The sequence below is a fragment of the Episyrphus balteatus genome, chromosome 3, assembly GCF_945859705.1.
Source record: "Episyrphus balteatus chromosome 3, idEpiBalt1.1, whole genome shotgun sequence".
NCBI classification, from domain to species: domain Eukaryota; kingdom Metazoa; phylum Arthropoda; class Insecta; order Diptera; family Syrphidae; genus Episyrphus; species Episyrphus balteatus.
The window spans coordinates 79,261,885-79,369,948 of record NC_079136.1 but is presented as its reverse complement, the minus strand read 5'-3'; the positions used below and the strand labels follow the sequence as shown (position 1 = coordinate 79,369,948).

At 30.1% G+C, this 108,064-nt stretch overlaps 1 protein-coding gene and 2 long non-coding RNA genes across 4 annotated transcripts; 1 reads left to right on the top strand and 2 right to left on the bottom strand.

Annotated features, from left to right (window-relative positions):
• Positions 1 to 568: 568 nt before the first annotated feature.
• On the top strand, positions 569 to 53,066 carry LOC129913142 (synaptic vesicle glycoprotein 2A-like). Of its 2 annotated transcripts, none has more exons than XM_055991671.1 (11): positions 569 to 589; positions 49,347 to 49,556; positions 49,625 to 49,787; positions 49,839 to 50,020; positions 50,484 to 50,668; positions 50,731 to 50,939; positions 51,008 to 51,179; positions 51,310 to 51,421; positions 52,432 to 52,591; positions 52,658 to 52,785; positions 52,862 to 53,066. In XM_055991671.1, exons 2-11 carry the CDS (start codon positions 49,352 to 49,354, stop codon positions 52,915 to 52,917), a joined length of 1,572 nt encoding a protein of 523 aa, XP_055847646.1. In that variant the 5' UTR covers positions 569 to 589; positions 49,347 to 49,351; the 3' UTR covers positions 52,918 to 53,066. The 2 variants fall into 2 exon arrangements, with proteins under 2 accessions (XP_055847646.1, XP_055847645.1); XM_055991670.1 differs by lacking the exon at positions 569 to 589 and adding an exon at positions 44,705 to 45,031.
• Positions 43,593 to 44,519, bottom strand: LOC129913144 (uncharacterized). Its single transcript, XR_008771991.1, has 3 exons — positions 44,304 to 44,519; positions 44,006 to 44,115; positions 43,593 to 43,825 (listed from the first exon to the last, which is right to left on the bottom strand). It is a non-coding gene; the product is annotated as an uncharacterized LOC129913144 (long non-coding RNA).
• Positions 53,067 to 97,022: 43,956 nt separating the features above from the next.
• LOC129913143 (uncharacterized) lies at positions 97,023 to 98,046 on the bottom strand. The gene is made up of 3 exons (XR_008771990.1): positions 97,935 to 98,046; positions 97,621 to 97,852; positions 97,023 to 97,565 (listed from the first exon to the last, which is right to left on the bottom strand). It is a non-coding gene; the product is annotated as an uncharacterized LOC129913143 (long non-coding RNA).
• Positions 98,047 to 108,064: the final 10,018 nt, after the last annotated feature.

Here is a 108,064-nt window from a genome sequence, read left to right as displayed (position 1 = left end):
AACGAAATGGCCCTTGTGACTCGCGATCTATTTTTTATATTTTCTGTATGCGTTCAATGGATGCATTTCGTTGCCAAATCGTTTGAACGAGTTGGGCAGATACAGAACACTGTCGCGTCGCACATGGGGGTATTTATACAAAAAAGCTGATCTACAATAAAAATGAAGCATAACATGAAAGTTTAACCGTAGTGTCATAGACAAATAGACGCTGCATCATGTGACAACCGTATTTACCACATCTTGTCGATCCGTTACTTTTATTCTAAGTCAAAAATTAGTGCTTGCCGGATCGACTTTTTTTTTGTGCGATTTTGTTTAAAGGTGTTTTCCTATGTTTTGTTTTTTGTTTTTTTTTTTTTGTTTTTTTTGCCTCTTAATATAAAGGCATTAACATTATTTAAAGTGTATTTTTTTCGATTAAGTTTCTTTTTCTAATTTCGATTATTTAAAGTGAGAGTTCAAAGTGTTTTTTTTTTCGAGAAACCTGAAAAAGAAGTATTAACAGAAAAGTTATATAGTAGCTCTTGATACCTAAAAACTTAGTAGGTACCTACTACATAATTTTTGCAGTATATTTTCCTATCAGGTAAGAAAATAAAAAGTTCTGCCAACTTCTGCCATTTTGTTTTCTATTTTGTTTTCTGCATGAGTTAGTGGGTACAAAATACTTTACCCTAACTGCGGGTCACTGTGGTGTATGTGTAACTTTTTATATTTAATTATCTTATTGGTTAATACAAATTGTTCTATTCTTGATCAAAGTTTAACCAGTTTAATTTTGTTAACCATTCAGATAATATCACTCTAGTATTCGAGCTACCATGCCATAGCAAAAATTTGCAGCTGCTTCGCAATTGACTTTATTTATCGTCCTTTTTACAATATAACCTTGTCTATGTTACAATTTGCTCATATGCGGAGAATTAATTAATTTTGTTATGATGTTTTAGTGAAATTTTCTTTTTTACAAAATTATCTTGGACAAGAACTTTGAAGATTTTTTAGTACGTCGCACTACTAGAAAAACCAGAAACAATTTGATAAAGATTTAATTTTGGACAAGCCCGCTACTCGTCCACACTCTCGCAGTTAAGCGTGGACTTGTGTAATTGTTCATGTAGAATGTCAGTGAAATGTCATTTTTGAATTAAACTACCATTTTACTGTCAACAAGCTGAAAAATTGGCAATATTCTTTGATCTATATCGATTTCAATCGAGTGCGTTCGGGTTAACAAAAGTTGAGCAGTGCTTTTAATCAACATGTCTACATTTAATCCACTTTGTTGATCAACCTTGTTGATCATCACAAATCAACACAATGTGGACGCGGCTTTAAAACTCATATCTCAAAAAAATAGAATATGCTCATTTTTATTAATTGAATTTTTTTACCACCATAACTTTTCGTAAATTATAACAAACTGCTGTGCCGGGACTCTTCATGGAAAAAACATATAAATTTAACTTTGTCGATTTTTTTTAACTATATTATTTTTTTTAGTATTGCCAACATAATTGGTAAACTTAATCATGTTCATAAATGTACCTTTATTGTACATAAGCAAATTCCATCTAAAAATGTATTTAGTTACAATTGTATATATATGCACATTGAACATTCACTTAACATTTAACATTAAAATCTAAAAGATGCCGAAGGGATTTTATCTTCAGCCTTGGTTGAAACAATTTTTAAATGTAGCTATTATGATTATTTATTAAATCCCGTATACTATCAAAATTACCTAATCGAATTCTCCGGTATGGACAAAAAGGATTTGTTCATTGATTGTGAATGATTATGACTAATGACGTTATTTGGGTATAGCAAGCGAAGTACTAATTAAAAACAGTCTTTGTATGAAATAATCATTGCCTTTAGGCCAAATACAAACTCATTTTTTGTTAAATGTGTAGAGTGCACGAAGTGGAAATGCAAAAATAAAAAAAAGGGAAGATGCAATTAAGTGTCCATTTTGATAGATAATATGCACGTAGAGTAGGTGGGTATGTACATCATAATAAATTAAATCTATAGTTTGATTTTATGTACGTTCGCTAACCGGCCACACCGGCTGACTTATTTTCTTGATTTTTTTTTTAATCAAAGAGGCATAAGAGGAGAAGGTTTAAGGCAAAAAAAATTTCAATATTTTATAGGGTAAATAGGGGTAACACGGCATTGAAAAAAGAGGCTATTTTCTAAACGGAAAGTTGTAAAGAGTTTTTTTTTTAAATGATAGACAAATTAATTCAATAGTTAAAAAAGGTATTGAGAAAATTCAAAAAAATTTCAAAACCAAGTTGTGACTAACTACAGGTACGCAAAATGTTGCACAGAAATTTGAGTTACACCATTAGAAAGATATTAAAACAAAAATTAGGGGTCTAATACGGATTTTTTTCATTGGCCCTGTATTTTGAAATACAAATTTTTGAAAAACAACTAACTTTTAGGGACATTTTTGAGTAGTCTTTTTTTTTTGGAATTTTTAAAAGTCTGCAAAAAATCTCAAGCTTATAGGAAATATAGGTTTTACTTATGCCCATGCATGAGTATTTTGCATAGGCCACTTTTGCTAAAAGTTTAAAAGTGAATATTTTAAAACTCATTTTATGAATTTTTCAAGTTTTGATCCTCTTTTTCATTTGAAAATTAACTAATTACAAAGTCGAAAATTAGAAATAAATACAAGAAATGACGGAACGAAGTCCGCCGGGTCAGCTAGTAATTAATAAAGTTAAGAAATAAAAGGGTATCATCTTGTTCGTGTTTGTTTACAATGCTTAAAGATAGTGAAATTATCCCTTTGAAACTAGAGGCTTTAGCATAACAATTAAAGTAGTAATTTTGTTAAAATTGACTATGTAAAAGTTAATTTAGAGAATACTTCGATAACCATTTTTAACTATTTAAAATAGCTATTTTTTCTCTGGGTGTACCGTTTGAGAGCTATCCATAAGCGAAAAAATATATTAAACAGACTTTAATTTAAAAACCTTGAATTCTCTACAACAAAACAAGAATAAAAAAAGCTTATATGTGTAACAAACACACGATGCATTAAACATTATTTGTGTCTACAATCTACATAGAGTATTTTGCGTTTCATTAATCATGCTCCTTCCGAACGGAATCAAAAACTAATCAACAAGTTGCTCCTTTGTTCGTGTGTTCTTGTAAATAATCAATCACAACGCAATGAAGCAAGGCATTCATAACTTATATACAAATGAACACATTCGCCTCTGTAACTTCCTCTCTCTTAAACAGAAACACCATCACCCAATCCTTTACTTCCGAGACACTCAAATACGAACAACTGAACATGACAAATAAACAAAACACTTGTCTCCTTTCCTTATATTGCTCTTTTCCCATTCAACAGACAACAACACTCAATATAAACATATTATAGCAAAGCGTTAACACTAAAACTTCGAAGGAGAGTAATAAAGTTTGAAAGATTTATGATTTACCCAAGAATATAACATTCAACACACATTTTACTCACACACCGTTGCAACTTTGTTCCAAAATTTATTACTAGCAGCAGAGTCTCTTGGTGAAATAGGAAGCTTCACCCTTGTTCCGCTGTCCGCATAGTTGTTCGGAGTGTGAGAAGTCCTACTTTCTTCCTTCACATCTTCTATCATCAATTTACTCAAGAAGCAACCTAAAATGTACTTGGAAGTCTTCATGCTCCATCTGCCATGCTATATCTCAGCATTTCATTAACTCAAGTCATCAAGAAGACGACACGACGAAACAGTATAGTTGTTACTACCTTATTCTACATTGTGTGAAAGTTTTCCTGTTCGTCCATGAGTTCGAGCATAAACGTCAATCCTGGGACACTCCCAATGTATTTGAGAGAGAGAGAGCAGCCAGAAGCTTCGAAGGATGTGATAATTACAGTACAGGTGCGAAAACAACTTTAAAATGCTGTTATAACTTTAAAATCCAAAATGTATGAGAACCTGAGCAGCAAGGAAGTGTATAGAAGAGGAAGCAAATTAAAACAGTTTAAATGCTTAACAGATAAAGTTGGGAATTTGGCATAATAAAATAATGTTCTTTCTTATGAAAAACGAAACGACACACAGTTCAAGCCAAAAATTGGTTTATTTATTCAAAACTAATTATTTTTAATAAAATCAAATAAGAATGTTGTAAATCAAGCAGGGTTGTAAGAAACAATTTCTTTTAATGCATTTGTTTTCCATTACAAATTAAAAAAATATATTTGTCGCAATTTATTTATATTTATTTGTATTAAAAAAAAAAATTTGCAACTGGAAAATATTTGCATTAAAAAAAATATTTTTTGCAAATAAAAATATTTCTGCATTGGAAAAAAAATTCAATGCAAAATGTGCGGATTTAATATTTTTTTTTAAATAAACAACGAATTTCTTACAATTTTGGCTATTTGACCACACATTACATTCAATATTATATTTGAAAAAGCAAATGTATGGCCAAATAGCCAAAATTGTAAGAAATTCTACAAATATAAAAAAATAATATTTAATGCACACATTTTGCATTGAATTGAATTTTTTTTTATGCAGAAAACTCTTTATTTGCTATATTTTTTTAATGCAAAATATTTTTATTTGCAATAAAAATTTTATTTTCAATGCAAATATTGTTCAGTTACAGTAACATTTTTTTTAATGCAATTTTTTTTATTTGCAATAAATGTTTTTTTTTTTAATTTCTAATGCATTCTTTTTCAATTGGTATTTTTAAAACCCTGAAATCAAAATTAATGGCTGAATATATAATTTGAGACAAGATCATGAGGGGAAAAAATATTTAAGTACCTAAAATTTACAACAAAATCATTTTATATGTGAATCAAAAGCTGGAGGCTCTGCAGACATGTAGATACAAGTCTTTTTTTTGTTTGTTGAGCTGAATTATTATTAAAACTGATCAAAGCTAAAAATATTAGACATTTATTTTTCCGAATTTAAAATCACCCTTTTTTTGACATAGAATCAATCATTACAACTTTAAGTTCAACCTACATACATAACACTGCTCAGCACACACAAATTTTCCAGACCATTGTTTATCATTTCTTACTAAATTTAGGGTGCTGATACCAAAAATAACATTAGTTCTTTTCTAGCAGCTCTGGTTTAAAAAATTATTCATACATAAAAAGGCATAGAAATTCATACAATTTTTTTTTGAAATATTTTTTTTTGTATTTTTATTTTACTTACTGAACTGAAATACATTACATTCGACACAAATTTTTCCAACAAAACTTTAAAAACGCTTGTAATAATAAAATCTCAAAAAAATAGTATGAAATTACCCCAAAAATGTGAAAAATTTAAATATCTAAAAAAAATAGAGCTCCTAAAAAGCAACCAGTATGATTTTTTTAGGCTAAGTGAACCCAAAGGCATTAGGTTCGATTAAAAAGTTTCTGGAAAATGTTAACAAACGGTTAAAATAAGCATAACTTTAAAATTAGTACGAAATTACCCCCAAAATATGGAAAACTAAAATATTTAAAAAAAAAATAGACCTCCTAGAAAAAAATGAATGTGATTTTTAGGTTTACTGACTCCAAATACATTTAATCCAGTCAAATAAGGGTTTAACCTCGGAATGAATGTTAGTAGAAATTTTTTTTGCTCAATATCTTCCTTTTGCCATTCTATAACATATCTCAAAAGTCTAGAAAAATCTCATGTCCGCTTGTCGCGATTTCAAGGTCAAATAGCGAAATGGAGATTTTCAAAATTAGCAAAAATAGGCTATGGTATTATATACACATATGATACATGATTTCAAGGTATTTTTTAATGCTGATTCCAAAAAATCTAAAATCAAGGCAATCTGACGTCTCTGAAAAAAGTTATACCTGTTTTTTATGTGTCAACCCATATTATTATAACAGTTGCTAACTTACTACCGAAAAACACTTAAAAGTAATGGTAGCGGAATCATATTTTGCATGAGGGTTTTCATATCCATTATCATTAAGAATCAAAACAATGCAATGCAAAAAAACATTTATATCCATGACAAAATGGTATTTTTTGAGAAAAGGGGAAATTTTGGGATGTGCACTAAAAAACATCCTGGTACAACCTTGGAATTAGTGCTAATAGGCTATTTTTTTTGTTTCTATCTTTGTTTGGATATTCTTTAACTTATGTCAAAAATCTAAAAAAATCTCATGTCCGCAAGTTCTAATTTTCCAGGTTAAACTAAGTTAGGTGCAGATTTAAAAAAAATAATAAAAAAACTTTAGATTCTTATATGTATACCAACATAACCCATATCATTTCAAGGTATTTTTTAACGCTGATTCCAACAAAACCCACAAACAAATCAATATGACCATTCCTGAAAAGTAATGTACCTTATTCATGTTGATCTTACACAAATATCTGAAGAGTAGTTTTTCAATTTTTTCAAATCTGCACCTTATCTTCAAACCAAGAAAATTAGGACTTGCGGACATGAGATTTTTTTAGAATTTTGAGGGTAGTTAAAGAATATCCAAACAAAGATTAAAATGAAAAAATTAGCCTATTAGCACTTATTCCTAAGATGAACAAGAATCTTCTTTAGTGCTTATCCTAAAATTTGCCCCTCCATCAAAAAATACCATTATTTCGTAGGTATATATATTTTTTGTAATGGATAGTTTTGATTTTTAATAATGATGGATTCTAAAATCTTCATGCAAAATTTGGTTCATCTACCATAACTTTTAAGGGTTTTTCGGCAGTAAGTTTGCAACTGTTATAATAATATGAGTTGACAAATGAAAAACAGGTATAACTTTTTCCAGAGACGTCAGATTGTCTTGATTTTAGATTTTTTGGAATCAGCATTAAAAAATACCTTGAAATCATGTATCATGTGTGTATATAATACCATAGCCTATTTTTGCTAATTTGGAAAATCTTCATTTCGCGATTTGACCTTGAAATCGCGACAAGCGGACATGAGATTTTTCTAGACTTTTGAGATATGTTATAGAATGGCAAAAGGAAGATATTGAGCAAAAAAAATTTCTACTAACATTCATTCCGAGATTTACCCCTTTTTTCTCCTTATTTTACTGTATTAATTGAGTATATTATAAATTTTTCTGGAAAAAAAAAAGAAAAACATAAAAATTAGTATGAACATTTCCCCAAATAAGAAAATTTAAATGTTTCAAAAACTAGAGCTGCTAGAAAAAACCATTGTTATTTTTGAGCTTACTGAACCCAAATCTATAAAATTTGATATAAATCTTTCCGGAAAATTTTAAAAAGTTGAAAATTGTTGGCCAGTGTAATAGAACTCGAAAAAATGCATATCTAAATTTATGAATTTCTACATCTACACATACAAATTAATTTCTCACCATCTATTCCTTTACATTTATCAAAATGATTAAAAACTTTTTCTTTGCTCAAAATAATCCAAAACCACCACATAATAAAAGCCTTAAAGCGTTACCTCAACATTTTTCGAAAACTTTTTTTGTTTAACTACTACAAAATAAATATAAAACTGTTTTATAATTTTTGTTATCTCAGTTCTAAGAGACATGGAAATAATGATGCTTCGAAATGTTGGAAGAGGCTTAGCCATCCGATGGGAAATTTATGCTAAGTCCCCTTAGGGTTTCTAGTTTAAAATATTTGCATCTCATTTATACCTGTGAAGATTTTCCAAAATCATTTCGTGAGTGCCAAATAAACTTTTGCATAACCTCGTATGGATGTAGAAGTAGATATACATATGTTACAAGTCAAATGGCCAAAGTAACATGAAATGAAAAGAGATAATCTTAATGGAATTTTTGGACTTCAATATGTCAAGTGCTAGAGTGTAAAATGAAAATACACTTAAGGCTTGGTGGATTGAACATTTTGAATAATTTTTAAGAAATTTTTATTTTCTTGTTATTTTTGAAAAAAAAAAAAAATTGACATTTTGTTTTAAAAACGATGAAATAGCTTGGTCAGGTATTTTTGAGTTTATTATGCTTGCTTAATATTAAATGTATGCAAAGATTTGCTTGATTTGGAGCAGATGTTTTTGTTTACTTCCTACCCATATTTACATATATTGAATCTATTAGCAAAAAATTCAAATTAAAAAAAAAAACAATGTTTCAAAAAATATCTTACAGTTTTTTTTTACATTTTCCGTCTTAACCCATATAACGCTTCAACCCAAAAACGGAAATTTTTAAATCAATAAATGTAACTGTAAATGAAGACCAACTCATTTACTATATACCTAACTACATTACTATACTTACTACTTAGCCCTTATTTTTCAATCGTCAGTTAGACATCATAAGAATAAATTTCAATATAAAAAAAAAAACTTTTATTCGTAGGAATAAGCCTTAACTGGGGTTTATCTGCTTTTGAAAAATTGGCTCTAAAACATATTTTTTTTAAACTCAATATCTTCATTATTTATTTAATTATTTTGAAATTTGCGGAGTAAAAATATAAGTTTAAATAATATATTTCTGAATTTATAAATGCAAAAATTCAATCAAAAAACAATATATTATTTACTTTTAGGCACTTTCCTAAAATCAAAAAATAAAACAAAGTTAATTTATATCCAGAAAAAACTATTTTCTCTGAATTTCGCAGTTTTTACATAAATTTGCTTATTTTAAAAATAGCCGAAATTTCAACATTAATTATTAATTAAAAACTATTTTATTAGAAATATGGTTTACCTACTATTTTGATAAAGCAATATTTTAAAACTATGTTATAAGCTTTAAAAGAAAAAAAAATTATAGTTTGAACAGCTTTTGTTTGATCTTTGTTGGTTTGTAACAGAAATATGTCACATGGGGCTACAAGGGGTTAAGGTAAAATTTTATCTTTTCAAATTACATTGTTTTTAAGTCTTCTGTTATCACTTCTGTACAGGTAAAATAATCAAGAAATAAAAAAAAAAATTGTAACACTCATGAAACTTGGCAAAAAGTTTGCTTTTGGGATAAGAACCAAGAACAAAAAAAGTCTATAAAAAAAAGTTGGGTGGAAGGGTGTTTTTTCGCGGACAAGAGGGAGGGGGTGAAGGTCAAAAATATACTGAAAAAATTGTTAGTCGAATATCATCATATGACACATGTTTTCAAGGTATTTTTTGATGCTGATTCTAATGACATAAAAATAGAAATTGGTGTAACAATTTTTTCCCAGTTTTTTTGGTACTAATTCCGAATTTCATCATTTCTTGAAGAAAAAAAAACACCCTTTCACTCAAGATAATTTTGTATACTTTATAGATTCTTAATTCTTATACCAACCAAAACTTTTTCACCAAGTTTTAAAAATTAATAAAATTTAAGTAAGCTGATACCTTTCTCACACACAACTTAACCTTTAAAAAAAAAACACCCTTTCACCAAAAACAATTTTAAGAACTTTATGAATCCCTTGTCCCTGCTTTATATAAAACCTTCATCCCGAATTTCATCAGTGTAGCATGTTTTTCACATGGATTTTGGTTATATTTTGCCTATTGAAGTCAAAAAACAAGCAACCTTGTTTTTAATCGGCAATAACTTTTCGTAGAGCAATCGTATTGACTTTATTTTTATGTCATTAGAATTAGCATCAAAAAAATACCTTTAAAACATGTGTCATATGATGATATTCGACTAAAAATTTGTGTCAGTATATTTTTGACCTTCACCCCCTCCCTCCACCCAACTTTTTTTTATAGACTTTTTTTGTCATTGGTTCTTATCCCAAAAGCAAACTTATTGCCAAGTTTCATGAGTGTAACTATTTTTTTTTTAAATGCCTATTTTACCTGTATTATAATCTTAAAGAACTCCTTGCTTATATTAAAATAAGTTAGCACATTTTTGTGGCTAACGTTTAGAAAACGCAACGTACGTAATCGCGTCGTATTTCTCAATATCTGCGGCTAAAGGCAAAAATGATAATATAATACATCTCAATAAGGCTTTTTCACAAAAACTAAAATAAACTTCCCTTAAGGTTTTTGGAGTGCTTAACTCAAATCCGAAGTCAGAAAAATTTGATTGGACTTCATTTTTGAAACCTAAACATATTACTAATAATTTTTTAAAACCTTCATTAAAAAATTCTTTTTTAAATCTATTAAATACACAAACCTCATGTGGTCATACTAACGCCAACGGCATAAAAATTGTAGGGTGTTTACTTCTATTTATAATTAGGTGCACGATAGTTGTTATGCTTTTTTCCGTTTTCAAAAAATTGATTTTTCAAAAAAAACTTATGAAACTTTTGTTAAAAATCCAAAAATAATAATAATGGTCTAAAGAATATTTTGAAAAAAATCGTTTGAGCTTTTTTGAGAAAAACAGCCTTTTTCATTTTGGTCAAATGCAAGTACAGTTATTTTTGGTCCAAGAAATAAAATTTGTATTTCCCCTCATTTGAATCACCATAAACTCTTAACAATGAAGTTACGAATCCCAAACTTGCTTTATAGTACCTATATCGTAAGTAAAAATTTATTATTTCTGAGCATATTAATTTTGTTTGCTTTTATAAATTTAGTTATTTCACGCCATTTGAATAACTTTCTTGCTTTTAAACTTAAATTAAAGGACTTCGTTACGTTTTTGCAACGTTTGCTCAATTAAGTTGCATTTGACCGTGAAAAGCGTTTTTCCATTCCTACTGGACTCACTAATACTTTATGTCAATTTTTCTTCTTTATTATATCTAGTTATCTACTAACAATCATAAATCAATACTTTAAAGTTCAAATAAATCAATTAAAATTATTGAATTAAAGAAAGAAGGTATAGTGCCATTCAATGGTGCATTTTATTTCCCAACATATTTTAAAATTCTAATTTCTAAATTTATTTGACTTTCGAACTTTTAATAGTGAAGTTTTAGAAAGCAAAACTTTGCATCAATTAATTTAGTTCATTCACACCATCATGCCAAGATTCTGAAAACTTAGTGTCTTTTATTTTTAACATAGACTTAAAAGTTTATGCATTAAAACTTCTTAAACGTATTTGCATTAAAAGTTGCCTTTAGAAAAAAAAACACAAAAGAAAAATTCCCGTTTAAGATTCAGTGCACACGTCGAAGAAATCACTAAGTTCGACCGTTGAATCAATATTAGCCTCAATTTTTTTTTTTTACCTCATAATCGATTCCATTATTTTCTACATGCCTTCCCATTTTCGCTGCAGCTTGAATAGCCTTTTACCTTGTAGATACAACTTTTCAATGTCCGTGTTCCTGTTCATGTTCATAGTTGCAGTTGCCATTGTTTTCTTTGGGAATTGTGTAGAGGAGATAAAGTGTTTCTTGCCTTTAACCAAAACCCAGGTATCTGCAGTTTAAGTTGATGCCTTTATGCTGATATTTTCGGACCATAAAGCAGATCGTAATAACGTATTGATCGCTTGGGACTGAAATGCCTTTCATCCTAGATACATACATATATATAACATAGGTAGGACTAGGAGAGTGTAGTGGGAGTGCATAAGGCTTTAGCTGCCGTTATGTCCTTTTCCTAGGATGTTATCATATATGAAGCAGTTGTTTATGCTGTTTTTATGTCATTAAATAGGGAGTTTTATGTGCTTTCTCTTCGGAACGTAGGTTTTCACATAAATAAACGATAGGCTAAGCAGAATATTGAGGCAGCATATGATTCGCATTTTATAAGAGATGCGAGAGAGTCTTTCATTAATTATGAAGTTTATCTTTGGGTTGTATTTTTTTTTTTTTTTTTTTTTGTAAAGGTTCTATTTCGAGATGATTGATATAGTTTGTTTTCCTGCAGTTATGGTTCCCAGATGACGATAGTATTATGATAAGGATAAACCATTAAGTTCGTGTAAGGGAAGAGATTCTGTTGAAATATATTATGGGCTGCGACAAAATAAGAGGATCATAAAGAATAGATTATGATGATTATGTGTACTTTGATAAGGTTTTAAATGGGACTTTTATGTTGTTTCTTCATATTTAAATATGTACTGATTTAAAAGAATTAGGTATTAACCTACAGAATTCAAGGCAAGGTAAACGTAGACATATACATTTGTTTTACACTATTTTTTACTTGCGATATCGAACTCGAAATAACAATTTTATTAAACATGATATTATGATGAAGAATGCCAAAAAATTGGGTCCGACAGTTCTGTCTGTCTGTCCCTCTGTGAAATAGAAAAGTTAATTTTTTTCAAAAGCTGCTCTACCGATGTTGATTAAAATATTTGTGTGTAGTCCAACATCCTTTGGATATAAAAAATAAGCTACAAAGTAGATTTCGACTTAAACTTTTCTACAGAAACTTTAAAACAATCATTAAAATAATTTTTTTTTAAATTTCAAAAAATTACGTTTTTGGATTTTTTAAAAATATTTCAAATTTTTTTTTTTTTTTGAAAAATTGATTTTTGGAAAATGGGTTGATGAATTTTATTGATATTTCGTTTTTATATATTGAATAATATTTTCTTAAAAATGGCATACCAATTTATTTTTTTTTTTTTTTTAATGTTAGAAATTTTTTATTATTTTTATATTTTTTATGTATTAAAAATTATTTTATTAAGAAACGGCTATAACGATTTTCGAAAATTTTTTTTCTAAAAATTCCTTTTTATGGAAGAAATCAAATGACATACCTACTTGGTTTTGTGTAAAAGATCATATAAAACGGTGTTTAATTAGGTAATTATAAAAACAGATTTATTTTTTTACACTATTTATGAAATTTCTTAAAAATATCAAATTTTAAATTTTCCGTAATTTTGTTCAGTAAAAAGCTTTAACATTAGAGTTTCCTTTACCATAAGAGCAAGTATGTACGTGCGACCCCAGTCGTGCATTTTATTTTTTAATTGATACGCACTTAAATCAATATCAATATCACAATGATTTAGAGTTAAAAATTAGCAAGGTCGAAGGAGTTTCTTTGAATTTTTGGGTTTGTTACCATAAATAACTACAATTTTACTCAATTAAAACCACTTAGCTTCTGAAATTAAAGATAAAATAAAATTCGGAGTAATTATTGATAATAATGGGTCAAGTCAACTTCTCAATAGGTTGGATATTTTAAGGTCTTAAAAATTCAGGGTTTCGTTCTTATCAAAAAGTATTAAAGAAAGTAATTTTTGAGGTGTAGATATATTGATCAGTGAAACATTTATTTCAAAAGTTCCGTTAGTTCCTGAGAAAAAGTTTATAAAAGTTCAAAATAATGTCCAAATTTCAAATGGACTTGAACCATTATTATTTTGAATGCCTCGATTAGATATGCATTACTCTTTGTTTTTGTTTGTACCTAAAGTAAAAATGCAAAAATTTAAACGTGATGTAATTTTACGTCAACAACAGTGCCCAAAAAAACGCGTTTTTGACCTTATAACATTCAATATTTCAAAAAAATAACTAGCCAGTGAAACTCGGACTTCGGATTCGGATTCAGGAAACAAATATGCTTTAGAAAAGTATGGTTTGGTGTAAGCTCTATTTTTGTTGCCAATCAGTGTTATCAGAACAGTTGAGAAATCACATTCAATTAAAATTTTGTTTTCCAAATTTTAGGAGAAAAAAAAAATTGGAATCAAGCTTTAAAATTGATTATTCTATACTCATTATCCTTGAGCTAATTTCAGTAGTTATTTCGGAAACAACAAAATTCGTAAACAAACACTCTATCATTTCTTTTTTCTCGTTTTATATTAATTAAAATTCTTTGTTTTCCAACCCGCTTAGAATACGAATTGTTAAAAAAAAAAAACATATGAAGAGAAATAAATTAAAACAAAAAAAAAAAAAAACATAGCCGTCTGTGCTCAGAACAAATATATTCTAATTGAAAAATGATACTCGTTCTTGAAAAAAAGTGGACTAATTTCTTATACAATTTCATTATAAAAGGATGGGTTTGAATGGGGCTTAATATACATACATAAATATTAAAAAAAAGAAAAGATAAAACGAACAAGTTTAGATGTCTGATGACTGAAAAGTACAATTGCTCACTTCCCAGTTTGTGAAAAGAGGAATAAAGTTTTTGCACATATGTATATAAAATGTATCCTTGAACATTCTTTTTACTTGCGATATAGGTACTATACAGGGTGTCCCAAAAGTAATGGATCAAACGAAATATGCTGATAGGCCAACTTTAGGGCTCTCAGAATTTGGTAACTTGTTCATCCCAAATCCTTACGGTTTTCGATTTAATGCAGTTTTTGTGAAATTTCGAAAAATCCCGACTTGGCAACAGTATTTTGCTTCCTCCGCTCATAATTGATTTTTGTTTTTTACAATTCTTTCACTAAAACATTGCCAAATAATAAGAAATAACTAATTAATCAAAATATTTCTTATTTCATACGCCATTTTGATGCAAATTTATTAACAGTTCCATGTTTTATAAAACTCAATTTCATACTTTTATTTCAGAATAACACCTTGAAAAAAATTTGTATGGTGTGACACTGGTTTATTGCTTTAAAAACTTGCCGTGTTATTGCAGTTTTCAAAAATGTATAAAAGTCTTCAAAGTTGAAGTTAGAACTAAAGATATTACAATTTAAATTCAACAAAACAGGGCTTTTCAGAGCAAAATAACAAAGAAAAATAAACACATTTTCTCGGCTGTTGTTTGTTTATTTCCTTTTGAATAAAAGCCTCGCTTTTTGTTTGTTATTTTGCTCTGAAAACCCCTGTTTTTTTGCATTCAAATTGTAATAACTTTCGTTCTAGTTTCATCTTTGGAAACTTGTATACATTTTTGAAAACTGCAATAACACGGCAAGTTTTTAAAGTAATAAACCAGTGTCACACCATACAAATTTTTTTCGGGATGATGCTCTGAAATAATCCTACGAAATTGAGTTTTTATTAAACATGGAACTGTTAATAAATTTGCATCAAAATGGCGTATGAAATAAGAAATATTTTGATTAATTAGTTATTTCTTATTATTTGGCAATGTTTTAGAGAAAGAATTGTAAAACACAAAAATCAATTATGAGCGGAGGAAGCAAAATACTGTTGCCAAGTCGGGATTTTTCGAAATTTCACAAAAACTGCATTAAATCAAAAACCGTAAGGATTTGGGATGAACAAGTTACCAAATTCTGAGAGCCCTAAAGTTGGCCTATCAGCATATTTCGTTTGATCCATTACTTTTGGGACACCCTGTATATCAAGTTATGCATTCGTACAAAAAAAAAAAGTTGAGATAACATTTTTCCATGACATTACGATGGTAGACAATGCCAAAAAAGTGGGTCCCGGAAGTCCGTCTGTCTGTCTGTCTGTCTGTCTGTCAGTCTGTCTGTCAGTCTGTCAGTCTGTCTGTCTGTCTGTCTGTATAAGGAGCTACAGCCTAAACGGATGGACCGATTAATGTCAAACTTGGTATGTAGCGTTATTTATTTTGGACCAAAAATAACGGTACTTGTCATATACCGATTTTAGTAAAATTGAAATATCTCAAAAACGGCTCCAACGATTTTGTTTAAAAAATTCAAATATTAGTTTTAAGCTGAGGTCTATATTTCAATGAAAATTTTTTTTTTCGAAAATCGTTATTAACGGTACCTGCCATAGAACCGTTTTTTTCAAATTCGAATATCTCCGAAACTTCTTATTCGATTTCAACGAAACTTTTTGTGAAGAAGCATTTATATAATTTAAATATAAACCAAAAATTAAATTTCCAAAAAAATAATTTTTGGATTTTTAAAAAAATTTTGAAAATTTTTTTTTGAAAAATCAAATTTTCGAAAACGGGACATTGAATTTTTTTGAAATTTTGTTTTTAGATGTTGATTAGTGATGTCTAGAAAATGGCATTACAATTTTATTTTAAAACTTTTTTTCCAAAAAATTATTTAAAAAAAATTGTTTTTTTAAAAAACGGCTCTAACGATTTTGAAAATTTTTTTTCTAAAAATGCACGTTAATATATCAATCAAAACTGCATACTTGTTTTGGAGGGCAATTTAATTTCAGATTTTATTTTATTTTTTTTTTAAACGAATTTTATTTTTTGTTTCAAAATTTCTATATAAAAAGTCTTAAAAATGTAAGCAACTTTAACTCCAAGAGCAAGTTCGTGCGACCCAGTCGTGCATTTTATTTTTTTTAACAATGCGATGCCATTTCAATAAGCTATGCACGAATACATATACGGGCGTGATCGAGAAAGTCTTTTTAAAAATATACATTTGGGGAGCAAAATATATGAAGGCAAAAGAATATTGTAGAAAGGTATTCACACACATACAGACATATATAATGAATAAAATGCAAATAAGCCAGTGAGATATAACAGAATTAAATCAGATTGACGTAAAATTGGAAAAATATTTTTAAAACCAGTTCATTTTGCATTGCACATATTGTGATACCTTATATTGTACAGAATTTGCTTCATGTTTGCGATTCATGAAGTTCTTTTTTTTCGACACAATACAAGTCTACTGAAATTTTTAATAGGAGGTGAAACTTTATAGTTTCAAGGAGAGGTATTGCATTTTTAAGATAGATGAGAGTCTTAAATTCTATCAAATATGATACCTACATTTTTACTGAAAAATTAGTGTTATTGAGTTTTTAAGCGCTTAAATAGGTTGGCCGAGTATTTGCTTGATAATTGTTACTAAACATAGAATTTAAACGGTATTCTCTAAATTCTTTTATTCATTTTTTTTATCAGTTGACCTTCCTATTTCCATAAACTGTACCTAAATTTTGAATTTTTAATCATGATTTATGTACTAGTTCTGTAAATCGACTGTATAGTATACCTACTGCTGAACATCCATTTGTAGCTGGTGAAAACTAATTCTATAGTCCGGGCGGCCACTGCAGAAACGCTCAACTCATCGAGCTAAAGAAAATTTCAAATGGGAAGTGAAAGAGGGCTGTTTGTAGTTACGAAAACCACAGGTCTTCCCGTTCGCATCCTGGCACGATTGGCGTGGTAAAGTGCATTGTGCATCTCATAGAGTTAAAAGACAATATTGGTGTCAAATTAAAGGTGATATTGTCAGCTATCAAAATTCAGAGGTCTTCCGGGCGAAAGTCTGGCAGTTTTGTCATGCAGCCCGTTTTAAGGTTAGAAGCGATGAAAGTGAGTTTTTTCATAAAGTCTTGTTTTTTGGTATTTTGGTGGATGAGTTAAGGAGTTTTTTCACTATAAAATAAAATTAAGAGTTATTAGCATTTAAATATAAAACGATGTTTTGGAAAAAGCTTGATAGATTATTAACAATGACCCAAAGTATATGTAAAACTACGAATAATTCACGAAAAAGTCTCAAATAATACGCTGCGCCCCTTACAACTTACCGAATTAAAAGTCGAATTTAATTTCAAATTAAAGCTAATAATGTCTTTTTTTGAAAACCAGAGGTCTTCCAAGCCAAAAATTGGAAGTTAGGTCACGCAGCTTGTTTTAAGGTTAGGAGCGTTTTTTACTTAAAACGTTCACCCAAGCAGGGGGGTGAAATGTCAAGATGTGGCTTGAAAGACCTCTGGTTTTCAAAAAAAGACATTATTAGCTTTAATTTGAAATTAAATTCGACTTTTAATTCGGTAAATTGTAAGGGGCGCAGCGTATTATTTGAGACTTTTTCGTGAATTATTCGTAGTTTTACATATACTTTGGGTCATTGTTAATAATCTATCAAGCTTTTTCCAAAACATCGTTTTATATTTAAATGCTAATAACTCTTAATTTTATTTTATAGTGAAAAAACTCCTTAACTCATCCACCAAAATACCAAAAAACAAGACTTTATGAAAAAACTCACTTTCATCGCTTCTAACCTTAAAACGGGCTGCATGACAAAACTGCCAGACTTTCGCCCGGAAGACCTCTGAATTTTGATAGCTGACAATATCACCTTTAATTTGACACCAATATTGTCTTTTAAGTCTATGAAATGCACAATGCACTTTACCACGCCAATTGTGCCAGGATGCGAACGGGAAGACCTGTGGTTTTCGTAACTACTAATAGCCCTCTTTCACTTCCCATTTGAAATTTTCTTTAGCTCGATGAGTTGAGCGTTTCTGCAGTGGCCGCCCGCTCTACTAAGACTGTCTTTTTCATACCAAAACTCAAGCTACTTGTATAGGAGCTCAAAAGGTTTTCTTAAATAAAAAGATTCCAAAAATTTACCTAACCGACCGACCCGGATCCACCAATTCGAAGTGTACTCACAAAACCACTTACCAGTCAAAAACCTTCTTGCTCAAATTTTGTAATTGTTATTACTAGATTAATTGAATCGATGATTGTTAAAACAACATAAGTGATTTTTTTATTTTTTTTTGAACGTGATAAAACCGCTATAATTTTAAATAGGCTGCGGATTTGTATATTATAATAATCAATATTAAATCTAGGAATGTCAATTAAGGTATTAAAATTGCCAAAGCATTGTAAATTTGACCTCCTCATGGAAAATACGGGGGCTTTTGAACCTCGTACGAAAAAATTAAAATTTCACTTATGTTGTTTTAACAATCACCGATTCAATTGTAATAGTTTTTAATGTAGTAGAGTTAAGAAGTCTGTCCGATGACGGCTATTCTCAATACTCCTAATACTTTCCTGATCAACTTAACGAATCGATCATTCTCCGCGGTCCAAGATCTTTCTATAGCTTCCTGTCCAACTATTGGGACAGATCTTCTCCGTTCTCCAATAATTTTCTGATCAACTACTGAAACGGGAATTCTCGTTAATTTAAACTGTATTTATTAGATAATAAAATGTTCAAATAAACTCAAAAGAATTTGATTTTGCTCATAAAAAAGTGATTAGAATTTAGTAGGTATCATTTACATCTGCAAAAATGTGGTGTTTTATTTCATCTCAAAAGTTCAAATCTTTACAACAGAAAAACTGCTTGATGAATAAGTCTGATTAATATCAGGTATATTAAGATTCAATAAATTAAGCCTTAGTTAAAAAATGCGGCACATTTTCTAAAAAAACGTAAAAATGCCTATTTTGATAGCTTTTCTAAATTGATCTCAAATGAAAAAAAAAACATTTTTTTAACAAAGTTCCTGTAGAGAATAAAATGAAGTTTTTAAATGTATCCTTGAATTTTCTGTAAAGTGACCCGTTGTTAAGATATTGATAGTCAAAGTTAAAAAAAAGCGGTTTTGGTATGATGACTGATATTGCAGTCTAAAAAAAAATCGTAAAAGTTTTAAACAAAAAAATCTTGAAGCCAAATAAATAACCTTTCTTAAAATAATAATAATCATTTCATCACAAAATATTTTCCCACTTTTTTATTAGAAAAGTAAAAACAATTTTCAAAATTTTGGTTTTCCCACAGTTTCAACGATTAAGCTATTTTACCGTTAGGATATTTTTTTTACTGAAATACAGCCTATCTCGAAAATCACTAAAAAAATCATTTTTTGGGCTAGTGTAATACGCATATATATATAATTCGGAGACAGTTTAGAGCAATATTAAAAAAGAAACTGCCCTTATTTTATATGCCAAACAACTTATATACTCATGAAAGAGAGAAGTTAAAAAAAAAAACACCGTAGCCCATCACTGACACACCGAATCAGCCTATCTTTAAATCGAAAGATCTCATAAACAAATTCAACGCTCAATTTATTTGCCATCAACTAGTCATTTGCATAATTTTACTGCGTGTTGAAAGGCGAAAAAACGAATATAAATAGGTGCGTCCTATAGCAGCGATCCTAGTCAGACAGACAAAGTATCAAAAATAAAATAGACTTAACAAGAAAAGCAATTTAGCAAAATATCACAATATTTACCAAAATGTATGTTCATTCTTTTTATTGTGGGTCTTTCTTATACGGGGCGTGTTAAGATATCGGTTGTGTCGAGTCGAGTCTTTCTCAATCAAATTTGAATTTATTTTCCATTTATTTTTCTATTCCAAACCACCATTTATGTATGGTATTTTCTGTTAATGTTTTTGCAACCTGAAAGAGACATCGATAAGGCCAATATGCATAAGCTGTAGTAAGTTGTTTTGATACGAGCTCGGAGCTCACAAGGAGCAGCATTTCTCTCAATCTGCCAGGCATCCTTCAATGAGCACCGCAGCAACCGAGTCACTTGAACATTTCAAATTAAGTGCCAATTACACGATTTGCATTAATCTATAATTCCACCTGCTTCATGAATACGTAATTGGTCGTTCACGTTGGGGTGTAATTTCATTACAACCTCGTCTCCTCCGTCTCTGTGTCGTCGCCTCGTCATCACCGAGGAAGCAAAGCTATTGTTGCCGTCATATATTTTAGCACGGAACGGATAATTAAAATCCAATTACCAACCACACAGCCCAGCTCTCACCAACCAAGGGAGGGCAAAAGATGCGCGATGAAAATTTTCAAAACTAATTTACATTGTTTATAAAGTTAGGATCCGCAGAATGTTCCTACATACATTGCAAACACACCACAGGAATAAACCCCCTCCATATCCTTTCCACTTTGCCGAGGACATAAATCCGGTTGTCGTGTATGTATAGGATTTTAATAGAATATACTTCTATTATACCCCAAGGGAATTTTATGAAAACGTGTGGTCTCTCGGCTTTTATCGCATCTTAATAATAAAAGTTATAACAACTAAAAAGTCAACCTTGCTTAAACTATACAGTCTTTATAATGCACAAAACGCCCAATGTTACTTTTTGACAGGTAAATGTTTAATTTATGGATAAATTGGTGTGAGTCCCTGGGGTATACCTACATAAGAAAAAATAAGAAGACAAAAGGGTGGTTTAGAAGAAATTATATGGGCTTGGTGTGTTTTGTTGTAGCTATAGTTGTTATTAAAAGGAATGGCATCAAAAGTAATCTATACTTATAAATGCTTCAAAAAAAGTTTTTTTTAAATGAAGTATAACACTTTTGACTCTTTATCCATGACAATGTAACAAAAAAAATATTTATTGCATTGAATTTGTATTAATATTTTTTTACTTGCGATATAAGACAAGTTTAGGATTCGGAAAAAAATCGAACTCGAGATAGGTAACAATTTCACATCGCATTACGATGATAAAGAGTGCCAAAAAAGTGGGTTCGGCAATTCTGTCTGTCCGTCTGTAAGAACCCGGAGCTACAGCCTAAACTACTGGAGCTATTTCTTCAAACTTTTTAGTTAAGAGTTTTGGGTAATTTCCTAGAGGAGAAATTAAAATTTAAAAAAAAACGTAATTTAAAAACTTTAAAAATTTTTCAAAACCACATTTTTGGATTTTTTTTTGAAAAATCGATTTTTTGAAAACGGGTTGATGAATTTTATCGAAATTTCGTTTTTATATGTTTTTATAATAGTTTCTTAAAAATGGCATACCAACTTTTAGAAAATTTTTATATAAAAATAATTTAAAAAAACAACTGCTCTAACGATTTTCGAATCGTTATCTAAATCGATCTAAAAATTCCTTTTTATGCAAGAAATCAAATTGCATACTTGGTTTTGTGTAAAATTTCATTTAAATCGGTGTTTAATAAATTTTAAAAACAGTGCATTTTATTTTAATTTCAAATGCATTTTTTTTTTGGAATTTCATTTGACGAATTGACTTAAAAAAATTCAAAAAAGTAAACATAATAAAGAGAAGAATAAAAGTGTTCGACTACCAAAATAATGCTTGAATAAAGTTTCGATTTGAACCTATTTTCAACAAAAATATTTTGACTTTTTGAACTTGAACTGCCCGTTAAAATCACGATTTCATGCATAACCTGGGAAAATTTATAATTTAATTTTCAAATAATTTTTAAAATCACATAAAAACAACCCAAATACTTACCTATCATATCAATTAATGTATTAAAGTAACAAAGTTCAGCTACGCATAATTTTATATTTGCACCCTACTCAAGAATTCAAACAAAATCAAATTCGTTTAACGAACGATATAAATGAAAAACAAACTCAGAATAAGGGCTAAAAATAATGGTGGATCTCGAATATACACCATGGCGCATTTGCCTTTCTGAAAATAAGAAGGGCCCAAAATAGTTCTTTCACCTTTTTCCCTGAAACCGCGAGTTTTTGAAGTAGGTAGTATTTTTATTTTCATAGAAAGCATTATGTATTTATCAATACCTAAACAAAACATTAAGTCTTTGAAAGAAAAAAAAATTTATTGATAGCGAATTCCATAGTAATTTGTAATCAATGAGGTAATTAAAAAATAAATGGAATGAAAATTCGTGCTGATTTAATTTTTTTTGTTTTTGTAATTTACAATTTAATATAAACATTAATTTTTCTACATTCGTATCTGTACATGTTTTGTTTACGATCATTTTCAATAAAAATGCAAACAATTAACTAGTAAAAGAGTTAATTAAAATGCTGTATCCTGTATCGAATTTGAACAAAAAAAAAAACAATAATTTCATTATGTAATCAGAATAAAAAAAAAAAAAACTAATACTTGCTCATTCAACAGTGACGATGGAACTTTTATTGCATAAAAATTTTAACACCTATCGGCAGCCACACACGATAAAATAATAAAGTTTTCAATTAACCCACTTTTACAATAAATGGATAATCAAATAAATTCAATTCACTACTTCGCTTTGTATATGGTAATCCAATATAAATAGAAAACCACAAACTAAATAGAAAACAGGCAACCGAAGCCTGGTTAGAATCATATTTCCTGTAGAATATACAAGTTCATAGTTAAAAAAAAATAAGAAAAAATTGCAATGTATTCATGGACATTTAAAAAAAGGATGCAACTAAATCTCTATTTCAAGTGTGACTGTGACAAAGAGCTTATGATTACCATAGCGATAGATGAACTCTGTGAATTGGTGGAAAAATTCAGTGATGTTGAAATTATTTTTGAATAGATTTATTATTTATTGATATTTTTTAAAATGACAGATAACTATGCCAATAATATAATCAATTACCACACTTATATTTATTGTGTCCTTTATTCGGTTATTCACACGAGAAATCCTTCGGTTAAATTTAAAAAGGAGCAAAGACTTGGGATGTACTAAAGAGCGATTTTTAAAAAGCAGTGATAGCAGTGAGCAGCATATTAAAAGAGCAGCTACTAATAGCTGTTATTTAATCACTCTTTAAATAGCATCTGACGTCGCAATTTGCTCTTTAAATTTCTTTCTAATTTGAAATATTTTCGAATTTTATAATAAGAAAAAACTCCTTGAATGCTTACACTGAAACACGATTTTTCAAAATGATCTTCTCTGTTTCGTCATCATAATAGTAAAATTTTCTTTTCATCTTTGATTTTTTCATCGTTAATCAAAAAATAGATATGAAGACTGCTCACAAAAGCAGTGAAATAATAAAATGTGGAGATCATTTTCTGAAAAAGAGCAGTCAAGTTACAATGAGCATAGGACATTTTTACCATTTTCTCAATAGCAGCTTTGGTTCTAGCAAACACCACTTTGACGAATTTCTTAATAGATAAGAAAAATGTAAAAATTGTGCATAAGATATACCTACATAAAAGACAGTTTTATAGCTTAATTGTTTTCCAACAAGATTCTGTTTCAAGTATATTTATCAATTTACATCTACGATTTAGATTAAAACCAGCTCATTTTTTAAATTTACAAATTTATTCACTTTCATTCAGTTTCATCAATTCAAACTTACACACAAACAAAACTAAAATCAACTGTTTTTTTTTTTTTTTTGTACCGGCTATAGTTCATCATCACATAACTTTTCGACAAAACAAAGAGGTTAAACAATAAAGTAAACACACAGGAGCTACCTTGGTCAGGAATAATGATATTACGAACCCAAACATTAACAAGAAGAAGCTTGCTTTTCCGATGCTGCTCACATGCGAACATAATCAGACGAAACTTTAATTAAGCAAAAATAGTTGTTAGCTTCCACTACTGCTTCTTGTCGTGCGTCGTCATCGGTATAAGTATAGTTTTTGTTGGGGTAAATCTATTTGTTCTAGTCTATGAAATACTTTTGAGCCTTAGACCAGGAAGCTATCGGGCATACGGAAACGGAAATAATTACGCCGATAATGGTACTAGTGAAAGTTATTTTTCGTTCTTTGGCATCCTTTTCTCTTTTCCCAGTATACGAATACGAGTTAGAGGTATAGTCTTAATTTTCGAAAGTAGAACGTCTGTGTGGTGTGTGGTTGTTTTTTTTGTTGGTTCTGCTTCTTCTACCCGTGTTTTGTGCCTTAGCAGATTTTATTGCTGTTCTTGTGGCTTTCTCTTGTCATTGGCCCTAATTAAAAGTTTTTTTTTTTTTTTTGCTTGAGTATTTGCACTTTTTGGTTTCGATGAGAGAGAGACGACGACGTAGAAAGGATTTCAATGAGGTATCAGTGTTTTCCTCTATTCAACTTAGTAGAAATGTTTTGGTTGTAGTTTGCGAGGTGAATATAAATAATGAGAAAACTTATTTCTGAATAAAGATAAGACATCCTTAAAATAATTTCTCTGGAAAAAAAAGTGAAAAAAAATATAGATAGGTACATCTGTGATATTAACCGTGTTTAATGTTGATAATAAAGCACTAGCTTGCTTTTTGAAATTTTTTAATATTTGTACATTATTCTGCATTTTGTAGGAGTAGTAATATAGAAGTTTTTAAGGTAAAGCTCTCGAATGGTCTGCATCATTAATTTTTTTTTTTTTAACAGTACTTTTAAAATGAACTCAGTTTTGAGATTGCATTTATTTAGCACATTAACCCAAACCAACTTACAAATTTTTTAAGGGTTTTTCTTTTTCGAAATTTTTTTCGTTTTAAATTATTTAGACCCTGGACCATCATATGGTAACATACATTTATTAGAAACATGGAAGTTTATTTTGTGTGAAAAAGAGAATTTTTCATCAGGATTAAGTGCATATTTTTTCAATATCAAAAATGTATTTACTTTCTCATCATCGACTAAATTTTTATCAGAAATTTTCTTGACAAAAAAAAGTTTTGAGGAATTTTAATACAGTTGCATAACAAATAACGCGTTACAAAAAATTGTTTTTTTTAGTGATTTTTTTTATTACTATTTTATGTTATCTCTATTCGATCTCTCTATACGAATAGAGATAACATAAAATAGTAATAAAAAAAATCACTAAAAAAACAATTTTTTGTAACGCGTTATTTGTTATGCAACTGTATTAAAATTCCTCAAAACTTTTTTTTGTCAAGAAAATTTCTGATAAAAATTTAGTCGATGATGAGAAAGTAAATACGACCTTAACTTACAGGTGCACTGTGCTTACACAAACAAAATTAAATGTTCGCTCACAGGAACCACCAATGTTATAACTTCAAAAAGATTTTGAGTGATCACTTAGGGATTTTATCTAAATGAACTGAAGAAGGACGAAAGTTAAATTTGTTCGATCGCGTGGCCACCGAAAAACGTTTTTGTATTTATAACTTTCATTTAACTAAAAGATCGAATAATATTTTTTAAGTCACTGTGGTGTATACGTAACATATTTGTCCATCAAAAATATCAGCCAGTATTTATTCGGCATTTTTTGTCACGGACTATTTAATCAAACAAGTTGATTTTCCTTTAATTTTTTCTAGTTTCTGTTCATAGGAAAATTTGTTGTAAGGTGTATAGATCGCAAAAACATAATGTTTTGTTTTATATTTTTATAGAAGTCGTTATCTTGTGAATGTTTGTTGTGTTTATAAAAAATAGGTATGTACCTACATTAATATTTTTTGCAAAAACATCCTTTTGAAAGAACTTCAATTTCCCATGAAAACAAAAATATTGAGCATAAGTCGACGAATATATTAAAAGTTGGTAAATAGGTACAAAATAAAATTAGACAAAAATTTGAATGGAAATGGTCGAAAATGTATTAAGAGTAACACAACTGGGTCGCATAAACCTGGTCTTTGAATTCAATCATACAATTTTTTAAGACTTTTCATAAACAAATTTGGTAAATGTATTTACCTAAACGAAAAAAAAAAATAATAAAATTTATATAAAAACTGTATAAATGCTTTTATATTAACAAAAAAAACGTGGCTATTAAATTGGTCATTAGTGAGAAATTTAGACTAAAAAAATGGTTTCTAGGCCAGATATCGTAAGTAGTTTTATTTTCGAAAATAAATGTTTTTTTTTAAAGACAAACCTTGTCTTAAAACTTACATTTGGCACAAAATATATCAATACCAAACCTTTCTTGAGAGTCTTGATGTTAATCGATCCATCCATTGAGGCTGTAGCTCCTAATACAGGCAGACAGATAAACCCACTTTTATTGTATTGTCTATCATCTCTTTGCCATGTCTGATTGATTAAACTTTTTTACGAATTCATACACATCGCAAGTATAAAGAACACACATCTACGCACTCTATAACAACATAAATTTTACCTGCTATTTTTGCCACCTTATGAGCAGTTTCATATTCAAATTCCTGTAATATGTATGCAAACACTGTACTGTGAAATTGTTTTTGAAACTTCAGATTCAAGGTGTTGCAATGTTTGCGAAGTTCTCTGATAGCCCAGAAGTCTTTCTCTCTTGATTAACGACCAAAGCTTCCGATGAAGTTATCTCACAATTCGATCTTCAATTTCAATAAATATTTATATAAATTTTTGTTGCTGACTTAATATTATCACGATTAACAAGACTAACTGGCTGAATACAATGTTGTAGCTGTGGCTGTAGCTTGTAGGACTGTCAGAATTACACTATTGTATTAGGGGGTAATGGAAAAAAATTAATCTTGTTTGTTTATTTTTAATAAGAATTATTTTTTTCTAAGCTATCATAAAATAACTTGCAAAGTGGATAAAGTATAATATTTTCGATAAATGGATTGCCAAAAACTGTTTTAAAGTCATAAATACTGAAACCCGTTAATATAGACATCTTCCAGAAACCTATTTTGAATCTTCCCTTTGCACATGACTGTATTTGAAATCGATTGTGAAAGTTATTCTTTGCAATTTGGTAAAATTTATGCTATCACGATAGTGAAAAAGTATTGGAAAATTCCAAATCACGTAATACATATCAAGTACAGCGACATGAGAACGGATAATACTAAGTTGCGGTTGTGCCTTTCCTTACAATTTTTGAAAACAAGGAAAATAAAGCAATAAAACACATTGCACATTTCAATTGAGCTCTAGATATAAAGAACGAAGGTGGCACCATGCGCTCTGAATGTTAAAAAAAAAATCAAGCACATTCTTCTTTAAGGAAAATGTTAAACATTTTGCGTTCACAGTTTTAAGCAGTTGTACATGTACAGTACAGTACATAGAAACAAATACCGTACGGATGCATTTAGTCTATTAAATAAACCCTTTTTAATAGAATTAATTCGTTAAAGAGTTTTTATTGCTCAATATTATTTCTTGTCATTAAAGTTTCGACAGCTAAAAATTCTATTTTATCAGTTAGAGTAAGTTAGTGAGTTAGTGCAAACACACTATTCATAGAAACAAATTTCAAACATTTACATTGTGCAGTCACCTTCAAAAAAGAAGTTTATTTAAGTAGTAAATTTGAAATATATCTGTGTAAGTTTAAAGAGCTTAAGTCAATTTTTATTATTTTTCAGTATTAGCAAATGAAATTTGTGGACTAGATTTTTTTTTTAACTTTTTTTGTGATAACTTTTAAACTGTTGCCGCTAGACTTACAATTTTTTTTCAGGATATAGACTTGTTATACAATTAATTTTCATACGTATATTTTCTCTTGAAAACGTTCGGGACGACCGTTACATTTGAAAAAGTAGCTTACTTTGACTAAAGTATACAATTTTGCAGACATTTCAAGGAACAAACCAGCTTATGTTACTTAAGCTGTTTTGCAAAATTGGGTTTGGTTCAAAATGCATTTTTTTTAAAATGGCCTAGGTTGACATAAGAACACAAATGGTTCACTCGACCACAAGTTTAAAATAGCTTATGTTGACCTAAGCGATGAATATATTTGTATTCAAATTGTCATAATATGTAGCTTATGTCATGACTTAAGCTGATTTTAAAAAAAGTATTCTTTTTAACATAGATATAAGCTATTATGCAAATGCTCGATTGGACACCGATGTTCGGGGAATTTAGTATCGTAGTGATTTGAAACAAGATGAAACGAAAAAGCGACACGAAAAATCAATTGATCATGGCAACTTTTTTGTTTTAATAGATAGATGAATGAAATTTAAACAGTAGATAGGTAATTGTAGATAGGTGATTGTGCAAAATTTCAATTAATTTCATATTAAAAATTCTGAGATAAAAAGATGTTCTTTTTCTAAACACGTTATATCTTTTGATTTAGAGCACAGAACAAATTTATTTAACTCTAATACGCATGCTGATAATATTACCTTTCATTTAATATATCACACATAACGGTACGTGCTCTACAAGTAATATAATCTTTAATTGAAAAACTTGAAAAATACCTCAAAACACCTGTGAAGATTTGTTGCCGATGACCAGCCAGCAGTAGAGGAAGTACCGTAATCTCAGTTTGAAATTTCGACATGGTTGGCTTTAAAAAATTCTTACTTTTTTTGTAGGCATGGTAGAAATATGATTGAAGCTTCATATAAAAGGTGAAATAATAATGATATAAAATTTATTATAGGTTGTCTTTTAAAAAATGGATTTAATAGCGTTAGAAGAGAAAAGAGATTGATTGTTTTGCTTTTTTTATGAAAACTAATTGGGTTAAAAAATTCTAGCTCTTTTTGTAGATGTTGTAAAGATATGGTCGATATAAATATTTTGAGCTGAAACAATAAGCTTTCAGATGGTATAAAATTTATTGTAGGTTGTCATATAAAAAAAGTGATAGAATAAAAAAAAGTTATATTTTTTCGATTGCATAACTTTGCCGCGCATAACTCTTGTATTCAGTTTCAAAAAAAAAAAAAAAAAAAAAAAAAACAAATTTTCTTTTACAAAAAAATAATAAAGTTTTAAAAAAAATCTAGAAAAATCTCAAATTTCCCCTGGTTCAAGAATTTTGTATTCGAGATTTTTATTTTTTTGTTTCATCATTTTTGTATTCGAGAAAACATCATAAAATAATTAATTTTGAATAAAATTAACTTAATTTTAATACTGCTCAAAGCAGTGAAAAAAAAAATACAAAAAAACAATAGGTGAGTTTTTTGTCCCAAATATCAACGTTGAACGAAAACTGCAAATACGGATAGCAATGCCAAACAAAACAAGCTAATATGTATCGGTATCGTGTTAAATTGTTTAATGGAAAATATTTTTAAAACTTTAAACAGAAGTTCGCGAATTAATACATAAGTTATCAAACGCAAGTGACACACGCTTATTAATTAACAATTCGATTGATTTGCCTTCTTTATTTAGGCTATGAAGTGTAGAATGATAAATTGGAGAATGCACTCGTGTATTGATGAGTGTGATAATTTAGCTACTTTGGATATAATAACATAATAAAGTTTACATATAATATTTCAATCCGCCATTTGCAAAGGCACATGTTCTTAAAGTATCTTTAAAGAAGAAATCCACACATATCTACATAGGTACTGAAGAACTAAGGTAAAACATGTTTCATAGGTTGGTATACCTGATAATAAACAAATTTAAAAAATAAATTTTTTTCTCCACTAGAAAAAGTATTGTTAACTTGTGAACTTATATTTGGTTTCGAAGACAAAATATTTAGGTACCATCTTGAGCATGAAATTGGCTGGTACTGATATGTGAAAATAACTTCACATCGAAGTTAAAACTTTTCTCATAACATGTTGTATGAAATTCCGCAGTCATTATGGTTTGGTTAGTGTGAAGAAAAGAAATCAATGTCAAAAAAGAAGTCAACACAAAAGCATGAATAGTGCTTTTATGTGTTTTATAAACTTTACTGAATAGCTACATGTAACAAAATGCAGTTGTGGTAAAGTTCAAAAGGGAATGTCATTGAAGAAATGTGTGGAATTCATGAAAAAGGAAATTAAGACCACAATATGACAACGACAGTCAAGATTATGTAGATTTCTTGTAGGTGGAAGATTTGAATTCAATAGATTTTTTTTTTTTTTTTTCAGTTCAAAAACCGAAAGTGAAGTAAAATTAAAAATTAGTACTTACAAAATATTTCAAATAACTATAGATTAAAATTAAATAAACACCGCCAAAAATTTATACACGAACAAATAATTTAATTGTTTATTTTTATATAGTAAAAAGGTTAAATGTTTAAAAAAAGAAAATATTGCAATATTCAGAGCTACCTATTTAGCATTGAATAAAAGTCACAACATGGTTGTTCGTCGTTGTGGTGGCCTTCCAAATCACCATAATACCATGAAAGGGTCTCCTTCCATAATTTTACGTGTGGAGATTTTTTTTGTTTTTTTTAACTGTCGTCATCATCACTACTGATTCGGCTTATACGAGCTTAAATTCAAATAAAGGCGATATCGGGGCTCATAATTCTAGGGTAGGGTACAGGAGGCACTCTGGGGTTGGGGTCAAAATCCCGAAAACCCGAAAACCCAAAATACCGAAAATTCAAAATCAAGAAAAACCAAAATCCAGAATCCAAAACACCCTAAATCCCGAAAACCCAAATTATATAAAATGAAAAATTTGCGCAAATTTTATTTTATTTTCGGGATTTTGGGTTTTAGAGATTTTGGATTTTCGGGATTCTGGTTTTTTTGGTTTTGTAATTTTAGGGATTTTGGGTTTCCTGGATTTAAAATTTCGGGATTATGTCCGTCTCCCGGTACTCTGAGACACTTTTAAAACATTATTTTTTTAAGTACAATGGTGAACATTGAGGTTCTTATGTATAATGCTTCAGTCCGGAAATTTTTTGACTTTAAACCAATAACGCATTAGAGAAATTCCTCGTTCAAGGTGACGCACGCAAGTGAAGTTTAACTAAATCATATTGGCGCGCCAAACTGAAAGTAACTGGCTAATAAGAAGCTTGTTGGTTGAGTCCCAAATCCGAAATGGATGCCTTAAGCCGCTGGTCGCACTAAATAAGGAAGTAAAACCTAGCGTTTTTCTTTTTGGTTAAATACATTCAATACAAAAAAAAAAAAATCCAAAATCGTACACGTCTTAAAAAGGCACCTCTCCCCTAATATAATTTACATCCAGGAGTTGTGGATTGTGGTTTCTATGATTATATATGTAACTTTATTGTATACATTTGCATTAACTTGGGGTCGAGGACGATGTGCAACGAAAATAAAAATCGTATCCATAGCGATAGTGCCACTGAACTGGAGCTTCTGATTGCTGATGGAGATGGCGAATGGTCATCGTTGTGCATTTTTCTGTACACTGGGTGTTATCCGTGCCACATTTCATTAACCTTGGCGGTTGATGGCCGTTGGAACTCGTAGATTGTTTGTTTTGTCTGTGTCATTTTTTTCTTTTTTTTTTTTTAATTTGCATTATACATCTCTGACCATGAGAATATTTTTTGTTTCTTTTTAAGCCAGCGAGATTGTGACCGGTAGCAGTTAATTACATTTACAATAATTGAACCCCACATATATATACAGTTGGTAATGGCATCAGTAGGCACTATCAATAACTATGGTGCAGTGTCAGCGATACACAGCCTTCATGGTATACTGCCTGTGGTAGGTAGTAGCAGCTAGGAATTTTTATTTTCCCATTTGCCTTTCATTGTTTATGTTTTATATCACACAAAAATCAGCAATTCTGGAGGTAGATTTTTAATTTAAGCCTTGTGAATTCAGTTTTTCAACGAAAAAAAAAAACCAACATCACTGCGAAGGACCTTATTTGTGTAAATTGTGTTTTATATATGTTTGGATTTTTAATAATTTTTTTTATTCGTAGAATTAAAAGTTCAACTCACGGTTGTGGCTGCAAATCCTGCTGATTATTAAGTTTTTAAAAAAAAGGTCCACAAAAATAAAATTGTTCAACCAAGTTTAGCGCAATTAAATCAGTAATTTTTTGCTCTTTATTACAATATTGACTTATTTAATTACCTATACAATACTGCAGACATTGTGTCCCAATAAGAGTGCATTACAAAGTTCTGAAAATATTATTACTTACGATTGGCCCGATAACAAAATATGCTAATATGAAATTTTTTAATGATAAAATCACTGCGTGATTGTGGATGGTTGCTCCTTTTAGTCTACGAACGCAATTTTTATCTAGATGAAAAAAACTCAGCTTAAGAAAGACTCTAAAAAATACTTTACTGGGGAAAAGTATTAATTATTTCTATTTTCGTAACCTTTTTAATCAAAAAATATGATCTCCTAAGACCTAAGTGGCTCACAAATGAAGCAGTTTGTTGATCATCCGATTAAAAAACATTTTTTCATTAAAAAAATTCCATTTCAGTCTATTCTGTTAAGTGTTAAAATACCAAATACATCTAAAAAAAAAAAAACAAAATAAGGACTACTTTATATTCTTAGGTACACGTTGAAACCGTGTACTATATCGAATGACCATGGAAAAAACCACGGAACTCTGCTACTGACCTCGCAAAAAAATCGTGGACCACCGCGAATGACAAAGAAAAAAACTCAGAAAAAATCCGCGGAACACCGTGATTGACCGCGGAAAAATCCGTGGACTAAAAAAAAACATTCATGCTTTGGGTAGAAAAAAGAAATACTTAAAAAAAAAAACAAAATGTGTTTAAGAAAAATTAATTCCACATACACCACAGTGACCCTTTAAATTTTAACTTTGAAAGGTGATATAACTTGCTGCCAGTATCAAAATGAATTAACCGAATTGAACTTTGCTGATTGTTTTCTACTTCTTTTAACCAACATTTTAAGACTTCAACTCTTGAGAGACTTGTTTACCAGTTTTTAGGCAAGATTCAAGCACCAACACCGTTTTTTTAAGTTGTTGACCAGCATGCTACTCGTCAACAGTCCACACTCTCAATTAAATATTGACGTTTCATTGTTGATGTTGAATGTCAGCGGAATATCATTTTTGAATTCAACTGGCATTTCACGTATTCTTTAGGTTGGGTCTTCAGACTCACGAAAAACGCTTGGATGATGAGTGTTGCGGATGCTTTTATTCGAGAATGCGTCGTTACCAAAGCCGTTGTACAACGCAACGTAAGCTTTCCTAAAAGCCAACAATTGCAACATTTTTCATTGCATCGTGCTAATTTTGGATACTGCTGTAATTGCAGTGAAACAAATTATAAAATTTTCTATTGTCACCTTCAATAATTTTTTAATTTTGTCAATTGAGCTTGACAATTTTTCCAAAAAATAAAAATAATTAAAAAAATAATTTTTTATTATTTTCAAAGATGGTTAAAATACACTAGCCCAAAAAATTAAGAGAACAAAAAAAATCGTGATTTTTTTTAGTAATTTTTGATAGGCTGTATCTCAGTAAAAAATGATCGCATCATGACAAAATAAAAAGCATGTGAAAGCTCTATTCTTCTAGTTTCAGGATTAAATGTTAAAATATTTTCTTTCTAACGGTACAATAGCTAAATTGTTGGAACTGTTCAACTGTTAAACTGAGGCTTAATTTATTGAAGCTTAACATACCTGATATTAATTTGCAGACTTATTCATTAAGCAGTTTTTCTGTTGTGAGGGTTTGAACTTTTGAGATGAAATAAAACACCATATTTCTGCAGGTCTAAATGCCTTACTTCTTGTAACTTTTTTATGAGCAAAATCAAATTCTTTTGAGTTTATTTGATAATTTTATTGAAAAATATATGGTCTAAATTTAAGATAAGCCAAGGAAAAACAAAAAAATTTCAAAATTAGAAAAAGTAACCAAAAATGGTTAAAAAGCTTTTTTTTCAAAATTTAATTTTTTTTTTAAACTTTTAATTTTTCCTTGGTTTATCTTAAATTGAAACGATCTTTTTCAATAAAATTAACAAATAAACTCAAAAGAATTTGATTTTGCTCATAAAAAAGTTACAAGAAGTAAGTCATTTAGACCTGTTTTATTTCATCTCAAAAGTTCAAACCCTCACAACAGAAAAACTACTTAATGAATAAGTCTAAAACTTTGCATACTATTAAAAGGTATATGAAGCTTCAATAATTAAGCCTCAGTTTAATCTTATCACCCATAGAAATAAAATAGCGGTACATTTTCTAAAAAACCGTAAAAATGCCTATTTTGATAGCTTTTCTAAATTAATCTCAAAAATAAGAAAACATTTTGTTTAAAAAGCAAACTTAATTTCTTTGTAGAGAATTGAATGAAGTTTTTAAATGTGTCCTTGAATGTTCTGTACAGTGATCCGTTTTTGAGATATTGATAGTCAAAGGCAAAAGTATGGTTTTTAGTTTGATGACTTATATTGCAGTTTAAACAAAATTGTAGAAGTTTGAAACAAAATGAATCTTAAAGCCAAATAAATAGTCTTTTTAAAAATAATAATCATTTTATCAGAAAAAATTTTCCCACTTTCTTAGGGGAACAGTAAAAACGAAAAAAATTGGAAAATTTTGGTTTTTGAACAGTTCCAACAATTTAGCTATTTTACCGTTAGAAAGAAAACATTTTAACATTTAATTCTGAAACTAGAAGAATAGAGCTTTCACATGCTTTGTATTTTGTCATAATGCGATCATTTTTTACTGAGATACAGCCTATCAAAAATCACTAAAAAAAATCACGATTTTTTTTGTTCCCTTAATTTTTTGGGCTAGTGTATATGACACATCATTTAAAATATTTTTAATAAGGTAAAGCCTTACATAAAATGCATAATATCTAAAAACAAACAATTTGTTCATTAAAGCAAATTTTATACACACCTATTATAGGAGTTTTATATCAACCGCCAATTTCACAAATGGGTCTTTCTGTCAGCGTCACAGTCTCGCACAGTCTCTTTAATGCATAAGGCACAATCGAGCCATTAACTTTCGGCAGAACACGTTATTTCAAAACAGAACATAATTTATCATGGGGGGCTCTTGAATAGAAAACAGCTCTCCTTCTACGGGTCATTATTTTCGTCGAAATTGTATGCTTAACTGGGATGTTTATCTCCTCTCTCTCTCTCTCTTCGGTTATCCTTTACAGAGATGCATTTGGTATTTAGTCATTCTCTAAAGAGTACGTAATTCAAAACCTCTGCCAAATGCACCGGCAACTGAAATAAATGATAATTGCCATGCAAACCACATGTATGTTAGTTTGTATGTGTTAGTATATTCTACCTCTTGCATTGACTATATTGCCTGTTTAAAACACCCTGATTTAATATTCTGTAGAACAAAGTGCAAATAGATATACTAGCCTAATCGATTTAGAAATTTGCCGAGAGAATCGAAATAATGAGAAAGAAAATCCAGAAACGCACAAAACGGAGTTGTGGTGTAGCCTCTTTGGCGATTCGAATTTCAAAGCAATTTATTTGCTTGTTTCGCCGATATTAGCTGGGTAGTGTTGAAACGACGCTACATATAGTGTGATTAGGTTTATAAGTATATTTCAGAGGTTGGCTTTTGGATATCAAATTTTGCGTGGTATTTAAAACAGTGCGTTTAACTTTTCTCATATTTAGGATGATAAAAAATATGAAAAAGCATTCGATCGACAACCACGAGATCTGATATGGGTGGCCCTCAGACAACGAGGAGTTCCGGAAACCTATGTGCGGATAATTATGGACATGTATGATGGAGCAGTTACTAAAGTAAGATGTGCAGCTGGAGTCACCGAAGAATTCGAAATCACAGTAGGTGTACACCAGGGAAGCGTCTTGAGTCCTCTGCTCTTTATTACCGTTCTTGATTACCTGCTCGAAGGCAAAGTGACGGACCCAAAAGTGCATCAGTTATTCTTTGCTGACGATGGAGCCATCATAAGTGAAGACCCGATATCCCTGCAACGAGCACTTGATGTATGGGTGGATGTTCTAGAAGGTAGTGGGTACCGCATAAGCGCGAAAAAGACAGAATACCTATGCTGCCCATTTTCTGATCCACACAGGCCTATTCCTGACATTTATTTGAATGGTGTAGTGCTTCCCAAGTGTGAAAAGTTTAAATATCTGGGGTCTATGATAAATAACGAAGGTACTTGTGATGACGATATCAATCATCGCGTAAGCGTAGGGTGGATGAAGTGGCGGGAAAATTCTGCTATCTTCTGTGATCGAAAAATGCCCCCTAAGCTGAAAGGAAGGCTCTACACCGCAGTTGTGCGTCCAGCACTCACATACGGTTCACAATGTTGGACAATGTACAAAAAGTATGAGAGTAAGTTAACGGCAGCTGAGATGAAGATGCTTCGCATGACAGCAGGAGTAACAAAGCTTGATAGAATTAGAAGTACAAAGATCCGAGGAAGCCTTCATGTTAAAAATACCATCTCCCAAAAAATTGAACACGACCGACTCAGTTGGTATTGCCATGTTCAAAGGAGAGATCCTGAGAACCCCGTCAAAAAAGCAATATCATATAACGTTCCAACACGAAATAAAAAGAAAGGTAGGCCTAAAAACTCCTGGTACAAGCAAATGCAAAAACACCAGCATTCAGTTGGCCTCAGAAAGGGAACAATACAAAACCGGGAGGCTTGCCGCCGATTTCTGAGGTCAACCCGGCGAACCCCACAGGCGGATCACTAGTGTGAAGCAGTAACGTGGGAAGGTTATGATCCCCTCGACATCGAGATCATAACAGCGCCGAGAAAAAGGAAGAAGAAGAAGAAAAAATATGAAAAATATGGAAATTTGAAACAATGACAATGAAAAATTTTAATTGCAACTCCTTTTTTTCTATATAAATATACATGCCGGATAAAGTTTTCTTAAAATTTTTGTAAATTAACACAATATAGTAACGCTCACAATACAATTTAACAGTTGATCCTTTCAACTTTTTTTTTTCAAATCCGAATGAACTTTATTTTCATACATCATATGGAAATTTAATTTGGTGCTTCAAAATTAAAAACTTCAAGACCAAATTTAAACAAAACAAAAAGTTTATTGCAAGTGAAAATATTTCATTAAAAAAAATTTATTGCAAATAAAAAAATTTCTGCATTGAAAAAAAAAAAAATAAATGCATAAAATTTGTATTTGCAATAAATTTTAGTTTAGTAAAACATTTTTTTGTTTTCAATAAATATTTTTTTTTAATGAAAATATTTTTCACCTGCAATATTTTTCTGCTGCAATAAATATTTTGTATTTATTGCAATTTTTTGTTATTTGCAATAAATAATTTTTTTTAATATGTAATGGAAAACAAATGCATTAAAAAAATGATTTTTCTACTACCCTGTTATAAGAGTAGTTCAAAGTTTCGAGATCTTAGAACGTCACATGTTAAATTTCAACTCTCAATGGTTAGTAAAAGTCAACTTATTTCTAGTGTGTATCAGTAAATAAATCAGAGGAAACTTATAGGGTCGCTGTGGCGTATACGTAACTTTTTTTTGTTTCGAAAAATCTTAATTGAAATTATTCTATTTTTGAACATACTTTCAAATGACTGAATTTTTTTTTTAATTATCTACATAATTTCGAATTTCATATAAAAAATAACTTCTTATACGATTTGACATTATAGAAATGAGCTAAATTCTGCTAAATTATATCAATTAGGAGGGAGTGAAAAGCCGCTATTAGTTAGTTTTAATTTTGACGGATTAATTTTGTTTGTTTGAATTCGCCTGTAAAAATAAACCTCAAAATATTAAAACAAATAATCAATGAAAAGTTTTACATCAATTTATCACAAAATACTTATCAAATTTTTAAAAATGCATAGATTTTCATCTGGTGTGATGGTCCAATTTCCAAAGCCCTGTTTCTTCCTAAAAAAAAAACCCTAAAACAAAAACAAAATTTGATGCACTCATTAAATTCATAATTCTCCTTAAAGTGAATAAAAATAATATGCGGGGTTATAAGTCCACTGGCCAAAGGTCTATTATGAACTTATTGGCTCACTTGGCTGGGATATGTTTATTAGTCCACAAATCAATTATGGAATTGCAACTAAACCCTTCCAAATGTGTAAAAAATAAAAAAAAAAAAAAAACAGCCAAAACTCCGTAGGTTTATAAATGATGTGGGTTAAAGGTGCTTAAAAAATATTTATTTGTAAGCAATGATACATTTTAAAAAAGAATCTTTTTAAGATTATTAATTTTTTTTTATTTATTTTTTTATTTTAGGTATGAAAAGAACTTTTCGAAAACTTTCGCGGTTTTCGTGTTTAATAGTTAAGTAAAATAATTTTCAAAAACTCGTGTAAAATTTTGAAAATTATATTTTTCTCGTAAATTAAAAAAAAATATATGTATTTATTATCAATTTTTCAGAAATGAAAAAAAGCGTCAGTTTTGTAATTGATTAATGGACTTAGAACCCATACAACTGGTTCAATAGTCAAATAGTCAAATTGTCACGACTTTTGTATACGTTCGTATCAAATTGCATTGAGCATGGTCACCGCTAAATTATGTTAGATAGGTGCGTGTAGCTCTTGTTGCTGTTGTTCTTGAGTTACAGGTGACAACTGTTTTTCAAAAATCTTATTCAATACTTGGTATTGCCTTATCTAGCGCATACGACAACTTGGAGTCGTCCGCGTTTCATTCCACGAATTGTGTTTTAAAAATTTTCTTGTAAAATACATTCTTCGATTCTCTTTTCTGCAGTTTGGAGGTTGATTGCAGTCGTGAAAGCGTCATTCCAAAACATCTTTTTTTTCAAATAGCTACACATCTCGAAAAAGAATTTAAATGTCTCTTCAATTTCAACTATTGCTGCTTCTCCAGAAAAGCTACAGTGGTTTACATAATACAACACTATTTATTTTTCAAGATATGGATCAAAACTCTTAACAAATTCTCCAGGAACCAAAACTTTCTCAAATTAGATAGAATGATGTTATGAATACATTTTTGCTAAGGACTTTATGGACCACAAATACCTTTGTAGATGTGTCCAAACCAAATGAAACTCCCACAAACTTGTGGTATATTATAATACCCGGTCTAGTGCCAATTCTGTTTAATCCCTGTACAAGCAAAGAGAGAGAAGGAAAGAATTTACTTTAGCTATTATTTTCATGCAGAATAGTATTGTACCCAATCATAAACGTGCGGAGACGATCATAAATTTGCTGCTAACGTAACTGGAAAAATGTCGGTAAAGTTTAATGGATGATAAAATGTAGAGATATAATTTGGACCTACTATATAGATGATGGTATTGCGAGTAAATGGTAATGCAAAAAACTTGCAGGAGCAATAGACAGAACATAGATAAATGGAGTAAGGCGGTGAGGGAAAAGTTCTCTCATATTCCGTGAAGAAGTATAAAACATAAAATTGTGAATTGAAGCGCAAAGCTGCTTTTGGTTGCCAAAGCCAGTAAGCTCTACCATATGTAAGCAGTCTCTCTCCTTCTCCATGAGAACACCCTTACTAACGAAAGATTGTGTGGAGTTTTGTGAATTTGTTTTTTTTTTTTTAGTATTCTGCAGACAGTGGCGACAAGCAAAAAATAGTATGATCGTTTATAATGTGAATTAATATTCAAACGAATGTGTTGGCACTTTACTTTTGAGTTTCCATGTATCTTTGCCGACCACGATGGATGGGAAGTTGGGTTATTTATCAATTTTCTAGCCCTTTTTTTTTTTTCTTCGTAGGTTTGCGGTCATTAAGAATCTGTTTTATATTATTTTGCATATTCATTTTTTTGGAAATTGTTTGCATACATCGGTACCGATATAAAATAGGACTGATTTGCAAATTCTGATCATAAATCACAACATTAATGAGATTGCTATTTTGTTTTTATAAAATGGAATTGATATTTTGAATTGAATAAATGAGTGATGTAAGAAATAAAACTAGATCAATCACTTAATTATATGAACACCCTATATTTCTGAACAATCATTACCTATATTATTGATATTATGTACTCTCTCAAAATATTATAAACTTTGTTATAATCCTCAAATCGAACGATGTTATAGCTTTCTGTTTTAAGATTATGTACATGCATTGTCGAATGCATATAACTATGCGAACCTAATTGTATTATATTTTATCATTGTTAGTTTTAGTTGCAATAAAGCGTTTAAAGTCGAAGCATCTTGTCTTGTGGTCTTATTATTTTGGTCGCCTCTCCACTCCGTGCCCCTTACAGTGATTTGAAGAATATGACATGAATACCTACTTTAAGTACAAATTTTCTGATTTGTGTTTTGTGCAGAATTTAAAAGAAAAGAAGCCAAAAAAATGTTGTTTTGGACTTAGTTTTAAACTTGTTATACAGATGTAATAAGATAAAAAAAATTTAAGGAATGGTTCCTGAGTATATTCTAATAAACAATTATTGTTCTACAGTTACTCTTTGACTGCAAAATTGATACCATTCGAACTCTCGAAAACGTTTGTTATGTGGTTTTCGATTGGTTTCACTAAATAATTCACTCATTCTGAAATCCAATAAAACAGTCTGAATCGCTTTCACTCAATTCTGAAATTTTATACTTGCATTGGTGAATAATCAAGTAATTTTTTTTTACTTTCCAGCAAGTAAATTTATTTTGACGTTTAATTATTTAAATATTATTGATTTTTATGTCGTTTTCGATTGGTTTTACTCAAGGATTCACTCATTCTGAAATTAATGTCGTTTTCGATTGGCTCTCCGGAAGCGTCCGGAATCATTCAGAAGCCTTCTGAAAGTGTTTTATTCGCACTATTATGACAGACAGAACGCTTTTGAAAATAAAAATTCTCTTCTTGATTTCAAAACAGAATTCACTCAAAATCACTAATATTTAAATAAGTAAACGTCAAACCAAATTTTCTAGTAGAAAAGCAAAAAATTTTCATTTGATTATTCACCAATACATATATAAAATTTCAGAATTGAGTGGAAGCGATTTAAACTGTTTTATTGGATTTCAGAATGAGTGAATCCTTGAGTTATTCCAATCGAAAACGACATAAATAAAATATTTGAATCGCTTCCACTCAATTTTGAAATTTTATATCTGTATTGGTGAGTAATCAAATAAAATTTTTTTGTTTTTTTTTACTATGAAAATTTTATTGACGTTTAATTTATTTAAATATGAGTGATTTTGAGTAAATTCTGTTTTGAAATCAAGAAGTGAATTCCTCTTCTAAGATGCGTTCTATCTGTCATTTTGAATAAAACACTTTTAGAAGACTTTTGAATGATTCCGGCAATTCCGGACGGCCAATCGAAAACAACATTTATGAATTCTGTTTTAAAATCAAGAACAGAATTTTTATTCTGAGAAGTTTTTTCTGTCATTTTCGTGCGAATAAAACACTTTCAGAAGTCTTCTGAATAATACTGGACACTTCCGTAGAGCCAATCGAAAACGACATTAAATAAACAACATTTAGATATAGTATACATATATGAAAATATTTTGTATCTATTATTTATTTAAAGAACTCATATAGTCTCAAAGAAAGTAATTTATTACTAATTTTAAAAAATAATTTTTCTGTCGAATTCTCGAAAAAGTTTGTTAAAAACATTTATATGAGTATAAGAAAATATTCTTTATCTATTATTTATTAAGAAAAATTATTATTAACATGAGTAAATGTGTACCGAAGTGATCGTTTTCTTCAATCATCTCTAAGTGGTACCTAGCTATATCAATTTTGCAGATAGAGCGCTACTGTAGAAAAATGTTTGTGCTAGATAATTACAGTCCATTGCACTAACCATTGCACTACGGAGTACGAAGTATTACAAATTATTCTGCTTTGAATTTCAAAAAAAAAAAAAATAGGACAATCTATACTAGCAACTCACTACCTAAAATTTTTGTTTTAAAACGACCCATTACACATTTAGAAGTTCGCATACTTGGTACTCTGAAGCCGTGTGATAGGATTTTTTATATTTTTTTTTTTTAAATTTTTTTAAACTTTATTTTTTTTAATTTTTAAGTTAATTAGGTCAAAAGATTACGTTCTTAATTTCTATACATTCTTATATTTTGAAAATATTTCTTTTTCTATACACATAGACCAAGAGCCCACGCCAAATTTTGTGAGTGGAGTGATACCAAAATGTGAGTAAGTAGTTTTATAACCTTATGCGTTCTTATAACGAATTCAAAAGTCTAGCAGCTTTAAATCGCAGCCGTATATGTTTTTCGGGAGGTTAGATACAAAAAAAAATTTATGAAAATCTTGGCATTTGGGCCAAAATAACGTTTCTAGGAAAAACAATTCTACGAACTATTGATTTTGGTGAACAGCAAGACATTCAGCAAAAGGGATAACAGATTAGAAAGGGCTTGAAATAAAAAATAAAGAAAATAAGTTCTAAATACTTTGAAGAAAAATCATTGAATAAACTTCTCCTCAAATCATATTTTTATATAACCTAAAAAAAAAAGTGAGCAAAATGTAAAAATAAAATTTTTTGTTTTTTTTTATCTTTGGCAAAAATACTTGCATTTAAAAAAAAAAATTATTTTTTTTACCTATTTTTATTATTTTTTTCAACAAAAGATTAATTTTTGGATTATGATTTTTAAAAAATTGCCTATTCTTCAATCAAAAAAGTTACCAAACAAATTTTTGGTTTTTGTAAAGTTTCGGATGACATGTGAAAATCAAAATGATCGAAATCTTTAATTAAAAACTATGTAGAAAAACTTAACTTAACTAAAAAAAAACAACTTTTTTTTTTAAGATCGATTTTTCGTAAATGACAGTTATATTTTGACATAGAAACCACAGTTTCAAAGTTTTTAAGATACTATCACCTTTTTATCTATACAATAATTTGAATTTCCCGCGATCATTAAGATCTCAAAGCCTTCTTCTGCCTAAGTTCAGATATTTAATTTCTTCCCGATTGTTTTTCATTCATGCTGTTAAACTATGGAATAGTTTACCCATTGCAATTAGAAAACTAATAAATATTGAAAATTTTCGAAAAGAAATAATGAAACACTTTTCTACGCAGCATTAATATAAAATATGATTTTTCTTTTTGCATTTTTATTTTAAAATTTTCTTTTTGAATTACATTAATTTGAATTATATACATTAATTTTTAACTTATCTTGGTTATAACTATTATTGTTGAGCTCAAAATAATTTTTTTGTTATTGTTATAGTTTTTTTATATTATCATTAAAATGTAAACACATGTAAATATTTGTACTATAAAAGATTAAGATCTTAATGTACAGCTCTAGATATATTAAATAAACTGAAACTAAACTATTTTTGTGATGTTTATGTTAAATGACATATAATTTCAATTTGTTGAACTCACCATAGCTTGGCTTGAGAATGCAGTGGGAAATCTATCAGTTTTTCATTGTTTGCTGGTGTTTTTATATTTGGTTGCAAGAGCCTTAAGAACTTTTACTTCTAGTTCGTCATCGTACAAAAAAATCAGAATAAAATATCAAAACAAAATTGAATTATGTAATTAAAAGAAAATATAAAATGAATTATATATAAATGTATTAAAATAAGAAAAAATATTATTCCAAAAGTACTAAGTTTATTCTGATGGCAGCTCTGAAATAATAAGGTATAATTTCCTAGTTGATTGTTTTTTATTTGCTCTGTTTAGAGGTAAGTATTTATTTTTTTTTGTTTTTGTTTACGTTAATGATACTTGAAATAAGAACATCCACATTATTTATTAGGATCTATCATAAACTTATCGGTGTTTGTTGGCTTGATTTAAATAAGTTCATCTGCTTCTGCGGTTTACTAAAAAAAAACAAATGAATGACAAATGTTTAAAATTTGATTATTTTTGGCTAGGCTTTCTTGATAAATAAAAAAAGAATTTGATAGAGTTTTTGGTATCAAGCTTTCTTACCTAAAATGTGCGTATTTAGTAATTGCGATTTTCGTTTTTTTTTTTTTTTATTTAAATTTAAAAACTACCTTTTAAAACCTTGTTTTAAAGCGGTACTAGGAGGGTTAAAAAAAAATGCTCGTGCTCTCCAATGAAATTTTTCTATCTCTGGCGATAAATACTTGTGAATGACTTTATCCTAAAAAAAAAAAAGAATTTCGTTTAAAATCATTTATTTTTGAACTCATGAACTTTGAATTTGACCGAAATTCTTCTTAGTTTTTGGAATAAAATGGATTTTAAACAGTTTTGAATAAATTAAACTAAAAAGTTTTTTTAGCTTGGGCCTAATATATTGCAAGCTTCTGAAATAATTACAATACCTACTTGTTATGATAAAATTAAGAATGCTACTTGGGTAGGTTTTAGTCCTTATTACTGTCAGAATCGCATCGCTCTACAGAACACCCACCTTTAGAGCTAGTTCATTCAACCAAGTCGTGTATTTTATTAGCCATTTTCTAGATTGCTATTTGAATTATTTTTGCTTTTTGTGTCATACATAACTCACCATCAGTTATTTCACAACAAAGATCTTTATAATGTAATTCATCAACACTTATCTCTTCTAATAAAAACAAATTTTAATATTTAATATAAATAGGTTTGTGTACATTATTTTAGTAAATATTATAAATCCAATCTAACTTATGATGCAGGTAAGAACAAATCATTGTCTAACGATAACAATGCCGTTGGAGCTACTTGCAATATTATCGTAGTACAAAATCAGACTGTAACAAAGAAAGAATTAATATATCTTACATCTCTAATGATTAAAATGTTTATCACATTGAAGACTATTTGTAAAATTTCTGCGTTCAAATATTCATACTCATTAACTTGTTTTAATTACCAATAAACTTTTATAGATGTTCATAAGAAAAATATTGAAATATACAAAATTTTTGAGTCTATACGAAATTGTTCTCAAATATTGCAGTTAGTGAAGTGAAAAGTGTTGTGATTTGGATAAAATGAAAATTTGAGAAAAACCGATTTTCAAAAATTAAAAAAAGTGTTTTAAGAAAAAAAAATATAATTAAGTAAAAAAGGTTCATAGTTTTATCAATCTATCTGAATTTCTAAAGTACCATTTATTGTGCTGAAAGTTTTTTTATGTTCATTAATCTTTATACTTATGATTTTTGTCCTACCCAAAATCTGGCAGCAAATATTTTCAAATTGAGTTACATCATGCTTGATAGAAAAATCGAGTTCAGAAAAAAGAGCATTTATGAAAATTTGAAGTTCCAGGTGAAATCTTAATGACCAAAGACAACTTATTTCTATTTTATTGTTTCTGAAGGAAAATCGTTTTTCGTTTGTTATTTACATAATTCGAATTTTTCACTATAATGCTATAATATTTTAGGCATGTATTGAAACACAAATATAATCAAAGTGATATCCCATAGAATTCATGTTGAAAATTTTCTTTTAAAAAACAATTTTTAAAGTTGTTTGAAAACTTGAAAATTAAAGCCTTGTTTGCTGCTGAAACGAAACTTGAAACTAAAATTTTCATACCAAACTAGCACTTCGAAATCGTAAGAGAAAATTTTGAAATGCCTTTTGTTTCACAATACGCAGCTTGACCAATTAATTTTTTTCCTGAGATTGAGTGAAGGAAATATGAATTTGTCATTCATATTTAATTTTTCTGGTTATTTTTCTTGATCCCAAAGAGTTTTTTGACTTTGGAGACCTACAAAAATGTTCGTTTCGCTCTTTCAAACAAAGAAAATTTTATCGACAAATATTTAAAACTTTAATATTAGAAAAACTCAGTTCTTTTTGTGCCAGACTAAATTTTGACTAAGGAGAACTTGGGGAAAACAAGCGATTACCACCAGTGGCGTATTGAGGGGGGGGCTCAGGGGGCTCAAGCCCCCCCCAAGCCTTCAAGATCATGTTTTTATTTAGCTGATTTCATCATAATGTACATGATTACCTAAAACTTGTTCGTAAATCTTAGAGATTTAGAGGCAGCACAGATGCTCGAGCCCCCTCCAAATTCTGAAATGGCTGTTTGGGTTTGTTTTAGTAAGAGCCTTAGCTGACGATGAGGATTGTGATAATTTTTTTTCGGATTTCAGTCCAATTCCGAATTCTTTAGATAATTTTTTTTAGTATTTTGACGTCCAATTACATCACCGTTAAATTTTTGCAAAACTTCTTATGCAATCTCAAAACGCCGTATTTGATCAAATATTTACTGAAAGGAAGGCTCTACACCGCAGTTGTGCGTCCAGCACTCACATACGGTTCACAATGTTGGACAATGTACAAAAGTATGAGAGTAAGTTAACGGCAGCTGAGATGAAGATGCTTCGCATGACAGCAGGAGTAACAAAGCTTGATAGAATTAGAAGTACGAAGATCCGAGGAAGCCTTCATGTTAAAAATACCATCTCCCAAAAAATTGAACACGACCGACTCAGTTGGTATTGCCATGTTCAAAGGAGAGATCCTGAGAACCCCGTCAAAAAAGCAATATCATATAACGTTCCAACACGAAATAAAAAGAAAGGTAGGCCTAAAAACTCCTGGTACAAGCAAATGCAAAAACACCAGCATTCAGTTGGCCTCAGAAACGGAACAATACAAAACCGGGAGGCTTGCCGCCGATTTCTGAGGTCAACCCGGCGAACCCCACAGGCGGATCACTAGTGTGAAGCAGTAACGTGGGAAGGTTATGATCCCCTCGACATCGAGATCATAACAGCGCCGAGAAAAAAGGAAGAAGAAGAAGAAGAAGATTTACTTTTTTTTTAATAATATTTTTCTCAAAGATATTGGAAATAGAAATTTTTGATATCTCAAAATCTAGGTTTCTTTAAGAAAATTGCAGTATTGCGCTTCCGATTTGGATTAAAGAGCAACATATTACAAAAAAGCATATATATTTCGGATTAAACATCAAAAAGAATTTCATTTAAAATTAGTTTTTGTGACTTTCACGTTCTGCATTTCACTTTTTGCGTATTCACTTGCCGAAAGTGAAATAGGTGTTCCGCATTTTTTCACTCATTTAGATTTTCAATTCAATTTAGAATTCAATTCACTATGTTTCTGTTCGTGAATTTGGGGGTCTTTTCCAATAAATTGCAGTAGTTTCACCTTAGAAACAAAATAAAAATGGAAGATCCTTCAGTTTTGACAGTTAGAAGCAATTTCGAAGTTTTCGAAACCGATCGAAATGAAGAATATTGATATTTCATTTCACGTGAAATTGAAAAGTGATTTGAATTCACTTTCGTTCGAATTGCGGAACATGGTCGTATATAACGAAAATATTGATAAGTATAGCCCAAAAACTCTGGGAGGAGGAGATAGTAGTACGAATCTGTCGAGAGCACTATAATGCAACTAGGTATACCACTTTCAGTACCGCAGCACAGCGTTTAACTCTCGATCAAAGATTAATAAAAAGAAATGAAAATTTTTTCGCACATTTACCCTATAAAAAATTTTTGAAAAATTTTCCAGCCCCCTCCAAATTTTTTTCTGGATACGCCACTGATTACCACGCCTTCTGCCAAAAGAATCTTTCGATTTTGTGAGAAACTTGTTTCTGACAAGCTTAAATTTCGATATTCGGCAAACATCGTCAACAAATCATTGGCGCATTGAAAAGTATTAAAGCTCATGGAGAGCTCATTGTTTCTGAACTAACTCTTAGTAAATCATTGGAATTAACTGAGGAAGGTATTAAAGTAGCTACCAATGGTTGTCATGAAGCAGGAGTTTATAATGCTGTTCCAGCTATGGGTATAGCTTACTTCAGCAAAGCCATGTCTTGGGGATGGATATTTGTCGACAGTTCTGTCAGTTCGCCGTTGTCTAAAAGGAAAATTGACGAAAATTGAAGATGTAAACATGTAGAATCTAAAAGTTGTAGCAAATGGCACAGTGACTTGGCAGCAAATATGGTTTCGTAATTTAAGAAAAGGAAACTTCTAAGAATTTCATCTTAATCAATTGCCTTGAATACTCAGAACTTTGACAGAGCTTGAAAATGACCAGATCAGACGCTTTCGGATTGTGGAAAAATATAAAATTCAATTCATACAACTTTGATGCTCTGAGAGCTCCAACTCTTGACATCCTCGGTGATTGCAATTATGCTCTACAAACTGGCCAACAAACAGGGGCGTACACACCATTGGGGCAAGCGGGGCGGTGCCCCGGGGCCCCCGAAATGCCAGGGCCCCGACTGGAGACAGAGCAGAAAGTTCCATTCTTATAAAAAGTAACAAAGAAAAAAGATAAGATATTTGACATGAATCCTTTCGGACACAAGAGAGACAAATTATATTTTTCAGTGTAATGCATAATAAATTGCATAATTGTAATGCAAAAAATGTTACTTGAATAGTCTTAGCGACCAACAAATGATACATCAGGGGCCCCTAAAATAAAGTAGGGCGAATACGTACTTTTTTATTTGTTCTTGTTTTCTATATTAAATGAGCGCCCAAATATCAAAGAAGTCCCAAATTTAGTCTTGCCCCGGGGCCCCGCCAACTCAACGTACGCCTCTGCCAACAAAACCAGTTGGCGTGCTTCTCACACTGATTGGAACCTTGTATAATTTCTTTCGCAAGTTGGGTATCACCCAATTGGAGCTTAAGCCTGCTTACAATCTATACACCGAACCCGAGCCCGATCATGGAAATATTTTGATTCCATCCACCTTTCTACCAAAAATGTTGCTTCCTATGGGGCTGTCTCCAAATTGTTGTTGCATGAGGTCTGACGCTGGGTTACGGGTTCTTGATATTCTTGTTTCTGATATTCTGGTGTACTGGTTTCTGGCAGGTTTTTTGGGGTTCAGGTACGGCGTACGGGTTCCTGGCATCTAGTCCGCTACATTGATATAAGACAGCCAAGGCTTGTTATCAAACGGCTTTCGCTGACATCTAACAACTTCATTCGCTTGCACCAAAAGGCTTTCGTCAGCAACCAAACGGTTTTCACTGGCTTTCAAACAGATTTCGATGGCATCAGCCGGCAATCAAAAATATAGTCATTTTAGTCAAGTTCTTAAAATAATCCCTTATCATTGGTGGGGTGAAGTCACTTAAATCGTTGTCGGTCAGTACTCTAATATAATCAACTTGCTCCTGGAGCATGGTCTCCGATGCTTTCTTGTTGACAACTGTGGAAGTGGATGAACTGATAATTGTGGGTGATTGTTGTCGCCCTTTTTGTAGTAAATCAAGTTCGTCCCATAGTATAGAAATAATAATGTTTTTTTTAGGAAGTTTTTCGTATGTTTTATATTTGGTTGGTTGCTAGAGGATTTTGTAAAATATGTATTATTTTATAAAAAATATTTTTAAAAATGTACCTATTTATTTTCAGACAAGATGAACGATCCTAAAGATTTTGAAACAGCCATTGAAGCAACTGGTTTTGGTTTGTTTAACTTAATATTGTTATCAGTAGCGATTCCTTCGTGTTTAGCGACAGTATATGAAACATCAACCATGTCATACATTCTGCCAAGTGCTGAATGTGATTTAAAACTTGATTTATTGGATAAAGGCATTTTAAATGCTATCACTTATGCTGGTTTGAAATACAAATAAATAATTTTGGAATAATATCAAATTAATTAATCATTGAATTTTATCTTATAGGAATGATAACATCAGCTATTGGATGGGGCTTCATTGCTGATACAAAAGGAAGAAAAAAAGTTTTGGTTTTTGGTTTTTTGGCTGATGCCGTATGTGCTTTTGGAGGAGCCCTAAGTCAAAACTTGATTTCTTTGATGATATTCAAATTTCTTGGAGGCTTTTCGTAAGATATGCATTTTTATTTAAATTTCTTTTAATATGTAGAATATTTAAGGGTTTGTGGTCCGTTTGCAGTTTTAATGTCATACATGACAGAGTTCCATGGAACTAAATATCGTGCTAGAGTAATGATGGTTATTGGAATGCTCTTTTCTATAGCAACATTATTACTGCCAATACTTGCGTGGATAATTCTACCCAACACTTGGGATTATTCATTATTTAATGGATTATTTGGTAAATAGGAATATAAACACAAACAGAACTAACAAAAATTCAACTTAAAATATATTCATACACCCAGAGAAAAAACGCATAGTAATTTTTAATCCGTTCTACATTGAATCAATGGTGAAAAATATATTCATTAATTTTCTAAAAAGTCGTCCTATGCTTAACTTACAGTTTGTCACATCAATTTTTATAAGTGAGATGGCACAGTGGTAAAGCACAAGCTTGTCAACCCAGGTATAGCAGGTTCGATCCCCAGCGGATGCCAGTTTTACTTTTTTTATTTTTTTAATGTGTGAACAACTTTGATTAAATGTGTGAACAATTTTGATTTAATGTGTGAACAACTTTGATTTAAAGTGTGCTACTTTGATTCAATCATTTTCCACTTTAGGCTAAAAATGTAGTGATTTTCCATTGATTCAAAGTGGTTTAGATTGATTTTACGTTGTTTTTTGGCTCAGTGTAGTAATTCATTCGTGGAAGGTATTTCTTGCTGTTTGTGCTCTGCCAAGTCTTACAGCAGGCATCGCATACATATTCTTACCCGAAACACCAAAATTTCTTATGTCACAAGGACGAAATGAAGAAGCTTTGGTAGTATTACAGACAATTTATTCTATTAATTGCAGGAAGCCAAAATCAACTTATCCTGTGAGTTACTACAATCATTTCTTTTAAATTTGTAATCACAAACATATTTTTGAATTCCAAAGTTTGATAGTTTGGTTGAAGAAGCTCCTCAAAAAATTAACAAAGAAGATATTTGGACTGTTGAAAAAAGTAAAGGGGATAGTGAGCCACCAGCAAATACATCTTTTCATTTTTTGAGAAAAGGAATAAAACAACTTAAGCCTATGTTTTCGAAAAAATATTTGGGATACTCGTTGAACATTTATACAATGCAGTTTTGTATTTTGCTTGGGTAATTATGGAAAATCTGTATGATATTAATAAAATTTAAAACTGTTTCATTTTATATACTTTTTTTAGATTAAATACAATTCGTTTATGGCTTCCACAACTTTTTACATCTATTGAAGAATTTAAAAATATGCAGGCTCTTCATGGTTCAGAAGGAGCAAATGATTTGTGTGCTATGATAGATTATAGTGTTAATAAGGCAGCAACTATTATAACCGGATCGTCAGATACCTGTGAAGTTGTAAGAAAGCTTACTTCATACCTATTTATTGCATTCACAGTTAAAAAAATACTTTGTTTTTTTAGTTTTATATATTTAATTTTATTTTAATTTTATTTTACTTTTATTTATGTTATTTAATTTTTTACAGAAAATAAGTGATAAAACGTACATCAATACAATAATAGTGGGTTTGTCTGGCTTGGGTGGATATTTTGTGGCTGGAGGACTTATAAACGCTCTTGGAAACAAATGGATATTGAGTAAGAACTTTATTTTTAAATGGTTTATAAATTATCATTTAAAGTTTTGTTAAACATACTCTCTTGAACAAGTGCAGAAAATAACCCAAAATTTGGTACTGAATGGGAACTAGCTATTCTTTAAAAAAAGGTTTTCTGTAAAATCGACTTATGGATGATATTTTTACGTGATAACGTCATAATTTATTATTTTTGAAGATAAATAGGTACCTAAATAATCATTAAAAAAGCCAACGACAAAATTAGTTATAAAATTAAATTAACAATCAGCATTTATCATTATTTTAAATTTTGTACCTATATGCAAAGGTATACAAAAAAATTATTCCTTCAATTAACGTTGTAAACCTAGATATCTTCTTAAGAATTAAACCATAACTTAATTCTGTATATTTTGTAAAAAGTATAAATATGATTTCTTGAAATCACACATTTTTCATGAAAAAAAAACGAACAACATTTTTTTTTCTTTACTCATCATTTTGTCCTTATTTTTATATGACAATTTATAATAAATTTTATATCATCTGAAAGTTTTTTATTTAAGCTTTTAATATTCACCTCAATAATGTTTGTACAACATCTAGAAAAAAACCTGGAATTTTTTAATGCAATCAGCTTTCATAATAAAAATAAAAGAAACTTTGTTTTCTTCCATCTCGATTTAGTGGGTGGTGTTGGCAAAAGATCTCCACAGCAGTGTTGTGCCGGTTTTTTAGATCGAATTTTTTACAGGGTTTTTTACTTTAAAAAAACTTGAAAATTACACGTAAAATCTCACTGATTAAAAAATGGGAAAGGAAATTTCTTGAGAAAAACAAAAAAATAAATGATTGAATTCTTTTATGTTTTTTTTTTAAACTTTTTCAATACTCTTCCTATAAAACGTTAACACGTCAAAAATTAAATATTTAAAAAAAATCACCCAAATAATGTTTTTTATATAGTTTTAGTTTTTTTCACTGTTCACATTCTTATAAAAAATTGTAAATTTTCTCTCTTAATTAAAGTCATAGCACTCACAACATCTGGGGTTTGTGGATTCTCAATGTATTGGACCACAAGCTCCTTGTCAACATTGATAGTTTCTTCAATATATGTTACAGTGGGAAGTATTGGATCAACTTCCTTACTGGGAATAATTGTTAACCTTTTTCCAACATCATTAAGGTATCAATAATAAATAAATGGATATCAAAAACAATAAATTCCTAAAATGATGTTTCTTCTTTGCAGAACAATGATTGTTTCGATAACTATGATGTTTGGTCGTTTAGGAGCACTTATAGGAAATATTTTGTTTCCATATTTTATGTCACTTGGATGTCTTCCGCCATTTTTTATGGTTGGATGTGTAATGTTCAGTATGTTTGAAATTATTTATAACAATTTGCAATTCACATTGATATTATTGTATTTTTTGATTTATTTTATTTTTAGTTGCCGTAGCTCTGGGATGTATTCTACCTGCAACACATAAAACATCATTGAAGTGAAAACTAGCTAAATTATAACTCAATTTGTTAAAATAATAACTCAATAACTGATGTACCTATTAAGAAATTATAATTTTTAAATAATTCAATATTATGTAGATATAACTTAAGAATAAAAACAAATAATAATTTGTTTGTGAGTATCTCAATTGTATGCATTTTGAGCAGTCGTTCTCAATTTAATTTTAAAGGTTAAATTATAAATTAAGGAAAGTGGATAGTAGGAAATGTAAAGATTTATTAGTTTAATCCTGAATAATTCCGGAACTTTTTAGCAATCTGAATTCTGCCCAAAATTTATCTTTTTTGGATAATTTCCAAGCCGCAACACTGGTAAATGACATTTCTAAAATTAGACGTAAAATTAAGCTTAACTTGCCAACTTCCCATTATACCTAACCAAAATTAAAAAAATTGTTTTCCTGAAAAATGGTTCAAACGAATTTTATTATACAAATACGTGGGTCTGACACATTAGCAGCGGCCCCCTTCGGATGCCAGAGCCCCGCGAGAAATTATGTAGTAAAGAATAAAAAATAGTTCAGATCTCAAAGAAACTCTTGGACTTCATTTATGTACAAAACTTAAATAGACCTTTCTTTTGATTGCCCACTCGATCGATTTGGAGAAAATTTTTTAAAGTGTGTTTTTTTTTTTGCATTACAAGATTAAGTCGCATTTTTTTTACCTTTTGAACTCATATCTTAAAAACAAAACCAAGTCTCGAAGGCTTTAGTCAAAAGATATCTTCTTCGGAATAAAAGAAAAAAAAAGTGTTTGAATGCAAATATTTCAGCAACCAGATCATCAAGAAACTTTTCGGTTTCAGTCATGAATAGAGCTTACAAAAACCTTCATTTTGACGTGTCACACAATGGATTTGGAGAAAATGTTTGAAAATGGATTTTTTGTTTGTAAGGGGTACCTACCCCTTTCATTTTTTCGCAGATATAAAAAAATTTATTTGTATTTTTTTACCTCAATGCATAGGCCTGATTATGATCCTATATCTTTAATTCAAAACCAATTTCAAGTCAAAAGATATCGGCTTCGGAATAAAAAAAAAACAACAACAAATTTTTGATGCAAATAACTCAGCAACCAGACTTTCAAAAATCTTTTAGCTTTCAGTAAGAGCTTTTAATTTTTAAAAATTATGTTTTTTTATTATTTTGGGAAGTGGTCCCCCTTGGAATTTTTTTTTGGCATTTTTTTGAAAATTTGTATATACAAATAATCATTTTTATCAAAAAAAAAAAAAAAACAAAAATGACTTCCATGGATCAAAACTGGGTTTTATGGTTTTTCTCATAATTTCTATAGCCATAACTCAGTGAAATTGAAATGGGACCACACTGCAGGCACCAGCTTTCCAATACAAAAAGAATTATCAAAATTGGTTCACTTAGTCCAAAACTCCAAATTTATACGGTAACAAACATTAAAAAAATAAAATGCACGACTGGGTAGCACGAACTTGCTCTTAGAGTTAAAGTTGCTTAAATTTTTAAGACTTTTTATATAGAAATTTAGAAAATGTAGGTACTATATAGGTAAAAAAAAAAAAAACAAAATATGTTTTTAAAAAAAAAAATAAAATAAAATCTGAAATCAAATTGCCCTCCAAAACAAGTATGCAGTTTTGATTGATATATTAAGATGCATTTTTATAAAAAAAATTTTCAAAATCGTTAGAGCCATTTTTTAAAAAAACTAATTTTTTATAAATAATTTTTTGGAAAAAAAGTTTTAAAATAAAATTGGTATGCCATTTTGTAGAAATCACTAATCAACATCTAAAACCAAAATTTCAAAAAATTCAATGTCCCGTTTTCGAAAATTTGATTTTTCAAAAAAAAATTATATAAATGCTTCTGCACAAAAAGTTTTGTTGAAATCGAATAAGCAGTTTCAGAGTTCTGTGGCAGGTACCGTTAATAATGATTATCAAAAAAAAATTGTTTTCATTAGGAGATAGACCTTGTTTTAAAACTTACATTTGGATTATTTAAACAAAATCGTTGGAGCCGTTTTTGAGCAATTTCAACTTTACTAAAATCGGTATATGACAAGTACCGTTATTTTTGGTCCAAAATTAATTCCAAAAACCCCTCTGGAGAGTCTCCAAAAAATGCTACATACCAAGTTTGAAGTCAATCGGTCCATCCGTGTACGAATGCATAACTTGATATAATAGTACCTATATCGCAAGTAAAAAATACAGACGAATCCTCCTCCTTTTTGGAAGTCGGTAAAAATTATTTAATAACAAAAACACCCTTACAATAAAAAAAAAAAAATTAAAAAACTCATTCTAATTCAAGATATGTAATGGCATATTTTATTTTCATGTTAAAACCATTTAAAAATGTGTTTTCGTAGTTTTAAAAATAATTTGTAAAACTTTTTTTTACAATTCTTTTAAAATTAATCATAAAATTAAATTAAAATTATTCATTTACTCTACAAAAAGCTTTATTATTCTTAGCCATGATTTTCCTATCGTCAGTTAGACTATCAGAAGAATAAATGTCAATATAAAAAAAAAAACTTTAATTCGTAATTAATTCTATCTGGCTATTGAAAAATTGGCTCTAAGAAACATTTACCATAAGAGCAAGTACATGCGACCCAGTCGTAGTCTTAAACCACAAAAAAATTAGTCGCTCATTTTTGTTTTGTTTTTTGTATCTCTATTGTCCAATAATTTTGCTTTTTGCTGTTCAACTATGAGAAATAAAATACCATTTATTCATGATGGCTAGGTATATAAAAAAATTTAAAAGTTATAAAAATATAAACAGAATTTTCTATAGCAGCAACTTATGTTGTGACCCAGTTGTGCAATTTTATTTTAGTTAATAAAATCAGCTTTTTCATACGTTGTTATGCAAAATAGAGTTTTTTCTATGCAAATCTCAAATTCAAATTTTTACGAATTCAAATAAAATACTCATGGTATTAGAATCAAATTTATAACAATGTTTAAAAAAAATATTGAATTTAAATCGATGGAATGAGCAAAAAAAAAAAATCTGATATGACACATACTTCTTCGGTGATGGAAAGATTTGGTATATTGAAAAGCAAATAAGAGGAAAAACAAAATGGTTTTCGAAATCAAATTAAGGTATCCATTTCAGTATTAACTATTTGTTAAGATAAAAGCTCCAAAGGGATTTCGTTATATCCCGCACTTTCTATCTCCCAACCAACATTGCACGTTTCGACTAACCAACCAACTATATTGTATAGGGATGTTGTTGTTGGTGGGCTGACCTGCGAGACTTTTTGCATGCATTTTGCCTGAATCTGTTCTGTGTTTTTTTGATACCCGATCTAACTCAGGTTATTGCAATTTAGCGATTTGTAGTTCTCATCCAAATTGAATTCTAATGGAATTTCTTCAAATCCCTGGTGTATATGGATTTTTTTTTCTGTGTTTTCTGTTCGATTTTTTATTTTCTTTCTTTTTTTTTCTTGTTAAAAAGGCACACCCGCTGTGTTGCACTTTACGTTTATGTTGATTCCTTTCAATAACGGTTATCTGTGATTTTACTTTTTATTCATTTACCTTATGTTTGTTTTGCTTTCTAATCGTCAAAGAACAAACCACTGGAATTTTTAGTAATTAAATTTTATTAAAACCTTTGATTAAAACAAAAATATAATAGTCTAGATATAGTGTTCTTGCGATCAGAATTTTTTTGCTTCAAGGCAGTTGTTTTTTGTTGTTTAAAAATATACTTATTGCCTCAAAATGGGGTGTGCTATAGAGCGATTTAAAAGTGCAATGATAGCAGTTAGCAGCATATAAAAAAAAACAGTGATTAATGGCTGCTATTAAATCACTCTTTAAATAGCAGTTAAAAAAATGACTCTTTAAATCTCTTTCTAATTTAAAATACGATTGGAAATATGGAATTAGAAATAAATAAAAATTAAGTTATTTTTAAATTTTTCAATAAGATTTAACTCCTTCAATGCTGCACTGAAACAATGGTAATAGAACTTCTCTGTTCCGTCTTCATCATGTTAAACTTTTCTCTACATCTTTGATTTTTTCATCATTTTAATCAAATTATTAGATATGAAGAACATAATTCTTACAAGAAAACAATGAAATTTAAGAGAGTCGAGAATATTTTCTGAAAAAGAGCAGAAAGCAGTGAAATCTTTACTAGCATCGAACATTTTTTTTTACATAGTGATAATAAAATGTCAAGATTCTAATTTATTTATTTAATTGTATTTTTGCCATGGACATTGAAAAAAAAATTGATGCCAAATACTAACTTTTTGTCTGTGGCTATTATGCTTCATTAAAACATAATACCTATACAACATGCTGTAATTTTTTCGTTATTGAAAAAGCTATCGTTATAATTTTCTATTATTGCACTAAAAAATTAGAAAATAATTGAAACAACCTTACTTTGAACCATTTTTTCTTTTTTAAGTTTAATAAGTTATAAAGTGAACAGTCAAAGTCAAGAAGCAAACATAAAATTCACTCTTTTTGCATTATAGAATGAAAAAATTTAAGCTTTTTTAAGTACTTCATTGAAATGTAAACAAAGTTAATTTTTTTCATAAAACAAAGAAAAGTCTTTTATGATTTTTTTTTTTCAAGAATTAATAAAATTTAAATGAAGAGGTGTACAATTTACAAAAAAAAAAAAAATAATAATCAAAATGTTTATGGAAGACGTTAGAAGGAAATTCATGAAGAATAATTAATAATTGTTGGTAGTTTCATTGTTCACTAAAGTAAGAGAAGGGAGGAGCACCTTTCCGTTGAAGAAAAGCACACATAAATAATTGAAAAAAAAAGCCAAACTAGGTTGCCTTTGATAAGCCAAGTAGAAAATCAGATTGAATTTTTCTTTTTTTAGTTTTTGGAGAAAAATGTTTTGAATAAATTGAAAAGCTTCTTAAAGAATGATATTGCATTTTTGAATTTCAATAAAAGTTAACCTATTATTGAGAGAAAATAAGGGATATGAGTTAGGTTAGGTTATAGGACAAAGGATTTAAACACAAAGAAAACAATTATTCGTCAAATTAAATATAAATGACTGCATAGATGGCAGAAAATGAATTATAAAATATAGTGATGGGTGCACTAGTAAAATTAGTTTTCTCGACTTAGCCCTATTAACTAATAAAATTATCTCTAAACCGGATCGAACGTTTCCGATTTTTAAAACTTCTGTAATATAGACATTGGCTCCTATTGCGGTTTTGATAGATAAACGATAAACTTATCAATTGATAGACATTTTGGTATTACGGTTGTCAATTGATAAATTTTTCTCTATTGTGAACATTGATAAGAACACAATTGTTATGAATAGGCGCTATTTTTGTTTGGACGTTTCATTTCACATTAATTTATTTCGTGGTTTTTGGGGTTGGTTTTTTATCTTGCCGATTGTTTTTCCAAAAAAAATTTAAATTATTTGTTTAATAATATTATTTTTTATTTGTGAACAAATATTTACTTGATTTAGGGCTAGATTAGTTAGCAACAAATCAACTAACCAGACTTGTGGAGCTATTGGAAGCAAATTCTTACTACATATTGGGGAATCTACTCTTTTCAAAGAAGTGTATTTCGCCCTGCGTTCTTCCTCTTGTAAAAAAAATAATTTGGGACAAATGTGCTATGAAAATCAATATTTAAAAATGTTTTTTCGGTATTATCGGGTCAAAAACATCACAGCTAAGAAATATGAATAGCAAAAAGTTATTTTCCAAAATAATAAATAGCAAAACTAATGTGTTTTTCTCATGTTACATATAAGCAACATGCACTGCCTATGACCACCAAAAAAAAGGGGGAGAACTGAGATAATAACTTTTTATGAAACTATAATGTATACTACTTCTTCTAAGCAAAAAAACAAAACACTTTCTGCATTAACATTTTTTTATCTTTTTTTCAAAATTATGACCATATATAAAAAAAAACTTTTTTTTGCAAAAAAAAATGTGAATTTCAGTCCCTTTCTCGATAAAAAAAAGAGTGTGTGTACACATGTACACGCGACTGAAGTTATACTTCTCATTCAGTATATGTAAATGAATTTCATTTGATATTTTTAATTTCTATTATTAAATTAATTAATCCACACATCGTTTTTTTACATTTTTATCAAGTGAACAATAAATTAATTCTTTCATCCTCCTTGCGTCCATGTAGTTTTCAATTTATTCTGTGAAATTTACACATGTTGTGCGGTTCAGAACGTACGGTATACGCTTAACAAAACTAAATAAATTGAGCATAAAATGTGCGATATGGTTATTTTATGAGAATTGTGTGTGCTTCAGCACTAGTAGTAGCAATATGGAACTTGCAGAGTTGCTACAAAGCTCAAAAGTGAGCTGAGCTCAGCTCACAGCTCAGCTCAAATTTTGAGCTAGCTGACTTTTGAGCTATGTACCATAGCTCAGCTCATTTGAGCTGAGCTGAAAGTCAGCTGAGCTGATGGTTGAGCTGAGCTGTTGGGTGAGCTAAAGTAAAGTGAGCTGAGCTGAGCTGTGATGGGTGAGAGGATACATTGATTTTTATTTGGAAAGTATAATGAAGTATGAAGATATTTTAAACTTTTATAAAACACCATAGCTCAAGATGTTTGGTTCTAGTTATTAATGGAATTATTTTAACACATGGATATTTTTATAAATAAAACAGATAATTTTTCGTGATCTTTCTCTTGGTTTTTTTAACCCTAGAAAGATAATCATAATATACGTCTCAGAGACGTATGATTCTAAAAAAGATTTTTGGTCTTATGTTAACACTTTTTGTCATATTTATTTAACTCAGATTATTTAACTTAGATTATTTTAAAGAAGTGATATAATAAATCAAATCAATTTAACAAAAACCCAGAAATTTGAATTGAATTAGATAAAACAGTTCTTTACACGCCATACGTCTTACAGACGTAGATTATCTTTCTAGGGTTAATAGTAAATATATTTCTATTTTTTTAGTAAAATATTTCTTTTTTAATCATAAAAAAAATCAGGTACAATCCGGTTTTACGACTTTTTTCAAAATTCCGAGAAAATCGCGTTTGAAAGTTGGGGTAAATTTTTTTTTCGAAAAATCCCCGAATCTTTGAACGCTCCTGGAAGTTAAACCGCTTGAGAGCAATTTTTGGGAGTGGTGCCAAATGATAGCTTGTGTCATGGGCCTACGCTTTGCACATTATCAGATTTTTAAAAAATCGCCTTCCATGTTAAACCGCCACATCATGCCTTTTTTTTCAGAATCGGGCTTAACTTTTTTTTTACCTTTAAGTTCTCCTGGTTTGAGAACGCGTGTACCTACAGAAATGAAAGTTGTACCCAAATGTAGGTTAGAGTCCCCGCTACCTTTTGGCATCAAAAAATTTTTTTTCATTTTTTTCAAAATTCCGAGATATAGGCGTTGGAAGGCTTTGATCTAGAGACAGGGGAGTGGTGCCATATGAAAGCTTATATTCTCAGCTACCCGAAAGTGGTATAATCCGGTTTTTTGATTTTTTTCAAAATTCCGAGAAAATCGTGTTTGAAAGTTGGGGTAAATTTTTTTTTTTTCGAAAAATCCCCGAATCTTTGAACGCTCCTGCAAGCTAAGCCGCTTGAGAGCAATTTTTGGGAGTGATGCCAAATGATAGCTTGTGTCATGGGCCTACGCTTTGCACATTGTCAGATTTTTAAAAAATCGCTTTGCATGTTAAACCGCCACATCATGCCTATTTTTTCAGAATCGGGCTTAACTTTTTTTTTACCTTAAAGTTCTCCTGGTTTGAGAACGCGTGTACCTGCAGGGATGGAAGTTGTACCCAAATGTAGGTTAGAGTCCCCGCTACCTTTTGGCATCAAAAAATCGCCATTTTTTTTTCAAAATTCCGAGATATAGGCGTTGGAAGTTGGGGCGCTCACTTTCAGATCAGCTCACTTTCAGCTCAGCTCAAATGAGCTAAGCTATGGTACCTAGCTCAAATTTGAGCTGAGCTGTGAGCTGAGCTGAAATGTTAGCTTTTTGCAACCCTGGCAACTTGCCACATGTAACTTGCCACATGCAACTTGCCACACGCAATTTGCCACATGCAACTTGCCACATGAAACATGTAACTTGCTACGTGTTGTGTGTTTTATGTTTGCCGTACTGTGGCGTACTGCATTTTTAAATACTAAAGTACTGCGTACTCTAAAGGTGAAACGACAGCCCTGCTACCCAGGGTGATCGCGTCATAATCCCTTTGACATTCTTGTCAAAAAGTAAATTTTCATACCCACCCTCCCATAAGAAGTATAACTTCAAAAATTAATGGTATGATATTTGACTAAATTTTTGTAATAATCCAGTAACTAGGCATTATTATCTTTCAATTAAGCCATCGTAACTAAAAAAATTGTTTAATTTAATATTTTTTTACGAATTAAAAAAAAAAATGTTACATGAAAGTAACGCTGGGTCCGAAAGGGTTAAGACTTCTTTGAGGATGCCCGATACTGTTGGTTGGGCCTTACCAACGTTAAAATCATTTAGACCGCTAAGTTGATAGCCATAAAATCGTAAGACTGTTACTAGCTTAGTATGGATTGTTGTATCTTCAATGGTGCTCAATGTCTCTGTGTACATCTACGAATGCTTCTCTCGAAAGTCGGAAATTCAGTAAAAACCAAAATTAACAGTAGGTAACTGTCATATAGCAATTTTGGAAAAATTAAATTTTCTCAAAAACGGCTCCTACAATTTTAATAAAAAAAAATTCAAATATTTGAATTTTTTTTATCAAAATTGTAGGAGCTGTTTTTGATAAAATTTAATTTTTCCAAAACCAAATAATTTTAACGAATATATTTGTGCAAAAACATTTATACCGCCCAAATATAAATCAAAAATAATTCTTGGATTTTAAATAATAATATACCAAAAACATCGAATATTTTGGTATGGATTTTTTTTTGTTAAATAAAGAAAAAAAAACCTTATAAGGATAGGAAATTAAATTCTCTATAAAAAATTATAAGTGAAATATATCAAAGTTTTGCCTTGTCTACGAGATGTATTGAAAAAAAAAAAAAAACAAAAAATCCTGTGAATAATAAACTCAATTTCCCTTATGTTCAAATTATATTTTTCTCTGTCCTATAAAGTCCTATCCTATCCTATAAGCTATAGGATTTTTTTCTTAAACAAACCGAAACCTTAGTATCGTTAAATCTATGATATTTTAACAAAAAATGTTAAAAAAGGACTTTGTTTATAAAAGTGCACTTGTATTTTTAAATCAAAATAATAGAAGCAGTTTTGTAGAAAATTTAATTTTTGTTTGCGGAGCCCACCGCACACACAATTCATGAGCCATATTTCCCCAACAATAAATTATCTATTTTCGTTTTTGGTTCGTTTCTTAAACGTGAGTATACTTTCAAAACTCTATTCATACTTCTATATCAATAGTTTTTTTTTTTAACTATGTATTTAACCATCTCCCAATCGAAATTTATGCAAATCATTAATTTAAAATCGATCTTATTTTTTTTATTATCAAATGCATTGCAAATGGATTACCTAATATCAACGTTTTCCAATATCAAACACAACTTTTTTGGTCAACACAATTGCTTTACCTTTCCTGTCATCATATCTCCTCTGAGTTTGATGTCTTGAATTTGTCTTCATCCACGATATAATTTTATACTCATGTCATCGTCGACGTTAGAAAAGAATATTTCTCTACATTAGCGAATTTGGCGATGATATTGCAATTCGTTTCATAATTTCCCAATGGAACTATTCTTCCATCTTCGAAATTCTTCATATTTGAATTCCATTGAGGCAGGATGTGACTGCGAGTCTGGTCGTATATATTTTCGTATCGTCTATATTTTTGAATGCAAAGCAAATTCAATGCACTTGTATAATAATTACTATTTGGAGGGACATGAATAAAATATTTATAAAATGTGGATAAGGATATGGATTATAAAATTCTATTTAAAGAACTTTGCAAAAAAAAAAGAAGGAAACTTTGTATTGGGAAGACTGAATATTTCATGGAATAAAGGATACTGAATTTTAGTTCTACCTACCTTAATACCTACATACATAAAATATAGTAGGTTTACCTATGCAGTTGCATTGAAGTTTTTTTTTCCATTGAATTCCCTTTATTAATGATAAGAACAATGCAAATTATAATCTACCTAAGCAGTGTTGAAAATCAATAGTGAAAAAGCACTTAAATTGGAAGTGTTTTCATACGAATTTATACAAAGATGTTTTTTATATTATTCACTTTTAGATACAATTTTTATTTAATAACTACATTTTCAAATCAAAAATATGGAACAGTGAATCAAGCCCTTTTGCAATTAAAAAAAAGCAGTAGACATTGTTTCACCACTTATTCTGAAATAGTTTTGTTTTCTTGTTATGGCCTAAAATTTAAACTTTAAATTAAGGAACAATATTTGAAAACCCACACAATTAGAATATAGGGAAAAAATAAGAGGGTTATTTTTGGTATATTCCAAGGAATAAATCCATCTGCAGGGTTGATATCACTTAACAAATGATTTAAGAAAACGCCTAATTTGGTATAATACTCCCGAGGAATTGCCTGGATTCACGGTATACTCGCATTCGCGATATTTGCTATAAGTGAACTTCATTATGAACTTCATTATTTTGAACACTGACACTTTTGAAAACTGACGTGCGTCAGTTTTCAAAAGTGACGCACGTCAGTTTCCCAAAAGTGAGGCGCGTCAGTTTTCTTAAGTGAAGCTCACAATGAAGTTCGATAATGAAGTTCATTTGTTGATTCGTTGAGCTTATAATTCGTGTAGAACGTCTAAGAACTTAAGTATAAACGTTTAATTTGTCATCAAAACCAAAAATAAAATGATCATTGGGTTTTTGGGACCAATTACAGATTTTACTGTCTCTTTGAAAAAAACACCCTTTCACCTAAATTTTTATGAAAACTCATTGTTCTTGCTTTCTATCGCAAATTGAATGTTTTCACCAAATTTCATTAGGGTGACCCAACATTTTTGTTTTCACTCAAAAAAACACCCTTTTAAACATGATATTTTTATAGACACTATAGATTCTTGTTTCTTATCTCAAAAATAACATAATTATTGAATTTCACTAAGGTACCACTAGTATTACTCTAGTATTGCACACTTTTCCAAATATACCCATATTTTCTCTACACTTAAAAAAAACCACCCTTTCACATGAAAAAAAATTATAGTTTTACTTTATTCGTAATTCCCATGGGAAAGACAACATTTTTAATAAATTTCGTAAGGATAACTTTTATACCATTGATTTTATCGGACTTATCGCGGATTTCCCTTATTTCCCCAAAAAAACACCCTTTCACCTAAAATATTTTTATAGACTGTTTGGGTTCTTGGTTTCTGTTATAAATCAAACATTTGTACAAGTTTTCATTGGTGTAACAATTGTTTCCCATTTTTGTGGTACTAATTCCGAATTTCTTTAAAAAAAAAACACCCTTTAACTCAAGAAATTTGTGTACACTTTATGGATTCTTAATTATTATACCAAACAAAACTTTTTCACCAAGTTTTAAAAATTAATAAAATATAAGTCAGCTGTTATGATACCCTTCTTACACACAACTCAACCCACCAAAAAAACACCCTTTTACCAAAAATATTTTTAAAAACTTTATGAATCCTTTGTCCCTGTTTTATCTTAAACCTTCATCCGGAATTTTGTAAGTGCAGCATCATTTTGCGGTCAATTAGCAAGAGACTTTTAACATCGACTTATGTTGTTTCTAAAAGAAACGATTCATTTAAGATAACGTTTTATGCCATACTGCGCTGTTGATTTCTGAATTACTTCACCTATCGTTTAGCCCATATTTATAACCCCTATATAGTATTTATGGGACTAACTTAATTAAAAGGTTAAAGTGGCACTGTTAGACGAATGTGAAAGAATCTCTAAGAATATTATCAAGAAAGTCATTCCGTCAATTAAAATAAAATGCACGACTGGGGCCGCACGTACTTGCTCTTGCAGTTCAAAGCACTTTTATGTTAGCTTTCTTGTAGATTAAAGAATTTTTAAGAAATTTGGTTGATGTAGGGGAAGAGCCGGCATGGAGGCCAAATGTTAGTTAAATAAATTTTTTTTTGCTTGACTTGACCTTTTTGAGAAAAACTAAAAATGCGGTTTTACTGCAATTACTTTGAATATTACGTATGCAACATTTTATCAAAATCATTAGAGCCATTTTTGAGAAAATTGCAATAACTCCATAATAATGTACGGGAAGAGCCGACATCCGCGATTTAAAAAAATGTAAAGACCATATTTCCACTATCCGTATTTTTTGAGAAAAACTAAAAACGCAGTTATGTTAGAACTATGTACAGCATTACGTGTGTTAAATTTAATCAAAATTGTTAGAGCCGTTTTCGAGAAAATTGTAATAACTCGAAAATTTTGTATGGGAGGTATACGTTCTAAGCGAGATATTAAAAAACAAAAAAAAACCAACCTTGGAAATTATGAAAAAAACATACATACCAAATTTCAAGAGAATCCGTCTACCCGTTTAGGCTGTAGCTACTTGTACAGATGGACGCACCGACGCACAGACGCACGGACGCACAGACCGACGGACGTCATGACGAAACCCACTTTTTTGGACTTCTCCATCATCGTAATGTTAGTTTTGATTAAAACCTCGAATTTTTTTTTCGACACGAAACCAATACTTGCCCTATTGAGCAAGTAAAAATGAGTATGGGGCAATACAAACATATTTTCATTCGCTTCAAAATCATATTACGATACAAACCAAAATATTGATAGATAACATATTTCACACAAAAACACAAGAGGAAAAGCGAATTAACTACAATAATATAGAATTCATACACAAATATATCTAAAACCGTATGTTTAAACGCTTTTCCGGAATTTGCAAGAATAAGTCCTCATCGTTAATATTATCTTTATTATCCATTTATAAATTCTCTTCAGATGTCCCTTAACGCTTATACCCAAATACAATGTTGTCTTGAAACCGAAAACGAATACAAATATTTGTCGTTGTCGCATGCATTTCCTGAGATAAGCTTTTTACCACAAGGAGTCTCCAGATCATTGCTTCTGCATGCATGCGTTGAGGTTGGAGTACGTCACCACCAAGTGTTCTTCCCATGTTCTCTCATCATACCAACCATATAAAATATATACATACATAATATCATACATTCTTCTTTCGTTCTGACGAAGAGCATTATACAGACATGGACGTTGAAGCTGGTGCAAAAGAAGGTTTGATTATTTTTCCATGAAGTTCATTGGACGTTCGGTGATACATACGTAAGTATACAATATTGCGAATGACGATATCTTCATCTTCATAGTACAGCACACAGAATCTCATCTTTATTTGGTTTTTTTTTTTGTATGTTACCTTGACTTTTCTGTATCAGTCTACCTCGAAATTTCTATCATAGAATTCACAGCGATTGTATATTCTTGCATATTTAGTCCTGAACTGAACCAGCAGCTTATAATACCACTCCTGATTTTTTCTCATACGAATATTGTTTAAAAATTAAATCTGATTTTTGCACTTGCAAAATTCACCTTTTGGCCGCCCGCCATCTTGATTTTAAGCTTATTTCAAATATTTTGGTCAATGTTGGTCGTAGAGAAAAAAAAATGAACCATGAGTAAAATGAACATGAGAAGCCTTCGTTTCACTAATTTTCAAATAAATACTTCGTTTTTTTTTTTAAGTATAAAAAATATGCTTCTGCTTGAAAAACTAAAAATAATTAAAATATTTGTTAAATTATAAATTATGTTTCGATTATTCATTATCTGAACCTGAAAAATCGTAAAACTCTATTATATAAACCGTTTTCATATTGGGTCACTGTGACGTATGAGTAATATTTTTTTAAAGACACTATTCAAATTATACTTTTTGAAAGTAATTTTGTGTGATCATTACCAGGGATGGGACTTTGCTGCAGTTGCATTTTTTTTAAGAAACAAATCTACTGCCTTTAAATAAAATCTACCGCACTTTTTGTTTTAAAATAAATCAGCGAGTTTCATTTGAACAAGATTTCACCCGAAAAAATTCAATTTTTCAATTTTACTTTTACCCTTTTATAAGTTCCGTGCGGAAAGTTGTTCACGTCCAGAAAACTCCCCGTAGTTTGAACTTTTTTTTCAAGTAATGAGTGAGGTAGTCGACAGGTCTTTTCTAACTAAAATTTTAGTGACGCACGAGGAACTAGTTTTGCCGAAAATAAAAATTCATTTCGGGGGAAACTTAGAATATATTTTTAATTTTCTATGCGAACAAAAATGTTTCGGGTTGAAAATTTCCACGTGAATCTCATGTTAAAATGTTATGAACATATTATTTTTGTTTGGTCGTATTTCTGATTGCAGTCAATGCATTCATTTTTCTTTTGTTCTGTTTTTGTTATATTTTCTTAAAAAGAAATAAATGTTAAGTTTTTGTTAATTTTTATGAAATTTTATACAAATATAAAAATCTACTGCGATAAAAATGAATCTACTGCGTTATTTGTTCAAATCTACTTCGACATTTTTTTCAAAAAGTCCCATCCCTGATCATTACGTCTCTGTAGTGAAATTTCACTGGCACGTTATTGTTTTGAAATACTTTAATATAAACAGGTCAAAACTGCGGTTTTTTGGTACTTTTGACGCTTACTACTACTACTACTACTACTAAAATAACAGGCACGTATACTTGCCCTTCCAGCTCAAACTTCTTTTAAATAAGCTTAGTTGTTGATTTTAAGAACCGTCTTCTTACAAGGTGCCGTAATTTCACTTTTTCAGTGAGGCAAATCCTGCTAAGTGGAGCTTATGAAAAATTTCTATGTAACCACCTGCAGTCAGTTTGGTATTGAAATGCCATATTTTTGGCACAGGGACAAAAGGCCCATGGAATAACAGCCACTATTTATTTGTGGGGCTTACGTCCCGCTTGAGTGAGACATAAGTTCCAAATTAAATGTGGGGCTTATGCCAAACTCAGGTTGGACAAAAGACCCACAAATAAAGGATGGGCGTTATGTCTCACTAACAAAGAGTTTACAAATTATTGGGATTGCAGCAGAGCAGCATGCTCTCAGCCTCCAAACATATTTCACTGCTTATAAACCTAAGTATCCTGGGTTTTATTGTTTTATTTATGTGTATACCAAACAACAAAGATATGTTTGTGTTATAACTTGGCAAACGCGAAGCGAAAAATAAATTCTTACATAAGAATCTATTTAATTTTTGGAACCCAAACGCGAAGCGGAAAAAAGTTTTGCCCCAAAAGTTTTCACACCTCAAAATTGATTCTCCCGTGGGCAAAATTTTTTTCCGCTTCACGTTTGGGTTCAAAAATTAAATAGATTCTTATGTAAAAAAATGTTTTAAGCTTTGCTTTCCACAAATTAAAACAGGTGGGATTTATTTGTTTCTTATCATTATCTTATTCAAAGTTTCTTTTGCATTTAAAGAATCTGGAACAAAACGCGAATTAAATATATCAAAAGTTATAATTGTTCATTATTGTTTTATATTTCGAAAAGCGTGGGGCTTATGTCCCACTTAAATGAAAAATATATGGAGCTTATGTCCCACTCAAGTGGGATTTAATTCTTAAATTAAATGTCAACCCACTCAAGTGGAACATAACTCCCATAAATAAAAAGTGGGTGCTATATCCCTGAGCCTTTTGTCCCTGCGACATGTTTTTGTACCGTCTTGAGACTAATCTGTTAATGTATAAATAAGAGGCACATAAGACAAAAAACTTTTTTGGAACCTATACCTCGATTGGATGGACATAAGTCCCAAATTGGTATTGGGGAAATTCTGCCTTAATAAATTAGGGCCTTATATGCCTTTGAAAATAAATAAAATGCACGACTGGGTCGCACGAACTTGCTCTTGGAGTTAAAGTTGCTTAAATTTTTAAAACTTTTTATATAGAAATTTGAAAAAAAAAAATAAAATTCGTTTAAAAAAAAAAATAAAATAAAATCTGAAATTAAATTGCCCTCCAAAACAAGTATTTAGTTTTGATTGATATATTAACGTGCATTTTTAGAAAAAAAATTTTCAAAATCGTTAGAGCCGTTTTTTAAAAAAAAACAATTTTTTATAAATAATTTTTTGGAAAAAAAGTTTTAAAATAAAATTGTAATACCATTTTTTAGAAATCACTAATCAACATCTAAAAACAAAATTTCAAAAAAAATCAATGTCCCGTTTTCGAAAATTTGATTTTTCAAAATTTTTTCAAAAATCCAAAAATTATTTTTTTTGAAAATTTTATTTTTGTTTTATATTTAAATTATATAAATGCTTCTTCACAAAAAATTTCGTTGAAATCGAATTAGAAGTTTCGGAGATATTCGAATTTGAAAAAAAAAACGGTTCTATGGCAGGTACCGTTAATAATGATTTTCAAAAAATTTTTTTTTCATTGAAATATAGACCTTAGCTTTAAACTAACATTTGAATTTTTTAAACAAAATCGTTGGAGCCGTTTTTGAGATATTTCAATTTTACTGAAATCGGTATATGACAAGTACCGTTATTTTTGGTCCAAAAAAAATAATTCCAAAAACCCCTCTGGAGAGTCGCCAAATAACGCTACATACCAAGTTTCACATTAATCGGTCCATCCGTTTAGGCTGTAGCTCCTTATACAGACAGACAGACAGACAGACTGACAGACAGACTGACAGACAGACTGACAGACAGACAGACAGACAGACAGACAGACAGACAGACAGACAGACAGACAGACAGACAGACAGACAGACGGACTTCCGGGACCCACTTTTTTGGCATTGTCTACCATCGTAATGTCATGGAAAAATGTTATCTCAACTTTTTTTTTTTGTACGAATGCATAACTTGATATATAGTACCTATATCGCAAGTAAAAAGGTTAGCATTTTAATATACGGGTTAACTTAGGTCCACTTCTATGCTCACTTTTCTAGCATTCGGCCTTATTTCGCACTTGGGACTTGGCGTTATTTCACTTTGACAAAGCGCAATAAGGCCGAATGTTGAAATTCGGCGTTATTTCGCTTTTGTAAAGTGAAATAACGCCGAATTTTGAAATTCGGCGTTATTTCACGGCACCTTCTTACAAATTTTATAACTTGTTGATATGAATGAAGAACCGACATAAAGTAAAAATTTTTGTTCAGTTAAAAATTTTTTTTTGCTATTTGACTTTTTTGAGAAAAAACAAAAACGGAGTTATATTGCAATTGAATTGAATATTACGTATGCAGAGTTTAATCAAAATATTTAGAGCCGTTTTCGAGAACATTGCAAAAATTAAAAAAAAATGTATGGGAGGTACATTTTTAAGCAAAGTATAAAAAAATAAAAAAAAAAAAAAACTTTTAGAATTACATAAAAATTATTTATAATACCAAATTTGAAGAAAATCCACCCACCCGTTTAGGCTGTAGAAATGTGTTCGGATGGACGCACCTACGCTCAAATGGACAGACGGAATTACGAGACTTTTTCGAACTTCTCCATCATTGCTAAGTTGATAGGTACTTGCCCTATTAGCAAGTAAAAACTAAAATTACTTATTGAATATCAAAAATTCATATTTTGCAATTTGAAAGGATTGCGGTCAAAATTCTATTTCCAAAATTCTTCTTTCACAATTCTGCTTCTCAAAATTCTGCTTCTCATAATTCTGATTTGCAAAAATCTGTACAAAAATAAAAAAAATGATTAAAAAAGTAAAAAAGAACACGAATACATAATTTAACATTTTCCAAATCCTTTTTGCAGAATTTTATAAAATATCTTCTTTGATGCTTATTTACTTGCATTATATTATTTTTTTTTAATAAATTTAGTAATAAATTAGACTTCCAAAAAAAAAAAAAACCAGCACCGATTAAAATGAGACCTATTATTTATATAGCTTGAAAGGGTGTCAATCGTAAATAACACAAATATGAAATTTTTTCTCATTAAACAATCCCCGAAACTTGCTATGATATAGCTCTTATTTTAAAACTATAAATTGTAATTTCATGTAAAACTATTTTCAGGGACGTCAGATTGTCTTGGTTTGGTGATTCAGGATTCAGCATCGAAAAATACCTCAAGATGATGTGCCATAACCTTGGATTATTTTTTTAAATGCCGATGCTTGCTTGTTTTCATGCAAAATGCAAATGATGGACAAAATACATACAGCCATTTTGTGGATCTGGGACATAAAATAATTCAGGTAATTTTTTGCTATTACGAGGAAAATTATTTTTTTTTTCGAAGCAAAAATGGTACAATGCACATATTTTTTTAAATCAATATAGCTTTTTGTCATAGAATAGTCAGAGAACTATAAATCCAACAATAACAAAATGAGTGTAATACTTTTTTCACTTTAAAATTTCAATGCCTCAATTTCGAATGATGTTTTTTTCTATCAAAGTTATTAGTTTCGAATCTTTTTATGAACTGTTAAGTTTTATAGTTTTTATGATATTTTCTTTCCCTAACAATAGCAGAAAAAATCTTTTTACAAAAATACTTGTTTTCTTGAAGATATCTCAAAGCATGCATTTTTTTTAAAGAAACCGAGTATTACTCTATAGAGATCAGATAAGAGAAAAGATAAGCAATGAGTAAATATTTGAATTAATTCAAAAGCCTATCTTTATAATCTAGCTTTTCTATTCTATACAACTGACGATGACGTAGATAGTTGTAACAATAGTTTTCTTTTGTTTTTAAAGATTAATATTGAATAATCTATTATCAGAAGATTTATCTTTATGGTCTTATTACAGTCTTGTATTACCCACTTGGAAACAATTTTATTACTAGTGTTCAAGTTGAATCAATGGATTTATTTATAAAAAATTATGATTTATAAAAATGTATGATTCTTTTGAACATTAACAACAAAATGAATTAATAGTACCTATATTAAAATAGGAATTCAACAATTGGAATTCAACGCAATAGATACTGTGTTCGATATTGAGATCAAGAGCTTTGAAAACGCATTGGACTATAGTTATAAACAATTCTCTCGTTTACCGAGTAAGTAAAAAATTTGGTTTAGGCCAATTTTTATAAAATTTCCTTTTCGTCTAATCGATAGAATAGACAGAGACACTCAGCCTTTTATTCCATAGGGAAAGATAAATTTGCGATGCTCGGCTTACTTTTTCTAAATGTAGACGTCATGAAAACTTTGTACTCAATTGAACATTTCTGTTTGAAAGTTCAGAAAAAAAAATCATTGATTTCATGGGTAAAACTAAAAATTGCATTTTTCTCATTTTGCGTTCATATTTTGCTGTCTAAATTTTATATTAAATTATAAAAAAAAGTTAATTTAATTATAATCAGCTTTTACGAGTCCTTCTTATTTACTCACCACAAGTACTTGGATTCTTAAGTAACCTCTACTACAACAACTTCAACTTGTTTTTGAAAATAAAGCGAAGAAATCTCTTCACAAATTCAAAACTCAAAACTTCGTACATAGATTTGGCCTTTGTGTAAACTCATACCAGCCAGAACCCAAGCCCACGCACGTAACAAGTTCTGCGAACAAGTGAAGGCATTTCCCATCGGGTGCTGCTCCCGGAAGTCCTTATCTCTCTCCCTAGAAATAATGTTTATTTCTTTTGACATGCAAAGTGGTTGCCTTTTATCTGTGGCGTAGCAAAATGCAAAGTTTGCTTTTGATGTTCGCCCACTGCCGGCCGTGCTGTCCTTTTTTTTTTGTGTGTTTTGAGCAACAGAGCGCACCTCGTTTGCTGCATATCGTACAGAACAACAGCTCCTTTTAACCAAAAAAAAAAAGGATAAAACAAAATCTTTTGTGTACACAGCGTTGTATTTTCTGCGGTTGGTATACTTTACCAAAGGAGTTGAATTGCAATCATTTATATACCTACGCCACCACCTCCAACTTTCCAAATTGTATATAAGAGGCACACGATGATGCAAACAAAATAAAAATAAAACACCCATCCTGAACGGGACGGGACGGAACGGCTGACACCGATGTCACAGAAAGCAAAAGCATACCAAACGCCTTAGTTCAACACTTTTTGCTGCAGCAATAAAAGAGGAGAAGTTGCTGTTCAGCGACTTCCTGCATAATATTCGTTTACTCCTTTGTATTACTTTTTACGTTAGTTGATCCTTTCTTTCTTTCTTGATTTTTTTTTTCTTATTATAAATAATGCTGTTTGTCCACCTCTGAACTAATGGAGAAGGCGGTAAAAAGTAGTAACAGCAGGTCAAAAGTTAAGGGATAGAAAACTGTCTAAGTGCCAGGCTATCATATCGTGCCACTACCACAGTATACGGCTTAAGTGCAATCTGTAATCCTTTTTGCTGAGATTTTTTCTGCTTGATATTCTTCATTGAAACTATATATTCTCCCTGGTGGATTCACTCACTATATAAGGTATTCTTGGGGGATGGACAAATTCAAAATGCATGTATTCGATCAGAGAGAGATTCTGTTTTATATATCTTTTCTTTTTTTATTGCTATACTCGTTCGATGGGAATAAGTTTTAATCCAAGAAATGTGTTTCATGTTACTCTGGAATAGAATACTAGCAGTGAGTTGAGTTGGATATGGAAAAGTTTTTTTGATAATTCGACATAGCCATTTAAATGTTAGGTTTTTTATTTTTATCATACGAGTTAAATTTGCTGATTTGATGGAAAAACAGTAAACACAATCTGTTCATTTGACTCGATTTGAGAATAAACTTAACTCGAAAGAGTTGTGCAATCAAGTTATAAAAAGTGTAGAAAATTAAAATAAAGTTTAAGGCTATAATATAGAACCTAACAAAGCAATTAAATATTTGAGTTTTTAGTTCAGTTATCAAAAACAATAAATTACATAGCTAAGGGTTGGGTAAAACCCAAGTTAGAAATTGTTGGGAGCAGAAAACAGCGATAGAGGGGGAAGAAGGGAGTAAGTGTTTCTACTAGGTAAAGCATTTTTTCTGAAACTAGGTGGCAGTGGGAGAATTTTATAAACTAAACCAAAACTTGTTTCCAGACTTTTATCCGAAAATAACAGCTTTTGAAAAAAAAGAGGTTGTGTGTAAAGCCGGTTTACGGACGATAATTTTACGTGATAACGTCGTCAGAAAACAGGTTGTGTGGTTTTGTTTAAAATGAGTCAATGGAAGAGTTTACTTTTTTCAAACAATCATAATTTACAAGAAAAAGCTAAAAAAAATACCTTTTTTATTTTCTCATTAGGTATATTAATTTTTTTTATTTTAAAACCTTACAAAAAAAATTATGCAATTTAAAAGCCAAGTATTTATTTTATTTTTAAATTTTTATAATGCACAAAGAGTATAAAAATAATTTATTGAAAACAATCATTTTCATCAAAAAAAGAAAAGAAAACATGAATTTTTATCTTCTCACGTCATTAATTCCATTTTTTTCCCTAACAACCTATTGTATAAGCTCTATTGTCTAAGCTCAATATATATATATATTTATCAGGTCTATAAAACATCTACAAAAAGAGCTAGAATTTCATTAAAAAAAGCAAAAATAACGTTTATTTTTATGTCCTCAAGCTATTTTATCAATTTTTTTCAATGACAACCTATAAAAAATTTTATACGATATGAACGCTTATTATATCACCTTTCATAAGATGTATTAAACTTATTTCATAGATGCCTACAAGAGAAGTAAGAATTTTTTAAAGTCAACCATGTCGAATTTCCAGACTGAGATTACGGTACTTCCCACACTGGTGGCTGTTCATGATCAAGAGATCTCCACTGGTGTTTTGAGGTTTTTCGCAAGTTTCTTGATTTAACATTAGTAAGCTTGTAGTTAGTGTACCGTTATGTGTGATACACCAAATGAAAGGTAACACTGTGCAAGTTTTTTGAAAAAAATTTTTGAGACAGGTGCGCGATTAACTGTTTCGCCCTGTTTCGGACCCGAGAAATCGATTGGCGTCATTAGTTTTTCGATTTATCGGTACGACTTCGAACAAAATTTTTTTTGAAAGATTTTCAATTATTTTGAGAATTTTCCACTTTTTTTAGTCATTTTTCAACCAAAAACAATATTTATATTGCTAATTATTCTGCTCAAACGTTATTTGCTACCAGGAGAAAGACATTAAAAACAATTTTGAACAATTTATTTGAAAATTTAGTGATTTTTTTTGAAAAAATTTAAAAAATCGAAATTTTTTACATTGTTTATCGTTTTTTTCGCTGTTTTTGTTCTCTTTTGCACAAATACATAGCATGTTTTCTATTAAAAATTAATTTAACTGTTAATTTAGTGTTGGTTAAACTTCGACCTTCAATCGACAGCATCGATAACAAAAAAATATCGAGTATATCGATGCATCACAAAACTATCGATAGTTTCAATACTTCCAAATTATTTCACCACAAGGCTACCGATATTATCGATAATTTTTTTCTCAAAACTATCGATAATGGAAACTATCGATATCTACCAAACACTATGTTAATTCGTTGTTTATATCCAATGTCAAACGAAAACTTAACTTCTAGTTCAAATTGTGTTTAATTAATTTCAAAGCTATCGATAATATCGGTAGCCTTCTGGTAAATTAATTTGGAAGTATTGAAACTATCGATAGTTTTGTAAAGTATCGATATACTCGATATTTTTTTGTTATCGATGCTATCGATAGACTGTCGAAGTTTAACCAACACTAAATTAACAGTAAAATTAATATTTAATGGAAAACATGCAATGTATTTGTGCAAAAGAGAACAAAAACAGCGAAAAAACGATAAACAATGTAAAAAATTTCGATTTTTATTAAATTTTTCAAAAAAAAATCACTAAATTTTCAAATAAATTGTTCAAGATTGTTTATAATGTCTTTCAACAGGTAGCAAATAACGTTTGAGCAGAATTTTAGCAATATAAATATTGTTTTTGGTTGAAAAATGACTAAAAAAAGTGGAAAATTCTCAAAATAATTGAAAATCTTTCAAAAAAAATTTTGTTCGAAGTCGTACCGATAAATCGAAAAACTAATGACGCCAATCGATTTCTCGGGTCCGAAATAGGGCGAAACAGTTAATCGCGCGCCTGTCAAGAATTTCGACTTGCACAGTGTAATTATAGTCATACATAAAAGTTTAATAAAATTTCTATCTGCTCTTGGTCAAAAGTTATAACCTGTTGAATTCTAAAATTTTATTTTACCGTTATCTCAAAATTGTGTTTACGAAAATGATTGAAACTTTGCACACATTTAGTCGTGGTCATGGTCTATCATTACTCCATATACTTTATTCCTCTATATATTAAACAAAAAAATATAAAAATACAAAAAGCTTTAAAAACGGGCAAAAAACGTATTTTTTAAAAAATTGTTTCTTCCGTTTTTCAGTCAAAATTAGACCAAACTAGTACATATTCTCGGAAAATGCAAATAATGAAAAAAGCTTAAATTCGAAAAAAAATGTGTATCATTATTAACAATTTTGGCCTATTCATTAAAATTAACACTTTAATTACTCAAAAACCAATAGATTTTTCAATGTAACATAAAATCTAATGGTTTTTGAGTAATTAAAGTGTTAATTTTAATAAATAGGCCAAAATTGTTAATAATGATAAAAAAATTTTTTTCGAATTTAAGCTTTTTTAAGTTTTTGCATTTTCCGAGAACATGTACTATGGTATACTAATGTAAATTTATGTTTACACCATCAGAAAGAAGAGAGTTTTTTGAAAAAAATTGATATTTTGACACGTGAATTTTCGATTGAAAAGTAGGGTGTTTTTTTGATATTAAGTCAAAATAAGGTTAAAAAATTAATATTTATATTCAAATAAATTACTGTGTATTTTTGTTTTCACCAAATTTTGTAGAAAAAAACATCTTTTTGAAAAAGATAAAAATAAAAAACCAAAAACTCGGTTTTTTGAATTTTTCATATAAATTTTGAGGTTATGTGAAAAAATTGTAAATGCATAAGTTGTAGATCTTTTTATTACCTACAACTTTGCCATACAACTTTTTTCCATAGAACTTGTAGTTACGCCGGAAATCGAGATATACCATTTTTTACCATTAAAAACTCAACCCACCCACTTCCCGAACTCGGCTCGCCCGTAATTTATTTTTCCTTTAATTTTTATCATATTCACCTTCTTTTCCAATGGGTTTCATCCTACTATGATTTTTTTTGGTTTCAAAAATTATCGACACTGGTCTATTGATGGAGTTGGAGGAAATTTTTTAAAGGGTCCTTATTTTAGGCAAGGGGTTAGTTAACTTTGATTTTTGCTCGAAAATCAGAAAAAAAAAAATAAATTTGTATTTTTTACATAAAAAGAAAGGCCTGTTCATTGTGAACTCGTATCTGAAAACCAAAACTAGTTGCGAGTTTGATCCGAAAATATCAGCTTTGAAAAAAAAAAGTATTTCGATCGCAAATATTTCAGCAACCAGACCTCAAATAAACTTTTGGTCTGCAGTTATGAATAGCCCTTTAAGAGACCTTTCTTTTGATATCTAACTCGATGGATTTCGAAAAACGATTTTTAAAAACGTCCTCTTTTTTACGCAAGGGGTTAACCTAGATTTTTACTCGAAAATCCGAAAAAAATATATTTTTAATTTTTTACATAAAAAGAAAGGCCTGTTCATTGTGAACTCGTATCTGTTAACCAAAGCTTGTTGCGAGACTTTGATCCAAAAATTTCAGCTTTAGAAAAAAATGTGCAAATATTTCAGCAACCAGACCTCGAATAAACTTTTGGTTTGCAGTTATGAATAGCCTTTAAAGAGACCTTTCTTTTGATGTTTCACTCCATAGATTAAGAAGGAATTTTTGAAAATGACTTTTTCTAGGCAAGGAGTTGATTTATTGGCGAAAATCCGAGAAGAGTAAAGTTGTAAACCCCAAAACCCCTCTGCGTTCGTCTGCAGCAATTTTTAGCCTGATGCGAATAGTAAAATCTAGTAAAAGCTACTATTTCGACTGTACTATTCGAGAATTGTCATTGCATTCATAATTATGAATTTTTGTTTTAATAATTGTTGGAAAGGCAAAATTGGCCTGAAAAAGTATTCCTCGAAAAATCTCAATTTGCTTTACTCTAGTATAGGTACTAGAGTGACCGCAACTCCCATAGAAAAAATTTTTTGTCGAATTTTTTTCGGGAGAACCCTATAAAATGTTCCACCTTTGCAGATTTTTAGATAGCCAAAATTTCAGCTCGATTGGATAAGTCTAAATGGTGCCGACACTCGCTCAAAGTATCAAAAATCTCTGTTTTTTCACTGTTTTTCGCAGAAAATTAGCTCTAGCTTCCAAACAGAGGGGGTTATTTTCACTTTTTATATATTAAATTAAAGGTAGTGTTGTTACACATAACTCAGATGCTAAACTTGTTTAGTTTTACTAACAAAACATACTGTCATCAATTTAAATTTTCAGTACTTACCTCAAAAAGAGCTGAAGTGCAAACTCGATTTAAAATGAAACTTCCTATGTTATAGAAAGGTATCTAATCGAAATGCTTCTCGTATAATATATAATCATATATAATAATTTTATCAACAATAATAATATATAATACATTACATTACCTAATTGATATCTCCTTTGATGTTAGTTTTTTGCATGTCAAAAACTCCATTAAAAATGTAATTGATTAAACAGAAAAATCCTTACAAAACTAAACTCAATCAAGTGAAACAGAGTGTGTTATCTAATTTTCCCTTTCATTATAAAAATTATGTAAGGAAAAATTGATAGTTAATAACCTAGCAGCAATCAACAGTTTTATTCGTAGAAACTTTTTCAAAAAAGGTATACATAGGTATATGTATTTCTTTACATCTACCTACTAGATGCTCTATTACTGAACCGATCATTCAAGAAGCTAATTTGTTTTGTACCTAATAGATTCTCAAGAGATGAAAGCATATTATGGTATTCAAATAGACAATATACTTACATACCCACCTTTCTCAACAATATACATTCTTATATGCGCAGTACTCCTTTTTCTCGTCATATCTAGTGTCAAGGACCGGATTTCTGCAGAATAAACTTTGATGAACCTTTAGAACCGATGTTCTATTGCCGGATAAATAACGATTTTCATAAGACAAAAAATAAAAATACAAAAAAAAAGGGAAGCAAAAGAAGCATGAACTACTTCTTTGCTTAGTGGTGTGGAAAATTGGATACTTGGTTGTGAACCCAAACTCTCCTTCTCTCTTAGCGTATTTTATCATGCCTGAGTTTTCACATCATCTCAGAAACTAGCAAACTCACTTATTTTAGAGAATGTAGGAAAACTATTCGCTTGTTTTTATTTTTTTTTTTTCTTCAAGAATGAATTTTAATAAGTAACTCGAATATCGAGTTAAAATATATATCGTTGGTTTATATAGAATTAAAGTGGTTTTCGCGCTTCCTTGCTTCTTAGGTTCATAGTTGTGATGCTTGTGTCTAATTGCGTTTGCATAGTCTTATCTCTCTCTCTTGAAACAAATTCGGCAGCTGAAATTAGATTAGTGATTGACACGTAATGGTAATATAAGATGTTGAATTTTGAAGTTCTTATAGAGCCTTCCATAATCGATGAATAAATTGTTACACAGTGGGATTTAAATTTACTGACTGAAAATTTCCGCTACTAATTTACTTACTGTTTGCCCTTCTTTTGTAAAAATCATGCGGGCGATTATGACATTAAATAACAATATGAAAGATCACAAGTTTATTTTTGGCATAACCATCTTGAATGCATACTGTTTATCTTACTCGGAGAAAAAAGACTACCTAAAAACAAGCGGATTCCACTTTAAATTAATCTGATTTCTGCATGGTTTTTGCCAAGATGACTTCCGTCTTAAATTAAACGAACAAACATTCTTAATTTCTTGAATGCGTAAATTTAAAAGAAGTCCACTTAGTTTAAGCGGAAAATCATCTACGTCCCTTACTTCGGCGGACACTTTGTGGCGGAATCGAACAAAATTAATCTTATCAATTGTAGCTATTTCCAAAAATTTGTAGCTCGCTAAAATAAGTCTGAATTTAGCAGAAAAAATATGAAATGATTAAAAACAACGAGTTTAGTTGACTCCAAATTTGTAGCTTTTCGATTCCAATTAAAAAGCTACAAATTTGAGGGTCAACTGAAATGAAACTGCAACTCAAGCTCAAGTCTAACTATAATTTAAAAGTTTTTATTTTTTGTCGTTTTTTTTTAAGATGAAAATTTACATTAAAATGAAATGAAGTTTGCCTTAAAATTAACAGAATTTAAGTGGATTCCACTTATTTTAAGCGGAAATCCTTTTGTTTAAAGATACTGAGATTTTTAATCTTATTTATTTTTTTCTCCTTGTATGTAGGTACAGCGTTAATATGCAAAAATAGTTAAAACATTTGAAATTATGTATATACCTATGCGAATTTCATATACCTACTGGATGACATATGTATGTATTATACAATTATCTAAAAGAAGAACAATTGAAAACTCATTTGAAATTTAATTGTTCCATGTCCGAACGGAAATGATGTGCAATGACTGTCACGAAAGTTCCTGCAATATCAGCAATGGGGCTAAAATCATCACTAAAGCTGGACTGAAGTGCTGGTGGTAGGTACTTGTGCTTCTACAAATTGTGGTTTCACTTGTGGTAGCTGAGTAATCAACGGAGTTACATATTTCTTTTTCTAGTTACACTCGTTAAAACGGAAACCGACGACAAAAGTTGGTTATATAGTAGTATTTGAAATTACAAAAGAAATGTTCTGGTTAGTCGGCTTGTTGTCTGAATTTCTCCTTGACTTGATTTTGAATCTTAATGAAATTTGTTTTTGACGTTTTTTTTCCTTGGCAAGTTAGTCGTGTTTTAATGGATAAAGTTGTTTTTTGGGAAAGTTGCTTCGCTTTTATAGGGGTACTGAGTATATACCAATTAAATATTGCATGAGGATTGTGCGGAAAAAGCGTTGTAGAATTCTGTGTGTATTTGTGAATAAGGATGTGCCATGTGGCATTTTTGTTTTTGTTCTTGAATCTAAATTTTCATGCAGCTATCGTGGTGACCGAGTAACTGACAAGAAAGTGATTCCAAAACAAAACAAACGGGTGCCATTAACACAGTCGTCTGCTACACGTGTGAACAGGGCCTTTCCCCTTAAGATTGACAAATGAATTGTAAATTCAATTTTTAAATAAAATGCACATACTTTTCAAAATGTTCCAAAAAATTTTGAGCATTTTTCAAAAAAAAAAAAAAGTGCATTTTTACCACTTTTGATTCAACGCCAATGTATTTATTGACCAAAAAAATTTGGTGTTGGCTACAGAGCGAAGAGATGTCGGAGTTATTTGGTCCCCTCTCATTTAAGCAAAAAAAAAAAAACTGATGATCTACCTAATTCTTGTCAAAATACTGCAATTTATTCAATGTTCTTCAACACTCTATTCAAGGGTTCAGCCTCCTTCCTTTCTTCTCCATTTGACAAAACACAGAGAAGATAAAGTCCTCATAAAAGTGGCAGGGATTGTAAAAATTTATGATTCGCGAATTAAAGGTCAGGCTACTATCCAATGTTTGTCTCTGGTAAGGGACAACATAGATCCTTTTCATTTAACAGCTGCAAATTATTTCGAATTAATTTTGTTTGGTACATTCTGTAACTTGTTTGAAAAATATAATTTATGGCTTCGGATTCCAGTTAAAAAAAACCTCAAACCTTCAGAAAAGGATATTTTAATTCTTAATACAAAAAAAAGTTTTATTTAGTTGTTTGTGTATTGTCCAGTATTGTTTTTATCGCGTATGCCAAACATATGTATTTCTAAGTAAATTTACTTGTTTAAAATGCATTAAAAAATAAAATGCACGACTGGGTTGCACGTAATTGCTCTTGCTCTTCAAAGCACTTTTATGTTAGTTTATTTGTAGATTTTAAGAGCTGGCTCAAAATAAAAAAAAATATTTGATGTTGGGGAAGGGCGAAATTTTACTAAATGAAAAAAATTTTGTTCTTATATGATTATTACGTCTGCAAAGTTTGATCAAAATCGTTGGAGCCACTTTTGGGTAATTTGCTATAACTTTAAATTTGTATGGCAGGTACTGTCTCTAAGAAATATAGAGAAAACAAACAAAAAAAATAAAACTTTCAGAATTCTATAAAAATTAAATTTGAAGAAAATCCGTTCACCCATTTAGGCTGTGGAAATGTGTACAGATGGACGCACAGACAGACGGACGGAATTGCGAGACCCACTTTTTTGGAGTTCTCTATCATATTTATGTTGGTTTTGATCAAAACCTCAAATTTTTTTTCGACACGAAACTAATACTCTGCCCATAATTTCGTAAAGGCCCTAACTAAAAAATTTTCGATTTTGATTTTTTTGCATATTTGGAGTTAGGGCATTGTCTCTGATTTATTCTCATTTATTTTTTTAGCTTAGGTCTTCATCGCCTACAAACAATTTTGCTTCTCTAAAGCTTTACAGAAGCAACTATAGCACCTGTAAAGCTTTATAGAATCAAGAAGAATCAGAAGTAAGTAAAATGTAGTTAGGGCCTTTACGAGATTATGGGCAGTACTTGCCCTATAGAGCAAATATTTTTATCAATATAAAAAAGTACGTATACGCCATAGTGAGCATTTTTTGTACGTCGTCGTGTACTTTCTTAATTCTTATATACATATCTAATTTATAATTTAATTTTTTTTAAATATTTGTATATATCGAACTAAAAACCTATTGTAGATAAGGGTCATTGTGATCACACAAATTAATTTTAAAACTTGTTTGATTTCTTAAAATAAATAATAATTAAAATTTTTTTTTTTCACATTCAACAAAAAATTTGTTGCCAGATAACTAATGTTTTCAATTTTATTAAGAATTGGTTGTACACATAATATTTCCCATTCCCAAATTGCAAGAATACAACACCTGTTGTAACAACCATCGAATGTACTCACAAATCTTCGTATAATTATGTAAGCCAGAAAACTCTTACTTAATAATGCAAGGCAATATAAAAAGAATGCTACACTTTTCGTATTTAATTTAAAATCTCTGCTTATATTCTCTCTCTTTTCAACTATTCTTGCAATTGAACAAAAAAAACTAAAACCTGCTTTTTAGTTCGGCTTCGACATCTATTTTTAAACATTTTACCCATATATTTCTTGAATATAATTTCAAGCGCAAACATTAATACCACCATTAAAGTATAGAAATTGTAATAACCATATTCATGCGATAATAATATTCGTTTGTAATACCATCTCCAGAAAAAAATTATTTTTTTTTTCTCCGAATGCACATGTTGTAGGGAAACAATGAGTTTGCAAGGAATCATTGTTTGATTTTCCACTCTAGAACGCCCCGACACACAGCGCCATGTGCAGCTAGCTATGGCAGTTTGTTGATATGTACGAAAAATTTACACACATGTATTTTGTGCAATGGAAGAATAAAGGACCCCAGAGCTCCCTACAGTGGATCGTAACAATGAGGAAACCAAATAATAAGTATATGCATTGTTCGTTGGTTTCTAATCTCGTACATACTTGAATTTTGCTTTTAATGAGAAAACTCTTTCCTCGCTGATTCTGCTTCTGGCTGATGTTAAGGGAGCTATTGTAATGTGTTATATGTGTATATATGTGTTGCATTTACTTTTACAGTGTTCTACTTGAGCTTTTTTTTTTATTATTATTATTTTCTATATATGATTCGAGATTTTAATGAGCAAATCTGACGTATGTTTGTTTGTACAACGCATATTTTATACAACCAAGGTTTGCCTCAAAATACTTAAATTTGGGGCCATTAAAAAAAAAAAGAAAAATTAGTTAGTTTTGTCATTACAAACACAATGGAAAGTTACTTAAGTAGCTGTTTAAATGGTGGATAAGTTCAAAGCCATCGGAATAATTATTCAAAAATTAAAAGCAATTTTTTTAACAGTTTTAAGTTTACTAAAGTGCATTTTTTATTCTAGATCTCTTCTCAAAGGCCTTAGGTCCAACTAAAATAGGCATCGATGAGATAATGTTAAAATCAAATAAATAGCTTCGTCATGTTTCTGAAACTTTGTGAGGAGTTGCATAAGGATCATTAAGCGCGCTAAAAATAATGTTAAATTACCTATATAAAAATATTTCTTCAATACTTTTTCTTAAATCCACTCACAAAAGGCGGTCACAAATTATTTCAATAATTAACAGTGCTCCTGAACAAGTTTAAGGTTGACCCAAAATTACAACAAAAACTAAAAATCATTGGTTTCCTTTCAAACTTTAATAATAATTTTGTATATGCCATAGAAATTATACGAATAAAATAAGTCAATTTATTTTTTTCTGTGATGTGTTTTTTACCTGTATAGAAAATGTGGGTTAATAGCTCAAGCTTGAAATGTACAAGTCTTTAAAACATGATTTCGCATAAAAATATGTAAGAGACTTGTCAAATTTTAAAATTTGGGTCCTTCACACGCTTTTAGAGCTACAAGTCGGTAACAAAGTAACCTTTAACTGTTTATAGATTTTGGTATACTTAATTAATCGAAACATACGTACATTTTTCTATGAGGGACAATGTTTAAAGATTTGTTCGATTTGTGCCGTTTTTTACAAGGCACGAGTGGAGATTCTCTTTAGAAACGTCATTTTGTGAGATTTTCTTACGAAATTTTTTGAAGTAACACTCAAAAGAAAAAAAATATTTTGGGACAAAACTATATATTAAGGTGGTAATTATATTGCTTTTTGCCGAAATTCCACGATGGATGGACATTATTTCAAATTTTACGGTAAAATCCGGAAACCCTCATATAAAATTAGAAAATTAACTAAAAAAATCAAAGGAAATGACGTTTTACATGAAAATTTCACGTTGAATCCGGGAGAGGAAGGGGGTAAAATAAATATTTTCAAAAATTTAAGGAAAATTTTTCTCAGTTTTCCCAACCGGATGGCGGCTATCCAACTGCATGTACAAATAAGGACCACCCTGTATATAAGGGTGTGTCACTTTTGTATACCCTTATTTTGCAATGTAATAGTGCTGAAAAGTTTTATTAGAATCTAAGGTTTAATAACACGGTGTTACAAAAATGAGGTTTTAAAATATACGCAATCAATTTTCTCAAAAACCAGAAGACATAGAAACTTATAATTTTCACTGTTCGATAAGGAATCAATTGAAGCAGTTTCCTGTTCAAGTAATTTTTTTATTAAAATTCACAGTCTGGACAAAAATAGTATAAAATGAGTTTTTAAAAATTTTGTTTCGCCTTTTTTTAAATTTGAAATCGATTATTTCAAAAACTATTGGTTATAATATATTGATTTAAAAATTAGAATCAAATGTACAATTTTGCCTTTCGGAAATGGTATCATTTATTACTGTAAGTGTTGCCGTTGTTTTTTAATATTTTTTTTTTATTTTCATAATTTTTTTTTTTAGAAAACTGCTCCTCCCACCTAAATGGAGGAAGATAGACCCCCCTCCCAAAAAAAAAAAAATGTTTGTATTGAGCTCCTTTACAAAAACCCGTTATCAAATCTTGGCGCCCACGTTATCCTACTACGTGCCGAAACAACATTTTTGTTCTATACCTAAAAGTTCGAATTTCTGTATCTGGGTTGAAATCGAAAAAATTTTTTTTTTCTAAGCCAATTTTAAACTGATTTTCATAAAAAATACCTCGTTTGATTTGGAAATAAATATTATTTTAGAATATATTTTTAAAACAACATGCTGTTGTGAAAACATAAACTTTAATTTGACGTCGAAGTTGGATAAATGACGAAAAAATGGAATTTTTTAACTTTGACAGCTTATAAATTCTAGGTGGTTTAACTGAGTTGCATGTTTTATACATTGTTGAAAAGGTTTATTTATCTACTATTAGAAACTGTAAAAAAATCGAAAATGGGTGAAGGTAAAAAAAACCGGTTTTTGCCCCTAACTCCAGATTTTGGGGGTGTTAGGGACTTTTTAAATACCGTTTCGTAATCAGTGCGACTAGCTCTACAAAACGTGATAGGTCTCCGCCCGCGTATATTTTGAGTGTTACACCGTGTAATATGTAAAAAAAAATTTATAGGTAATATCGTTCGTCTTTGGCTCGCTCAAATCGGTTGAAGTTATTAGGAAAAAAACGATTTTATATGAAAAAATGATTTTTTTTTCTTCGCATATTATTTCGCAGCTTCCTTACTAAGTGTTCAATTCCAACAAAAATGAACTTAAAATTTTTTTCTTATAAAGATATATATTTAATATATTTGTTTTTGTATTCAAAAGGCGTAATTAAAAAAAAAAACATTGTATTTCAAAAATCTCTAAAAATTCAAATTTCTTCGATTTCTTCCTATATTTTGAGGATTAATTTTTGATAAGTAATGCAACTTTTAAAAGTTATTACATTTGAAAATTCCATACTTAAGCATTTTGACACACCCTATTGTATATGTACACACCTGAAAAATTGATTAAAATAAACTGATATACGTAAGACAAATAAAACTATTGAAGCAAAATATGACCTTTTTTTATAAAAAGAAAATAGTTTTTTGCCTGAAAAATAATTTTACTAAGGACGCAATCATGTTCAGCATACTTAATTCATCTTAACTAGTGCTTAGTATAATAAGGGTTTAAAACTTCCACTCTGTTGTGGCTCCGGGACCCGAAAACCTTTAAACCCGTCCCTGTTCCTACTAGACTAATTTTCATCTGCTCATGAATTCTTTTTCACATTTTAAAAACTTAATATAAATTTTAAGAATGAGTTTCTAGCAAAATTAAACCACGTTTAGAAAATTTTATGGACCTATAAGAAAAAAGTATAAGCTTTTTGTAGAAGTAGAAGAACACAATCAAATATATCAACGAAACGTTAACAAAGCATTTATCGCCGCATTCACGGCGAATGAGCAGCCTAACACTTTGAATGACTTCTCTATACCACTAACGGTGACTATACACACTATAGCACCTCCTCATCCCGTTAACGTTAGTAGTGCAAACAATAAGAGAGTGCACCCATCTACCCTTCACATTCACACAGTTGATGAGCATCCATCAACAATGTAAACAAAAAGCATTCAGGTGAACAAAAGCCGAAACACCTAACACCAATCGCTTCTTCTGATGTTTTTGAAAGCAATACAATGAGAGTTTTCTATCCTCACTTCCATTCATAAAGCTTATAGGAATGAATTGTAATCTTATCCACACAACAAGAGTAATTCTTTAGAATGATGCAAAACGATTCTTAAATATTGTGTGAGAGAGTTGCGTTATGTTTCTAGAGAGGAGCTTTTAGCCAAATAATAATGATTGGTCGTAGTTTTCTCTCCATTAAAGTTCATTTACATACTTCAATTACAGATAGTACTGTCTAGTACTCAAAAAATGAACACATATGCCTAGACCTGTCACGTTTTGTAGGGCTTGCCGCACTGGATTTTTTTCTAAGAGGCTTTGTCAATTCCTCGCAAGAGGCAATATTTCTCCAAAACACATTTTAGGATGGAGGGTGGGATTTGAATCCAGACCTCTGGGGCGTTAGCCCATCGCACTTACCTTTGCCCAACAGGGTTTTTCTTAATCGAGGAATTGTTATTGGAAAAATTGTCATTCGAAGAATTGTTGTTCGAAGAATTGTAATTCGAAGGGTTGTAATTCGAAAAAATGTAATTCGAAGAATTGTAATTCGAAGAATTGTAATTCGAAGAATTGTAATTCGAAGAATTGTAATTCGAAGAATTGTAATTCGAAGAATTGTAATTCGAAGAATTGTAATTCGAAGAATTGTAATTCGAAGAATTGTAGGTAATTCGAAGAATTGTATTTCGAAGAATTGTAATTCGAAGAATTGTAATTCGAAGAATTGTAATTCGAAGAATTGTAATTCGAAGAATTGTAATTCGAAGAATTGTAATTCGAAGAATTGTAATTCGAAGAATTGTTATTCGAAGAGTTGTAATTCGAAAATTTGTAACTCGAAGAATTGTAATTCGAAGAATTGTTTTCGATAAATTTTTCGGCGACCGTTTAATCTTTTTTCTATGCAAGTATCTTTTGTGATATTATTTTTCCTGCCACTTGATTTACCTAATATCTGTTATTTAAAAAGAAAAATGTATAATATATCATAATTCAAGTCCAAGTCACGCCCTATCATTTTCAATATAAAGTGTAATAAAAAACCAGCGTATACCCATTAAATTTAAAGTCATGACCGGCACTCTATGTTTCTTAACCTTTGGCTTGTCTTGAAGAACGATCACGACACTGGAAAACTTCGCCACGTTCTCACTTTCATTTCTACTCCAGAAAACGATGGTCGACAAAAAAAATTCATAATCCAAAACCCCCACCATGATATATATTATACACTTCCTTTCTTTTTATGTTGGTAAGAGTGTGTGTGTGTGTGTGTGTAGCTTTTATATCTTAGCCATATACCCCCTTTTTTTTCTTATTATATATATTATTTCTGTTCCGTTTTTCCTGCATCTGAATTTTGCTTTTCATTATACATTCACTTGGCACGTCCTAAGTACAACAAAAAAAAAAATGACATGCTTGAAATTAAACAAAAAGAAAAAAAATAAAATGAGAAAAAAAACACACAAAATTGCGAGAGGATTTCTTCTAAAGTTCCCACTGAGATTTGGGTCAGGTCAGGTCAGGTCTCCCGAGGTTAATATAGTTATGACTACACACAATTTTGCAAAGTGCGGACGTTAATGGTTTTGAAAATTGCACAACAAACTCAACCATTTGGCGTAACGAACGACTTGACGACGTGACGTCGTCGTCGTCGGAATCATTTAGTTTTTGAGTGACAAAGAGGTGACGATAAAAGTTTTATGATATTAAATATGTATTTTAATTGAGCGACTAGTTTTTAAAACTCAAACTGATTAAATATTTAGTATTTTTTCGTAAAAATAAAGGTAAACAAATGCATACGATAAATAATAACATAAATATATTAAACATTCTTGCAGGGATAGTTTAAATTCATTGACATACAGCACATACTTGCTCTTAAAATTACGTTTATATTTGTTAGATTTAAGGAAATTACATTTTCAATTTTTTTTTTCTTAAACTTTTTTCAAAAACATGAAAATCTTTGAAAATGATAAGAAATATTGATATCTTATTTTTGAATAAAATTTTTAACAAAATATATATGTAAAATTTTTGCGACAATAATGAAAACTCCATTTTTTCACTTTGCATAACGTAAACTTAATTTAGACAAAATTTTCAGAGTTTTTTACTTTTTCAGAAAAATCGCAGTATCTCCAAATCGTTATGTGAGAGCAATGTATACCTATTGTCCCTATAAAAGGGTCGATAATTTTTAAAACAGAAAAAATAACAGGAGGACGAAACCCATTGGAAAAGGAGGTGAATATGATAAAAATGAAAGCAAAAATAAATTACGGGGGGCCGAGTTCAGGAAGTGGGTGGGTTGAGTTTTTTAATGGTAAAAAATGGTATATCTCGATTTCCGGCAAAATTAAAAGTCCTGTGGAAAAAAATTATACCTATGGCAAAGTTGTAGGTAATACAAAAATCTACTTTTGTATTACTTTTGTATTTTTGTATGTGAAAAATTCAAATCATCGAGTTTTTGTTCGTTTGTTTTCTACGAAATTTGGTAAAAATTTACCTTATTATGTGAAAAATACACTGTAATTTATTTGATTTAAAATATTTATTTTTTTCACCTTGTGTTGACTTGATATTAAAAAAAACACCCTAATTTTCAATCGAAATTTCTCATGTCAAAATATTAGCTTTTTTCAAAAAGTCGTTGGGCATTTTGTTCGTTGAAATCTCTACTTTTTGAAGATGTTAAAAAAATTTACATTAGTATACAATGGAAATTGCAAAAAATGAAAAATATCTTGAATTGGAAAACGTTTTTTAATCATTATGTACAATTTTCTCCTATTTATTTACACTTTAACTACTCAAAAACCTTTAGATTTCATGTTATATTGATAAATTTGTATTTAAATAAAAAAATGTATTTTTCTAAAAGTTTTATTTATTGTTTAATTGTATAGCCATATTGCTCAAACAATTTTAATCCAAATTGAAAGAGCTGTTCTTTAGATAAGTTAATTTCTTTTTCATTTTGGGTGTATGCTAGGTAACCTTAATTTTGGTTTTAAGAAAATTGCAACCCCTACAATCCTTAACTATGAAGATTGAAGCAATTCCATTCAGTAGTTGCAGCTCTAGAAAGAGACAGACAGACAAAATTGCGATTACTCTTACCCCCGCATTAAATTTTACACAAAAAATGGAATGAAAAAAAACAAACGAAACTCATAGTTCAAAGAGGAACAGTGTTTTTTTTAGCTGTTACTTCTTTCACGTGAATCGCTCTCACCCTTTCTCAAAAAGTATCCATTTTTCCATAAAATTAGGATAATAAACACTTTTAGAGTGGCCGTTTCGGGTCTCATTCCAATCAGCATCAGCCGGATTAAATTAACCAAAATTTCATAGCGATAAGGAAAATGAAAAAATTATATTACGTATACACCCCAGTGAACGTGGACAAAATGCTGCAAACATACCCACCCATATCAATATTAATTAAAACTTGCACTCAATAACTAAACAGTTCATCTTCTTTGTTATTAGTGTTAATTAATTAACAGAAAAACAAAATCCTTTCAAATAAGCCTTGATTTTATAATCATCAGTTAGACTATCAGAAGAATAAATGTCAATATAAAAAACTTTTATTCGTTGGAATAAGCCTTAACGATAATTTTTCTTAATTTTAAAATATATACCTAATAAAAACAAAAAAATAAATAAATACTAAAACGAAACCATTACAAAGAAGCAAAATATAAATAGAATTTTAATTATAGTGTTGGTAACTTAGTAACCAAAAAGTCCTACTTAGGGATTTTTTTGGCTATCGAATACACATAGCGTATTTTTTTTTTTTCTTTTTGTCACTTCGATATAATACATAACATTATTATTCAATTCTATAAGTATGTATAAATTTGTATCAAAACACATATTTAAGTATTTCTACAATTTTATGTAGGGTAAAACCATACAATACGCCCCAGTTTACAAAACGCCCCACCAGTCTCGTACGCACACAGGTGTTGTTAAGCAAACAAAACGAAAACTGTTCAAACTAATTTAAGTTGCTCGTCAATTGTGTTATTGATTTGTAGTATTCTGTGTACCCTGAAAAGAAAAAAACTGCAAAACAAAAATTTGGCACCAAAACATATTGCGGAGAGCGCAGGCAAAATTTCATTTTTTCAGAAATTATAAAGACCATATCAAATTGGTATATATATTTAGAAAGTTCAAAAAATGGACTTCTTAGTTCTTTTTTGGTAATTCCTTGAAATCAGTTTGGGTTGCTATATTTTTGCATGCACGTATTGCACTTCGAAATTTACAAAACGCCCCAGTACAGTGACTGTAATACGCCCCAGTAGATTATGAAGTAAAATACTCATCAATATTTTTTTTATTTGCTATATGCTTAAGAATTGCATTAAATTACAAAAGGACTACACTGCGGCCATTATGGTCAAAAACGAAAATTATTACAGGACCGTTTTAAAGAAGTTTAGTATTCAGCGCATATCTTGCCATATGGCGTTGAACGAGTTTTTATTACCATGTATACATACCAGATTGCAACATTTGCGGCCGCAAAGCATCGCAAAATTCTATATTCCAATGTCAAATAATTTATTTTTTCTAATTTAATACATTTGTACCTACTTTTTCATTAGGGGCGTTTTGTCACTGGTGTGGGGCGTTTTACCCAGCAAATGAGTTACAAAACGCCCCACTTGAACTTTTTTTAAACGATTTATATATAATATATGCTAACCTATTTTAGTACATATGAATATGCCAAAAGTAAGAAAAAAGACTATACTTTTTATATTTACCAAAAAAACTATTATTTTCCATTATTTTTTTTGTTTTATTGAAGATTCAAAAAAAGTGGGGCGTATTGTATAGTTTTACCCTATGTATATTAACTTGTATTGATTTTTGATGACCTTAATAAATCAAAAACTTTACGTTCACGATATTTTTGTTTTTCCATTATTTCTATAAAACACGGAAACCAACCTTACCTACATTTTATGTCATAATTTAAAAAAAGGACAAACAAAAACAAAAACACAGTGTATCTATTTCTATCTACTACATATAAATGTATAGGTACTAGGTACCCAATGTTAACGTCATAACTCAAGCTCAACATCCTTTACTTTACCTAAAAACGAAAATAGAGAGTATATCTACCTAACCTACCTTCTTACCTATGAAATAGGATGAAGATCTGCAGGCATCAGAGTTAGATGTATTAAACCGGATCCGAAATGTATCGAAGAATTTCTTGAAGAAAATCTACGGTTCGTTGCTAGAGAAATATTAAAAATTAAAAAGTAAATTCACAGTTATGTTCCATATATGTACTATCACTACCCAACCATCCCCCAAAGGCATTACAACGAAGTCTACAAACATACGCACTAACACATCCTCTCATACAACATATACGTTAGTTTGAACACACTCTCATATCCTTGCAGCCAAGCAGCAGCATATTTTTTTTATATTTAATAACAAACCATAAATAACGAAGCTAGCTGGCATATCTTCGCCTTCCGCAAGAGATTCCTCTCAATGGAGCGAAATGATAAATTACTCTTGGAGACTTTTGTGTTCCGGATCGCTAGGCATGCTTCTGGATTTATCCCTGGAATGAAAGTATTGGACATGCTTTCCTAAGAATAATCCAGCTATGCTTTTCGAAGATGATGAAGGTTGAATAGGAGAGGTGTATCTGTATGTTTTGTATTTTGGGGTAGCTACGAGTATGATAGTGTTCTTGTTCTAAGTGAAAACCATTCCAATTTGTTGTTGTTAAGGATATATGCGGATACGCAAGGTAGGTTGTTTTTGAAGTAACGAGTAAGTAGATTTCTCGAATTGAGTAAGTGTTGGGATAAATAACATCTCTTTCAGACAAAGTATCAACCCGACCGTGAAACAGAAAATCCTTACTAATTGAAACCCAACTATATTTTTCCGAGTCGTCGCTTTGCTAAATATAATTTGTTTTCCCGAAATTGAATAACTTGAACTTAACATCAATGAGTACTGGACTGGTTATTTATTTTGATTAGACCTAAGGCTATCGACATTATTTTTGATAAGTTCAAGTTCTTTAAGAGTCAAAACGAGATACAAATAAAGAATAAAGGGTCATTTGAATAAGTTGCTACAGTTGCTCTACAGGATTGTGAATGTTAGTGAAAAATTTCCAGAAAAGGACTTTTTGGTTACTAAGTAACCATCAGAACTAAAATAAGAAAAGCTTTTTGAATTTTGTTTATTTGTATTTGTATTGGTGTAAGGTTTCTATTTATTATTATTTTGTTTTTGTACTATTTAAAAACAGCAGAATTTACGATATTTGAAAGGATTTTGATTTTCTATAAATTTATTAACACTAACGACAAGAAAATGTAGATTTTGTTATTGAGTATTTAGGTCCATTTTCTTCACTCGGAGTTGAACATAACTTGAGAATTTTTTAATATAAAAATTCTCAAGTTTTGTTCAACTACGAGTGAAGAAAATGGACCTTAGTGTGTTAGCAGTCACACCAAAGTTGTAATTGACATTAATTGCAGTTTGCCCGCGTGCACTGTGGCGTATACGTAATATTTTTTTTATTGATTTTTTTTAAACCCAAATGTAAGAATAGGGGAGGAGAAGGCGGTTGATAAAGCTAACAAATTAGGTAAATGCAATTGAACCATATTAAACAACCACTTTAAAAAAGTGTATTATATTTTTTGAAAGCCGTGAGAGGGATCAGAAGTAACAGCTTAAAGGAAAAGTGTTCGGATTTCCGTGAGAGAACAAAATTATCGGTTTTTCCATAGCTTTAATTTAAAGTTGCTGTCGGGTAGAGACCAAACACTTAGACCCATCAAAAAAAATTTTTATGAATCAGTATACGAACTATGTATAAACTTTTTTATTCCACTGAAAACAAATGGACGCTAGATATTTTATACAAACAAAAACCTTTAAATCAATGTGTATTTTTAAGCATTTGCAGTTTATGCAAAAACTTTGAAATTTCAAATTTATGTGAATTTTAGTTAACATTCATTAAATTTTTTTCATCATCATTAAAGTGAAATGTATTAAGAAATATTAATTTTCTTTGAAAATTTAAATTATGTTATACAACATATTGCTTTCTCAAACTTCTTGCTTTGTTTCCAGTTTTGAACATTTATAAAAAAAACACAAATTTTTGTCAAAAATGTATCCTTTGAAGATACAAATTTAGCCTGCTGAAAATTAATCTTTTGAACTCAATTGTGTCAAAAATGTATCCTCATCTAAAAATATAACTTAACTCAATAATTTAGATCTAGTTCTTTCACCTCAAATAAAGTCTTTTCTTCTCCTATATGTAATGTCAATTTAAAATAATTTCTACATCACTCATGGTTTTGAAAAACCGAGTTTTTAACCCTTCGTAATACTGTTCGCAAAAACAAACAAAAAATGTACAGTCAAATTGTATTCAGGCTCATACCAGGGACTTGGTTGACTTTAATTCTCTTGGAGTGCTAGACACGAATCAGGATTTGACCAACAAAATTATTTAACTTATGAAAAATTCCCAAAAAAAGTGCAAAACAATGAATTGTTTTCTATTTTTGACGTATTATTTGAAAAGTGAGCTCTTTTATTAAAAACAGAGTGTAACGGGGGAAAAACGTCGCGTCGTCAACAGCCTCTTTATCGCGAAAAAAACGAAAAGACTTAAATGGAGATTTTTGGATTATCATATCATATACATAGATACAAATAATAAAAAAAATTTCGGGTGAGGGGGGATACTGTTTTATATCCCGTAAAATAAAATATAAATATTATCTGCCTCCGTGATTTTTTTTCTTATCTTGAATACATTAGCTGCGTTCCTTTGGAAATATTTATCTACTTTTTAGTACTTAAAGCTGCTTTGAACTACTTTTTCAGTATAGCAAAGTAGATCAAAGTAGTTTTAAGTACTAAAAAGTAGATAAATATTTCCAAAGGAACGCAGCTATTATGTTACCTCTACTTTTTTCTGTTCCAAATTCCAATTTATCGATTAAAAAATAAATCACTGCAACATTGAAACAAAAGAAAACACTTACCTACACAAAGCTACTACCTTGTCAACTCTTGTTTATTTGATCTATCATTGACAAAAAAAAGGTCACATAATAAAATAAGTTCACTAACATTAAGCTTTTGTTACTAAATAAAAGCAAAAATTTTATTCAACGCAATCTCCTAAATTAATATCACCTATACGTAAAACGTATACCTCCCAATACCTTTACCCATATTCAACATCCGAGTCATAAAATGTTATCCCTTTTTAATTATTTTTCATTAATTCTACTTCCGTCCCAACAGACGATGTACAATTTCCTTTAATTTTCCGTTAACCTTAACGAATAACGATTTCGAAAGAGGAAACATTCTAAAAATTATATTTGTATCCCAATGCTACCACCCAAAAACATTCCGTAGCCAGCCCCCCCAAAAAAAGAATATGCTTTTGACCTTTTTGGAAATGTAATTTTTAGGTTGTTTATTTTATTTTACGAAATTTTTTTGCTTGATATTCCATTCATATTAAATGGGTGAGTTAAGGCATGCTTTGATCAGACATGGATGTGTCCCTATTCAAATGTGTTTTCAGTGCGCCACCCACCCCGTTTACGCCTTATCGGAAATGTAATCAAACTTTACGCTAAAAACTTGGTCCTTTGCAAATGAAACTGATGTCTTTGCATATTCAGATCTTGAAAATAAAGCAAGGAATCTTAAAGCTTTGAGGCTTTGCATTTTCCATTGAAGTTCTAATGTTTACATAACCACATATATAAATGTATGTAGTACTAACGAAACCGCTTTTGAATGGTAATCGGCGCTTTTTGCATTAACTTCGCCGTCATCCTCTTTAATACATTAGCCAAATAAAACTTGGATTACACTTTAGATGGCAATATACCTAAGAATTTGAAATTATTATAGTATCTCCTTTTCAGAAACTTCCAATCTTGTGTGTAGTCTTGTGTCATTTTAGGTCTTAAAAAGTATTTTTGAAATAATGGGAGTCTTTTTCTTTTGCAAGCATTATAGCTTTATAGCAGACATCGTTTTGGGATTATGTTTTTAATAAACTAATACACTACTTAACTAAATAAATTGCACGACTTCCTTTAATATAGGTACCTTAAGAAACTTCGATTTTTTAAACTTTAATATACAAAATTGTTGCAACTCACAAAACAAAAATTTCTTTAAGTGATAAGCCAATCGAGGTGCAGGAAAAAAATTTTGTTTGTCACTATGTTGCCATGCTACTATGTCACCATGTCGCAATGGTGCGACTATGTCGCTATGCCGCAATGTCACTAATTCGCTTTGTCACTATGTCGCAATGTCGGTTTGTCACCATGTCGCCATGTGGCTTTGTCAACATGTCGCAATGTCACTATGTCGCAATGTCGCTATATCGCAATGTCGCTATGTCACTATTTCACCATATCGCTATGTCACCGTATCGCTATGTCGCCATGTTGCTATGTCGCCAAGTCGCAATGTCACCATGTGGCTTTGTCAACATGCTGCAACGTAATTTTGTCGCCATGTCGCAATGTCGCTATGTCACCATGTCGCTTTATCACCATGTTGCAATGTCGCTATGGTGCTATATTATGTCGCCATGCCACCATGTCACCATGTCGCTTTGTCAAATTGATATATCAGACTCAAATAAATGTGCAAAGATTAATAGTTTCTCTATTATTAGAATCTATACTATACCTTAACTATGCCAACTTTCAAAATTTTGGAACAAAAAGTTTGCGTGCAACTTAAAACTTAGTGTTAGTTCGAGGAGCAAAATCCCATATTAGCTGCTTGGGGTCACATATAAGAATTAAGTTAAAGACTTGAACTTTGAGAATACTTTTTTTTAAATTTATTTCCAACCTTATAATTTTTGGGAGTATACAAATGCACCTAGTTTTATATTCTGAAAATTTAACACCTAAATTTAATATTTCTATCACTTTCAACATCGTTATATTGAGAAAATAATTTATTCAAAATTTGTCTTTCTTTTCGAATCTCTATTATTAAAATCTTTTAGCATTCACTGTTCACCTTTTTTTTTTGGACCTCAAGTTCTTTCAATTAAATTCCTTTGCTCTTATCTTATTTTCTTCCAATCAAGCTATTGTTTACTCAAATTATAAGGAAAATTTCACAGAAAATATAGGATGTCCAAAAACAAACAAAACCATTTAGTGCACACAGCACACTTTCCCGTGTATCCAGTCTCTTAAGGCTGGAACGTTTGTGTGTTTCTTTAACAAAACTTCTTTTCATAATATTCATAATCAACATCACGATCACAATTACCTAAACTATTCTCGTATTCTTCCGTCCTCCTGACTCATTTCAAAAGCCTTGTGTATTAGTGCCACCATTTTCCAGCCGAGTCGAGGCAGAACAAAAATTGTTCACTGAAGAGTTTTATGTGAATTAATGAAATTTGTATGCGCTTTGTTTTGCGACGCGACGAGTGCGACGTTGGCGTTGCTCATCCCGTGTTTTTAATTAAAATATAACCACTTAAGAAAGACAAAGAAATCTATGAATACAAAAAAATTTAATAATAAATACTCTGGTGGGTATTTATGGGAGACTAAACAAAAAAATATGCCAATACTTACCTATATAGTTTTAATGAGCCAGTGGGGGGAAGATTTTTTTTTGTTTTGAAGGAAAAAAGAAATAATAAACGATAAAAATAAGTATTTTGTGCAGGTATTTTTTAAGGATACCTCTGTCGGTTAGGAATGTTTGACTTTTGACATATTAATTGGTTAGTATAACAAATCAATTTTTACTTGCTATTTAGGTAAGGGTTCGAAAAAAAAACTCATCCAGATAACAATATATGTTAAAGAATGCAAAGTGTGAGTTCTGCAATTGTGTCCATCAACCTGTATGTCAGTATCTATCCTGAACTACATCTTAAACTACTAAAGTTATGTAACAGTACCTGCCTTTTAACAAATATTAAAAAAAATTGATTTTAATAAAAAAAATTTTGTGTAGGTAGTGTCGCAAATAACGTCGTTTTTCTGAAATAATTAAAAATCTGAACTAAAAAAATAAAAAAAAATCTGTCGAAAAATCGCTTTTCATTTTTGACATACTCGTAGATGATTCATCCGATTTCAACCAACATTTTACTTAAAACCGTATAACGGTAAAATTGAAAACAAGTGCAATTTTCAAAATTGAATCCAAAAACATATTAAATATGCTTTTGGATTTAAAAAAAATTGCATTTTTTTTTTTGTTGGAAAAATAAAATTTTTGAAAATGGGTGAGTAATTTTTTATTTTTTTAACCTTTGGTTTTATGATTCAATAAGTTGTAATCTTGAAGACCGATCGATTTGAAACTTTTACACTTTATCTTATTACTTTTGCCAGGTAATGATCGAAAAAATGAGGTTTCTGATACTAGCTGTGTTTTTGTGGCGTTTACATGCATTACAAAAACAACACGCAGTTGCTGATAAGGATATAAGCTAAACCAAGCGTTTTTCTTTCTCTTGGTGTCTGCATATACATTTTTGTTCTGTGTGAATATTTGGGAAATTGTACTGCAGATAGCTTTGCCAAAAAAACACGCTTACTTACCTGTTTCGATTTTTAAACCACTTTAATGTGTAATTTTTCATAATTTTTTTTTTTTTTTTTTTTGAAAGTAACATATTTTTTTTTAAGCCATAATTTTTATGATTTTGTACAAAATTCTAGATATGCTCCGCTTTATTCACTCTCCATTTAAATTAAAGTCGCTATTTAGAACAGAACATTTCAAAATTTGTATCCGATTTGACAGATTTTGCATTTTAAATGACGACTTTAAATATAATGGAAAGTGAATAAATTGGGCCTTAATGTACAATATCTTGAAAAAATAAGAGAGTACAGAAATGTCAGATAAAATTTAGGGCCATCTATGTACTAAGTTTTAAAATCTTTAAAAGTGGCAATAACAGATAATTTTTACCGAGGGAACTAATAATAGATTCCACAAAATCTGTCATCCCATGCCCAACAATTTTAAATGGTCAGTTTCAGAAACAATTGGGACTAGTTAATTAGCCAATTTTCCTATCAACTTTTAAAAAAATTCTTTCAATTTAGGCAATTTTATTGGACAAGAAGGTAAAAAAGAAAAATCTCCCTAACTCGATTTACTCGTCTGTCTAAATTTCCGTTTAAAAATGAGGTTCACGAAATATTTAGCCCCTAATGTTTCCTGAATGTGCCGTTACTTACACTTTTAGGGTTGGTTCTAAGACCAATTTCAAAGATTAGGAACACGTTTATTTTTTTTTATTTGAAAAACATTATTGTACATCACACAAATTTGGCGTAGGATGGCAATACATCTCACTTTATTTTTGACATGGTATACCTATTTAATTTTTGTGAGATACTATGGAGGCACTTTAAGGAACATCAACAAATCACTCAAAGAAACCATTGATATAAATAAGAACAAAAATTCAATAGAGGATAACACAAAATTCTAATTAAGGCTAAGGATCTAGAGTTTATGTTGATTGTTTAACCACTTAATAACTTTGTTTTTACTCAAAACTAATATAATAGTTTCTTCAAAGAAAATATCTTCTATTAAAAACCTAATTGATGTTGAGAATAAGAGCTTATCAAAGCAATTAAGAAATAAATCAATTATATTGAGTGATTAATAAAGAGCCTCTTATCAATCTTGTCATTTAAGACACTGTCATTGGCACCTGTCTTTTTGTCGAATATCTATGTACACAAAAAATCTTCATTTTCTCCATACACTCGCCATGCATCAATCAATGTTTTGATTGTTTCTGCTTGTTTCTTTAATGGATTCTTATTAGTTTTATCGTATATCTGAAGAGATTGTTTTAGAGTTATCCCAGTGGCGGATTTACCAGCGGCAAATTTGGGGACCAATTTATTTTTTATCTCAAGGAAGTCAAAAAGATTTTTCCATCATGATTTTCTAATGTCTTACAGATAAAATCCTGCAACAAATTTTGCAGATGACTTTCCTCTTTTTACTTTTCATTGCAAATTCCGAGAGTAGCAAACTTACATAGTCTAGAGTAAAACAGGTAGTTTGCCACCCCTCAACAAGTAATCGGACTCTGCGCCCTTTGTCGCCATTTTTCATAAGTGAAAACAGCAAAATTGTAAAAAAAAAATTTAAAAAAAAATACATTGACAAAATAGGGAAACCCGTGGTTTAAGTGGAGAAACCCGCGATTTACCAAAACTATGCGTGTTTTACTGGGGTAAACGTCATTTTGTCTAAGCGCCTGTTTTTACTGGGGAAATCTCCTATTTCCCGGAACTAGTAATTTAACAGAAAAAACCCTTTATCTTATAATTAAATATTCAGGTGCAAACCATGATTTTTCCAGGCCAACCGTGTTTTAAACGACCACGGTTCGTGAAAACCTTTGATTTTATTGGGCGATCCGTGTGGGACATGACAATTGTGGGGTCAAGGGTTGGAAAACTGAAAAACTAAATTTTATATTATAATAAGAAATAAATGATTGAAGGGTTTGTCATTCTTATAATTTTATAACTTGCGTTGAAATGTGTAGTATTAGGGTGGTCGTGATTTAAAAAAAAAATTTGACTTTGTATGCTCCCAAGGGCTTATATGGTTGAAAGTAAATAAAAAAATATTCCCCAAGTTTCTTTAACATAATTTTAAACCGTGCCGCCAAGCGGTTGAAGTTTCTTATGGGAATAACATGGGGTTTCGGACCTTGTCCAATCAATTTTATATTCCAGTTCAACCGCTTGGCGGCACGGTTATTATGTTAGATACTTGAAACTTAGAGAATATTTTTTTTTAAATTTATTTTCAACCATATAAGCTCTTGGGAGCATACAAATTCCAATTTTATTTAAATAACGACCACCTTAGTGTTGTATCTATGCAGCAGTAATGAAGTGTATTCTTTTTCTATTATTTTGGAACTGTGTGTGTGCAGTTGGAAAAGCATAAACATAATTGAAATGAAAAAAGAAAAAAATTGAACGGTGTAAGAATTTTCGAAATATTTTTGCCGAAAGCTGCATTTTAGGTAACGTTTGGTTTGGTGCAAAAACATATCTTTTTAAGTCCCAAATCATTCCTTCTCGATCAACTTGCGTAAGTCGCAGCTTAGACGAGTTATCTCTTACTACGCAGCGCCCCACAGTGGTAAAAATGCTCCATCTAGGTGGACATTTGGTTGAAATTTGAAGTCAGTTAAAAGACAAACTGGACTTTACACAGTTATAAGGAATGATTGACAACTATGAAACCACCCAATTTGATAACGAAGAAGAAAATAACAAGAATAATAAAAAATTATTAAAATTATTTTAATTTTATTAATTATTGGAGTTGAGGTCATTTGAACTTATATTGAACCACCCAATTTGTTTCATTTGAGGCAATTTCTCTAGTTAAACAGAGCAGTCGTTTCAGAGCAACACATGATTCCAGGACTTTGTTCATTATGCATAATTTTTTAAGATAACGTGTTTTAGCTCTGTTTGTTTTCAACCGAGTTAATTTTTTTTGAAAATTGTCAAGAGTTGTCAGCACTATATGTGTATATGCAACACAAAGATTGTTTTGTAAACAATGCCTAATAAACAGTGGAGACCCATTTGATAGAATTAAGCGTCTAAACAATTTTTTGAAGTTCTGCAACTTTTTTTGTCCACCTGTGCCCATCTTCCGGTTTTCGTTGTCCGGACGAGTAATTCATAGAGATTACACACCGGTAATATTTGTAGCCATACACAACCATAAGCGTACTATATTGGAGATTTTCTGTGAAAATTTCATTTTTACGGAATGATTGAATTGAAATCTGGGGAACAAACCGCTCAAGAAAAGGATTCTGATGTCCACAACTAATGTGAGTGAACAGATTATTTAAAAAGCTTTTTATAACGAGAGTTTTTACTGCATTCCTTTAATGCACTTATAAAGAAAATTAGGTAAGAAATGGATTATAAGCCATTTGAGCCCAAAGAATTAATAAAAAAAATTCGGATTCGCTTTATGCTATGTTTCCCTATGAGTGTGATCTAAATTTTAGTGAAACAAGTAACGGCCCATGAGCCCAATTTGAATTTGGTACACTAAATGTTGAAAAAACTGATATGAAATATCTTTAAATTAGAATTGAAACAACGTTATTTTTTTTAATTTTTGTCGAACTTTAGCTTTAGTTGCATTTTATCACCCTTATTTCCAACAGTGAAATAGCACGTTGGTAAAGCATTCGCCCAGTGATCCCAGTGGCTGCCAATTTTTTCTTTTTTTTTATTTAAATAGAAGCTTTTTTCAAAGTTGACATCCTTTAGATGTCTTATAACAGAAAACCACTTTAAACTAACGATGTTCTACTTTGATTTTAAAATATTCGTCTTAAACGCAAAATCATTCCGAAAAATGGTTGAATCAACGTGGTTTTCGTTGATTTTAAGTTCTTTTCTTCCCTCAGTGTATATAACTTAATTTTTCTCAAATCACTATTCTTTTCAAGCATTCAAAATGTGTTCAAAAACAACGATTTTGACTTGACTTTGACATTGAAAAAACTATATATTCGTCAATTTTGAACCAATTTTAGGCTTTTTTTTCTTTGTAATAAAGGTATATACCTTTTCAATGATGTATCAAACTTTTGGAAGTCGGTACAAAATTATCGATTCTCACTTTTTTATCTTTGACATCGATTTTAAGCATATTCATGAATAGCATTTTATGAATAATGATAAAAATTGAAATCCAGTTGGAGTTGGATAGTGTGCACAATAGTGTCAGAAATCAATTAAAATTAAGTGGAAACTGAAATCCGATTAAAATTAATTTTTCGATCAATTTTGTTAATTTTTTTCGAAAGCTATTCGAAATCACTTCGGCTGAAATCGAAGCAGATGCTAAGTAAATGAGTTTTCTGTAAGCAACAATTTTTTTTGGTTATAACTTCAAAAATAAATAAAATCAATAAGATAATTTTCAAACACCTGTTTCAATTTTTTTTCCAGTAAAACCGAAATGTAGAAACTAGCTGATAATCTGCAGAAAATAGTCATCTAGAGCTAGTAAACTTATCCTCAGCACTTGAAGAAGATAATTTACAATTTTAATGCAGTTTATGAGTAATGTCCACCTAAAAACTCCTTTTTTACCAGTGTGCGCCCGTCCCTTTGTGATGGAGTCGAAAATTTCGTTTGGCTAGTTTTCTACAACCCCAATATTTCGTTTTCGTTGTTACATCGTCGCGTCGTCTGTAATAACCTTTAAAGCAGACGGGACCGAAATGCGCCTTCCGACTTCTCAGGAAAATATTTTTATCTGAAAAAAAAACCTTTACCTATAATTTTAATTTAAGAATCGTCATAACAAGTTCCGAGAATGTTTTTTTTAACCATATCATAATAAACAATCGAATTTGACCATGCGGCAATGTCCATTTTTGCTTTTTTTCTCAATTAAATGTTTCAACATGACCGCACTGAACTTATACTTTATTGGTATACACTCTGTTGAATTTATTTTCATTACGTCAATTTTGTATTTATTGAAACGCAGAACCGAAGACAAAGCATAGCACTCGAAAAAAAAATTTAATTACAAACTTTCAATGCATGAAAAATTTGACATTTTACTATGTATGCTGCTCTATAGCTAAAAATTCGGTTGTCCTTTTAAAGTCACGAATTGATGCGTAGCGTAGGTTACGATTACGATCATTATAGTAAGAATATGGTTAATAATAAGGTCATTTATTCATTATTAAAGTTAGTCATATTTCAATTTATAAGTTCGGTCAAATGGAAAATACTTCTTTCTGCAAGAAAATTTAAAATAATAATAATTAATCAATTATATTGTCATTGCTGTAGCTGTTTGCCTTTGCCTTATTTTACCTTTCGCCGATGCTTGGAATTGACGCAAGCAGTTCGGAAAAGACAAAAAGGAAATAATAATAATTATTTAAAAAAAAAAAAGAAAAAAATAAATCGAGTCATGAATAATATAATTTTCTCCTTTCATTGCATTATAAGCCTTCATTAATTTTGCATCGAAAAGGAAAAATCAATTATGGATAATATCCTCCTATGAGGAGCAATATGATGATGATGATGGTGATGATGATACAGAATTCAGATGCAAGATATTTTTTTCTTTTTTTTTCTTATTCGAAAAACATTCCGAATGAGTCTTTTGATATCATTGTACTTATGAGACCGACAAAACAAAAGGATAAAGAAATGACAATAATATTGTCTAGACATATTTACTTTGATGAAAATGTGTCGCTATCCTTTTATTTTATGTAAATAGGACACATTTTGATAGATTCTTATAAATTATGAAAAAAAACCACAGTAATTTGGGGGAAACGTTTGAATATGGCTTACATATTATTTTTATAAACCCTTTCTGTGCATAAGTAAAATGCTTGGTAAGAAGACTTGTGCCTGTCAAACCCACCCAAGGAGTGGTTGTTATGATTATCACTTAGAACACTTTTTTTAGGGGTTCTGAATAAATTTCGTATACCGTAATAGAATCCTGAGATTGACGTTCCCAGGATTCTATTACTGTAGTTAACGAACTCTTTTAAGCGCATTAGTACGGAAAAGTTAGACTTTTGCTGGGAAAAAATTACATAATGTATTTTGACATCAGGACTCCAAAGAGTATCAGGGAAAAAATTACAAAATGTATTTTGACATCAGGACTCGAAAGAGTATCAAGATACAAGTCGAAAACCATATTTTGCACAATCGCACCTAGAGTCATTTGGTCGCCATTTTGTTTTTTTTTTTATAAAATTTTTACTTTGTCACATAACTCACGTATGTATTTTTGAATCTACAAAAAAAAATGTATTGCAAACTTGAAGATAATTTAATTTATCTACTACAATATAGGGCATTTTAAATTTAAGGTAGGACATTGCCTCTCAATTTCCCCCGGCTCTGTTGTGACTATATAGAAAAATACTTTGTTGAAAAAAAAGAAAATCTAGTGCCCATGTGCGTTTTCCTCAGCTAAGTCTGTGCAGTGCATTGCTTTTTTCTACAAAAATAATGATCAAATTCTATTTTCTGCTAATAGTTAGGTATCTGATCTTATTGAAGTCCATCATACTCATGCTGCTGTCGTTTTGGTGTTTCGATAAAAGACAAAAGTAAAAAAAAACTTTTCTTGAATTTTTCAACAATTTACAAAACTGTCAAATTTGAAAAAATCGTTCGGAAATGACAGTAATACTCACCTAGTAAAGAAAGGGCACACTTAGCCCCTTGTAGACCCATGTGACATATCTGTAACAAACCGAAAAAGATCGCACTAAAGCTGTATACAAACTATAGGTATTTTATTTTATTTTGAAGCTTATAACATGATCTTTAAGTATTGATTTATAGAAATAGTACGCCATATTTCTATTAAATCTCACCGAAAGTTTTTAATTGGCAGTTAATGTTGAAAGTTGGGCTTTTTTTGAAAATAAGCAAATTTGTATAAAAACTACAAAATTCAGAAAAAATAGTTTTCTGGATAAAACAACGGGGTTTAATTTTTGGATTTTAGGAAAGCGTCTAAAAATAAATATTTGATCATTTTTTGTTTGAATTTTTGCATTTTTATACCTATAAAAATAAATTATTTAAACTGTTTTTTTGCTCCCTAAATATCGAAATAACTAAGTAAATAATGAATTTATTGAGTTTTTAAAACATACGTGTTTTATTATAGTTAAAGGCCAATCGATTGGTATATTAATTTTAAAATTTACGATCTTGGGTTACAAGGGGTTAAAAAAATTGACTGGAAAAATAAAATTATTAAAAAAAAACGGCAGCGCTGAAAGTATCAAGCCTTAACTTTTTAAATAAAGTTCAAACTGATTTTTACGTGAAATATATAATGTGTAATATATATTGTATATGAATCGTTTATTTCAGAAACGACATAAGTCCATGAGCATAAACTTTTCAGGAGAAACAAAAAACTATTTTTTACTTAAAATTCCACAACATTTCAAATTTAGAGTATGCCGAGTTATAATCTAGCCTAAGATATATTTAGAAACCTTTAAAATATAAACTTTTTTTTAGGTCTTTGCGGGTTTTTAAGTCTTTAAAGTCGGTGGACTAATGTCGTTTCTGTAATAAACGAATTTTTTTTGGTAAAACTTTTGTTTTTATTTAGCTATAGTTTTTGAACCCTACTTTCGATTTTAACAAATTAAATAGCAGTAGATAGAGTAAATCTTTACCTTTTTATATATGTATATTTTAAAGGCTTACGTGTCATGATGTTCACCAAAATAATTTAAAACTGGTAAAATGTCATATTATTCAAGAGTTAAAAATGCTGCCACCACCAGAAATCTGGCTATAACTTTTTAACCCTGAGTGCAATTTTAATGAATTTAATAGATAAAGATAGAGTAATTCTTTACCTTTTTATAGATATATAACAAAAGGGGGTGCGTGTCAAGATTGCTGCCAAAATAATTTAAAACTGGTAAAAAGTCATGTATTTAACAGTAAAAAATGTTGTCACCGGGTGAAATTTGTCCATATATTTTAAACCCTTTTCTTTCAGTTTTCGTATTTTGGGGGGTCTGACATACTTAATTTTTTTTCAGAAGATGAATAACTAGGTATACATAAATGAGAAATTTAAAAAAAAAAAAATTTTGGAAAAAGTGGACTTATGCTGTTTCTGAAATAAACGATTCATATGTATTGAATATACATAGACGCTAAAGAGTAAGTTTGGGATTCGTAAAAAAAGTCTAACTTGAGAAAACAATCGGACATGACATTTCGATGACAGGTACATATCTGCTGTCTGTCGTGGTACGTAGCCAAGGGGTCATAAAGGGACAATGCGCTACCTTAAAATAAATGCCCTACCTTGAAAAATGTCATTCCTTGAAAAAAATCCCTTCCGTCAAAAAGGATTTTCGACACCATGTGTGAGATGAGTTTTATGATATAGCAGGTGATAAGAAAAGAAAGAAGTAAATAAAGATTAAATCCAAATGCAGATAGCATTTTGATTGTTGTTTTCTTCATATTGGTGGGTCGATTGGTTATTGGTTAACTTATATAAAGGTAAAGGTACTTTAAACAACAAGAGCAAGTTTATGCTACCCAGTCGTTTATTTTATTTTTTTGTTCCAAAGAAGATTATTATTTTAAGACAATTCAATTCCCGTTCATTTAAAAAAAAAGGTATTGCAAATCAAAAAAGGAAGTATGTATTATTTAAAATTGCACAGATTTAATAAAATCAATAAGAACATTTAATTTGAAGAATACATTCGATTGAATTCATATCTTGTCAGTTTAAATTATGATTTGAGGACTCAAATTAAAGTTCAGCATATTAAAACCTTTTTTTCATCTTCCCTACCGACAAAGTGTGTGTAGGTATGTATGTAATGTATACCTCCTTCTGTTTCTGACACAATGAAAAAAACAATTATCTTTTTCAAAATTATGCTTAGCATCTCCCCTATGACTGTGATTAAACTTTCACTTATTTCCTTCAAAATTTTAAGTAATAAATGCTTGAACTTACCCGCACACTGGATAACTAACTTTGTTTATTGCTTTTGCCGACGCACGTTGTTGTGAGATTTTTATGAGCGCAGCAGTCCGATCCCATTGCTTGCCTGCATATATGCGATGGTATATAAAACGTTCAGATTTAAAAGCTTTTCGCA

Coding starts and splice junctions, on each gene's coding strand:
- LOC129913142 (XM_055991671.1), top strand. CDS start 49,352: ATGAACGATCCTAAAGATTTTGAAACAGCCATTGAAGCAACTGGTTTT. Junction 51,422..52,431: donor TGGAAACAAATGGATATTGA/GTAAGAACTTTA, acceptor TCTTAATTAAAG/TCATAGCACTCACAACATCT. Junction 52,786..52,861: donor GGTTGGATGTGTAATGTTCA/GTATGTTTGAAA, acceptor TTTTATTTTTAG/TTGCCGTAGCTCTGGGATGT.